Source organism: Macrobrachium rosenbergii, chromosome 43, assembly GCF_040412425.1.
Source record: "Macrobrachium rosenbergii isolate ZJJX-2024 chromosome 43, ASM4041242v1, whole genome shotgun sequence".
NCBI lineage: Eukaryota > Metazoa > Arthropoda > Malacostraca > Decapoda > Palaemonidae > Macrobrachium > Macrobrachium rosenbergii.
In genome coordinates, this window is record NC_089783.1 from 14,445,674 (window position 1) to 14,571,781 (window position 126,108).

General features: G+C 40.8%; 2 protein-coding genes across 4 annotated transcripts; both read right to left on the reverse strand.

The window, feature by feature from the left end:
- Positions 1-15,802: 15,802 nt before the first annotated feature.
- On the reverse strand, positions 15,803-22,898 carry LOC136828585 (fibroin heavy chain-like). Its single transcript, XM_067086595.1, has 4 exons — positions 22,798-22,898; positions 19,957-20,110; positions 16,485-19,159; positions 15,803-16,333 (listed from the first exon to the last, which is right to left on the reverse strand). Exons 1-4 carry the CDS (start codon positions 22,895-22,897, stop codon positions 16,155-16,157), a joined length of 3,108 nt encoding a protein of 1,035 aa, XP_066942696.1. The 5' UTR covers position 22,898; the 3' UTR covers positions 15,803-16,154.
- Positions 22,899-46,477: 23,579 nt separating this feature from the next.
- Positions 46,478-121,035, reverse strand: LOC136828586 (general transcription factor 3C polypeptide 3). 3 transcript variants are annotated; one of them, XM_067086596.1, is made up of 14 exons: positions 120,926-121,035; positions 107,898-108,029; positions 100,127-100,240; positions 87,263-87,460; positions 86,945-87,078; positions 84,669-84,846; positions 79,334-79,459; positions 77,479-77,649; positions 74,755-74,973; positions 73,351-73,523; positions 69,152-69,353; positions 62,258-62,490; positions 54,617-54,811; positions 46,478-47,240 (listed from the first exon to the last, which is right to left on the reverse strand). In XM_067086596.1, exons 1-14 carry the CDS (start codon positions 120,941-120,943, stop codon positions 46,505-46,507), a joined length of 2,829 nt encoding a protein of 942 aa, XP_066942697.1. In that variant the 5' UTR covers positions 120,944-121,035; the 3' UTR covers positions 46,478-46,504. The 3 variants fall into 3 exon arrangements, with proteins under 3 accessions (XP_066942697.1, XP_066942699.1, XP_066942698.1); XM_067086598.1 differs by lacking the exon at positions 74,755-74,973; XM_067086597.1 differs by lacking the exon at positions 54,617-54,811.
- Positions 121,036-126,108: the final 5,073 nt, after the last annotated feature.

A 126,108-nucleotide genomic window follows, 5' to 3' on the forward strand; every position in this document is an offset into this window, starting at 1 on the left:
AAATATAGTTTATTCCATAGTCTAACATAGCAAAAGACTTGGAGTAAAATATAAATGTAATGTGGATAGCTATATCCCAGAAATGACAACCCAAAAATAAGTCCAATTAATATATAACATGGTGCTATCAACTTCAACTAACTGAGTCTCTACATCATAAGAGTCAAATGAGTCTAACACGACTGAAGTCATGATAAGTCACATTCTCTTCCATTTATTTGACCTCTATTCAATATATCTGAGGAAATAAAGGGAAAAACAGAACTTTTAAAAATAAGCACAGAGAAAAATAAATGTGGATATCTCCCAAAAATATACACAATAAAACATGGCAAAATTAAAATTCAGGAAAATCAATAAAAAACAAAGAGACATGGAAAATAAAAATAAATGGGGAAAAAGATATTCAAAGCATGGTAACAGTGCAAAGAACAGTACATTTTAAACAAAGTTATTAAAACCCACTCAGGTTTTTTGAAAAACAAAGTCTAAGCTCACCTCACAGGTAGTACGCAAAGTCTTCCAGCAAAGCGGATCTTTTCACTAGGAAATCAAGACTGTACTCAAACTGGAAAATTCACACTTCCTATGACACGCCAATGAGAGCAAACTCGCAAACGAATATTCCTCCAGAACTTGACGACTTCCGGTTATCAGAACATTCCGCCATGGCAAGAACATCACCCGAGGAATGATGCCCTCTGTTTCCATGGGAAGCGAGGCTGATGATGGGCGTTTGTCAGCACTGACTCGTGAATACATAGGCACTGATTCGAATTTACCCTTGCCCAGAATATCTCAAGGAATGCTTAGCTAAAAAAAAATGAAACATATAACATTACACTTAAGCTTTTCATATATAAATATTAAATTATTATCATGATAATTTTAGACACCGTAAAAAGAGCTGCAACTGTTTCAGTTTCCTTTGGCGTATCTGAGGGAAACTATAGGCCAAAGTCTGAATGGTCTAATATAGAAATTGTTGATATATGGTGATTTTTTAGTGGATTAAGTACTTAGATATGGTGATGGTAATACCTCAAGGTATTTAAGAATTTGTATTTTATTGTCAAGGTATAATTAAGATACGTTTGGCTGAAGATGAACACTGAAAAAATGTGATAATTTCGTCGAGTAATTTTTTAATGAGGAGGTAGTTTTGTCACAGAATCATTTAGTTTGCTTATACAGAATTTGTCGATATAAAGGGGAAAGGAAGTTACGTTCCCCTGTTAGAAAAGAATAAACATCAAACAACAAAGACAATAAATCAAAGATCTAATACTGTACTCCTACGATTCGTACTCGGGTGTGTCTGTGTATTTGTGTGTGGTGGGGGGGAAAGGTGTCTCCCTTTCAACAGTAGATGGACCTTTTATCAATTACGTGAAATTCACTGCACAACAAATCGAAGGAAATTCACTCTGGATATGATGATGGTAATACCTCAAAGTACTTAAGAATTTGTATTTTATTGGCAGTGTTTAATTAGGATATGTTTAGCTTAAGATGAACACAGAAAAAAATGTGGTACTTTTGTCTCAAGTAATTTTTTAATGAAGGGGTAGATCTTTCACAGAATCATTTGGTGTACTAATGCGCATGTGCGCCCGTAACTGCCAGTTTTTTTTTTTTTGTGGATTAAGTACTTAGATGCAATGATGGTGTTACCACAAGGAACCTAAAAATTTGTATTTTATTGGCAGGGTATGATTAAGATACATTTGGCTTTAGATGAACACTGAAAAAAAATGTGGTGATTTTAACGCGAGCAGTTTTTTAATGAGGGGGTAAGCCTGCTACATAAACATACGGTCTGTTACTACTCTTTTCCGTGGCGAGAACTTTAAGGTCAGATTGGTGTGGTGGTAGAAGTTATATTTCGGATTACAATGCTTTATGACTAAATGAAGTAACTCTAGTACAGTCAAATACATATGTTTAATTTTTTGGATGTACTAAACTGATTATAGAGTTTGCAGTGGGAGGAGTTTAATGAAATCATACGTCTGACAGCACCTGGAAAAAAAAGGAGGAGCGTCAGGTGAAAAATGAGAATTAACCCAGGAAACTGAAGAAAAAGGTGACATAAAAAGAAAATTTCATTTGTTTTGTCTGTGTTTGTATGTCTGTCACGGGATATGGGTTTGATTTTGAATTATAAACCTTTCTGGTGTGACATAGAGGCCATGTGCAAAATTTTGTCTTGGTCTGTCAAGCGGTTCGGAATTCTATAGAATCCAAACAAATATACAAACATTCACTTATATATATATATATATATATATATATATATATATATATATATATATATATATATATATATATATATATATACCAGAGGGGAATTATAATTGATAAGTGGTCCTTCATCTCATGGCCTCGAACCGCTGACACAGGAACCTGCGACGTTCAGTGACGCACCTTTAACCATTCTTGGTAACCGAATGGTTTAAGGCACATCACTGGGCATCGTTGGTTCTCGTGTTAGCCGTTTGATCCCATGAGATGACGAACTACTTATCAATTATAATGCCCTTCCATATATATATATATATATATATATATATATATATATATATATATATATATATATATATATATATATATATATATATTTATATTTATATATATATATATTATATATATTGTCACAATGTGTTCCAAGTACCTGGTTATTACACAACTAATCACAGAATTAAAAATTTTACCTCACTTCAGCCAGATACCTGAACTCTCATAACAATAAAAATTACGACTGAGTACTCTGAAGGTAACAGTGATCCCTTAAAAAGCTCATTAATCACGTGAAAAATCAAATTAAGTTTATCAAAACAAGTGTGAGGTATCAACAATTAAACAAGAAATATACTAGAGTAAAAGGGCATCACTCCATAAACAACTTTAACTGTTTCCCTGGTCTTAATTCACTTCAGCAAAATTATAGGAACAAAACATGTTTATCACTTTGCCTTATGCTCACAATTAATCCTATTCACTGATGGTCAGTAAATGAAACACTTTTTTTTTTTTCAAATAAAGATTTATTTTTAAATTCAAAATTTATCATTAGAATTCACAATCTGAAAAAATTTACTATTACTTGAAAACAACGCAAAATTTTACTAATTCTTGAATTAAATTATTAAACAAAACTAAATCAAGAACTTTAATTTACCAAGAAATTGAATTAATCAAGTAAAATTTAAACTATCAAGAACTACTCAAGATTTGAAAAAGAAATCTTAATAAATGAAAATTAAATCAAGTGTGCAATCTTAAATTATTAAGAAATATCTAAAATACTATGTAAATAAATTTTAAATCACAAATATAAAAAATGTGAAAAATTAAGAGATTGTAAACACAAGAACACAAAAATACACAAAAGATTTACCAATAATAATTTCACTAAGGCAAAAATTCTCTGAATATACCTTATTATACAATGGTAATAATAAATAAGATTCACTTTATCTTACACAAGCTTGTGAAAACCTTTGCAAAATCACCTGAAATGCAGCTGATTGAGATTCACAAAACACTTTTTTGTTAGGCGCCATTACAGCTTTTCCTATATTCAGACCTCAAAAGCTAAGATTAATACCAGCGACCACACTAACACTCTCGTTAATAATTTCTCTCTTTTGAAGAAAGAGAGAGAGAGCGAGGGAACCAACACAAACAGTCTCTGAAAGCAGAATCAACAAGCTTTAGGATTCCAGCAAGAAATGAAATAATCAGGTGACGTCATTATTAAGGCATTCTGGGAACGAGATATAAGAGAAAATTCTAGAAGAAGAAAAATGACATCACTTTGTGAGCAAAGTGTTTTGAACGCAATCAGGACAAAACATGATCAGAGCAATACAGTCTTAATCATGTCACACTTATCATGTGCTTCAGTGCAACATTTGTTCATATTGCTCAAAAGGTACACGTCTTTACCAGAAAATCGTATGGAACGCAATCAGAACAATATATATGTAACATTGCGAAATCATTCATCTTCTCCTAATATGAGACAAAGGTTTTTGTAGCTTGATGTTTGTGTGTTTGTGTATATAAATATATATATATATATATATATATATATATATATATATATATAAAAACCCTAAATTGTATCATCCAGGTCCCACTGGTGACCTTTCCACTCCATTCCCCCTTCCATTACAAGTAGCAAGCCAAGTAATAACAAGGCTAAACAAATATTGAACACTGTATTGCTTCTCCGCTCAAACTTGTAACTATGTATATATATATATATATATATATATATATATATATATATATATATATATATATATATATATATATATATATATATATATAATATAAATATATATATATATATATATATATATATAATATATATATATATAAATAGTTACAAGTTGAGCCGGAGAAGCAATACAGTGTTCAATATTTGTTTAGCCTTGTTATTACTTGGCTTGCTACTTGTAATGGAAAGGGGGAATGGAGTGGAAAGGTCACCAGTGGGACCCGGATGATACAATTCTAGGGTTTTATTTGCACAAAACAGAACGAAAATTAAGTACAATTAATTCATAAAGGGGCTCACAATTAATCACAAATGAATAAAGGGGGAAACATATACAGTATGAATACACCTGTTTATATAGGAGTAATTAGATCCAGTTCAGTTAAATTATAAGGATAGCATGTTCCACGTTGGCAACGGAGTTAAATGTGGACGTAGACTCCACAGCAGAGGGAGCTTATTCAGAAAATTTGGAACGGGAGTGTGGACGCAGTAGTCACGTAAAAGCGTCCCCTGAAATGCAGAGGGGCTTTGTTGAATATTAGAATTACCATGTGTAGTCCTATCATATGAAATGGACAAAGTCTAAGGCTGGAGGAGGCACTTAGTTCACTTATTACATTCGGCAAAGGTAGCTTATCAGCAAGGGACGTTAAGTCACTATGAGATTCACAAGAACAGAAAACTTCAAGATGGGAAGATGAGAGAATTACAGAAAACAGAATGGGCAAAACTCCCCCCTATTCAGACACATAACTTCTTGACTTGTGATATGCTCCCATAGTTAGAAAGTGAGGATGAATTCTAGTTAGCCCTTGTATGGATGCTTCCACTGTAATAGGATGTAGGGCACAGTTTTGTCGTAGGAAAAAAATGGCGGCCCGCTTCACAGTTAGCTTGCCCAGGTAATTCCTTGGGTGCAGTTGCTCTCAGGTTCCAACTTCTTTTGACTTGTATGGCCTAGTGGGCAGCTCCCTTGCCTTTCAATTGAAAGACCTGGGTTCGATCCTGATGTGAATCAGAAATTTATTTCTGTTCCACACGTGATTGTGTGTTGATTATTTCTATCTTATTCACTCAGAAGGGATAATTCGAATGAAATGCTGTCAATTGGGTCATTGCTGAGTCGGGAAGTTGGGGAAAACTCACTGGTATGCAAGCAGTTTAGCTTGCCCAGGTAATTCCTTGGGTGCAGTTGCTCTCAGGTTCCAACTTCTTTTGACTTGTATGGCCTAGTGGGCAGTGCCCTTGCCTTTAATTGAAAGACCTGGTTTCGGTCCTGATGTGAGTCAGAAATTTATATATATATATATATATATATATATATATATATATATATATATATATATATATATATATATATATATATATAGATAGATATATAGATATATATATATATATATATATATATATATATATATATATTATTATAACTTACAAGAAGTTGCTGCACAGCATGCCTCACCCCCACCTAATTTGCCCTTTGTTTATCAAGAGTAGAGTTGCTGTCGTAGTTGACCTAGATATCAGAGCAAAGTTATCAACATTTTGATCTGCCCTTCTTTTTACCTGGAACAGATATTGAGATGACACGGATAAAAAAAGGCAGAGATACGAGACTGAATGCCGCTCCCTCAAGCAGCTTAGCCCAACTAAGCTGCTTAAAACAACCTTTCTAAAGGCAAATTAAGCTGCCTGAATTGTCTTTCCACAGGACACCAGGGAAGAGGCAACCGATTGCTGACCACCAGGCAAATGACACATCGTTTGCACACGGCCCCAGTTATCAGCAGAACTTGCACATGGCACCGGCACCTGGCTGCAGCCTTAAAAGGGAAAGACAGGAAATCTAAGGGGCAGTACGCAGTCAGTCATGTGAGCAGTAGACGTGCAGTAGTCGTAGGGGAGGCCATTAGCCATACATGCAGGCGAGTGATACATTTGCTGAGAGACCATTCTTCCCCCCTGTCCGACTCCAGATGACAGTCATCCTCGAGGGACAGCGTGCATCGTCAGTGTGATCGTCCCTCATCATCCTTCGCTAGAGACCCACTTCCCCTAAGGTAAAGTGCAAGTAAAGACTTTTCAATCACGACAGTTTGCCCTTTAGAAAGTTATCGGAGTGCCAGTATTTCACATCTGTCCTTGTGCCAGTTTATCCAGTGCCATTTCCAGTGTCCTGTGTTCAAGTGTAAAGTGGTCATTCATTCCTCGAGTCCTTGGCACCTTCAGTGCAGACTCGAGACATATTCTGTGTTAAATTGTTCCTTTACTGGCGTGTAATGTGTAAATCTCTCTTGCAGAGGGACCCATTCGCAGTGGACTCATCTTGGACTGTGCCTTGCTCTTAATCAAGACTCCAGTAGAAGGATCTTCAGGCGTTGCAAGCCCTTTAACAATTTACTTACCCATTTACCCTTCTAATGTTTTCTTTTGTAAATATAATTCTTTAATTTATCCCAAGTGTTTACGTAACATTTCCTTATAAAGTAGAGTCTTCAGCTCCTAAAATCACCGCTTTTTTCTTTGTTTTTTACGATTTCCCTTTATGTAAGTCAGAACTCCAAGGCCAATTAAATAAAGTTTCCGTTGCCTTCCTGTAAAAATACCATAAACCCAGGAAAATTCGTAAATATATATATATATATATATATATATATATATATATATATATATATATATATATATATATATGTATATGTATATATATATAGATAGATAGATAGACAGATATAGATATGTTGCGCGATAATAACAGGCGAAGAAGGTACATTATTTCTGGGCGCTGCGAGATGCCCTCCTATAATACAGGTTTCTGAAGTCTGAAAGCTTCCCTTTGCCAAAAGCCGGTTACTTTTATTCACTTGTTGAACTTTCGAATCACAGCACCTGATGCGTTGCCGATTTTTTTAAAGATATTGTCATTAGTTTTGGTCATAATATTTGTTCGGGCGTCTGAAAGGCGAGTGAAGAATTTAACTTTCCGTTATTTGATGATTTCCAAGCAAATTTTAGTTTATTTTTCATCTAAAAATACCACAGAGGTCCTTAGAAAATATGCATACTTTTTAAGGTTACGTATGTTTTTAACTAAGGGTTGATACCAATACTCTAGTACTGAGACTTGTATTGAAATACGTATTAGCAATGATTTACGGTTAATGAAGAAAATTCTTCAAGACAGTGAGACTAGCTTTTTCTTTCAAATTCTCATTTTCATTAAAGCTGTGTCACGCCTCAGTTGGAAGTGGAATATAGAATTTCAGTTTTCAAATTCCAGTTCTAACCTAGGTGCGACATATTATCTTTAATAAGAACTGGAATTTGGAAGAAATCCCAAATTCCATTCCCAATTTTTATTAAAGATATGTCGCCCCTAGGCTAGAACTGGAATTTGAAATCTGAAATTCCATATTCCAATTCCAACCGAGGTGCGACATAGCTTTAATGAAAATTAGAATTTGGAAGAAAAAGCTAATCTCACTAGCATGAACAAATTGTCTTCATTATTCGTCACTTATTGCTAATGCGTACTTTAATCTTAATCTCAGTACTAGTTTTGATATTAACCTTTAAGGAAAAGATAAGTAACCATAAAAAGTATACATATTTTCGAAGGACTTGTGTTGCGTGCTTTGAAATCCTGTGATCGGTTGACAAAAAAGCAATAATGCTTCAGCGGAACACTCGGAATTAGGATACTTTTAGTGTTCTGTGAAAGAAAAAACTAATGATGCTAGAGGGTTGCAAATTGGTATGTTGATCATCCACCCTCCAATCATCAAACATACCGAATTGCAACCCTCTAGCCTCAGTAGTTTTTTTTTTATTAAAGGTTAAAGTTAGCCACACTCGTGCATCTGGCAACGCTATAAGTGCCAGCAACACAGGCAACCACCGGCCCTGCGCAGTTTTTACTTGCTTTTTCCTATTTCCAAATCTTTGCAACGCAACGTAGAGTCTGCCATTGAGGACAGATATTCCCATCCTCGCCTCCTCTGGGGAAAAGAAAGAGCTTTGTTCTTTTATGAACACTTAATGCAAAGGCCTCATCAACAGCGATCAGATTGTCAGCGTGACTCTTCTTCATGAACTTCACCTGCGGGTCATGAAGCCTTAGAAACGCCCCTCTGCATCTTCTTCATGGCTGAGTGGCTCACCCAGTAACCTCTTGCTAAACAAAAACCCAGCCTCAGGGATTGCAGCTGACCAAGGTCCTCTCTCTCTCTCTCTCTCTCTCTCTCTCTCTCTCTCTCTCTCTCTCTCTCTCTCTCGCAAATGTCTCATGAAAATTAGTCTTCGTCTTTAAATGAATGAGAGAGAAACTTGAGGCTGAATGTGCAAAATAATTGTAGGTCAGGATCTGATAACTTAAATGACTGAAGGCTGAAAGATTAGGCGGAAAATTCCATTTTGAAATTTCAACTAAAATGAAAGAAAAACGTGGTTAGAAAGAATTATCAGAATTTTTGTATTTTCTTAATTTCTCAACACATGCGTGTCTGGAGAGTGAAGATGTATAATTGGGAATACATTTTGAACTATGTCGAATTCTTTCATGCATTATAATTCCAGAGTGTGAACCATCGTTTTTCTGACAATGGCCAATCCATATCAGTGGTTAGGACCGATTATTAAGAACGCTTGTTTAAAATCCCGAAATTTGTATTGACGGTAAAGATGCATGCTCTAAGTATTTCAAATATTGCGTTTTATCATAACTTTTGCATATCTGATTTTCTTCTGCAGAACTGATACCCATTCGAAACATTCGCTATATTTTCAGGACACTGAAAAGATACAGGAAGTTTACAATTTCTCAGTAGTGTTAAAAGTATATTGGAGTTGTTCAATTCGGTGAAAAGACCATACACTAGTTCCACGGTAACTGACTGTTGATTGAAACGATGTGGTTTTCTTGCCTGGCGGTGTATTAAGTGTATCCAGAGGATGATTCTGTGCCAAGATCAGAACTCCCCAGCTGTTGTTTTCGTTCATTCTTATAACCTTCCCTCTTTTGAAAGGTTGGTCTATCTATCGTTTCTCCAATGGCTAGTTGCCACTTTTCTTTCCTTTTCCTCTTTTCCCGCCATTCCGATCCTCACTTGAGAGAGTATGAAGTTGAATTATGCAAATTGCACGTTTTCTTGTTATTTACTGTCACGTTATCTGTCAAGAGTTTGGTGCTGCGTAACGCTCAAAAACGTTCTCCGTCGTCTGCCTAACTTCACTGAGGTAACAGAGAACATTAGTATGAATTTTGTTTTTAAATAATGGTCTTGATAATCATCATTTTATGGTAACCGCAGAACTATTTATTAAGTCTATTTTAAAAGTTCCAGGAGATAGAGATGTATAGTTAAATAGATGGAGAGAGAGAGAGAGATTAGGTCAGAGAAATGAAAGCAGAGCGTAAACGTGTGACACCATAGCAAATGAAGGAGTGGAACAATTTCCATTAAGTGGATAAACTGAGAGAATGGAATACCAAGAGACAGAAACAGCATTCTCCCAAATATGAGCATTATTAAAAATAATTCGCAGGAATTTTGTAGGAAACTTTGTTTCTGGGGGAAAAAATAACAGTTTTCCGAAGGAAATTAACAATGTTAGTTTTTGAAGTTTCTACTAGGAAACTATATATCCGGGAACTATAAACAACTATTCGGAATTACTTTGATTAACAGTCGTGAAGGCCATAATAAATCATACTGTCTGTGAAAACTAACTGGAATTAATTCGCTTTAATGATAGAGTTCATACGTGGTATGTTTATTTTTTCAAAAATAAAGTTCCTAGACTACAAAACTTTAGGCTGCTTTTATCTCATTTCTTTCAAAACATACCATTTTTATCGATCTCAGATACGTAAATTACATAGTCAAATCGTCCGAGTTCACAACACAAAAATTGAAGTTTATATATATATATTATATATATATATATATATATATATATATATATATATATATATGTGTGTGTGTGTGTGTGTGTGTGTGTTCGATGCTGAACGTCGATGAAGATTAATTCAACAAAAAAAAGTTTCTCTGAAATTTTCTGAGATCTCCAGTCAAATCATTTTGATCAACAGGAAACAAAGAATTACACATGTGAGAATGCCTGTTTCATTAAATGTTTATTTCCTTTGGCCTTGAGAATAAACACTGCCATTTAACCGAATCCTGCTTATCCTGTCGTGTATGTATATATATATATATATATATATATATATATATATATATATATATATATATATATATATATATATATATATATATATAAATATATAAATATATAAATATATATATATATATATATATATATATATATATATATATATATATATATGCGTGTGTGTGTGTGTATGTATATACCTCACAAGTGAGAGACCGAGAGATCCCAGAGGAGGGGTGACAGGACTGGGGTGGGGGCAACAATAACATGTAACCACGACTTGGAAAATCTCTTGTACCTCTTTTGACCTAAACAGTAAACTATTTACCTGGTGGTTAGTCAACTTTGGTGGGTCGTGGTAGGCTGAGGAAGTGTTCTCGGATTGGAACCAACGTTGGTCAGTTGCAACTAAAGTTAGTGTTTAGTGAATACGACCCAATGAAGATAGGAGTTTATTTCGGGTCATAATGGGTTATTATTGAAGAAGAGCGGGTGGGGAGAGATACAGCAAAATAAAAAGCTCACCGGAATGGCAGAAAGAAAATCTGTCACTGACAGATACAGAGGGTAGAAAGGGTAGAGAAGAAGAGACTCAAAAAACGTTATGACCGTCGTGCAGCGTTGGGCAACTTCCCGTGCCGTCAGTGAAACTGGTTCTGCTCCTCCCACCAAAGTCAGGGTCAGGCTAGGTCAAGGGATCACGGACAGGGATGCGGAGATTAGGCGGAGGGAGAGAGAGAGAGAAGGGCCCACGAGGGAAGAATGGAAGAAGAAAGAGGACCTGAATTAAAAGAAAAAGAATTATTAATGCTCTCGAGTGGTCTATTCTAAGCCTAGCTTGGTTCTGAAATGGTTTCACGTTTTGCTCAGCCCAGAGACTGATTTCATCCCATCAGACTTCAGCTCTGTAAAACAAGTAGAAGAACAGTAAGAAAAGTTGGGTCTCTGTGAAGGCTGCAAAGAAATGGGGAAAAGAAATAGAACTAAATCGGCTTTTGTTCTCAGGTGCGGCAAGTGAAGGGGAAAAAGAATTAACGTAATATGCATGGAAAATATATTTGCATACTGCAAGACAATAAATTCTTCAAGTAATACTAAAGAAATTCTTACCCTACATTGATGTATACAGTATGTGTCTACAGTAGTATAAACTTTCTTGTACCTTTCATAATATTACTTTGACTGCATATAATACCCAGGCTAGTTGAAAGTACACTTAATTGACAATTTAATCAGCTCTATTGATTCCTTAACTAAAACCGTCAGGCATAATTGTATCTACAACCGTCATTTCGCTAGGATTTAACAATCCATGGAGAGTGTCAAGAGATTTCCGCTTCACATGATAGCTGCGCTCTTCTTCAAAGCTGGGAGTGGTTCGTGAGTCATGGTCGCGGTATCCGGGATAGCAGATTTCTACGTTTGAGACCCGAACCGGGACGTACATGAATATCCGAGAAGGAAAAGCTAGGCCGAAGATGTTGCTCTACTCATTACCTTATACAAGAACTTGATCATTCGCTGCGCTGTGTGATGAAAGAATCCAGATCAGTATTTTTTTTTCATGATTCACTACTTAGCAACTCTGGCCAGTCACCCAGCGTTGTCAGTGTGTTCGGATATCAGGTGCAGTGCGTCAATCATACCACGAAAAGTGCAACAGAGACAATAAGAAAAAAATATGCTATAAAAAGGCGCGTAATGGAAAGGTAAAATTCTGCGGATATGTAATGCTATGATCACCTGAATTTGATTATGGCAAAAAAAAATTTGTTTTTAAACTTGGATCGAGGGAAATTCCCTGCCAAGTTATAATGTATTTTGACAACCGTCTCTCTCTCTCTCTCTCTCTCTCTCTCTCTCTCTCTCTCTCTCTCTCTCTCTCTCTCTCTGTTACTGTGGCCTTTGTTATCTGACAGATAAATCTCACGGAAATTCCCATGCGTTGAAGCAGTCTTATACAAATAAGGAATTATCATCATTGTCGGTATTAGCATCTTTATTATATTAGGTACGAAGGCTGGTATAAAATCCTGACCTTAAGTCATCCTGAGTGGAAACAATAAAGACTTTTTAATTGTTTTGCACTACAGCATTGCAATTTCTCGATGGAGGGTCTTCGAACGTTTTAGCATATATTTGCGGCGTATCTGCCATGGATGCAGGTTACGGCCAATCCTGATTTTATATATAGTTAGTGATCATTTTCTTCACGAAAAGCATTTCATTAATTTCCCTACACCAACCCCATCCCTTTGAGCCAGACCGTTAGGTTTATTCGTAGCCTAATTTTGATTAGTGTTTTATTGATGTTTATATTTTGATTTAATCTTTGTTAGGTTTCATGGAGCAATTTTATTGGAGTTCCATCATTAATCATTGTGTTGGTCTTCTCGTTCATTATCGATCATATATTTAAGAATAGATGCCACTAGTGATTATTCTAGAGCAAAAGGGGGCTATACACTTCAAAAGAAAATAAGGCAGAAGTTAATTATATTAAATACTAGCTGACCAACCGGCACTGCCCGGGAAAACTCTGAATGACATTCTACGCGTAGGGGGAGGGAAAAGGAAAAGGGGAGGGGGAGGGAGAAGGGAGAGTGGGAGTGAATTGTGTTGACGGTCCGACTGACAGTTATACTTTTTCATGTGAACGTTTACCCTGCGAACTGACAGGTATTACTATGGTGACTGTCCCTTTTATCCAGGTATCACAGTGTTGTCTCACACCTTTAACCAGTTATAACTGTACTGTCTGTCCCCTTTAACCAGGTGTTACTGTACTGTCTGTCCCTTTTATCAACATATTAGTGTGGTGACTGTCCCTTTTATCCAGTTACTACTGTGGGGACTGTCCATATTATCCAAGTATTACTGTGGTGACTGTCCCTTTTATCTAAGTATTACTGTGGTGGCTGTCCCTTTTATCCAAGTATTACTGTACTGTCTAACATCATTAACCATGTATTACTGTACTGTCTGTCACCTTTAATCAGGTATTTCTGTGCTGACTGTCCCTTTTATCCAGGTATTACTGTGGTGACTGTCCCTTTTTCCTTTTTATCCAGATATTACTATGCTGTTTGTCCTTTTTTTATCCAGTTATTACTGTGCTGTCTGTCCCCTTTAACCAGGTATTAATGTGCTGTCTGTCCCTGTTATCCAGGTATTACTGTGGTGAGTGTCCCTTTATCCAGATATTACTGTGGCAACTGTCCATTTTATCCAGATACTACTGTGCTGTCTGTCCCTTTTATCCAGGTATTACTGTGGTGACTGTCCCTTTTATCCAGGTATTGCCGTGGTGACTGTCCCTTTTATTGAGGTATTATTGAGCTGCCTGCCACCTTCAACCAGGTATTACTGTATTACTGTGCTGTCTGTCCCTTTTGTCCATATATTACTGTGCTGTCTATCCCTTTTATCCAGGTATTACTGTGGTGACTGAAAAGCATTTTCATTAATATATTTCTATGGTCTCGAGTACATGAAATGAAGTATGATAAACCTGTAGAGTTTATTTACCACATAAGTTACAAAGGGAAGGGGAAGGGGGCAGCGGTGCGGGTTTGAAACCTACCCTGTCATCTAAGTTGGGTCAAATGATGTCCACGTGCCAAATTTTGTCCAGATCGGTCAAACGGTTCGGATTTCTGTAGCACACAAGCATACAAACAAACACATAAAAATTCACCTTTATATATAAGATAGGACAAAAGAAATTATCATTAAACTAATCCCATGAAAAAGAAAACTCCTTACAGTACTTGCAGAATAGAGATCAGCTTGTGGCGTACACTATAGAAGATTTAATAGTAAATATGGGGTGTATATTTCAACTATATAAACTTATTTAGATTGTAATATGATCAAGGGAAATGAAAACTCTCAGATCTCTATACCTGATATTCTCAGCTTGAAAAAATAATGCATCTATAAAGTTTAGCGATCGGCGGTAACAAAAACAACTTGCTTCAGAATAGAAACGATAGTTTTCTGAAGCAGACTTAGGCATCTGAAATCCGAGAATTTTATTTATTTATTTATTTATTTATTTTGGTTTTTGCACTATAAACGCGGAAATGTGAAAGATGTTAGAGTTCATTACCTTCACACACACAATTTAAGAGAGATCGGAAATATATCGACAAAACTGAGTTTGAGAGGCCTTTAGAGTTGACTATATTAAAAGGGTTGCCAATTCAGTCATACCCCCAATTTAAAACTGACAGAGGCCCTACAGACACTTGGAAGTTGAAGGTCTGGTCGTTAAAGATCTAGAAGATCGATTTATTGGCATAAGACGTCAAAAATAAGGTATGGAGAAGATCTTTGTTGTATAGAGAGAGAAGACAACAAATGAGAAACAATCAGATGGTGTGGAATCAACTGCAACAGCTTACAACATGGCCAGATTGTAAGCATATGTCCATATATATATATATTGCCATTTTGCAATTTCTTGACAGCAGACTGCATTTTACCTACACTTGTTTGGTTAATATTTTACATGATTTTGAATAAAGTTAACCTTGAAATATGACACTTTGCCTTCCAAGGCGTACTTAGCCTCGTGCTGCCAAAATCCGCAGAGCAATGGAGAATGATAGCAAAAGGTTCCCTAAAGCCATGCAGAGAAACTAACTAAATTTTGGTGAAGTAAGTAAGGACGCCATTATTTTGTTTTGCAATAGGGACAATAAGCTAGCTTGATTAAAGGTGCTTGGGAAGAGGGTGATTAAATAATTCTGCAAATTACTCAGTACAAGTGAATATTAAAGCAATGCGATAGTATTCATGAGGGGTGCAGTCGAAAGTCTTTCTTTTGAACAGATTCCACCTGTAGATATTTCCAAAGGGAGAACAAACATAGTTGGATGAAAGAACAACCAAATGCTTTGTCCACTTATTCTAAAGAATTAATTAGGGACCATGAAAAAATTTGGTTTCATTCGAATAAGTTATTGATCTTCAAAGACACGAAGATGAATAATAATTCAATTAACTTTCAATTTTCGTTTTTGGGAGGCCTCATGAACTTAGGTAGAATTTTTGGTATTGCTATGGCTCCTGGACTGTCCAGCGTTGAAAGCAGAGAGGATGCTTCCTGTAAACAAAAAGGCAACATCCACAAATAGTCAGATCTTTTTGGTACCTCCCTCCTTTGGACCACTAGAATACTTTTGTCATTAACATAAGACTGTTTACAGATGCTTTTAGAAATGAATTTTTTTTTCTACCGGAAATATAATGATAACTGTCCCCAACACAATTTAGAACTAAGCCAAAAGCTAATCAGAAATGGCATATTTTTTGTACCAGAAAGAAAACTAACCATAAAATTTCTTCTTTATTCATGTAGTAATAGCCATGCATATAATTGAATGAAGAATAACATAAGCACTTTTACATCTTGAAGAGAACATAGAGGACAATGGAACAAACAATTTTATGAATAAATAATGCAAAGTAATTATTAGCCAGGCGCTGAAAGTGATTTCCTTTATTACTTTTCATAATACTTGAGCATTTAAATATTTTATTCATAGTATTTCATTTTATGAGAGCGGTGTTTCAGATTGTTTCTCATATTCTATTTTTGGGCGCCTCGGGTAGGGGTCCTTTCAAAGCAGCTTTAGCTTCTGACCAGTGACAAAAAGCATTTAGTATTATGCTTTCTGGTTTCTTTTTACCACTGATTCACAGACTTCGTCCCTGGAGCCCTGCAAGCCCAGTGCTGCTTAGGGGAGCAAGGATCGAAGCAACATTTTTCTGCAGCACTGCAGTCGCCATCAGAGTTGCATTTCTTGCTGTAGCCTGCTGGCTTCTCGCACCTACCAAAGTTTGGGCAGGTTCCAGGATGAGATCCTAAAATATGAATGAGGTAATTCAATTACTGCTCTGCCAATGAACATTTTCCTAATGCATAGGATATTGCTGCATATATTACTCATATAATCAGTTTGTGTGGCAAATGATCACTATTACATACTATTACATATCACACAAAAATTTGTACCTGCATATCCTGAACTGGCTGAGGCGCCAGCAGTTCCTGCAGCTCCAGATCCTGAACCATGGGCTCCAGCAGCAGCGAAGGCTCCTCCTCCGTGAGATCCGAAATTTGCCAAAGCCCCAGCACCTGATCCACTGCCTGAACCAAAGCTACTTGCATGGCTAGACCCAAAACCACCTCCTGAGACAGATCCGCTTCCTTTGCTAAAACCAGACCCTGAGCCAAATGCACCTCCATGGCTAGACCCAGAACTGCCACCTGAACCAAAAGCTCCTCCATGGCTAGACCCAGAGCCACTTCCTGCTCCAAAAGCACCACCATGGCTAGACCCAGAACCACTTCCTGCTCCAAAAGCACCACCATGGCTAGACCCAGAACCACTTCCTGAACCAAAACTGCCTCCATGGCTAGACCCAGAACTGCCACCTGAACCAAAAGCTCCTCCATGGCTAGACCCAGAACCACTTCCTGCTCCAAAAGCTCCTCCATGGCTAGACCCAGAGCCACTTCCTGCTCCAAAAGCACCACCATGGCTAGACCCAGAACCACTTCCTGCTCCAAAAGCACCACCATGGCTAGACCCAGAACCACTTCCTGAACCAAAACTGCCTCCATGGCTAGACCCAGAACTGCCACCTGAACCAAAAGCTCCTCCATGGCTAGACCCAGAGCCACTTCCTGCTCCAAAAGCACCACCATGGCTAGACCCAGAACCACTTCCTGCTCCAAAAGCACCACCATGGCTAGATGCAGAACCACTTCCTGAACCAAAACTGCCTCCATGGCTAGACCCAGAACCTGCACCAAAAGTGCTTCCATGGCTAGATCCAGAACCACTTCCTGAGCCAAAGGCACCGCCAAGGCTTGACCCAGAACTGCTACCTGAACCAAAAGCTCCTCCATGGCTAGACCCAGAACCACTTCCTGAACCAAAAGCTCCTCCATGACCAGACCCAGTCCCACTACCTGACCCAAAAGCACCTCCATGACCAGACCCAGAGCCAGAAGCACCTCCATGGCTAGACCCAGAACCACTAGTCAAACCAAAAGCACCTCCAGAGCCACTACCTGACCCAGAAGTTCCTCCATGGCTAGACCCAGAACCAGTGCCTGAGCCAAAAGCACCTCCAAGACCAGAGCTAGTACCTGACCCAAAAGAACTGCCGTGACTTGAGCCAGAGCTTGAGCCAGAAGCACCCCCATAGGTTACAGCAGAACCACCACCTGAACCAAAACCACTTCCCTGGCTGGAGCCAGAGCCACCACTTGAACCATGAGTACTTCCAAAGCTAGATCCAGAACCAGTGCTCGAACCAAAAGCACTTCCTTGGCTAGATCCAGAACCAGTGCTCGAGCCAAAAGCACTTCCTTGGCTAGATCCAGAACCAGTGCTCGAGCCAAAAGCACTTCCTTGGCTAGATCCAGAACCACCACCTGAACGAAAAGCACTTCCTTGGCTAGATCCAGAACCACCACCTGAACCAAAAGCACTTCCATGGCTAGAACCAGATCCAGAACCTGAACTTACAACTGAACCGAAAGCACCACCCTGGGTAGAACCGGAACCTGAGCTGAAGCCACTACCTGAACCAGAAGTACTTCCTTGGCCAGAACCAGATCCCGAACGAAAGGTACCTCCATGGCTAAAGCCAGAACCAGATCCGCTGCTTGAACCAAAACTACTTCCATGAGTAGAACCAACACCTGAACTTGAAGACCCTGCTGTACCATAGCTTCCAGATGAACCAGAACCATGAGCACCAGAGCCACTTCCAGCACTACCTAAGCTTCCAGAAGATCCACGGCTTCCTGAACCACTTCCAAATGAAGATGATGTCCCAAAACTAAAGCTACTTGATGATACTTTACTGCTAGTGCTACCAAAAGCACTTGATCCTTTAGTGCCAGATGACCCATGAGTGCCAGTGCCACCAGATCCAAAACTGCCAGATGATCCTATACCACCTGAACCATGAGATCCAAAGCTACTCGATGAACCATGGCCACTAGATCCCCCCAGTCCAAGAGCACTAGATGAGTGACCTCCAGATCCAGTAGATCCAAAAGTACTGGAGGCTCCATGGATACCCGAGCCACCAGACCCAAAAGTGCCAGATGACCCAAGGCTTCCAGATCCACCAGACCCAAACGTGCTGGATGACCCATGGCCACTAGCTCCACCAGTCCCAAAAGTACTAGATGATCCATGACCTCCAGATCCACCAGACCCAAACGTGCTGGATGATCCATGGCTTCCAGACCCTCCAGACCCAAAAGCACTTGATGATCCATGACCTCCAGATCCACCAGACCCAAAGGTGCTGGATGATCCATGGCTACCAGATCCACCAGACCCAAAAGCACTTGATGATCCATGACCTCCAGATCCACCAGACCCAAAGGTGCTGGATGATCCATGGCTACCAGATCCACCAGACCCAAAAGCACTTGATGATCCATGACCTCCAGATCCACTGGACCCAAATGTGCCGGATGAGCCATGGGTGCCAGAACCAGCTGAACCTAAACTAGAGGTGCCATGGCTCCCTGAGCTGCCAAAGCTAAAGCTGGATGATGCTCCATGGCCAGCACTGCCTGCAGAGCTGACACCAGCAGATGAACCAAAACCCCCAGAACTTCCTGTGCCAAAACTAGAACTGCCAAAACCTGATCCTGATCTGAAAAAAAATTAAATCTTGTTATTAAAATTGCTGTCCCCTGTATGGCTAAAAGCAATTTATAAATGAAGCTCACAACTGTCTATTAAGAATATAATTTCTGACCACATAATATCTATTGCTGTATCTCCAGTATTAGAATCCTTTTCATCTAAGAAAATAATTTAAAAAATATGCTCTACAAAGATGTTTTGTGGCTGAGAGGAAACAGAATGTATCAGAGGATTTATGCCAAATACATATAAGGAATTAGATACTGTTACTTCTGCTCTGAATCCGTTAATGAAATAACCAAGTATGTTGTGTGGTTTGACTTTTCTGTCTATAATCTAACTATTATTCGGGTCTAAGTAGTCTTCAAAATAATTCCTATACTGACCCGTTGGTCATAATCTTGTAAATGAAAATTTGCTATTGTAGAAAATATGTTTTTTTTTCAATAAAGCTTTTTGTTAGAGAATGTCTGAAAGCAACATATGGCAAACTTGTTGATAAGTTCAGAAGCATGGATAACTTTTCTGGATAACATACACATGCCTGTAAACATTTTTTCAAATTGCGAAAGGTCATTTACTTTGGAAGGGTGACATCTAAAGAAAACATTACAAAATCTTTTTAGGTTATCTAAGCAATTTTCATAGGTGACATACTGTATACTGGACAGGAGCTGAGCTGACGAAGGAACAGCAGTGAATCTTATGCAGCAGTATGCAAATATGTCAGTAGACTTGCAAAACACAATTGACCACTGCAGCCGAATTTCATCAAGGGAGACAAAAAGCTTAGCTGCTACTTACCCAGATGTTGCAGAACTAAATCCTGGTGATGAAGACGCTCCAGCCGTGCTGGGGCTGGCCCCAGCCCCTGGGGTCAAGTATCCCCGAGAGGGAAGTTTAGCGCCATTACACACTGCAGACGCAGACAAAAACAAAAGAGCAGCTGCGAGACGCACTGGAATGTATTAATGCAATTATTATCGTTGTGCATTATGTCAGATTTCATACATGACAGTGTAAAAAAGTCGTTGTATGGATATTTTTCAATGAAAAAATACTTTAGTGTGAATTTAATCTGTGTCCTAGATATTAATTTAAGTACTTAAAATTAGACAGTGTATTCTAAGAAAGAGAGAGAGAGAGTTAAAATTCCTTTTGTTATGCATCTATGAAAAAAATCTCTGGGCTTGGGGTTTTTTTAAAGGGCCTCTACTAAAGATTAGAAGACGGATCGCTTTGACAGAATTAAAAAACCACCACAAAGCGGTGTTTTGAAGTATGTCACTTCATATAATATCTAGAATCCAATACGAATTTTTGGGGTTTTCTATTTTTCACAAAAAAGTAATGTTTAATTAAAGTTCTCACTCCGAAAACTTTTCTTTTGTTAATAATGGACCTGGGCGAGCTTCTGGTTGGCCTGTGGATCAAACGGCTTTTGGTTAAAATCAAAAGAGAGCATTTCTTTAGAAATAAAATGCTCTCTCTCTCTCTCTCTCTCTCTCTCTCTCTCTCTCTCTCTCTCTCTCTCTCTCTCTCCCGGAAAAAGTACACAAACCCAACTGTTAGTCCACCATGAAAGCATATATAAAAATATGATAAATGAAAAAGATACAGATGTGGTTTACCTAGACTTTGCAAAAGCTTTTGATAAGGTAGATCATAATATATTAGCGAAAAAAATTAGAAAACATAACATTGTTGACAAAGTAGGAAGATGGATAAAAGAATTTTTGCAAAACAGAAAACAGATAGTGATTGCAAACGATGAGAAATCAGATGAAGCTACGGTAATATCCGGTGTACCACAGGGTACGGTGTTAGCTGCATTGCTGTTTGTGATTATGATTGCAGACATAGACAGTAATGTTAAGGACTCAGTAGTAAGAAGTTTCGCAGATGACACAAGAATAAGTAGAGAAATTGCTTGTGATGAAGATAGGAACTCGCTACAAAGAGACCTAAACAAAATATATAAATGGGCAGAGATAAATAGGATGGTATTTAACTCTGATGAATTTGAATCAATGAACTATGGTGATAAAGTAGGAATGCTATATGCATATAAAGGACCTAATAATGAGACAATCACAAACAAGGAAGCAGTTAAAGACCTTGGTGTGATGTTGAATAGGAATATGTTATGCAATGATCAAATAGCAATTCTATTGGCAAAATGCAAAGCAAAAATGGGAATGTTGTTCCGGCACTTCAAAACAAGAAAAGCTGAGCACATGATTATGCTTTATAAAATGTACGTACGTAGTCCTCTTGAATATTGCAATATAATATGGTACCCACACTACCAATAGGATATTGCACAAATAGAGAGTGTACAAAGGTCATTTACAGCTAGAATAGAAGAAGTTAAGGACCTTGACTACTGGGAAAGATTACAATTCTTAAATTTATATAGTCTTGAAAGGAGAAGAGAACGCTACATGGTAATTCAAGCATGGAAACAGATAGAAGGAATTACCGAAAACATCATGGAACTAAAATTATCAAAAGAGCAAGCAGAGGTAGATTAATAGTGCCAAAACTATACCAGGAAAATTAAGGAAAGCACACAGGACATTAATCCACCACGCACCAGCATCGATAATGCAGCGTCTATTCAATGCGCTACCAGCTCATCTGAGGAACATAACAGGAGTGAGCGTAGATGTGTTTAAGAATAAGCTCGACAAATATCTAAGATGCATCCCAGACCATCCAAGACTGGAAGATGCAAAATATACCGGAAGATGCGTTAGCAACTCTCTGGTAGACATCAAAGGTGCCTCACACTGAGCGACCTGGGGCAACCCGAACGAATTGTAAGGTCTGTAAGGTCTCTCTCTCTCTCTCTTTCTCTGTGTGTGTGTGTGTGTGTGTTACACACACACACACCCACACATATATTTCACTAAATTCTCTTCCAATAAAATTAATTCCAATAAACTAAAAGTAAAATTAGAACGCAAATTTTAGCGCGATTTTTTCTGGCTCATGCCAATAATTTCAGCATGACTCCGTGTTAGTTGTATGAGAAATAAGAGACAAAAATGGGGTAATTCAATATCCTAAAAAGCCTTCAGTACGAAAACAACTGAGGTCTCGCATAAAATTAATTTTATATGCCATAAAAAGGCGTTACTAATTCTCCTAACAAAGCGCTTGAAAACAAAAGAAAAAGTAAATTGCGTTGCAAAATGCTTTCCAGCACTCCAACTGTCATCCTCGCATCATCTTCGCCATAAAAATGCGGAAGAACTTGGTGTAGGATGAATCCTTTTCTTGAACACGTATTGTAAAAAGAGAAGCTAAGTTCCTTGTTTTCCAAATTTAAAAGAAAACGACATGCTTTTGAATGCAAACTGGAATCCACGCACTATCATAGAAAAAACACTTTAAATTGCGAAAAGATTCAATCATTTCAATCCTCGCATAGAAAGGGAATTTGCAGATACTTAGTAAAGAAAACAAATATACTTGCAACGTGAAAGAGATTATGAAGATACTCTCACGAGAAAACTGAATCAAAGCCCTCTCACTGTATTATAGAATGAGGAAAACAAAGCACTGCTTTCCAGAATCTTTGGAGAGGACAAAATACGCTCAGCGCAGCGGAACACAATCACCAAGTGGAAGGAGACTTACTGTCGATAAGAGCCCGTCTCTTACAACCTATCCTGCAAGAAGAGGAGAAGGGCGGACTTGTCTTATCCTGGATCACCTGAAGGTGACTGCATGGTGGCATGGAGTCGGTTGTGACTTTATATAGTGCAACCTCTTAGATCTCCTGACAGGGCAGGAGGATGTCGGTCTTCCCAGGATCTTTCCTGGGTCGCTCCAGGGGCACTGGACCGGTTTGCAAGAAAGAGAGAGAGAGAGAGAAATGGGGCGCTCTAAAAGCAAGAAAGGATCCAAGAAAATCTAATAAAGAATTATTAAAAACAGCAGTGATGATGTATGAGCGAATATGACCATGAAGATGGTAATGCAGTTATAGTAACGCTAAATTATAGGAAGGTAACTCTACTTCCGTTCAACTATTGATCTTGCCATCCGCAATCAAAGACGAGTAACAAAGACTTTGAGTAAATGTGCTGATTAAAAAAAAATAGTTTAGAAATGAACAACATGGCAAAAGAAAACAAAAGTCGCTCTCGGAAACGGCGAAATCAGCACTCGGTTCTCGTCACCGCACCTCGAATGGAATTCTAGTTCACCTTGATCATATTCCCATTCATTCAATAGTGTTGATTATTATGAATGTTCTAAATGCAAAGAACAGCAACTGCCACTTTTCCACAATTTGCCACCAACTAACTTTGAGAATTTTAAAGCGACAGCTTCACAACTGGAAGCACAGCAATACCCCGAGTGAAACTTACAAAGGACCATCTACATAACTACAACGTTCTACTACGCTATTATCTACAAACTCCCAAAGCCACCTCGCCCCATCCCCTACAAAAAAAAAATGACACTGGAGTCAAGAATAACTGCGGAATGAATGATCCACATAACATGGTCTTTTCACTAACCTAACGCTTCCCGTTCCTCCCACATGGAAGAACCACCTCTCAACAATTCTGCAAAAAATTCTCGAAGGTTCAACAATGTTTTCCTAAGGCCAAGTATTACTTAAAAGATATTATCGGAGTTGTTGTCATTACTCTATCAAAATTCTCAAATGTTCTCTTTCATTACTGTTAGTGTACGGATACCTTAAAAAATGTACCGCCTCGCAGCTTGAATTGAAGTAACTTCTCTCTAAATAGTTGGGCAACGCCAGTGGTGGAAGAGGTTGGCCTCCAGGCTGAAAGACGGCAAGTATAAATGTGGAGTTCAAAACCCGTAGACTGTAACTGTTACTCACAGAAATAGATATTTGAAATAGATATTCTGGAGAGCTGCTATCATTACTCCTAACATAACAAATATTTCGACAGATCATAAATGGTATACAGCAGTATAAAGAAAACTGTTCTCATGTTAAGAAAAAAAAGTGTCCTTCAGAAATATTTTCTGGTGAAGTGGCTGTTTCTGATGTGTGATTCGTATATCCTGGTGATAAGTGTGTGTGCGCGCACCTGTACGTGGGAAGACCAAAGTTCATATTTAATGCGCCGTAATAAGATTCCTATCTGTTCAAGAGTTCAGTTACTATAAGTGTTTTATTGATTAAAAAGTCACAGTTCAGCTGAAAACTACCGAAAAGTGGGTGAATATTTAAACTATAAACCATTAGAAATATAGTCGTGCTGTTATCGGAATGACTTCAGCAGTTATAAATAGACCTTTTATTGTTGCTATTCTCATTTAAATAACGAACTGAAAATAAACTGGGAAGATAATGTACATAGCGCATCCCGTCATGCGTGTCCAAAATATTGCCAAAAGCAAGAGAAAGACTGGGAGGAGGGCCTCCCACTCTTCCAGGAACCCAAAGGCCACAGGTCAAAGTAATGCTTCGTCTCCCTCCTTCGGCGAGAGGTTGCACCTTACCGTTGGGAGCGTGCGCCTAGAGACAGACAGATAGACGTCTGTCCCTGAGCGCAGGAAATGGCTGGAATATCGGATGTCATACCTTTAATTGGCAGGACGTGCCTATTCCATCAACGACCTTGAGAACAGCATTCGACAGCTTGTAATCACAGTCAAGATTCCCTGAAGCACGAAAAGAATCTATATCATCAATTCTATGTCATTTTTTGTCCTTTTTTTCCATAGGATATTTCCTGTGAATTATCGCATGGTCAAGGATATTAGTTTGCACCAAGTACCCAATGTCCCCGTATGTGATATAAACCATAGGTCGAAGAATATAAAGCAAGACACGACTTGATGTGCTGAAAGAAAAGGCAAAGACTATATATATATATATATATATATATATATATATATATATATATATATATATATATATATATATGGAAACAAGCACTATCCCATACAACGGCACCAAAACCCTCACATGAAAGAAAAAGCGTGAGGAACATGGGAACATAAAAACAAAGTGTTAACACACAAATCCTAATATTTTTTTCTTTTCGGCTGCACTTTTCTGTTTCATCCACTCCTTTACACCACTTCCTGTTAACAGCAAGGCTGACATTACGGTACGATAATTTTACCAAAGTACGGTACGGTACGATTTAGGTACGGAAAAAATTGGCAAAATTCCGTACCGTACCTTACCTTAGGTTTGGATATATCATTAAGCAATTACTAATGCATATTTGGCCGCTTCAGTGACTGCGCAAGTACATCACTAAGGTGCTTAACATTTCAGTTTGTAGCATACCATGCATGTGTGTGTAGTAGTAGTAGTAGTAGTTTAATGTAATCAGACATTACTAGTAGTAGCTATTACTAATTTTATCTTAAGTATTGATATCATTGCTGTTATTATTAATACTATCATCATCATCATCATCATCACCATTATTATTTCGACAACTGAATATATACACATGTATATGTAGTCGCTTTGCTAATTTACACCTGTTAACATTGAAATTTTCACAGAGGGATTTTACTGACGTAGATTGAGTTTGCTTATAGTATCATAAAAGTACGGAATTAAGGTGCGTTATTTTTACCGTACTGTACGTACTGAAAAATAATTGATGGTACGGTACGGTATTTTAGCCTGGTACGAAGTACGGAAAACATTGTGCACCGTACTGTACTACCAGCCTTAGTTGACGGCTATGCTCTAACATTGGCTATTGACAATCTTTGAAGATAAGTTAATAAGAATGAAAAATCATGACGATGCTACGAGAAAGAACAATAGATTATTTTGTAACAACGAGAAATATGTTTATTTAGAAAAAAAAAAAAACTCATAAGCACATTTGAGGACTACTAAAAAAATGGGACTTCGATACCAGAGACACGTCCCAAGAGACTGCAAAGGAATTACACGTGTAAAGTAACAAATACTTTCTGTAAAGAATTTCATATACACTGTCATCTGTTTCATTCTTCAAAATCATTTCGATAATATTATTTCTGTCTCATTGTTCAAGGTCGAACATAAGAAATTACATTCCGGCAGCACCAAAACCAATATTGGGTAAGGATGGGGCGTGCAATTTTAATACGTGATAGATGGCTCTGCTGCTCTAAATCTCTCTGCCTTTTCTTACAATAGATGGCGCTGTTTACTGCTGCTGTTTGTTCGTTTTTTATCACCTGCGGTTCAGATATCTTAAATGTGAACAGTTACCTTTTGAAGTTCTGAAGGCAGTTGTGGGTTGTAAGCAGTTCTTGCTGCTGCCTAAAGCCTAGTGTATTCTTCGACGATTTACTAGTGAAATCACAGTAATTTGATGGAATAACAACTACACTCAATGTTTTACCATTGCATGACAATCTTTCGAGTTTCGTAGCAAACACCCACTATAGCCTAGTTACCAAGTAAGTGCCGACCCTAATTGTTTATGGAGACTTTGGAGTGAAGCGTTGTGTTATATTTTCGTAAGTGTGTATTAATATAACTTAAAATATTCCATGCATGCTCCGGAGGGCATATTGTCAACATACTGACAGGTATACGAGGAGTTTTACTTTTAGTTTAAAATTAGTGGAACCACGTCATTCAACTTGACTATATTTTTTTCTAGTTGAAGGAACATGGAGTTCGTGTTTTTATACATTTTCGTCTTGTTACCAGGCTACATGGTTGAACTAGAGCACTAGACATTCTTGGATACGCATATAATCTCACGTCGGTTCCTTCATTTTTCTTATGCATTTTCCATGATATTATTATTATTATTATTATTATTATTATTATTATTATTATTATTATTATTATTATTATTATTTCTTGCCGTTGACAGAAACAATAGCCTATACGCCACGGGAACCTGTAGGTTTTGAGTGTCCTTAGAGGGTCGATTCACCTCAACTTCTTGGAAGGTTAGGAATTGGGGTCAACACAAATTTAGCTACCTGATCATTCAGAGATCGTCGTTGAAATTTAATTGCAGCTGTTTATTTCATACAATTTCTCTATTAATTGTAATTTCAGCTAAACTTCACTTTCTTTTTTCATAAGTTTTGATATCGCCCTCCAACATTAGAGTTCATACTTGTATGGCAAGTTGTTTGCTGTAGTTTACTATATGAATTTTGCTGTCACTTGCGTCTATATAAATACATATAAGAAAGCAATAATTCAACAGTGGTGTAACATTGTTTTTATAAGAACAGTACTTGCGAATCTGTAATAAATCACAATGCAACGAAGCATTTAATAATCAACTGCTTTTGGATCCTGGTCTTATTGCCCTAGGGTTAATTCGATGAGGAAGTAAGTAAACAAAGGCTAAGCATCAAGGGGCAGATAGTTCAGGAATAAGCCAGTATACAACACCTATTCATTGTATTTCCATATCAGAGATTGTTACGAATCATGTGACAGGTAATCTTTAATTTGACAGCAAGCGCAGCATAAATCGATAAGTTCGCCTCCAGACTTGCACAAGAGCTGCCCATTCACTTATTATCCATCCAGTAGTTATCCCCTAGTTGATAGTTGGTATCCATGTGATTGGCAGCAAGCGGATTGGTTACCTTCAAATTTACCACCAGAATTTAGAGCGATTATCTTTTGTTTGTTAGTAAACTTATGGAACTGGTTTCCGTCAAGTTTACCTTCGTTCTTAAATTAGTCATCTATGTTTTGCCACCAAAACATAGTTATCTAGAAGTTTGTTAAACAATACATACGAAATTGTTACATAAATTTATAAACATGAATCAAATATTGGAATCCGGAGATTGTCACTAGGACAAAATACAAATGGCTTAATATTTGTCTCGCAATTTTGGAAAAATATCACGGAACCAAATTCTTTGTTTTAGCGTTAAGTTGCAAAAACAAAAACCAATAAATGATATTGCAAGAAATAAACTTACCGTACCGCATATTAATTAAAAGTAAAAAAAAATGGAACTGAGGAAGGCAGAGAAGCCGTTAGAAGCCTTTTAACAGAAGGCCTGTTTGGAAGAATGGTATTCCTTATCTGATGCGAAAATGCATAACGAAGGGTCGGTGAAAGGGCGCGCCAATGCTGTTGGAAGAATATTGTTTGTCCTAGGAAGTTTGGAAGGACGAGAAGAAAATTAACGCTCTGATCAAGAACAGAATGGAGCATACCTACTTTTATATGAATTGTTAAAGCTTTTCTTCCAAAGGGATTTAAAGTACATTTCGGAACAATAGCACCTTCATGCCCGGCCTTTTATTATTAAAACTATAGAAGCAAGTTACTTTAGTTCTCAGGGTTAACGTAGTAGCATTCTTCTGAATTATGTAATTAATTTAGGGATATTGACAATCAAAATGTTATATTTTGATTACGAACTTTCCAGAGTTTCGTGAATGACAGACTGTAAGAAATTTAACGTTTAATAAAGTAATATTGAACCTGTTTGGCCAAAATTAAGAATTTTCGGTAATCGGAGTATTTTATGCATTTTAAGAATTATGTACGAGACAAATTTCTCCCAACAGACAAAAGAGGTTGGTTAACAAGATTTCACCGATCTGCGAATGAAAAATGGCTTTCCGTTTTGTCCTCTGTGTGCAGTTATATCTTCATTCCCCTTTGAGAGACCCGGAAGTATTTGTTTTTGCAGTTCAAAATGCACATAAAGAGTTTAATATATTCGAGTAACTATTTTCATCGATGAAATTTCATTTTGATAAAAATATACCAGAATGCGAAGTAATAATTAATTTTCAGAGTAAATGAATCTTCGTTTCTCTCCTCAAAGCTCAAAATAGAATCAACATGAGGTATTTTTAATCATTTTTGTTGGGATTACATAGTAGGCCCTAAATTTATAGGCTACCTGAAAAAAATTTAACTTGGAATAGGGGAAACATATACAAGAAATTAGCAACACGAAATTGATAAATAAATGCTTGAAAAGTTGGAATCACTGCTTGTTTCTTACTGGTATTGAAGAGAGGGGCGTATGCGCGCTTCAGATTTACGTACCCAATGCGTTTTTGGGAGAGTGCCAACATAGTCTTTAACTGCCTTTCAGAAGGTTTTCCCAAGAAGCTGGTGCAGGATGTAAGGGTGTAACAGGGCGGGCTTCATTTGGCTTTTATGCCTTTATCTTGCACGACAACTAACTTTTGTAAGTTTTAGAGGAATCTCGTTTCATTTTTTTAATCCAGCGTCATCGATTTCTCGATACTGCCCAAAGGAATCGCCGTGAATTCTCGCTTAACTCATCCCAGTGAGGACTTACACATCAGTACGCCACCTTGATATTCTTCATCCTGTTTGAAAATCCACTGATTCTCCGGGATATGATTATTGGTCTGTACTACGTACCGCCTAGTGGATTTTGTAGAGCCTTTTCCTTATTGCCGCTTAGCTTCATGTTATGTTAGATAGGTTTGTTCTAATAGAGAAAAAAATCCGGAATAGCGAGATTTAAAAATATTCCGCAAAAACAAATACATATTATATGTGCAATCGGAACATGAGACCCATCTCAACTAGTCCTGAAATATAGTCTTGTAAGGCAAATAGTTTCCCTCGGGAAGATAACTTGTTTCCTTTAGTGATGGTCTTTTTAATAAGCTTTATAGCAAAACTTCCTTGTTGGACGAAGCTATTGCCTAGTCGCGGTTAGCAGCCTATGGTCGCCGATGAATTTTATTTTGCTTAGAAGCTGTAACTCTTTGTGCAAGAAGAATCTTTCATTTTTATTCCATGTTCGTCTTTACAGTAATAAATTTCGTTGGCATTGGCGGAAGTACGTGCTCTCTGAGTGCTGTTCAGTTAGATAAACGATGTTATATGACAATCCCAAAGTGTAACATCCTGGTAACAGCAATGTCCCCTCGTAAAATTAAAAAAAATATCAGTGCTAAGTGAGATATATATTATATTAATCAAGAGCCTTCAAGTTTGAGGGGGATAATTATCTCATTTGATTTGTTTCTAGGAATATAATGATAGTAGTAACAAAATTCGTAGTTTATGGTGTGACCTGGAAACAGGGCAGGAAATACTTGGGAAACAATTTAATTTAAATCCGTAGGTCCCTTCCCAGCAGACCTTCCCCACCCCCTGCCCATGCTAGGGATCTTGCCATCCAGCCTTTCCTATTCTCTTCCTGGTTAGGCTCTGCATTCTGCATTGCTTACGCCACCTAGCTCTATTTGTTTCGCTTGCTTTGAACCATTACAGTTTCTGTCACTGAAGTTTAAAACCAGATGACTACTTTCAAATTGTTCCGACACGATATACAAACCGTCGGCCCTTTACATTGGGAATTACTTTCAGCGTAGGCTGGAAACGGCCGTTGAACTTTCGAAGAAGGTGGTTAGGCAGTTAACTGCCGCATGCCGTCCGGGAGGCGGGGGTACCGCCTGCCCAGATGTAAACTTTCCAATTTGCTATTGGCTATCGTGCGCTGCAGATGTGTTTCTCACTGCCCCGACTGCTGTTGAGTAGTTTTCTCGGCGGGATCTCTCTTGTCTTTTTTTGCCATGAATGTTAATAAGCCCTCCTTTCCCCAGCTTGTATGTCCTGGGGTTGGGGGGAAGAAGTGCAATAGCTTCTGCTCACATATTGATATGGACCCACACACCCTTTGCTCCACTTGCAGGGGACGTGTGTGTTCTCGTAATTCACCTTGTTCAGTGTTGTTCCTGGTCTGTCAAGCAATGGGTGAAGTTTGAGGGGAGGAGACATTACTGAAGGCATCATCTGAGGGTTATACTCCTTTGGGTGAGGACTCCCCCTCGTCTTCTTCACTCCCTTTGTCGGGTGTGGAAGGCCACGGGGTAGCAGATGATCAGGGCATCCTCTCGGAGGCCTCTCCACGCTGAGTGGGGAATTTTCTCCCCGAAGCAAGCACTTTGACCCGACTTTGCCTTCAAGTTTGGTGGTGGATGCTTCTCTCGGTGGGCAGGTTGCAGACCTCACCTCTACCTGGCGTTCCATCGTTGGAGGGCCTGGTTTCCCATCTGTCCGGCGCTCCTGTGACCACCCATGCTGCGGCCACTTCCACCATGTCAACAGTCACCATGACGTCCTTCGCCAAGCTGCCTGTGACTGTCGCCTCACACCTGGGCGGGCACCCAGGTATCAGCCACGCCTGCCTCTCTCCATGCCATGCCACTGCCACCTGGCTTCCTAGCCCCGTTATCTCTGCTTGGCCCCTCCAGTATGGTTACATCGCCGGTGTCTTGCATCACGGTGCCTGCTCCTGCTGTTGCCGACCTATGCTCGTTTTGAATCCTGTCCCGGATCCTGGATTTCCTGACTCCTGGCTCCTGCTCTTGCTCCGCCCATGCCCTCTCCCCATGTCCCGGCTCCTGGCTTACCTGGCTCCCACACTGCTCTGCCTGCCCCGGTAGTTGCTGGCTTGATCGCTGACATCTCTGCTGCCCGGGTTGCTCCTTCTTCCCTGGCCCCCCTGGCTGCTCCTGCATCTTCTGCTGCCAGCCCTTTGTTAGCCGAACCGGTTGAGCTTCAGACTGTCGCTCGATGGACCGGAGTTCAATTCCCGCGGCCGGCTGATGAAGAGTTAGAGGAATGTATTTCTGGTGATAGAAATTCATTTCTCGCTATAATGTGGTTCGGATTCCACAATAAGCTGTAGGTCCCGTTGCTAAGTAACCAATTGGTTCTTAGCCACGTAAAATAAGTCTAATCCTTCGGGCCAGCCCTAGGAGAGCTGTTAATCAGCTCAGTGGTCTGGTAAAACTAAGGTATACTTACTTATCTTCTGCTGCTCCCTCCTGGATGGGGGACCTGACCACCATCCTGAAGATGACGATGAACAAGAAGTCAAAGAAGAGGTTTAGGAAGGTGTCGTCGTCGTCTTCATCTTCTTCATAGTCCTCGTCATCTGCTACCTCCTCTTCTTCTGAGGCTCGCCAGCCAAAGAAGAAGAAGAAGGCTGTCTCTGCCCCCATAAGAAGTCTCACCCTGAGACTTCTAAGGGACTGCCTCCTTCCACAGGGAAGGCAGTGGGATCTCTCATCGGCTCCTGGTCCGCGGGCCAGGCAACTGATTCGTTGACCCCCCGGTCATTCATCTTGGGAGCCGAGGGGGTGCAGACCTCGGTTTGCACTCCCACTGCTGTGCCGAAGAAGTCTGCTTCTAAGGCCGGCACTGTGTCGGACATTCGTTCACGAGCTGCGCTGAGTACCCGGGTTTCTAAGGAGGCCCGGGTACCCCGGTCTGGTACTGGAGAGACCTCTCTCCCTACCGACTCGGGCACAGGACGGGAGAAAGAGTTCGGACAAGCAGGTGTCTTGACTCTTCCAGGTGGCACTTCGACGAATGCCAAGCAAGGTTCCCGGGAAGGTGCTTCGGTTTCTCGAGTCCGGACACCTGGGGAGACGGAGAAGAGGTCCCCTGCTTAGTCTTCTCGCAAGGTTTCAGCCTCAAAGAAGTCTGGGGCCCATCTAGAGGACAGCGCAAGTTCTCACCAGCTAGCCATGTGTTTGACTCCACCCACTCCCCGGTCACGTTCGCGTGGCCAGCCTGGCTCAATGGAGCCAAGCACCCGGCCCGACTCGCGCTAACTGCTCCTCTCTCCTCAGGACAACGCTTCAAGAGGCAAAAGCGTTCTCCTCAACCCGAATTGCCGTCATCACCATGGGTTGGTGACTGCTCTCAGCCCACTGCTCCTGCTGGTTCCACCAGCAAGACCGGCAGGGGTGCCTGATCCTCCTTGCCTGTCCCTTCACCCTCCTGGGCTCCCCCTAGGAGGTGCGAGTCGGACAGAAGGAACTCCGGTGAATCGTTTCCCAGTGTTCGACTGCTGGGGCTTACGTTCCTGGTTCGGTTCTCAGATCGACCAGATTGTACGCCCGCGTGCTACAGGAAGGATCCCAGGGGTCTGCTGGGGTTCCCCCTTCTGCGGGGAGAGTAGATCGGGAGGACTGCACCCTGGAGGGACGCGAGGGTCCTCTTCCCCAGGACATGGACACCCCTGAGATACAGAGGACCTTCGCAGAGGTAATTGTGCTGATTTGTCAGCACAATGACCTCGGGGAAGGGACCGGGGCCTCGTCTGTGGATCATCTTTCACGCCTTGAATCCTTCTGGGTCTGAAAAAGGAACCCAAGGTTTCGGTGGGGCTGCCGTGGTCCAAGCTTGCCGAGGGGGTTCTCGACCAAGTGAATGGTCTTGTGTCTGGGCAAGACAATCCGCTTCGTTCGAACCACCCAGACAAGCTGTTTCCCCCTCCTCTGCCTCGACAGAAGCAATTCTACACGCCCTCGGAAGGGGCATTGCCGCCTAAGCAGGTTGACCTGGACCTGGTTCGTCTAGACCCAAGTCCCTCATTGCAGCAACTTACTGTGGAGGTATTTCTCTTTCGCAGCCACCCTGGAAGCCACCACCATGGCAGCTTTCCAGGCAGTCTCCTGTTGGATCTGTGGTCATTCACAGTATCCAAAGTGGCTGCTTCCTCAGGCACTATTTTACCTGGGGAAGACTGCTTTCGGGAGACTGTGCCAGTCTGGAGGTAGAGCCATCTCCTACCTCGCCCACCAGACGGCAAACCTGGTCCTGAAGCAGAGGGACGCTGTTCTTTCTCGCTTCTCCAGGTCTATGGGGCCTGAGTCAGCAATGACCCTGCAGAACAGACCGTTGCTGGGATCAACCACACTCTTCCCTAGAGAGTTGGTGGACAAGCGTGGGGCCAATGATAGCAACCGACTTGTTCACCAGGCAGTGGCCAAGACCTCCGGGTCTTTGTGTTCCACTGCGGCCAGGCCCTCAGGTCAGGCTAGCTCTTCCTTGGCCTCAAAGAAGTCCCAACCTGGTAAAGGAGGCAGGGGGAAATGCTAGGGGCAGCGTTCCCCTCCAACTGTTGTTGAAAGTGGGGGGTTGCCTGTCAAGCCATTGGGCAACATGGCAGCGATATGGAGCCGAGACCTTGATAGTGGATGTCTTTCAGGAAGGGTATCTACTACCCTTCGAGCCTCAGCCACCCCTCACTTTTACACTCCGGTTCGTCTCTCCACCTACGTCCAAGGAACACTGAAGGACTCCACACTACAGCAAGAAGTGCGAGCCATGCTGAGCAAGGGTGCTGTGGAAGTCGTGTCGGACTGGTCCCCAGGCTTTTACAGCCGTGTCTTCCTTGTAGAGGAAGCCACAGGGGGATGGAGACCAGTCATAGACCTCTCTTCCCTGAACCGATTTGTTTACCAGACTCGGCTCACAATGGAAACAACGCGTTCTGTGCTCGCTTCCATCAGGGAGAAAGACTTCATGCTTACAGTGGACTTGAAGGATGCGTATTTCCAAATACCTTTTTCATCTGTCCTCTCGCAAGTACCTCCGCCTTTATCCTCGTGGAGACGGTCTTCCAATTCAGGGCACTCTGCTTCAGGCTCTCAACCGCTCCCCAGGTGTTCATGAGAGTTTTCTCTCTCGTGTCAGCTTGGACCCATTCACATGGGATATGTCTACTGAGGTATCTCAACAATTGTCTGGTCCTGGCAAGCTCCCGCTCGCAGTTGCTACAGGACAGGGATCAGCTTCTCGAGTTTTGCTGGGATCTTGGGATCATGGTGAACCTTTAGAAGTCAGATCTCACCCCCAAGCAGAGGATAAAGTACCTGGGCATGCTGAGAGACACCTTAGCAGGGAAAGTCTTTACCTCGTACTCTTCTATCAGCAGGTAGCACAGCTGTTCCTGTCAGCCAGCCTGGCAATGGCAAGTCGTCATCGGTCACTTGTCGTCGCTGGAGAAGCTGGTACCTCATGGGCGTCTTCACCTGCAGTCTCTACAGTGGAGACTAAAGGACTATTGGCCCCAGTCCTGACACCCCCAGTCCTTTCTCATCCCTCTTTCCGGGGAGGTGAGAGAGGACCTTCACTGGTGGACGGATGACATGAACCTCTTGATAGGAGTGTCCCTGCATACTCCCCCTCCAGACATGCTGCTGTTCTCAGACACATCGACCGAGGGATGGGGCACACTCCTGGAGGAGTTGCTGACTTCAGGAGTGTGGCACAGAGACGACAAGCACCTTCACATCAACATCCTGGAACTCAAGGCAGTCTTCCTGGCTCTCCAAGAGTTCCAAGATCGAGTAATGGGACACTCTGTGGTACTGATGAGCGACAATACCACGGTAGTGGCATACATCAACAAGCAGGGGGGTCTGGTATCCCTCCCACTCCACCAGTTGATGATGCAGGTGCACGAGTGGGCCATGGCTCACTTGGTAGAGTTGTCAGCCAGGTACATTCCAGGCAAGAGGAATGTCATGGCAGACAAGCTCAGCCGCCAGAATCAGGTGATCGGAACCGAATGGTCCCTTTACTCGGAAGTCACGGAAAGGCTGTTCGACCTGTGGGGGCGTCTAGTCATCGATCATTTTGCCACCCGGCACAACAAAAAACTCCAGGTCTTCTGTTCTATCATGCCGGACCCAAGGGCCGCTGCGGAGGACTTGTTCCAGCACCCGTGGGACAACCTCAACGTGTATACCTTTCCTCCATTCTGTCTGATTTGCAGAGTGATCAACCAGGTGATGATCACTCCGAATCTCAGAATGATTCTGGTAGCACCCAAATGGCAGCAGGCCATTTGGTATCCCAACCTGCTAGCCCTCCTCTCCAAGGTGCCAAGAGAGATCCCCCCTTGCCCAACCTGCTGTGTCAACCCCACTTAGAGCGGTACCACCAGGCAGTGCAGTCCCTTTGTCTTCACGGCTGGAGGTTATCCACCATCTCCTGCAAGCGAGAGGCTTTTCACGTCGCACAGCAACAGAGATGGCCGGGTACCTCAGACGATCCTAAGCAGTGGTATACCAGGGAAAGTGATCTGTCTTGTGTGGTTGATGTCGTGGACGGGGTATCTCTCCGGTCGGAGCTACTGTTCAGCGGGTTACGGACTTCCTCGTCTTCCTTCACTGAGAGAAGCTTCTCTCAGTTTCAGTTGTAAAAGGCTAATGCACCGCACTCGGCCTAGTCTTGCAGCTGAAAGGAGTAGATATCTCCTCTTCTTTCGAGATTTCTCTACTCAGGAGAAGCTTCGAAAGGTCTTGCCCACCCAGGCACCTCAGGCCCCCTGCATAGGATCTGACTCTTGTTTTAAGGAGCCTGACTCGTGCGCCATACAAGCCTTTATGAGAGTCGTCATACAGGGATCTGACTCTCAAGACTGTCTTCTTGCTGGCCCTGGCATCAGCGAAGAGAGTTGACGAACTGTACAGACTTTCCTTCGATGTTAAACACTCGAGGGGATGGGGATCATTTACACTTGATTTCGTCCCGGATTTCGTGGCTAAGACTCGGAATCCTTCAGTCCCTGATGCATGGTTCGAGTCTCACGATCTCCTCCCTAGAGGACTTTATAGGTAATGAACCAGACTAGATGCTACTTGTGTCCTGTTAGAGTGCTGCAGCGATATCTGAAGAGGACTCGACGTCTCCGGCCTGAGTGTCGACGACTCTTCGTTAGTTCTGGCTCGACCAAGAAAGAAGTGTCCAAGAACACAATCTCTTTCTGACTATGTGAGACAATAAGGAGAGCATATTCTGCTGCTGGAGAAGACGACACTGGTACACTTCGTTGGAGAGCTCACAAAGTCCGCAGCATTGGTCCGTCCCTCGCATTCCAGAAGAACATGTCAGTTCTTCAGGTGTTGAAGGCAGGTATGTGGTCCCAACAGACCACCTTCACCTCCTTCTACCTCCGGGATGTTGCTCACAAGTCCTTGGACACTTTTTCCTTGGGTCCTGTGGTGGCTGCCCAACAAGTTATGTAGCTACCCAGGGCCTCTAACAGGACAGGTTGTGTCTCACCTAAGATGTACGGTTGTGATTGGGAAAATGAATGTAGAGTGACTGGCCTCTCTTCTTTCTCCCCATCCTGGCTCTCTTCCCACGGGCAGGGAGCAGACGTGCCATTACATGCTGGATGTGGCCGTCGATGCAGGTAAGCACTCAACGGGAGCTCCAGTTCGATTTTCCATTCAGGTTTATAGAAGTAACCCCACTCCTTCCCTTTGCAACTTGGGGAAGGAGACCATGACAATAAGACAGACCCACTGCTTGTGATTGCTTTAATGCCACCAACTCCAAGTTCTTCCTAGCCTACTTTGCATGAACTGATGATTCCTCTTTCATGCAAAGGGACCCAGAAGTCTGACAATTGATCCTGCGTTTCTTACAACCTAATCATTTTGTCAAGAGACAGTTTTCCCTCCCTTGCTCTATCGACCAGGAAGGGAAGACAAGGTGTGGTGAACTCCAGTCAGTTCATAGAGACTCGCTCAGATTCCTCCCTCCAACCAGTGAATCTTACTAATGTAAAGGACTGACGGTTTGTATATCGTGTCGGAACAAATCACAATTTTAAAAGTAAATTGTATTTTTCCTAACTATACAAACCCGAGGTCCTTTACATTACATTTCGTGCCCACCTTATGCCACCCCTCAATCTGATACCTGGGCCGAAAGGCAAATTGGAATGTTTACATCCGGGCAGGCAGTACTCCCGCCTCCCGGACAGTAGTTAACTGCCTAACCACCTTGTCCGAAAGTTCAGTGGCCATTTCCAGCCTATGCTGAAAGTAATTCCTAATGTAAAATTAAAGATTGTGATATTTAGTTTGTGGCTTATTTTAGCCAAAAGCACTCCCAGTTCATTCAGTTTCAACCCTAAATTTGATTGTATATGCAACTAGAGCTCAAAATCAGGTAAACTCTAATAACTATAGTAGTGTATAATTTAATTATTCTGTGGGAGTTATCGTCCTTTGAATATATTTTGAAGTATTAAATGTTTTTCAGCTAAATGGCTTGCAAAGTTAGATAAGTAAATAGTTATTCAGTCCCCTTCTGTATGGATATCGTACCTGACTTGCTTGCCGTCGTTGTTATGCTTTAGTTTATGATACTGCATTACAAATTTTTATGCATTGTTATAGTCATGGTTTTCATAAGCTTTTTCTATATTACAGTAATTTGATCACTCTCAGAAATAAGCAGTCATTCTTTCTTTCCTTCCCCTACCAAGCTATGATATTCTTTTACCTCATGTTTTACAAAGATCATTTTGATTAAGTACTGTAGCTTAACCAGATGAGATAGATAATATTCTCAACTGTCATAGGATTCATCCAAAGGTACTGTTCACTGTATGACCGTAGGGTCTCAGGTCTTGGGCTTTGGCCTTGTACTTCATAGATCCATTCATCCAGTGAGTTTCTTCTTTAATTTTTTCTTATTAAACATGAAAATCTAACTAATGGATGAATTAAATGACAATTACTTTCCAGAACTTGCTTCCAAAACTTAATATATTGTACACTCTTGGTTAAAAACTGCTCACTTACATAAAATGTTAAGTGCTGTGCTGCTTACTTGAATTGTCATGTGACTTTTTTCAAATGGTATTGGGATAAATGATTGTTTGATTAGAAGATGCAATAAAGATACTTCAGTGTGACTTGTTTTTTTTTTAACATTTTGTGTGAAGAGGTTGGTCGCACTTCACTTCCGTCATTGTGACCTCCTTTTTCTCCAAGTGAAGGAGTAGGTATGAACATAAGGTTCTGTCCTGATGACCTCCTCTTACAAAAACATGATTGTCTTCTGTAACATCGATCTCTTGCCAGTTTTTCTTTAAGCTCTCTAACAATTTTGAGAATTTCTTCTCAGTTCATTCCTTTGTGTTTTCAGTTATCTTTAGTAATCCAGTAAGAACTTTCAATTAATCCTTTCCATTTTATAGCCTTTTAAGTAGGTCTGGCTTCAAGCCACCACATTTTATTGCCTCTTAATTCAGTGCATAAAACAACTTATCTCTAGCTCTCCAGTAAAGTATCCCTTATGCCCACTTGTGGACCATAAAGTTGAATGATGAGCTGTATTTATAGTACATAATGAAGTAGGATGTTAACTGAAGTATTCAAGTCTTGCTGGGCTTCTAATTCATTGTCTTATCGTTCTTATTCATTTACTTTTTAGTGTCCTGTTTTTCATGGTTGTGCACAATTCCTTGTTTTGCCCCTCCTTCCCTTTGAATTTTCAGCAATATCAGTATATAAAATTATCTCAACTTTTATCATTACAGTAGTTTATAAAGTATCTCCTTGTCTGTTTGCTGCCTCAATCTTTTACTTCATTTTTATGAGGTCTTTACATAAATTGCCTACCTCTAGCCACCCCACATTCTGCTACCTGGGCCAAAAGGTAAAGTGACTTGTACCAACTATATGGCAGGCTTCCTCCCCTACTGTCAGTAGCTAACTACCAATAACCACCTTGGTTTGAGTTAAATGGCTGGTTCCAGCTTGCGCTGAAAGTAAATCCCATGGTAAAAACCTCAGGTTTGTATGATAGGAAAAGTACAAATTACTTTAAAAAGTTGTCATTTTTTCTAATACTCTCCTCTTACCAATACAATACATTTAAATTTTTCCTTTAGTACATTTTTCTTGGGAGACATTGAGAACCCTTAAAAAGAACTGTCTTTTTGATTCTTCCGTATTGTTCCTTTGCATCTGTGCCAGTGGAAATTGCTTTCATGCCACTATTTTTCCAATCAACTTCCCATTTTCTCATCTATTTAAGGAGAAATACAACAAAAAATTGGCATTTCAAATCCAATTCCAATCTAATCTGTTGTAGGAGAAATAAAATACAAAATATGTAGTAAAAATATACAGAATATAATGTAAAATTAAAATACAATATTTACAATCATGACTAGTTACAATACAGTAAACAAACAGAATATTCACAGTATGAAATTTTATAAGAAATTAATAATTATTTTCCAAAACAGGATATGAAATGTGTGTACATTATGAAGACAAACCATAAACATCAGAAATACTTGTTAAGACTGCCACTGAATACAGTTATCTCCCTGATGTAAAAATTCATTTAACTCCTCAGGGCCAGATTTACATATATATATATATATATATATATATATATGTTGTTCATACCTTGTTTCTTATAAAATACATCTTGCAAACCTTCCAATTTTCTATCTACAAGCAAGAATTTTATAGCAGATGTAACTGTCGCAAAAACAAAACTATTTCTGTCATGCTTACATTATTTGCCTGCCAGCTTTGTACTTTAAATTTGAAAATATCTATACAAATGCAAAATCCTGCTTGCATCAATTGACAACTAAGTAATATTTGACAAAGTTAATACTACAACTGCTTTGTGCAAAACACCTTTAATGTTAATCAATAGATTAAAACAAATATAATTCACCAAATATTGCCCAATAAATGAAAAACTATATGTGATGTCAACCCTAAAGGGTAGTGTTAATGGATGATATTGTGTAACAATTTATTAATATTTGAAAAGGAAAGGATCCATTTTTTAATAACATTGTTGGATAATGAGAGTAAACTTTGTTCCTTAGCAGCAATGAAATTGAATAAAAATTACTAACTATGCACTGGATATCTGTGTTTAAAAATGTTAACTCCAAATACATTATGGACTAACACAATTTCCAGGCCCAATGAATTAGCAGAAAGATACATATGATCTTGAAAGAGACCCAAACTTTATCATTAAGGGAATGTACCATGTTGATTTTTCATGGTTTAACTTTTTTAATTCTTGCCTATTGAGATTTTCTGGCCTAAAATTCCTGAAATTAACCCATTTAATCATTATAATAATATGAATGTAAGTAAATTAATACAATTCATAGAAATTTTGATAGCTTTAATATCCTATGTTCAGTGATCAAGAGGTGAAATTGTTTTCATGATTTGTAAGAAGAAAAAATAAGGCATTTTTTTCCCGAAATCTTTATTGCACTGCCATAGAAGGTATGTTTCTCCTATCTTGATCATAATCCACTTGCTTTTTGCTCTAAAAAAAAAAAAAAAAAAATGAAATTTTAAAAATCATTTGTATTTTTCCTAGGTATACAAACCAGAGCCTCTGTCAAATGGAGTATCCTTCAGCGTACTGTATATGCCAGACCAGAAGTGTACTTAGCAAGAAGGGTACCCAGGTGGGGATGGGAAAGAGAGGATGCCCAGTCTCACCAACTGATGCTACCACAATGCACTTCTTGCCAGAAAATCAGCATGAAAAATCAAAGAAATGAAGCAGGGTGGATGAGTAGGAGGAGGTGCCTAAGGACTTATGGATGATATCCCTTGGGTAACACAAGGTAAAGGTAGTCTGGCATCACCATACTGCCACCCTCATTACCTGTTGGGCCGAGTTCTTCCATGAGGCAAAAGAATGTCCTACGCCCCTGATGTTGACAGCTCTTCTCTTAGGTGGGCAGGCAGGTCGACAGCTGCTTCAGGAGACCCATAAGCCATGGAAATAACTTCACTCAGCCAGAAGGGTATTGTATTTCAAGAGGTTTCCATCTTGCTAGGCCCAGCGCTCACAGAAAAGTGCTTACGCTCTTTTCTAAGATTTTTCGTCCTTTTTAAGTATTATACTGGGGTACAAACCAGGCATAACAGCAACTCATCTGAGTCTCGACCCATGAAATCCCTGAGGAAGGGAATCAAGAAACTCGAGCCTTGAATTTATTACCAAGGGATTTTGTGTTTCAGCCACAAACTATAGAACAAAGGAGAAGGACAGCAAGCCCCACCCTTCCAAGTGCTGGTTGAGATACAACAATCTGTGTAGTCCCCAACTGGCTGAGGCAAGGGCTAGGAGGAAGACAGTCTTTAACCCTCACAGGCTGGCCTAAATATACAAAACCAATGAATGGGCAGACCTTAAGGTCTGCCAATTTAAAAAGAACAGTGGAAAGAGAGGTAAGCCATAGGTTTCTGCTCCAGATCTCGCTCGCACCCCTTCCCTTCTGACAGAGGAAGTATAAAGGGCAGACACTGTCCTGCTTGGATCTGTTTGGAGGTTCTGGGAGTAGTTTGGATTAAGAGGGAAGCAGAGAGGAGAGAGTGGGTAGGACTGAGGGGACAATGCCTCCTGGTCCAGCATCCTCTGGTGGCGGGACGAGGGTTTGGTGCAGAGGAGGATCTCTCTCTGCATCGAGGCCTGGCCCCCTTTGATCTATGGGAGGCCTGCATGTTGAAAGCTGGATTGGAGAATGGTCTCCTCATGCACTCAAGAGAAAATTAGAACTCCCTCCGTCTACAGTCCGGAGATCATGAACAACGGTGAGGAGCGGTAATCCCATCAGCTCCTGAACACAAAAAGCTCCAAGGGGGGAGCAACTCTCCTTCATGGAGTGCCTGCCCCTGGAATGGTGGGTGGAACAAGAACACCTGTGTGACCTAGAGTTCTGCAAGAGCTTGAGTTAGTCCTAGGAGGAAAAGACTGAGCACGGTTCCTGGAAGGGGACAGACAGGGATCTCTGGTGGTAGGGAAAAGCTGAGAGCCAGATGACAGCGAGGATGGGGAGGGCAATAGTGAGTGAGATCAGCAACACTTCCTCACTACCATAACCTTTGACTCCCAGAAAGAGGTTGGAGTCAGTAAGGTGGCTGGGGCAGGGTGGAGGAGGTGATGACTTCCACAGTCTGGCACAGGGGGGTATCTCGTGGGAGGTGGACGTGGTGGAAAGGAGGGACAGGGCTGAAGAAAAAAAACAATCTGTTGTACCCCCCCCCACATGCCCAGTCAAGGAGTCTGAAAATGTGCCCCTTCATGCCCAGCCAAGGAGTCTGAAAATGCTGAGAGGAGAACCTGCAATATTAAGGAAAGGCCATGCCTTCCTCAACTGTATCAGAGATTTTATTTAACCACCACCTCATCAGAGGGAGGAATGGTTTTAATAAACAGAGGCTTGGCCCTGCATTTAGTGCCTGGGGATGAGAAAAGGGGAATGGTTATTTGGGGGGGGGGTGGACATGGAAGTATATATTTAAATCACTTCTGGCTTGGGGTATTGATCTGATGGGGGATCTTTCTTTGTCTTTTTCCTTCTCTTCCCATAATGCTCAGAGGCCAAACAGTACATAAAGGACAGGAGGAATCATGAGTACATTCTTTTCCCTTCAAGAAATACAGACCGAGTGTAAATAAAACTGCAGTAGAGGACAAGTTGATTACAGGGTTGACCATGGCCCTCTCAGCTCCATTGCCCTACTTACTCTCCATAGGAATAAAGGGCCAACAAAGGATAACAAAACACAGAAAACAAAGCACACCTGTCAGCACACAGGAAATACCCAATAAACACAAATCGGCTCTGAAATGCACAAAGAGCACCCAAGCACACACAGCAAAAAAGAGTGACACAACTCTACCACAGCAGAGAAACAATAGGTGGCATTGACTGGTTGAATGGCATCCTCTCTCTCCCATCTCCACACTGGGTACTCTCCTTGTTAGTCTGTACACAGCTGGTCCTGTGCATGCTCTGAAGGATACTCCATATATGAAGAGTACAGAGTTTGCATCCCATAAGAACAAAGTGTAATTAAATTCATTTTAGGAGAATCTGGCACTTTTCTTCCCATTCTGTACATAGCTGTTCTAATCAAGGAGAATCATCATTATCTGTCTTATCTATCAGCACTTAGTATATATGAAAAGACTTTGAAAGCCAGTATACAAAAGTACAGTTTCTCAGGAAACAAGGACATAAGCAAAACCTCAAACAGATAATCTGCATAATGGCTGTAACTAATAACAAAGTTTAACACAAAATACTTTAAATATAAGGAACAGTTATTAATATCAATGAAAAACAATGCTTACAAAGTAATTATTAAGCAAAACTAAGTGAGTATATTCACTGATGGTGAAAAGATGAAAGAGAAAAAACTGAGTCCATATACACTACAAAAGTCAGAGGAGGAATTTGACCATGCAAAACCCTATCCAAAAATTATATCTAAACTTCTGTAAACCAGGACTAGACAGTTAAACTCCACAAACAGTTATATCATATTATGACGCTTTTGAAAGGTAAAGGATTCTATAAAACGAAAACATGTCAACACATAAACATGGCAAACCAGTTAAATAATACAACACAGTGGCAAAATTCAGTTACAATACAGTACTTATATTCAGGTACAACTGGTAAATAACAATTGAAATTAGTTAAATTGTATGAGCAAACAGGGACAGATATTTACACATTTTAAAAGGAATACAGTAACCTACTACTTAAAAGAAGTGAAAAATAGAGCAAAGTATCAAAAATGATTTCCCAGTATACACAAATTAACCGAGTTATCTGAATCAATGGTGATTTTATCATTGACATCCTGTTTCAACTAAGCACCAAGTGTTTGTGCGTCTCACCAAACATCCTGGATGGTGAGACAGACAGACCTGATACTTGACTGAAACAAGAAGTCAATGATAAAATCACTATTGACGCAGATAATTTTTAAAAAATTTTAAAAATGCATACTCGACACTGCTAAAAAAGGAAGATGTGGTAAAATGCCAAACAATATAACTACTGTATCTTCCTGCCTCTTGACAATATCTGTTGTATAAAATTATAGCAGGATTGATATACAAAGATTAATCACTTTGATGTCAGGATATCATACTGACTTCCAAGATATTCTAAATAAAATATGGGCATATACAGTATATTTATATTATGAAAAATTAACTCTCGACATACACTCTGTGACTCTTATTGCAAAACAACTAACATACTGTATAATGATATAAAATCACAACATAAGAGTTGCAGTAACCACTCTTCACCAATTAATACTTCCATATACAGTATATCATAACCTAGTAGAATCATAACCTAGTAGATAAGAGATTTAAGGGGCACGCTGATGCCATAAGTCCCATTATACAGAAATTACTTCATTCTATCTTATGATTGAAGGGATTCACTTAAAATTTTTACCACTTATTAATTCATTTCTCGCTATAATGTGGTTCGGATTCCACAATAAGCTGTAGGTCCCGTTGCTAAGTAACCAATTGGTTCTTAGCCACGTAAAATAAGTCTAATCCTTCGGGCCAGCCCTAGGAGAGCTGTTAATCAGCTCAGTGGTCTGGTAAAACTAAGGTATACTTAACTTAACTTTATACAGCTAATGCCAAAAAAATACAGGTTGGGAAATAAAAATATTCAACTTCTAAGTTCATAAATTTTGCAGTTGAAAAAAACCATTTTGAAACTTTTTGAAAATATGGCAAAAAAAAAAGTTACACTCAAAAATAATTTTCCACACATGAAATTATTGATATGTAGTTATTATACAAAATGTAAAAGTTTCTTTGAATTTAGTTCAGTCGTCTTGGAGATTGAAGCATTTATTTTTGAAAAAAAAGTTTTGAGAAAATGGCAAAAGGAAAAAATTATAGCTTATTTTCCAATAACTATGAAACTATGACAGTTAGATTCTAATAACTATGAAACTATGACAGTTAGAAAGCTGACTTTTGCACTAAAACTATTTCATCTTATAAGAAACATGAAATTTGCAATATAATCAAATGAATAGAACTATGCTCTCTCTTGATTTATATATTATATAAAATTTGCACTTATGGGGAGCACCAACACCATAAGGCCCCATTCTATAAAGAAAATGACTTTATGCCTAATGACTGAAGGTTATTTCCTTCTGACTTTTACCAATGTTTCTACAAATAATACTGAATAAACACAAGTCTTCTTTCAGTCTTCTTGGAGATCAAAGCATTTAGTTTTGGAAAAATTTTTTTTTCAGGAAACAGCAAAAGAGCAATATTTCTGGACTCAGAAACAAGAGAAAAATCAAAAATATGTAGATTACATATCCCTATAAGCAATTTTCTTTATTAGCTTAAGCTAGATAAAATGGGTTATTTTAATGGGGAACAATTATTTTTAATAAGTTTTATCACATTTGTTTTCCATGTTTTTTTTTTACAATTTTTCATTCATTGTCGTGCAAGCGATGAAGAATGTTGTCCATGAACCAATCTAAACATTTCTTTTACCAATAACATTTCAAGATAAGTTTATTTACATGTAAAACAGTCCAAAACTTGATACAAACTACGATCATTCATAGACTCTTATTTACAATCTGTCATTCACAGTGCCGTGCAAGCGATGAACAAAATTATCCATGAACTAATCTAAACATTATTTTTTACCAATAATGTTTCTAGATATGTCTATTTATACATAAAACTGTCAAAAACAGTCCATAACTCACTTGGACCTTTCCTGAATTATTCATACAGACATTTTTTACAAGTCTTTTTACAATTTGTGGTTCACAGTGTCATACAAGCAATGAACAAAATTGTCAATAAACCAATCTAAATTTTTTTTAGCATTATTGCTTAAGGATATGTTCATTTAGACATAAAACAGTTGAAAACTGTTAATAACTAAAATTCGATAATTCCTCAAAATTCGGCAGTTGGCGCGCCCCTTAAATTTGAATGTATCTAAATAAGTACATTCTTGCTAAATTAGGAGATCCACTACTCTGGTAAATAAGAGCAAGATTAAATGCAATCTCACGAGATAAATCGAGCATTGGCCCATCTGGAGGAGACTCCACCGCAGGGAATTCCAGAGCACGCTTGTAGTAGTGAACAGCTTGAGGCAATAAATTTAGCTGATGAAATGCTCTTCCCATATTGTACATAGACTCTTGACATTCTCCTCTCATTTCTACATAGGTGTTAAGAAAAGCACAAGCCTGAACAACAAGAGAGTGCTTTTTTCCACTAAATTTTTGACAAGCCATATGGGTGAAAGTCAATCCTAACATCAGTGGAATAAGAGGATTACTAGGATCTTGTTTAAATGCTTGTATATACTGAGCTAAAGAATACTTGTATGTTCCTGCTACCAAGCAATTATGACCATTAAGTACGTCTAATGCTACTAAATCAGGATGCTTATGAGTCAGTCGTAGAAGGAAACGATTATGCCTAAAATCATCAGCCTTAGATATAATTAAATTTAGCAGATTCCAGCACCTCTCACTCTCAGGATTCTTGATGACTAACTCGCGCATGATGTTGTATGCAAAATATGAGCTATCATTGTATACACATGCCAAAAGGCACATAAATTCAATTTCTCTTGCCCTCTCTTTTTCTTTCATAAATTCCTTTGATCCCAATGCACTAAATGTCATTCTCTCCAACTCTTCAAATCTGAAAAGAATGTTTTTAAAAAATGTAATGCCTTCACCACAGTATATCACATTAAATGACAGCAATATTGCAACCAGGTTTCTGTTAATATAAAGTGTTCACACATGACACACAAGAACAAAATAAGACAGTAAGACTTCACAACTCTGGATGATACTTTGGAGAATCTTGCCTAATTATTCAGAACTTGCTACCTTACTTAGTTTCAGAGCCTAGGTTAGGCTACGGCAAACTTGGGCTACCAAACTATGTATCTTACTTAGTTTTAGAGCCTAGGTTAGGCTAAGGCAAACTTGGGCTACCGAACTAAGTACTTATTACTGCTAAATTAAAAATATAGAAGTAAGGTAACAAAATTCTCCTTTTAACAGTTTCATAAGAATTATTACAACTGCATTATCAAAGTTGTAAAATATTAAAACATCAATGGTTTGTTTCTACTCTAGGCAACCCACCAGAGGTCCAATGGTGTGTAATAAACCCAACAGATTAATTACTAGACAGTAGTATTGCAGCTGTAAATGTATTAATAGTACAATTTCGTTCATCTTTTCACACTGCCATCAATAACGTTAAAATTCAAAACATTAAAGCTAGGTTTTAAGGTACCTTGGCCACTGGTGAAATGTAAACAAGTGTCACATGATGTTACTGTATTACTTTTTGGTAAATATTTTGATTTTTATTCGACCTGTATTTTGGGTTTCAAAGAGTATTTTTCTATTATGAGATAAACTATGGAATTCATTCTCTCTCTCTCTCTCTCTCTCTCTCTCTCTCTCTCTCTCTCTCTCTCTCTCTCTCTCTCTCTCTCTCTCTCTCTCTCTCTCATTAATTACTGACATTTATTCAATGCAGTACAGTACTGTACTTAGTATGCATAAGTGTTACACATTCATATTTTACTGGGCTTTCCTCACCTTTCCCTCTATCTGTCAAAAAACTATTATTATGTAAAGCATAACCCAGAGGAGAGAAAGTTAAACAAATGTCAATAAAAAGAAAAAATTGACTTTGTGTTTGCTTGTCTCTCTCTTTCAGAGTGTAGGTTACCTTAATGCAATGCATACATGCATGTACTGTATATACATGCACTCCTAAGCAGGCTTAAAAAAGGTAGGTATGCAATGCAGCATTAATGTACCAAGTGCAACCTTGTACTGCATTAAATAAATTGCAATGAAAATACTGTACCAGAGACAGAGGGTTAAGTGTTGTGTAACATTTGTTAAAACAGAAACAGAGAGTCTTTGGTGTTTTACATACCTTGTAAGCAAAAGCAAGTAGAAATACTGTAATTGGCTACATTTTTGTTTGGCTACACTGTACAGTACTGCAATGTACATATTTTTGGAAGCAATTGAATGATAAGGGTCAGGCGAGTTACTATTCCTTTTCCCATTAGGTTAACATCACAAAGATAGGAAAACACACATTTCCTTCCACTACATGTACAGCAATAAGTATATGGGTCTACCAATACTGGAGAAGTATATGGGTCTACCAATACTGGAGACTTGAAACAATTAATGGTTGCCCACAATCCTTACACCTGTGCTAGTCATGTGTTTTCTCCATAGTTGAGGAAAATAGGACCTGAAGACAGCAACCAAGTAAAAAGTATTCACACAAGGCACAGGGCATGAAAAACAGTAATATGAATAATGTCAGCTAGATACTCATCAAAAATTCAACAAGTACACAAGGAAGAGACAGCAAAAGTGTCCTCTCTTAACGGCAGCTTAAGAAATGAACTGGCAAGTGAGGGATCACCCCTCTTCCCCACCCCCATCTTCACCAATTACTTTGTTACCAAAATTCAATGGCCACTCCAGCTTGTGTTCAAGGATACTCCAAGTATGAAGGGCGATGATTGTATCACCACATAAACAAACTACAATAACCTTAGGAAGTAGAGCAGCATAACCAACTACAAAGGAATCACACACAGGAATTACACTTTCCTTTCCTTCCACGTCAATGGAGGACGAGCAGGGGAATCATGACAGGAGTGGATTAGTGAACGGTGTAGTCGGTGGGGTATGAGGCTGAACACCAGTAAAGAACACAATACTGATTGGCAGACCTCATACTGATTTTCAAACTCATCCTCCCCTTCAGGTGGGTGGGACTCTGCTAAATGAATCTGAGACTTTAACTATATTTTGTGTAAATTTTGACTCGCATCTTACTTCTTGCCTAGAATACTGCTCTCCAATGTGGATGGCTGCCTCTGCCAGAGATTTATCTCTTTTAGACATCGTGTTTTGTAGTAGTAGCTTTCCGTTTCCTACATTAGTAGTTATGACTTGGACCATCGATGGATGATCTCTTAGTGTCAATTTTTCACAAGTTGCATTTTAACCAGATCTCCTGAACAGCATCACCAATTTGCAGTAAATATCCCTTCCTGTCAAGCTTCTCAGTTCTAGATGATGATGTGCTGATCTCTTCTTTTTGCATTTCCAATTACCCTCTCTTAATTCTTTCAAATGAACACCAAATTCTTTGAAAGATTGAATTTCAAATCAATGGCCATGTGGGCTTGTTCCATATGAATAAGTTTCATCTTCTGAATGATAATAATACAGGCAGCCCCTGGTCATCAGCGGGGGTTCTGTTCCTGGCAGCTTGACGATAACCGAAAATCGTCAATAACCGAAATTCAAAGTCTACAGGCGCCGCAATCCTCCTTACAGCACCCTTGACCATGTCATGGCCAGATATTTTACCCTAATATGTCATAACTCTTTAATAAAAATGTGGAATTTTATTTGCCTAATCCTTTACTATGGTCTGCAGGGTAGTTCTACAATACAAATTTTTAATGCCAGACTTGATGAACTTACAGGTAAACCCTGGCCTAGAGAGAAAAAATAAAGTCGCCTTTTTCAGAACGCGTAACGATGTCATATTTCATCTCCATTGATATCGTCTTCCTTTTCTTAGTGGCATTTCCATCAGCTGCAGCATTCTCATGTTTGGGAGCCATGGTGAATTAAAAAAAACACATGCTATGGCGACAAAGTATTAAGCAGCGAGAACCTACTGTATATTGAATACAGTAACCCCCGCGAATAGCTAAAATCCGTGAATACTTAAAACCCTTCTAAAAACACTTAGAACTGCCTATTTTGATAGTTTAACACAAGAAAAACCCTTTAAAAATGCTTATATCTGAGTACAGTATTTTAATAGTTTTATCACAAAAAGTGCATTTAGTCGTGAAAATTATATGAAAATAGAGTAATTAGTGAATATTGCTAAGTGAAAAATACTGCAAATGTGTGAATTTTCTGCGAATAATGGGTAGATATGTTCCACAGAGAAATCCGCAAATACAGGGGATTTACTGTACTCATGTAATGCACGATTTTGAGCATTGTGCGACCCCAAATTTTCACCCTTAAAAAATTATTTTATCATGTACCTCATGTATCATGAGAGATCCATTTTTGAAAGACCAAATTACAATAGACTAACCTCTTTCCCTCCAACTCTTTATTTATCCCATATTCTAGTTAAGTTAAAAAAAAATAAAAGAGAAAGATAAAAGTATCGTTAATAACATTATAATCGTTGCTTAAAGGCGTAGGTACAGCCATAAACAACCAAACAAAAGCAGTTTTTTTATGAACTGAATCAGATAACAACAGCTGTTTTGCTTGCATTTCAACCACTGTGTGATAGTAAAAAATTACCGTATTTATGTTACAAATGCCGTTAAGTAGAATAAGACGGATATATTTTTACATTATACCTTTATTCGCTATGGAGAAAAGATCGGTAAAGAAATTTAGTGCTAAATTTAAACTGCAAGTTGTAGCTGATGCTGAGAAAACAATGTTCAAACTGCTAATGACTATAAATTATTGTGCTTTGGCAACAAGGATGAAACTCGACTGTAAATAATAGTGAAGATAAAAGTATTTAAATCAAAACTACTGAGCATGAAAGAACACATTTTACTGTTGTTTTTACGCCAATAAAAGCTAAATACATAAAACTCGTATTATGATGAAATCAGGTGAAAATAGCGAACGGAATCCGTTAATTCAATGCAGTACAGTACAGTACTGCACTTCATATGGAATTCATTTTCTCTCGTCATTATTTACTGACATTTTTACTGAAAAAAAAAAAATTCACAACGAGACGTATTCAAGTCATATTTCAACTTAAAAACACTTCATATAACAGAAATACACTTGTCCCTTATAAACAGTTTCTAGAGATTCCTTTACACTAACTAGAAGCAAGAAAATTGCCCTGAATTGAGTTAAATACTGAAAAATAAACTTACCTCGTAATCGCCCTCAGCTGATTTCCAAAGTCCAAACCAAAACACTGATCGCTTTGTTTGCATTTTATAACAAAATAGTAATAGGAGAATACATACATTACTGGATACAGTGAAGTAAAGGATTACATTTTGAAAGATCCTTCGTTATGTTTGTATTTTAAGATTGTCTCACGGCGCTTAAGCCATCGATAACCAGACAACGGCGCTGTAAACCCATTATGAATATATTCAACAGATGCCATAAAACTGAAACGCTGAGCCTCTACTTACAAAAGTGTCTGCCGTATGCTGGTGGGGTTTGGGAGTTAGCGCCGAAGCGGAAAGAAAGTTTTTATTCAAAAAATCACAACACGCTTAGTTTTTAAGATTAAGAGTTCATTTTTGGCTCATTTTTTTTCCCATTGCCTGAAGTGTAGTATGCAACCATCAGAAATGAAAAAAATATCATTATCATATATAAATATTTGAATATATGACAGTGCAAAAAAAATTTTCATATATAATTGTATACAAATCGCGCTGTGAGCAAAACGGTTAAAGCTAACGAGCTATTTTTTTTCATTGTATTGTACACTAAATTGCGATGATTTTGGTATATAACAAATTGTAAAACGATCAAAGCAACACAGAGAAAATATTATCACAAAATGATGCATGAATTCGTAACGCACGGACGTAAAAAAAAGTTTTTCTCAAAAATTCACCCTAAATCGAAATATTGTGCTAGAGACTTCCTGTTTGTTGCAAAATGAAGGTAAATGATTGAATATTACTAGAATGTAAGAGTTTTAGCTTACAATTGCATTTTTCGACCATTTCGGTCGAGTCAAAGTTGACCTAAGGTTGAAATTTCGGCACATCGTGATTTATATGAAAATATTTCAAAACTGATAAAAGCTACAACCATATGTTATTTTTTTTGTATTCCACATGAAATTGCGCACATTTTCATATATAAAACTTTATGTAACGGCTAATACGAAACGGTGCAAAAATTACGACAAAGTGACTAAAGAAATTCTGAGATTTTCATCAGTTAGCGCACGCAGAGGTAAGGAAAAAGTTTTTTCTTTAAATTCACCATAAATCGAAATATTGTGCTAGAGACTTCTTGTTTGTTGCAAAATGAAGGTACATGATTGAATATTACTAGAATGTAAGAGTTTTAACTTATAATTGCATTTTTCGACCATTTCGCCCGAGTCAAAGTTGACCGAAGGTTGAAATTTTGGCACTTACCGTGATTTATATGAAAATATTTCAAAACTGATAAACACTACAACCATGAATTACTTTTTGTTGTATTCTACATGAAATTGTGCACATTTTAACATATAAAACGTTATGTAACGGCTAATATAAAACTAAGCAAAAATTACGACAAAGTGACTAAAGAATTTCTGAGATTGTAAGAGCCTGACGCCGTCTCTTCCAAACACGTGTGTGTTCATGTGTTCGTCGTCCATCGGAGTGGTGAGACGTTTGGCGTCTTCACAAACAGAAACATACACACAGTTTGATACAGAAGATTCATTGGAACATTATGAGTACATGATTAGAATGCTTGCATGACAATGCAAGTAGTGGTGATTGTACATACATCAAGACAACAATGGTTAGGGAGAAACAGACGGAAATATTGTATGGTTGAAATCGCGTTCCTTTAGAGAAAGAAAACAAGATGCTCTTGTTGTCTTGTCCACTCCGATGGACGACGAACACACGAACACACACGTGTTTGGAAGAGAAGGCGTCAGGTCTTACAAGATTTTCAGCAGAGTTAGAGCGGATGTAAGGAAAAAGTTTTTTTAAAAATTCACCATAAATTGAAATATTGAGCTAGAGACTTCTTGTTTGTTGCAGAAATGAAGGTAAATGATTGAATATTACTAGAATGTAAGAGTTTTAACTTACAATTGCATTTTTCGACCATTTCGGTCGAGTCAAAGTTGACCAAAGGTTGAAATTTTGGCACTTATCATGATTTATATGAAAATATGTCAAAATTGATTTAAGCTACAACCATGAGTTGTTTTTTGTTGTATTCTACACGAAATTGTGCACATTTTCATATATAAAACTTTATGTAACGGCTAATACAAAACAGTGCAAACATTACGACAAAGTGACTAAAGAATTTCTGAGATTTTCAGCAGAGTTACAGCGGACGTAAGGAAAAAGTTTTTTTCAAAAATTCACCATAAATCGAATTATTGTGCTCGAGACTTTTCATTTGTTGCAAAATGAAGGTAAATGATTGAATACTACTAGAATGTAAGAGTTTTAGCATACAATTGCATTTTTCGACCATTTTGGTCGAGTCAAAGTTGACAGAAGGTTGAAATTTTGGCACTTATCGTGATTTATATGAAAATGTCAAAATTGATAAAAGCTACAACCATGAGTTATTTTTTGTTGTATTCTACATGAAATTGCACACATTTTCATATATAAAACTTTATGTAAAGGCTTATAGAAAACGGTGCAAAAATTACGACAAAGTGACTAAAGAATATCTGAAATTTTCAGCAGAGTTAGCTGATGCTTTCTTTTGGGATAAGAAAGAAATTCATGCATGCGCAGCTGGGTCACGCTTGTAAACAAAACAACAGCGTGATCCATGAACTCCCAGCATCCCTCAAGGTGCGTGATTTAAAATTTTTCGCAAACGAGGCCTATAAGTATTTTTCTGCGAATATTCAAATAAACTTTTTGTAGTCGACGTATTTTACGTCCACTTGGCACCCGACAGACAACTTTTGTCGACGTGAAATACGTCCAGTCAGCGTTAAAGGGATAACCAAACCCACAGATAACCAGGGGCTGCCTGTAATGGGTCTTTTCTCCTTGAAGATCTCTCAAGTCAGTGTGACTTGAAGTGTTTTATGAGTAATAAGGCTATTTTATTTTTAAATGGTTCATAATTTTAAAATACAAAAACATCATGTGAAGTAACCTTTCACCAACTTATTTACATAAAAAACTTTGCTCCTTCCTGTATCTGTTTCTCCTCACAGAATACAGCATATGATTCCATGTGAAAATATATTATGACAAAAATGAATGCACTTACCTGGATCTCTCATGCAATATATTGCATACTGTAACAAAAAGTTCCCACTGATCCTCCATAGGAACCTCTGGCCCAGTATAAGTAGGACCATTATCCTCTAAACTTTCTCCTTTTGATTTTCTAAGGTCACGTATTGCCTCATGCTTGTTGCTCAACTTCTTGTTATTCAACATAGCTTCAGCCTCATCACGATCTCTGGTAGAAAGACTTTAAGTCACATAAATGCCAGATTTTATATGTCATTTAACAAAAAGTTTAAGGTTATATGTTGTAAGGTAAACAGTTCCTTAAATATACTCATTTGTAAGCTTCCTAAATATACTGATTTCTGCATATCCTAAAAGCTTTTAAAATTACTTTATAAGTCTTTCTGAGTGACAAAGTCAACTTTAAAAAAAAAAATTCTCTACAATTGTAAATCTTGTAAGTAATGTATCAAATTAGCATTAACAGGGCACATTCTGACTACAAGGTAACAAGTTACTGAATTTGTACTTTAAGTAATGCCACTATCAGATGATGGAATGAACACACATCCCATATTGTCTACAAACGGACCAGCACAGGACCACTGATCCATTACTCTCGTGGTCAAGCAGTAGATTGTTTACTGAAAGCCAGCACTCTGTAATTTCAGCTTTTTCATTTTCTGATTTCATTACCAACGATTATGGAAACATCTAAAACTGTAAGTTAAGTGCTTATTTTTAAGTTCCAGTTAAAATTTTTAGTTTTAAACTGTGGAACAGGTAATTAATTTGTGTGTGAAAACCGGAAACCGAAGTTTCTTGTGAGCATATGGTCGACAATTACTCATGATCACTGATCACTAATTGTAAAAAACAAAAATTGTTTTGAAGAATTTGTCATTCTATTTAAGATGTTTTGAATAAAAGAAATGTTCCACAATTCATCATTAATTTAGACAGATAATCCTTTCAGATAACAATGTCTACAATAGTCTAGGCAGTAGCCTACATCTGATACAGTGAGAATAATTCAGATTAGATTAATAGTGGATGTGGTGTGTAGCCTATAACCTAGGATTGCATATCCTTAAGTGTGAACCATATAACCTGGGTTAGGTAGTAACCTAAATTAAGGTAAGTAAGAACCTTTTAAGATATACCCTGTTAATGAACCTAGGCAGCAGCCTAGTTTACACTAAGGTCCCTAGGATTAGATAATAAGAAACCACAGATTTTTTCCTTTTATATAGCCTATACAATATAAAAGGAAAAAATATGTAGCCTCTTATCTAAATAATCCAGAACTAGGCAGTACCTTATGTTAGGTTAAGTGATAACCTTTTACGAAACATCCGATTATTGAATACTAGATACAGTAAAATAGTAAACTGTACTAGATGAGATGGTAGCCTAGCTTTAAGGCTACATATTAAGGTAATGGTGTTTTATGTAAAGACAACTGGTTAAACCCAGAGTTAAAGTATACCTTAGTTTTACCAGACCACTGAGCTGATTAACAGCTCTCCTAGGGCTGGCCCGAAGGATTAGACTTATTTAACGTGGCTAAGAACCAATTGGTTACTTAGGATGGGACCTACAGCTTATTGTGGAATTCGAACCACATTAAAGCGAGAAATGAATTTCTATCACCAGAAATAAATTCCTCTAACTCCACATTATAGTGAGAAATGAATTTCTATCGCCAGAAATAAATTCCTCTAACTCTTCATTAGCCGGCGGGAGAGTCGAACTCGGGCCTATCGAGTGCTAGGCCACAACTCTACCGACTCGCCCAACGAAGAGCTTATACATTTAAGAGTGATCTAAAATAATCTGGACTAGACAATACCCTATACGTACTAGGCTAAAAGAGGAAAAATACAGGAAATATCCTATTAAAAGTCTAAGCAGTAATTTAGTCCAAATAGCCTAGGATTAGATATAATCAGTAACCTAGGCTTAATAAAATGATAACTTAGTTTTTATGACTCTGTAGCCTATCTGTATGGCTACATATTGGTGGAGTTCTTATATAGCCTATATCCTTAAAGGTTATATAAACCTAGAGCAGGCAGTAGCCTAACCAGATTAGGTAGGAACCCATTTTTAAGGGAATCTCCTACTATTAGCCTAACCAAGCAGTGGTCGAATATCCGATAACAGGGTAGTCTCGACCACATAAAACAGAAAACTAGATTATAAGAGGGTTCTTTTCTGTATAGTTTATTCCTTAAGTTTTAAATAACCCTAGAATAGGCAGTGGCCTAGAATAGGTTAAGCGAGAACCCTCTAATCTCAGCTTAATGTAGATTATACTAGAAGCATTAACTTGAGCCATATAAAACAGTAGCTTTGGTTAGTTAGACAAATTAGTTCATAGCTGTTAGTCTGAATGGCATGATAATTTGAATTAAAATTTCACATGGCCATTCCAAAAGGACTAACGTATAAGTAATACAGCCATATAAGGGTATCAAAACCAACATAAACCTTAGAGGGTTTAAGTTAACATACATATTTAATAAAATGTACTGTAACTACAGACTTGTAATAAAGTTAACCTGTAATATGGAAACTACATAAGGAACTACAGAGTGCCCCTCATTAAAAACAACTAATACTAACTAGCTTCTAATAACAACTTGTTTTATATCACTACAGGGCTGCCATTATGCAGGACCCACAGGTCAAGTGTTCTGTAGGAAATTGCTCGGTTCACTATTTTCCAGTGGGTACAGCCCATACCACCTTCCATGAGCATAGTCCTTGTAAAATACAAGACGAATTTGCTTCATTGCCAGATATGTGCGAAATTGTTAGTATGCTCCTGGCAGCAAGGTTTAAGGACAAAACAGCTTGCTTTAAGCTGTCTTGATGGGTCCTAGGATTCAGTGGGGTGAGATTATAAGTTTGGGCCATAACCCAGTAACATCAGTCCCCAGTACCTCCCAGGTTAACCCCATGGAGGAAGTAGAGGAATCTCCACATGGGGGTGACATTCTTACAAAGGAATATGAAGTGGACATTGCCACTGAAATGACCTTACTGAACCCAGAAGGATCAGGGACACAAATTTCAGCTAACCAAGGTGTAAAAGTACGCCATCCTGTAACCAAAAAGTGAGAGTGGATACAAATTCTGCCCAAACAAGGTGTAATGTTAGAATTCCAACTACTGTAGAACCAATGGAATGGCCAGTTCAGACTACAAAACTTCAGATCAAAACATAAGGGTTCCAACACTCACCCCTGATGGTACTGATAGTCCTCGGCGAGATGCCTCAAGGTGCATTTTCTCTCCCGATGGTAAGTATCTACTTGATGAGAGGAACAACTATAATCGAAGTTGTACATGTAGAGTTTAGAGACAGGGCAGCATTCCCTACTACAGAATGGCACCTAGTGCCACCTTTGCCAGACATGGAGAAACCACTATAAGAAACAGTTCTCTTACCTGCGTCTATAGCATTACAAGCTATAGAAGACAACCTTTACCAGGTCAATGGAAAATGGATCTCTACTTCCATTCTGAATAAAATCCAAATTGCTTACCAAGTACCCCAGCCTTCTGTTCCTTCACTTTCAAAATAATTAACCATGTGAAGGCAGATTTTCAGAACTTTGTAGTCACTAGAAAACGAAAGTCGACAGAATTAAAGCTATTTGCTACGGTCATCCCACTTTCGAAAAATTTCACCAAGGAAAGGGCAATGCTTCAATTCCATTTTGAAAGGAAAAACCTCCCTTTACATATAGCTACTCAGCAGTTTGGGACCCTATGAGAAGAATCTCAGAGGGGACAGCCTTGTCAGAATTTCATGCTAGGATCCACCTCCTTAGTATTATAACCTCTGTCACCTTGCTGGAAGTTGCCACCAAAAGTCTTCCAGAAGATTCCAGGACAATTTTTGCTGTTGTGGCCAAAAGTCATTGAGTGCTTCCCATAGGGTTCTCTTATGACTTTCTAGAATGACACATAAAAGCACAAGTGGAAACATTGGAGGGGCAATTCCCTACAAAGGAACAACAAAAACACCAACAGCATAGACATCCTTTTCACAAGTTGCCCAAGTACGTTCAATCATTCTATAAAAGGGACTTGGACAGCTTCTCTTGATCTGAGAGATGCATACTGGCACGCCCCTATTGCTGTTCCCTTCTGCCCCTTCCTAGGGTTCCGGATAGGGAAAGATACGTACAGGTTCACAGTCATGCCTTTTGGACTAAACATTGCCCAAAGAATTTTTACAAAATTAGTAATGGTAGTTGTTTGAGAACTCAGACAAGAAAGAATACAACTAATAGCCTACCTAGACGATTGGTTAACCTGGGGGGCCCACAAGAAAGGCGTGCTTGAAAAACTAGGAGCAGTGGTCAACAGACTCCAATCAAAAGGTTTTATAATAAAAAATTGGATACAATCCCACCTCACACCCAACAGACACTTTCAGTGGCTGGGACACTGTTGGGATACTCTTCACAGCCTGTTCTCTCTCCCCATCAATACTGTACTCAAAACAGAATAAGGAAAACCCTCAAAAGGTTCCTTGCACAGTCCAGTTTCCAGACCGCAATTAGAATGTATGATGGGCCTCCTGCAGTTTGCATCAGTAATAGATCCAATACTCAGATTGCAACTAAAAAGTGTGATCAAATTCTGGCTATCACACGCAAGAAAAAAGATGCGAGATCAACCTCATCAAAAGAATAAAAAAGTTGGGGAGATACTTCAGCCTTGGACCTGGAAGAAATCTCTGGTGAAACAGGCTCCCTGACTCCATCTCTACAAGTGACAATAAACACAGATGCCTCGTTGACAGGTTGAGGAGGACATTGGGAGGATCGTCAGGTGGCAGGGAGGTGGTCAGCTACTCTGGGGAATTGTCATATTAATGTCCTGGAGCTGATGACTCTTTTTGTCTCTGAAAAAACTCAAACCTCCAGAAGAGACACACATTTTGTTGGTTCTAGACAACACGACTGCAATGTCCTGCACCAAGAGGTTGGGATCATGTTCACCTCCTCTCAATATAATAATGCTAGCCACCCTTCAGATGGCTCAGGCAAGGAGGTGACACTTGTCTGCAATTCACCTCACAGGGTCTCTCAACGTAATAGCAGACTCTCTATCAAGGAAAACAACAGCCTCAACAGAGTGGATGTTGGACAACCACTCTTTTCAAACAATAGCCAACATGCTTCCACAACTGTAAGTGGACCTGTTCGCCACATATGAGAATCACAAATTCCCAGAATATGTGTCTCCGAATTTGGACAGTCAAGCAACAGTAAGAGGTGCCTTCTTACAAGAGTGGAACAAATGGAGAACAATACACCTTTTTCCTCCATTGTCCCAGATTTTAAAGGTTTGGAGCAAGCTAATAACCTTCAAAGAAACAACTTACTTAATAACCCAAAATTGGCCAAACAGGTATTGGTTACTATTACTTGGGCAAAGAGATCAATTCCATTAATGTCCGCTGTTCTACCCCAGACAGTAGGAGGGAAAGTTGTCTACGCATCCTCCTTTCTGAGCCAAGACCTTCATGTGTGGATTTTTTAGATATCTACTGTGAAAATTGCTCACTTAACATTGCTAGGTACCTAGTGCAAAAATTACAGACATCATCTATCCAATAATACCAGTTCGTATGGAAATAGGGCTAGATTATATCCATACTGAGAGCCTGGTTGAGATTTCTGTGGAAACATTTGAATTTTTTTATATACCTTTTTGGAGACAAACACCCTTCAGTTACAACTATCATGGCATACAAGGCAGCATTAACAGAACTCTTGCTTTATGGATTCGAGATTGATTCTAGTATAGAAATTGTCATTTCCCTTCTGCATTCTTTTGCACTACAAAGACCTGCTCCTGAAAGGCTTCCACTCACTTGGTCCCTGAACAAGGTGCTTAGTCTTCTATCAACCCCTCAAGTCAGTGGACCCAATAAACTCACACACTGCAAAAGGTGATCTTAGCATCAGGAGCTTGTACTGGTGAACTGGGCTCTCTTAGACGGGGATGATACGTCACGCAAACGGCTGACCATTGATTATTTTTGTCCCCTGGCCCATCTTTCCTGACCAAGAATGAGAATCCTTTAAGAAGGAAATCATGTATTCTGATAAGAAAAATCAACTTGCCAGACAAAACATTATACCCGGTTCAAGCACTTAAGGTTTACCTACATGTCACAGCAAACATTCCAGGTCTGAATTTCCTACACCCTAGCACATATAAACCACTCTCTCTACAAGGGCTGAGAATAGTTTTAGTGTCCCTCATTAAAAAGGCAAACCCGCACTCCCTTCCCAGGTTACACAATATTAGGAAAACCAGGGGTCTTCCTAACAGGTGGGTGTGTTGACTATCGCTGGGGAAGGTGTGACAATACTGCAACCATACTCAGCATACGTAGGTAAGTCACTGTAGAACTTCACCCTAAAACCATATAAGTTCGTGTTTAGTTTCTTGTTCTTTGTTACCAAAACCTGAGGGGTATTTAGAGTAAAGAATGGGGCTTGAAACTTGTGGCTTGCCCTCGGACCAGATGTGTTTTTTATTTGGGTTGTTTGAATCAAAATTTGAGAGCTTAAGCCTTTCGTCACCTATCAATTTCTTTATAGACCTCCTTGAGGATGAAACAAGTGACTACACCATCAAAAAACAGGTTTTGATGTAGGAAAAACCTATTTTTGGTAGTTGCTGTTGAGTCCTCAAAATCCTCCCACTTCCCTGACTAAAAGGCATGGGATTTGGGCAAGGGATCATCCTGCAATGACCAACAGAGAATAATGGTTCCCTGGGCCTGTGACAGTCCATTTGTTGGCAGTATGGCAGACGTGCATGCACATTATTGTAGTAACTTCTTCTTCTTACAGATTTTGATGTTAGAAAACTGGGTTCAGCTTCGCTGAAGATAACAGAAAATGCATTCTTATCTTTGAGTTCATTACATACTCCATCATGTGTTATAGTGTTTATCATTACGACACAACATCCGGCTACAAGACCAACTAAAAGAGAATTCTTTGATATTAGTTTGGTCACCATGGAGCTCTGCTACACCATGGAAGGGTAACTCCTTGAGGACTCAACAGCAACTACCAAAAATAAGTTTTTCCTACGTCAAAACCTGTTCTTTTATGTTTGCTGCATTTAAATATGATCTACCATATTCACCTTTATACAGGCAGTCCTCGGTTATCGATTGGGGTTCTGTTCTGGGGGTGTGATGATAACCGAAAATCGCCACTAACTGAAAATCGGCGATTTCGGGCGCTTTTTCGGCGATTTTCAAGGCTTATCGGCACCAAAAAAGCGCTGATTTTCGGTTATCGACGCCTCTGTTAGATATGTATCGGCGCCAATACCCAATTATTGGCGCCATTAAGTGGAAATCCGCGATTTTCGGCACTGAAAATTACCGATTTTCGTCGCTAGACAAGCGCCGTAAAACCGGATCGCCATTAACCAAGCCCGCCGTTAACCAGGGACTGCCTATATATTACGTGAACAAACTCCCAAACTATACTGTTATTAGCTTGCAATTTCTTAACTATCATTCTCTTATTCAAGGAACAAGAGCTTGGGTGACAGAATGATTGTTTAATGTAAAACTCAAAGTTTTGCATTGCTTACTATCTAGCTGAAATACAAAACTTACCGAATATGAATAAAATGCCTGCGAAACAGCAGCTTAGCAGCATTAATAAAGTCATCAATTAGGTCCTGATCTAAAAGAATTTTACAACGTTGATACAATAACTGAGAATCTAATGGCTCCTTGTCACTTTCTTGATTAAGGATTAGAAGGGCTTCATCTAATTTTCCTAAAGACTGCTGAATGGAAGATAAAGTCAATCGTGCTTCTGCATGCTGAGGAGCCAACTTGACAACCTGAAAAGGAAATATAAAAGATGAAGCATAAAAATTAATTGCTGAACAAAAATAAAATTCCTTCTTTCTCTTTTGAATATATAACATAGCCATTACTGATGCAAATACAATTTACTATTTCCCTTCCAAACCATGGGTTTTCCACACTTGGGTTTGGTTATAATTGATTTCTGCAGGGAATGATTCCTGTTTTTAGTTAACCAATTCCAAAAATCTGTAAAAGGACACAGCTGTACATTCTGTAAAAATATGTTAACTATCCTATCATGAACTTTATGATGTGAACACAAATTCTGCCAACTTCAACAATATGTCATCCACACACTACTGCCATATACTATAGCTGAATCAGACCTCACCTCCGAGTTAACATTTGTAGTCCTTATAAAGATGAACAAAACCTTTCACTACATCAAGTTGACAGTTCATGCTTTACATAAACTCAACTTGACATGAAGTATTCTAAAAAAAATATGCATTCTGACAAATTACAAAAATTCCTTATGCAAAGTAGGCCATGTATGGCATGCACAATGCAAGAAGCATATCAGCTGTACAGTATACTGTATACCACTACTGATGCTGGATGTTTTGATATTTTCTTATTGACTACAATATTATGAATTTGCATTAGTTCATCATGGAAATATAGTTGTAATCCACAGAAAATGCAATCAAATGAAAACATTAAATAAGTTTTGTCTTGGAAGGACAGCATATCAATGTATATAACTAAGCGTTGCATTGCACCAACTGTAGTCATAATGTACTATTTTACTTGATTTGTGTTAAATGTTGTAAAATATTTTCAATAGGCTTACAATTACACAGCACTGTATCAGTACGTTGAGAGAGAGGAGGGGAGGGCATTCTACACAACTGTGAAAGTCGAGTAGTCTACATGCTTCAGTATGCCATATCACATAAATAACCATACTGCTATAAGGAGACTAAAGTTACTTTAAAAAGTTCCTCACTTGACTGACACTTGATCCTTCAAAATACTCAATGTAATGTAACCCTCCATTTGCATTAACATCAACATGTATTTAGTATTCTATCTCTGTTAAACCCTTGACCCAAAAGAAAACATTGCAAATCCCCAAACACTTCAATTTTCAATACCAAATCATGTTCCTATCCTAACCTAACCCTTCAACATTCAATTTGAGAACTTTAACCACTACCTAAGCAATGAAAGAACGCTATCCTAAAAACTGAAGTTTCAAATACTGTATCTAACAATCTTTTATGATAAACAGTCAACTAAATTTTCATTTGATTAAAGATATGTAAGGCATGCTGTAAAATGTCATAATGTTATAGTGGTGGTTCATGGACATCTAGTACAAACCTAACTCATTCATTTCCTGAATGGTAGATGCATATGGTTAATTCATCACAAGTGATCTACAAAGATCATGTAACATAGTTAATAAGAGAAAGAACACAAACATAATCCCCTAGACAAAGGTTTAGTTTGAGAACCAAACAGACACTTTGGGTTTTTAACACAGCCAGTGATGGACAAGACTGCAGGAGGTAAGTAAGTATACCTTAGTTTTACCAGACCACTGAGCTGATTAACAGCTCTCCTAGGGCTGGCCCGAAGGATTAGACTTATTTTACGTGGCTAAGAACCAATTGGTTACTTAGCAACGGGACCTACAGCTTATTGTGGAATCCGAACCACAGTATAGCGAGAAATGAATTTCTATCACCAGAAATAAAATTCCTCTAACTCTTCATCAGCCGGCCGCGGGAATTGAACTCCGGCCCATCGAATGACAGTCTGAAGCTCAACCGAACTCAGCCAAAGAAGGGCTACAAAGTACTGTACACGCCATCCTGGGTTACAGAGTATACCATAATTTAGAGCTGCCAGCAATTCAACAAGATTGGTACTCAAGCATCCAATATTCTTTTATGATTCATAGAATTTTAATGCTATTTTCCCTTGAAATCATGGAGAACAGGGGTACATGGAGTTATGACTTGATGGAAATTCAGGAAAAAAGAGCACAGGATAAAGAGAACTCATTTCATGTCTAACCCCTTTAAGGGAAAAGCTGATGTAAAAATGCTTATGATGATGATGACTGATAATATCCCACATCAACAGCATTTGATAAAACCCCCTATGCAGTCTCATTTTCAAAATTATGGTTGGGTTCATTCCCAGAAACTGAAGCCCAAATGCACATCAAGCACTAAAGGATAAAATTCAGTAAATCTCACGCTGGAGCAAGGAATTTCCATTACAAGAGCATACAGCTTGAAAGATAAGCGCCAAGTGCACACACATCCCATAGGTAAGTTAGGTGAGCAACTAAAAATGTCTCATTAAGGGTGCGAATAATAAACAACACCTGAGGATGGTGTTTGTAGCATGACTCTCTTCCGCAGGAAAGAACCACAGAGAGTCACTGGCCCTAGTATGGCAATGGCACACATCATCTACTGAACTGTGTCATTTACTTGAGTGAGAAAAAGAAGTGGTTGCATTTTTTCAAAGTGTATTTATGCCGTATATTTTCTTACACATACAAGGAAACAAGGTAGATAATTGCCTTTTGCATAAAGTTTTCAGTGAAAAGTGTGATGGTTGTTGTTTAAAAGCATACTGAAAAGATTGAACATCCTTAGACTTTTTTACTCTGCATTATTCAGATTTTTCTATTATCTGACGGACCCTTGGCGCTATTAATCCTGATAAGTGAAGGATTACTTGCTATAAGACCAATGGACAGGAATTTGGAAATATGCATCCTTTAAGTCCACTGGAAGCATGATGGAATCGAGTAAACAAACCAGTTCAGGGGTGAGAGGTCAATGACTGATCTCCAGCCACTTGTCGGTTCTCCATCGGGAACAGATGACTGTAAAACCCTTGAGACCAACCTTTCACGACTTCTACAGTGCCTTTCTTGACCACTGCACTCATCTCTTCCCATAGGGCACGGTCCTTCTGCAAGCCGGAAACGTACGTCTAGAAGCAGACCAGATCGAGGGTGAGGGGTGACAGAGACTTGAAGGGTAATAGATATCCCAACTGAAGGACATCCACTACCCAGGTCTCCACTCCATGTCACTGCCAAGTTGCCCAATAGCACAACAGACAACCCCCTACCATCAGTAACAAGTAGGGAGGAACATTGCCCCCAGCATCTTCCACCCTTCTTCTTGCCCTTAACCCCCTTCCTAATTTGGGAGGGTGGCTGAAAGGGTTGTGACTGAGCACCTTTTGCTACGGGGACAGAAGAAAACCGGGTACCCCTATGAGGAGCCAAGGAAGCCTGGGACTTTCTCTGATCCAAAGAGGAAGGGCCAGCCTGACCTGAGGGTTGGGTTGTAGTGCCACACAAAGACCCAGAGGTCTTTATCACTGCCTGATGAACAAGCTTGTCATTGTTCTCGACATATAGCCTGTCCACTGCGACCTCTATCTCTCCTCTAGCAAAAAAGGGAGGTAGAACCCAGTAACAGTCAGTTCCTCAGTGCTAATACCAACTCGAACCTGACGAACCTGGGGATTTGAGAAAAAACGGCATCTTGCCTCTTAAGAACCAGGTTCACCTGCAGGTTTGCTGTCTGGTGGGCTAGGTAGTGATGACCCTACCTCCAGACATCAGTCTCTGAAAAGTGTCGTCTTCCTCAGGCGTATGGGAACCCAAAGAAGAGGATGCAATCTTGGCTACCAATAGTGCCCACAGACATATCCAGGAGACTCTCTGGAACGCTGCCATGGCAGTTGATTCCAGTGTCATTACCTCCGTCTGAGAAAGAGAGACTCCCTCCGCAAACAGACCTGGACACTGGCAAGTCCGGTCCAGGTCAACCTGTTTAACTGGTAATGGTCTCTCTAAGGGCACGTATTATTTCCTCTGGCAAGCTAGAGGTGGAGCAAGTGTCTTGCATGAGCAGGTAGACTTAAGTGAGTTCTCCTGCCCAGAAACTAGAGAATTCACCTGGTCCAGGACCCCTTCAACAAGCCTCGGCCAAAGGCAGGCCCATCGAAACCCTGGGTTCCTTCTGGAGTTCCCAGAAGGACTCAAAGCTGACTAATGGTCTGCAGGAAAAGCCAGTTTCTCTTCCTCAAGTTCATTATAATGCTGTATCAGGCTGATGATCTCCACAAAGTAATTTGGGGTGTCCAAGTCCTGGGGTGTAGGAGCCTTGAGTCACTCCAGGTTACGGTGCTCCCGAGTCACTCCCTCCACAGGAGAGGGACGAATGCCAGAGCCCCCTGGCAATCCTCAACCACTCGAGCATACAACTTGTCCAGTCTGAGGACTGAACCTGGAATGTATGCTCGTGTGGATGGGCTGGATTGGGAACAAGAACGGTCCCGGTCCCAAGCCCTAGGCCCATTCAGCTCCTGGCTCCCAGAAAACCCTGAGGAGGTGGAGGGATCATGTGAGGGATCGTGAGCACCCTTGCCCAACCTGTCGGAGACCAAAGTCCCAGCAGGTGAGCAAGGCCATGGCCGGTTATCAACTCATGGTGATGACGTCAGCACAGGTCAGGGAGAATGGTCTTGCTCACACAAACATGGGCAGTTGCTGTCCCACAAGCATGCTCCAGTCTTCTTAGAAGCCGGAGCTTCCACAAGTGATGAAGACTGAACAGGGGACCTCCTCTTGCCTTGCCTGGGTGACCAGGCCAGACAAGCCAGGCCATCATCCCAGGACTCTTGGACCACTCTCTTTAAAGACTGGAAGGGGGGTAAGGGAGCACCTGCACACTCTCAGCTCACCTCCCACTGGGCTGTGCTGGCAGGTGGGCCTGGGTCCATAGACCGGGGACCCTTACAGGTACAGGTGGATGAGCTACCAGGACCGGTACTGGTGCACCATAGGTCCAGAGAACCCTGGGCAGCAGTTGCTCCCGTGCGCACAGCAATGGGAGCAGTGGAACTCAAGGAACCGCTAGTGAGAGACTCGGTAGCCCTGTCCGCGGGAGAGGGCTGTCTGCTAGAAGCTCTACGAGACTTCTTGCAGATGGGCAAGGCACCCCTCTTCTTCCTCCACTTACTAGGTTTGGAAGAAGAGGGGGAGGAGGTGACAGCATTCAACAATGAAGACGATGACTTCCTTCTCCTCTTCTTGCTGATATTGGCTTTAGACAGCAGAGTTTGGAGAAGGTCATCACCAAGCAATGACATTGACAGCAACACCTGAGGGGAACATCACTGAAAGGACGTGCGGCGATACTACAGCCATAGTGGTCACCCTTGAGCCAGTGGATACCTTAACCATAGAAGTCATCACAACTACAGATGCAGCAGTAACAGGAAGGCCTTGTACAGCTTTCAGGTGATGAACTGGACCAAACACACTTACCTCTCTCAAGAAACCTACAGAGAGCAACAACTACCTGGACCAGACACACTTAGCTCTCTCAAGAAACCTACGGAAGGCAACAACTACCTAAGTCCCTGAAACAAAGGTTGGATTACAGGAGACAGTCTCCCACAACCCCGAGAAGGAGCATCCTTCCAAGGACAACTCCTCCTCGAGTGAAGCGAAACTGCCAGAGAGAAGTTGGGCTGGTCATCTTCCACCCTTCGATGGCTCTCCACCTACAAACCAGCAGGAGTTGACGAAGAGGAAACCACTTCCTCAGGAGTGGTAACAACAGGTGGAAGTTTGGCCGGGGGTAGGAAGGGACCAGAGAGAATCTTCAGTGTCACCGGGGAGTATTGTAATCCGATGACACCAGAGAAACCTTCTTCTCTCTCTTCTCCTTCCTAGCAAACTTAAACCATTGTTCAGAAGGCCAGACCCGACACTCTGAACAAGGACTTGATTAATTACAGTTACGCCTACAGCATGAGGATCAACTTCGATTGATGAGAGGAACCGAAAGTTAAACAGCTGTTTCAGCTCGCATTCACAAGTTAAATCCCTGTATAAAAACCAAATGTTTATATTTGTGTAGGAACAAATAGCATTTTATAACAATAATACAACTGGGTATTTACAAAATATATGAAATTAATGGAAAAATTGAACAGCAAAAATTGAAACCTACTCCACAAAATTACTCTACCAAATTAAAAGCGTTATCTCCTTCAAAATTACCAACAAAACTATCATCACTTGTTTTTGAAATACAGCAAGTCCCCAGGTTATGGCAGCTCTGACTTACAGTGTTCCAATCTTACAGCACTTTTTCAAATAAAATCGTAAAAAAATTGGTTCTGGGCTACGGCTATGTTCCTAAGTTGCGGCGGTGTAACTAAGATTATGGCGCTGTAATTAGGATTATGGCACCATAAGCACCGTAACTATGATTCTGAGCAGTATAGCTGTAGGCGCTATAACGAGGTAAGAAAACCGGTTTAGGGAGCTGTAGCCACCAGAGTGGTTCATTATACGGAGGTCCTTCCTATAAGGAGGGGAGACAACCGGTTTATTATCAGGGCAAAGCTTCAAAACCTGTTTCTTTCCACAGGCTTAAGTAATTTTTATTACAATGTTCTGAGTTATGGCATTTTCCAACTTACAGCATACCGTTGGAACATAACACCGGCCGTAACCTGGGGAATGCCAGCATACTTTTCCTTTCACTGTTCTTCAAATACAAACTCCAGTAATGTTCACCATAATTGTTTTTCACCAGAGTTAATTTTTAATTAAACAGATTGCAGTTAACTTACCTGACCATAAGCTTGTGCTGCCTCTTCCATTTGGTCCAAAGCAGCGAGACATTCTCCATACTGAAGCCAAACTGCAGCAACATTATACTGTTTTGATGTTATCAGAGGACGTAATAATGGCAGTGCAGCTTCATGATAATCTGCGCTCATATAAGCCTCAGCAGTGTCTAAGTACAAGTCTCCAAATTCCTCCTCTGACTCACTGAAAAGAATATGTCCAAAATAATAATTGAAAGGCACTTTAAATGTCAAAACTGCAATGAAGATATTTTAATTTCAAACATCAAATATACCTTAAACTATCATCCTAAAACACTAATATAATTTCAAAGTCACCTTATAATGTTACCCCGAAAAATATATGGCTTACAGCTATGTGTGAAAACTAATCAAGTTACCCCTATATTCAGGCACAGCCATTTTCTCTCATACAGTTTCAGTCTGTTTCGTATTTTTGTTTATGATACAGTAATTCATATTTCACTGACAGAGAGAGAGAGAGAGAGAGAGAGAGAGAGAGAGAGAGAGAGAGAGAGAGAGAGAGAGAGAGAGAGAGAGAGAGAGAGAGAGAGAGAGAGAGACTGCTTGGCCAGCACCCTTCACATCAATATTATGTCAAAATGATTGACAGTCAGGGCTACACCCTTCTCCCACTTATCTACCAGAAAAAGACTAGGGATACCACAGAATTATGCTAAATTCTACCTAATTTACTATATTTTACTTTATTTTCCTAGTTATTGAAACCCAAAAAAGGTGTAATTATAGCATGGAAAATATGAAAAAATGGATTACAAAGTAACATCACGTTTATCTATAAAACTATACAAAACAAATAAACATAAATGTTACATATGCATAAAAAATTTCTCTCTCTCTTATCTTAGTGAGAGAGAGAGAGAAAGAGAGAAAAATACAACTCACCCTTCTAACTTGCATACACAAAGCATCTGAACTACAAACTTTGTGATTGGCTATTTCCAACCCTCCCAGCCAATAGCGTGTCGTCTGGGAGAGAGAGAGAGAGAGAGAGAGAGAGAGAGAGAGAGAGAGAGAGAGAGAGAGAGAGAGAGAGAGAGAGAGAGAGGGGGGGGGGTTGCTACAAGCTCTGTGATTGGCCACTCCCAACTCGTCCAGCCAATAGTTTGTCATCATAAAGCCTATATCAAAGCAATAAAAATGACTGTAACATACATATATATGACACAGTGCCAGCCTTAGAAGTGGAGCCAGGAAAAGCCAATGAGAGATCCCACTGCATTCCCTGTCGAAGGAAGCAGTCCCTTAAAAGTCTTGGGGTGAGACATCCTGGTGGGGGGGGAGAGAAACAGCCTTCTTCTTCTTCTTCTTCGGCTGACGACCCTCAGAAGAAGAAGAGGAAGAGGTAGTAGACGACGAGGACAACAAAGACGATGAAGACGAAGACACCTTCTGAGACCTCTTCTTTGACTTCTTCGTCACCTTCTTCAGGATGGCGGTTAAGTCCCCCATCCAGGAGGGAGCAGCAGAAGATGCAGGAGAAGTCAGGGGGGCCAGGGAAGCAGGAGCAACCCGCGCAGCGGAGACGTCAATGATCGGACCAGCAGCAACCAGGGCAGGCGGAGCAACGCGGAAGCCAGGCAAGCCAGGAGCCAAGACATGAGTGGATGGCACAGGTGGAGCAGGAACAGGAGCCAGGCCGAGCCAAGAGCCAGGTAAGCCAGGAGCCAGGACCGGAGTGGGGAACGAGCATAGGTCAGCAACAGCAAGAGCAGGAACTGTGATGTACAGCACAGATGTGGTTACCATACTGGAGGGGCCAGGTAGGGATAGTAGGGCCAAGTAGCTAGGCGGCAGCAGCACGGCATGGTGAGAGGCAGGCGCGGCTGATACCTGGGTACCCAGGTGTGAGATGACAGTCACCAGCAATATGGTGAATGAAGTCAGTGACTGTTGACGTGGTGGCAGTAGCCGCGGCGTGGATAATCACAGGAGCACCAGACAGATGGGAAATCAAGCCCTCCAACGACAGGATGCCAGGTAGACCCAGGTGATAACAGGTAGAGGTAGGGTCTGGAACCTGCCCACCGAGAGAAGTCTCCACCGCCAAACCTGAAGACAAAGTCGGGTCAAAGGTGGGAGTCTCTGCACGCTCCAGGGTTCCTGCCCAGAGCGAGGAGAGGTCCCCGCGAAGATGTCCTGATCGTCCACTCCCCTGCGGCCTTCCACACCCAACGAAGCGAGTGAAGAAGGCGAGGGGGAGTCCTCACCCGAAGGAGATGCAGCAAGAAGGGGAAGCTTGCTGGGAGGGAGAAACAATCCCAATGGGTCAGCCACTAATGGAGTCATCGGGGGCATATAAACCTCAGAGGACACCCTGGCGGGCTTCCTTCGGTACTGTCTCCTCCCCTCAAACTTCACCCATTGCTCAGCAGACCAAGAACAACACTCCAAACAAGGTGAATTATGTGAACACACACGTCCCCTGCAAGAGGAGCAAAGGGTGTGTGGGTCCACGTCAACATTAGAGCGGAAGTTATTGCACTTCTTACCCCCTCTCCCAGGGCACACACAGGAGGGCTTGCAAGGTTTATCAACATTCATGAAAGAAAACAACAAGGAAAAAGATCCCACTCGGGAAAATCAGCTCGACAGAAGTCTGGGCAGAGAGCGATGAATACGTCCACACCCAATGACGGCCGAAAGCAAATTAGAATGTTTACATCCAGGCAGGTGGGACTCCCACCTCCTGGGCAGTAAACTGCCTAACCACCTTGTTCGAAATTTCACTTTTGTATCATAAAAAATGTATTTAGTCACAAAAATAACATGAAAATACAGTAATTAGTGAATACTGCTCGACAAGAAAATCCGCAAATTACTGAATTTTCTACAAATAATTTTGAGACAAGTTCCACAGAAAATCCCTGAATACGTGAAGCTGCGAATCCTGAACCGCAAATAGGCAAGGGTCGACTGTATAGTTCTCTACATACTTTACTGTCACTTTGTCCAGACAAGAAATTAAACTAGCTATAATTTTAGATTTTAGTAAAACCTTATATAATTTATAAAATGTAAAAAAAGTCAAGCAAAAACATGTACTTTGTGATCTAAGTATGTAACATTTACAGTACATATGGTTCAAAGGTTTTAATGCATGCAAATAGTTTTTGCCTTACTCAATTTTGTTTTAAGTAGTTTCAACTTTGCATATAAAACTTGCATTCCAAAAAAGAACACAAAAATTTGTCTCAGTAGACGCTGTACAATAACCACAATGCTGGCAGTGTAAACGGTGAAGAGAGATGTAAGTTCTTACACATCTACAGACAATGAGTATACTGTACTGTGCTTCTCCAACTGTTCAATAATGATCCTTATATTTTCACAACTACCTGAAAATCTGCTGATGGGAAAATCAAACCAGCTCGTCAGTGAACATATGTAAAAGCCAAGATTTGTGTATAAAAATGAAAATAAGAAAGCAAGGACTATATTATGTCTTTCTCTCTTTCACATACACACCACACAAACTTTACATTACTGATACCATTATTTAATAGTGTTGTTTGTGGTAAAAAAGTTTAATAATTACATAAGTATTCTAAAGAGTTACACAGGCTGTTGAAACTAGTAATCCCTTGAACTTCTCTGCTTTGGCTACAATCTGTCTCCTTTAAACAATCTGTCTCATTTACACTTTAATGTACACTAGAGTGCATACTTTATCACTACCTTCAACTTTTATTCAAAAATTCTATTCATTATCATGTTATCATTCCTTCCCCTTTCATTTCCTAATTTTGTTCATTATTATGGCAAAGTGTTATGCATCTATATTTAGTACATTATCTGACTTGCCCAAAGGTAAAAACTGTGTATGCCTTTGTTACAGACAAATCTGCATATAAAAAACAATCTCTGTACAGTACATACTACACTTTTTATACCCTATTCTAAATTCATTTTCACTGCAGTCTTACATCTGCATACTCACTATAAAGGTAAAACAAAGAGTAAAAACCTACAACCCATTTGAGAGCCTAAACAGGAAACGCAAGATGCATGTAGAAACCCTAAATACTAATAAAAGGGGAAACTGTAACCACAGCAACACAGAATTATGCTAATCTCTAAAAAGATGGCTTTTTACATCTCTAATAAAACAGATATACATTTTCCTAATTTCAGGAACTCATAACATATCCAAAACTTACTTCATCAACAGTTCAACTAGTGGAGCAGCTATTTCAAAGGCTTTCAGGTGTATTAAAGCCACAGTCAATTTTGTTCGAAGATCAATTAGCAAATCTAGAGGAAAATAACATTCAGTGGCCATTCCCAACTGCTCTTCTAAGGTGTACTGGGAGAATTGTTCTTCAGGTATTTCCTGTAACACAGTTAATGAAAAATATTAAGAAAAATAAAATCCAAGTAGTTATGTGCCAAACTTATTTTAGCTACCATTAAAATTATGCAAAACAAGAGAAAATTTATCTTAATTACTTGAACCCAAGGACAAGAGAAATTGACAAAACGGTATGTGGACCAGCATATCCTGCAGTTAGGAAGATGACAGACTGACAAGGAAAATTTTCTCATTTGTGACCCTCAACAGAGACCAAAAATTACATCATGTATAATAAACAGAAGTCTCCTCCTCCCCTTCACCCTCCCCCTCCTTCACTTTATCCTCCTCCTCCTCTTTATAGTATTTTTTTACAATATAAGAAAAGGATTTTCCTAAACTAAGAAGAAATCTTGTAACTTGTTCTTGTCCTCAAATTGAAAATTAATGGTTCTTTGTAAACAAAGTTCTATGTACACATCTGTACATCTAGTTTTGCCTTTTTATTTTACATCTGAAGTATACTTCTCTACTGAAAAAGATGTTACTTTAGCTACTGCTTATCAGAATGCTGTATGAACCTTTGTCTTTTAGGAAGCTGGTCAGTGAAGCATAGTAATAACTGTAAATGTGCTAGTGTGGCAAATATTACATTCTAAAACATATAGACATAACTAAAGAGTTGTATTAGTACAAATAAAAAACAGTTTGTTCATGAAAAGTCATTTCTTAGCAAAGAGAGAGACATAAGTAGTTCTTAAAAACGAGATTGAGAAGACTTTTAATAATATACCGGTCGGAAGGGGGAGAAAGATAAATATCCAAGCAAACTGTGAACATTAATCAGAGGCAGGTGGAGGCTAATCCGACCCTTATGACCAAGGAGCTTAAGAAGAATCCAAATCTTATGACAGACGTCTCTGTGAGGACAATTCAGCGAAATCTTCAGAAGAGGTTGGGCTACAGGAAAGTGGCTGCATGCCACAAGTCGTTGATAACACCCGCACATGAAAGAAAAGGGTTCATTTTGCACTTAAATATCAGGACTAGGATACTGAAAAATGGAATAGGGTGTTGTGGTCCGAAGAGGCTACATTTTGTGCGAGTGGTGAGCGGGGAAAGGTTTGGTACACATGTGAGTCTGACCCCTTCGATCCCAAGAGGGTTCAGTGTACTGATAAGTTCCCTCAGTACTTAATGGTGTGAGGTTGTTTTGGGTACAGTCGCTTGGGGGAGTTGGTACTGTCAAACAATAGAGATGTATTTCACTTACCTTATGGAGTAACCGGACACCACCATGAAGGGTAAGAATTTCTACACATCGCAGATACTCTTGCTGGTGCATCAGCACCTCCAGCATCAGATTAACATCTTCAGGAGTTACATATGATGGGTATTTCTTGAATGCTGTTTCCATGGCATCACGGGCCAGATGTACATCTTTGTTTTCATAATGAATTTTGGCTATTTCCTTTGCTAGCTTAAGGCCATCCTACAACAAGCATAAAACACCATTTCTAAAAATATTTTCTTAGAAACTACAATATACCTATTGTCTGTAAAATTCTGAAGACGATGACATAAAAAAGCTGAAAACTTGTTACTATGTGCAACTAGCTTTTCAATATCTCATCTGTGAATTTCAAGGTGCTTTTGGATGACTTCATAACCACCTTGCCTCTGAACTTGACAACAACCTAAGCAAGATAAGTATAAATACTTTTTTTAGCTACTTCAGCTGATGAATGAAACTTTGATGGTGATGTAAAGTACGTTTAAATGTACTAGCCAATCTTATCAACTGTGTTTAAAGTTATGTCTCTCTAAGTAATGTAAACATTATGTATCTAAAAGCCTGTAGCAAAAATGAAAGAATGGTTGAAATCATGCAAACTACAGGCACCTGATATTAAAGCACTGTCAATAATAATGGAAGTACTGTACTGTATTATGCAGAGGTCAATAATTCTATTACCACTGACTCTAACCTAATAATCATCATCAAGGAAAAACAGAATATGTTACTTGTGATATGTGGTTTTGTTAACCTTTCAAGCTAGTCTCTACTCTCACTATGTTGAATTTCACGCCATCTGTCCACTCACCAACGAAGGCTTTAGGTAGATGTGGCAATACGCATAGCTAGCTCTCAAATGGATGAAATCACTGTTTCCAATATTGTAGTCTTACTGTGATAAAGGTGCAAACTTTTTCTTCAGTAATTCATCTGAGTGCTTGAATACAAAAAAGAACCCTCACACCGGTCCAAAACATGTTGATTTATATCGATAATGTAACATTGCAGGCACTCGAAAGACGATCTTGTAACAAATAGTATGTGTAGATCAAACACACACAAAAGACTGGCTTTCAATAATTATGTTTAATCTAATTGTAGGTAAATGGAAGGCATTTGGCTATGCAAGTGCGAATAAAAGGCATTTTAATAATTTCTTGCATGTAAATTACAAAAGTGTTAATATTCATAACAGCATGAAATATTCTTTGACTACAAGGCTGTCTGGGGAAAATGAAAGGAGTAACCACCTCAATAGTATTACTGTTTTATTTTCAGAATACTTTCATATTTATATAATTTTTTTCTTGAGCATTCAAATCATTATAACAGCTCAGTGATTGGGCAACTTCAGGAGTATTTTACCAAATAACTCATCAAGCAAAAGTTTTAAATCTTACTGAGTTCCAGTCACTGTTTGTGCGTTGATGATATACGTACAGCATAAAAGGCTTGGCCTAGACTTATTTTTTTAATGCATGGCACTGAATGATACTTAGATAGACTGAATAAATAAAGGTTACAATAAGAAGGTAATTCTGACTAATATGAAAAAATGAAAGTGTGCTTAAAAGGAGGCCAGTAAAATCAAATACTGTACTGACAAATAGGCGTATTGTTAGCTTGTCGATGCTTTGTGCTCTAAAGATCAGCATCAATATAGATTATTTTTCCAGTTTATGCATGTGGATATAACCTTGGTATCATAATAAAGTTATTTTCATATTCGTGCGATGAAACTGTACATATGATAAAGTTTGAATGAGAAAGAAATCTTGTGATCTGAATAGTTTGTGGGCATAGGTCTACATGTAGCCTCGGCTAAACCAGTGAGATAAAACATAATTATTGAAAGCCCATCGTTCATTTGTGTTTGACCTGAGTACTGTTTTACACAAGCTCGTCTTTCTTGTGCTTGTATAGGTATATTATTGATACAAATCAGCATGTTTATGATTTGTATAAGAATGTAAGAGGGCTCTTTGTATATTTAAACATTCAAAAATTCTTGAAGAAATATTTTCATATTTATCACAGTAAGTTAAAGATATCGGAAATGTTGATTGTCAGCCAATCACGAGTTACAAATGCGCATGTGCCACATCTTCATCCATGGGTGGACAAATGACATGAACCGACTACAGTCATCGTAAGTACTTTCAAAATCTTATCACTAATTCCTACTTTTTTTTTAACCTGATCAACTTAATAAAAATAACTTCACTAATATTTGTTACTGAAAGGCTATCGAATTTACATACAGTATAAATGTTCCAATACTTTACTATTAAATAAAGCACAAACTATGTTTACTTTACTGTATTTACAAATTCATTTTTCACCAATGTTTCATGAATTAGGCTTCTCAAACTAAATTTCCCTTCCCAGGAACATAACATATACTGTAACTTTAATCACTCCTGCACATATCAATGTCTTAATTCTAAATTCACTATAAGTCTAATACTATATTTTAATTCTCTAAAAGGACTTTCCTCACATTTACAGCTCAGCTGCTGGCATCTACAGAGTCTGGCCCAATTTAGCCCAGCACTTTCTCTGGATTTACATACAATCACTCCTGACTGAAAATCTTTCTCTATTTTGAAGTATCTGTGCAGTTTTCATTTAAACCATTTTTGGTTACAACAACAGAAGCATTTGATGACATCATCATACAAGTTGTACAACAAGACTTACCTTTCCCTGGTCAGTTCGCAGGTATTTCAGCATATAAGTATAACCCTTAAGAGCCTTCAACTTCTCTCCTAACTGCTCCAAAAGATTGCATCGAGCCCAATGATAATCTAAATTTTGTGGATTAGCCTTGATGGCTCTTCCCCAACAAAAAACTGCTTGTTCAATATCACCCTGGAAAAAATCAAACCTTACAAAGCATCTTCATAAGAAAAAATATTGTAAGCCTAAAATTACACACATTTAGATATGTAATACTAAAGAACAGTTCGATTATATTTGATTTTGACATATAGTATCAGGTTATTCCTGATTTTGACATATAGTATCAGGTTATCCTTGATTTTGGCATATAGTATCAGGTTATTCTTGATTTTGACATATGGTATCAGGTTTTTCAACTCTTTAACTAATAACAAATGAGGCAATTGATACAAGAGATTATATATCCTCCATATCCTTCACACTGCCACTTCAAAGCCTTCAGAACACATCTTACAGAGGGTCATGCCTATTCCAATTGCTGATTTTCAAAGCTGATAACACATCACATCAATTTCACTCGTCTCATAATTTCTGTTACCACCCATAATAGATAGGATGTTGCCTGCTCTGCCTGGGGTACTGCAGGTAGTATTAAAGGTTGTTTGCAGCATTCGTACAGCCACAAATGAACTGCCCTCTTTAAATTTCATCCATGCCTTTTATCCTAGCTGTTCAACTAATTTAATTTTGTTTTCCTCCTGTTTTTACTACTTGCTGAAAGCCAAATTCTTCCCGCCGACCCCATGGGGGTCAAGGGATGTGACTCAGTGGTCAGGTTGAATGACTTTAAAATATCTGTAATAACTGTAACTGGGGCTTCAACTGTATCTTTTCTGATGGAAAGATACTACCTTTCAATACTGAAATTATAAAATAGCAATTAAATATAATCATTGCAGCATAAGATTTTAAAAATTTGTAGAAGATAAACACTATGATATGTTTGTTGAAATAAAATACAGTGGCACCGCAACTGAGCAGATTTTGTTACTCGATGGACTCCCCCAGGGCTGCTAAACATAAATATTTTACACTTCCCAGAGAAATCTGGTAAGTACAACAGGGTTATTGGACAGTGGCCAAAGGCTTTCCTGGGTGTGTCTATGAAAGTGGATGGCTAAACAACATGCAAATGTATGCAACCAATGCTTTCCTCTTGGTGCATCATGTTAGCAAACAATATGCACTTATTTCTCTCTCTCTCTCTCTCTCTCTCTCTCTCTCTCTCTCTCTCTCTCTCTCTCTCTCTCTCTCTCTCTCTCTCTCTCACATACACATGGGCAGGTTTAAAGAAACAAAAGCAGCAGATTTTTAGGTTTTTGCTGAAAACAAAAGCCAGATATGTTTGAAGTGCTGGAAAACATTGATAAGGTGCCAGGAGATCAGAATTCTACAGTGAGCTTATCGAATGGTTTAAGGCCCGATGTAGCAAAGATGTAAGCATTCTCGGGAAGCTGCTTACAGAGCAGGCCAGAATTTTCATAAGGAACCCAACCTTATGAATGAATGATTACAGTATTCATAAGCTTTGTTCTACTTTTGATAACACAGCAGTACATATATGGAATGAGCTAGCAAGACTTTGCTTACAAAGGAGTTTTTTTAGGGGGTGATTTCTGTCATCTGAAATTTTCTGTGGTCCGGCAGTGGCCTGGTCCCATAGGTGCTGGTTTTAAGAGGTTGGACTGTACATTTTGATAACATTAAATGCTTACAAGCAAACATAAAAATGGTTCTTCTTAAAATGGTAATCTTTTTGGAAATGGGGATCTTAAATGCCATCATATAAAGTAACTCTCTTGAAGGTACTCACCTGGTGTAAAGAAAGATCAGCTAATTTTTCCCATTCCTCTGCATTAGGACTAAGAAATGCAGCTATCAGAAGGAACTGAAGTGACTTGTTTATCATTTTCTTTTCTTCAAAGATCATTCCCAGGGTCTGCATTTTGAATAAATTGATAGAAAAAACATCAAAAATTTTACTGGACCTTGTTGCTGACAATATATTTACACATTAAAAAATAAGCTATGTCACACAATAGGTTTTCAACCAAAACAACTGGATTTGTATAAACTTCATCTTCATGTAAGTTCTACTATGCTACTGATAAGCTATAGGTTATTGCTTATTCAAAATAATACACTTAATTACAGCATTGTACAAGCAGCATTTTGAGTATGTGAATTTTAAAAATGTCTCCAATTCAAATTTATAAAAAATCATACTTCACTAAACATGTAATATTTGTTTACCCAACAGATTTTGATTTTCAAACTAGAGGACTCTGATAAAAAAATTATCAGTTCACTATAATTCTTCTAGAACAACAATTATCAGCACATGGACATAACCTCACTGCACAAAATAATTCGATTCTCAGAAATCAGAAATTTCTTTTAAAAAAATAGAAGTCTTTGGACTCTTCAGTGTTCTGTAGTGTAGAAAAATTCCATCCTAGAACCTTAGAACCTTTCACGGTACTATTTTTATTTATTGTCAAAAAAATAATATTGTAGTGTCCACCAAATTTTGTCACCAGGAAATTATTTAGGAGTTAAAAAACAGGTTTTGATGTAGGGAAAATCTATTTTTGGTAGTCATTGTTGAGTCCTCAAGGAGTTACCCTTCCATGGTCAACCAGAGCTCCATGACCAAACTAATGCCAAAGAATTCTCTTATAGCTAGTCTTGTAGCTGGGCATTGTGTTGTAGTGATAAACACTGTTACACTTGATGAAGTATGTAATGAACTAAAAAATAAGGGGGCACTTTCCCAAATCTTTACAGTGAGGCTGTAGCATACCCAGGTTCTTCCATCATCAAATCCTGCTTAGAAGAAGTGATTAATGCGCATGCACAGTCTGTCATAGTGTCAAAAACAGACCCGCGTGGAGACCATGAGGCATTACTTTCTGTTGGTCAGTGCAGGATGGTCCCTTGCCCAAGTCCCATGCCTTTTCATCAAGGAAGTGGGAGGGTTTTGAGGACTTAACAGCGACTACCAAAAATAGGTTTTTCCTACATCAAAAACTTGTTTTTTGATAGCGTAGTCGCTTGTTTCATCCTCAAGGAGCTTTACAAAGAAACTGACAGGTAACAAAAAGGTAAGCTCTCAATTTTTAATCCCAACACCCAAAAGAAAAACATTTCTGGTCTGAGGTCAAGCCACAAATTTAAAGCCCCATTCATTATTCCAAAGAACAAGAAACTATACACAAACTTATGCTTCTGGATTGTAGCTCTGCAGTGGCTTATCTATGCATGCTGGGTTTGGCTGCAGTTCTGTCGCCTGGATTGTAGCTCTGCAGTGGCTTATCTATGCATGCTGGGTTTGGCTGCAGTACTGTCGCCCTTCTCCCAGCAATAGTTAGCATACTCACCATCAATAAAACCCCTGGTTTTCTGCTGTAGTGCCTAGGGGTTAGGAATAACCATGGCACCTACTGATACAGTGTAGTCGAATTTGTTCGAGCTTGTGGCAATAATGTTTTTAAAAAATACTATCTCTGATGACCACCCTGTACATTTGGAGACTACTTCGAAACAGACATTTCTGAAGAAGGCCAAAGATGTTCTGACTTTCCTAATATCATGAAGCTCCTGAAGCTAACACAATTAACCCTTAAACGCCTATTGGACGTATCATACGTCGACTAAAATTGTCTGCTGGGTGCCGAGTGGACGTACTGTATGTCGACTACAAAAAATTTCAACCTTCGGTCAACTTTGACTCGACCGAAATGGTCGAAAAACGCAATTGTAAGCTAAAACTCTTACATTCTAGTAATATTCAATCATGTACCTTCATTTTGCAACAAATTGGAAATCTCTAGCACAATATTTCGATTTATGGTGAATTTTTGAAAAAAACTTTTTTCTTACGCACGGGCGGTAACTCAGCCAAAAATTTCATAAATTCTTTCATCATTTTGTCGTAATTTTTGCACTGTTCTATATTAGCCGTTACATAAAGTTTTATATATGAAAATGTGTGCAATTTCATGTACAATACAGCAAAATACAACCCATGGTTGTATCTTTTATCAATTTGGAAATATTTTCATATAAACCACGATATCTGCCAAAATTTCAACCTTCGGTCAACTTTGACTCGACCGAAATGGTAAAAAAACGCAATTTTAAGCTAAAACTCTTACGATCTAGTAATATTCAATCATTTACCTTCATTTTGCAACCAATTGGAAGTCTCTAGCACAATATTTCGATTTATGGTGATTTTTGAAAAACTTTTTCCTTACGTCCGCGCCAGAAATTCTTTCACACGTTGTCGTAATGTTTGCACTGTTTTATATTAGTCGTTACATAAAGTTTTATATATGGAAATGTGCGCAATTTCATGTAGAATACAACAGAAAATAACTCATGGTTGTAGCCTTTATCAGTTTTGAAATATTTTCATATAAATCACGATAACTGCCAAAATTTCAAGCTTCAGTCAACTTTCACTCGACCGAAATGGTCAAAAAACGCAATTATAAGCTAAAACTCTTACATTCTAGTAATATTCAATCATGTACCTTCATTTTGCAACAAACTGGAAGTCTCTAGCACAATATTTCGATTTATGGTGAATTTCTGAAAAAATTTTTCCTTACGCCTGCGCGCTGTAACTCGGCCGAACATCTCAGAAATTCTTTCGTCGTGTTGTCGTAATGTTTGCATCATTTTACATTAGTCGTTACATAAACTTTTATGTATGAACATGTGCGCAATTTCATGTAGAATACAACAGTGAATAGCTCATGGTCGTAGCTTTTATCAGTTTTGAAATATTTTCACATAAATCACGATAACTGCCAAAATTTCAACCTTCGGTCAACTTTAACTTGACCGAAATGGTAAAAAAACGCAATTGTAAGCTAAAACTCTTACATTCTAGTAATATTCAATCGTTTAACTTCATTTTGCAATAAATTGGAAGTCTCTAGCACAATATTTCTTTTTATGGTGAATATTTTAAAAACATTTTCCTTACGCTCTTGCGCGTAACTCGGCCAACATCTCAGAAATTTTTTCGTCTCGTTGTCGTAATATTTGCACCGCTTTATATTAGTCGTTACATAATGTTTTATATATGAAAATGTGCGCAATTTCATGTACAATACAACAAAAAATAACTCATGGTTGTAGCTTTTATCAGTTTTGAAAATTTCCATATAAATCACGATAAATAGAAAAAATTCGACTTTGTCAACTTTAACTCGACCGAAATGGTCGAAAACTGCAATTGTAAGCTAAAACACTTACAGTCTAGTAATATTCAATCAATTAGCTTCATTTTTCAACAAACGGGAAGTCTCTAGCACAATATTTCGATTTATGGTGAATTTTTGAAAAAAACATTTTTTTACGTCCGCGCATTACGAATTCATGCATCATTTTGTGATAATATTTTCTCTGTGTTGGTTTGATCGTTTTAAAATTTGTTATATACCAAAATCATCGCAGTTTAGTGTACAATACAACTAAAAAAAATTAACTCATTAGCTTTAACCGTTTTGCTTACAGTGTGATTTGTATACAATTATATACGAGTTTTTTTTTTCGCTGTCATATATCCCAATATTTATATATGATAATGATATTTTTTTTCATTTCTGAGGGTTGCTACTAAACTTCAGGCAATGACAAAAAAAATGAGCCAAAAATGAACTCTTAATCTTAAAAACTAAGCGTGCTGTGATTTTTTGAAAAAAACTTTTTTTCCGCTTCGGCGCTAACTCACCGAACGCCGCCGGCATACGGGAGACGTTTTTGTAAATAGGGCTTCGGCGTTAAAGGGTTAAGAAGATCGCCTTTCGCAGCATGTGAGTTGTGGTTGTATTGGGTCCGCTGAATTGAGGGGTTGATAAAAGTCTAAGCACCTTGTACAGGGACCAAGTAATAGGAAGTCTTTTGGGAATGGGTCTTTATAGTGCAAAGACCGGAGAAGGGAAGTGACAATTTCTATCTCAGAGTCAATCCTGAATCCATGAAGCAAGGGTTCCGTTAATGCTGCCTTGTATGCTGTGATTGTTGTAACAGCATGGCATTTGTCTTCAAAAAGGTATATAAAAAATTTTAAAAGTTTCCATAGAAATTTCAATTCGGTCCTCAGTATGGATATAATCTAACCATATCTTCCAAAAGGACTGGTATTGTCGGATAGATGATGTCCATCGTTTCTGCACTAGGTACCTAGCAATATTGGGTGAATAATTTTCACAGTAAACAATATTTTAAAAATCCACTCGTGAAGGTCTTGGCTTAGAAAGGAAGATTCATAGATGACTCTCCCCCTTACTGTCTGGGATAGAACAGCAGACGGTAGTGGAATTGAACTCTTTGCCCGTTGTTGGAGTAACAGTAATGCATGCCTATTTGGCCAATTTGGGGCTATTACGCAAACTGTTCCTTTCAAGGTTAGAAGCTTGTTCAAAACCTTCGAAATCTGGGACAATGGAGGACAAAGGTATATTGTTCTCTATTTGTTCCAATCTTGTAGGAAGGCATCTCTTGCTGTTGCTTGACTGTCCAAGTTCAGAGATGCAAACAAAGGTTTGAGGATGGATGATAATTTTATTCATTAAATAAGAGGTTTATTCATATGATATGGTGGGATGGTGAGGAAGGGGTGCCACAGTAATGATTACATTAGTCAGGGGGCCATCTCTAAAAGAAGACTGCTCTAGAGGCAGAACTAATTATCATGCACATGGGCATCAATCACTTCTTCTAAGCAGGTTTTGACAATGGAAGAACCTGAGTATACAGCCTTGCTATAAAGATTTGGGAAAGTGGCCTCTTTCTTTGTGTCTATTACACACTCCGTCAAGTGTTACAGTGTTTATCACTACAACACAATACCCGGCCACGAGACCAGCTATGAGAGGATTCTTTGACATTAGTTTGGTCAACATGGAGCTCTGGTAGACCATGGAAGGGTAACTCTCTCAGGATGAAATGAGCTACTACACTATCAAAAATCACCTTTTTTTAACAAAGGCAAATAAATCTGATTTATCAGCAGCAATACAAGCAACAAAATTGTGGTAAAGGTAGTCTGCAGTATTATGCACCACTTGCACTGACTTTCTCTAAGGTGCATTTTCTGTACAAAAAGCTTCTGAATGAATATCATACTTTACCTGATATGGCTCAGGTGAATGAGAAAACTGTCTGATTACTTCCATACACATCTTGATTGCTTCATCATAATCACACCTTGCATAGCGCAAATTTGCTTCCCCCATGAGGCCCTGTAGTGCTGCTGGTAACCGACGTCGTCGACGCTTTTCACCACCACCTTTTCGTTTCAGCTGGTACCTACATTACAGAGAATTTTAGGTGGATAAATTTCATGTCTTTCTTCATAAATAGTAGTAAATGCTGCAAAAAAATCACTTTAAGAAGAAAAAAGACATCAAGTTCCTCTATTTTCATTCCCTTGATTTTGGCTTTGAACTATGCATTCCTATTTTCCAAATCAATATGTATCAATATTATGTGCAACAAACATCCTTTTCCTAGTCTTACTTTCACAATATTGCTCCTCCTAGCTCCCACTGTCACTACTCCCTCTTCTATGGTAGCTGATTTCCAAGATAAAGATACGTTTTCTTTTCTGTACTTTACAGGCATGTATGTTGATAAGCATGCACCATTTTCTTGAGGAAGCACCCTTGGATTATTTCTGGTCTGCCCAGTCTGGTAAGGAAGGGCGCATTTCTCTCACTCATCATAAGCAGTCATCAGCAGTGGAGGGGGGGGGGGGTTAATTCAATCATTACCCTATAAGAAGCAGGGGAGGAACTAATTGCAAGGATTGTCCTTACCTCTCCTCAGACCGTTGTAAGTTAGGGGTTTGCATAATAAAATATTAGCAATCACACACAAGCATACATAGCACAGAAAAGACTGGAGCACATGATGTTGCTGGCTTTTAAGCACCACCTTTCCCTCTCTTTGATTCTGCAAGCAACATATTGGAGGGGCAAATCAGTGTTTGCGATGCACTACTTGCAAGACATCAAGACAATTTACGAGAATTGCAGTACCTTGGGACCTGCGTCCGTAGCTGGCATAGGACATAGTAATGGGTGAGGAAGTGTAGGAAGCATCCCTTCTTTATTTTTTGTCTCTTCACCTTGAACATGGTATTGAGTCCTATGGGAGCCTGGGGGGTACAAAGTACCTGGAGTGCCCACCAGTTCTTAGTGTTGGGTAGTGGTCATATTTTTAATTTTGTGTTTTTAATTATGTGGCGTAGGTGACTTTGTTAAATAGTATTTTTTTTATTGTGCCACTGTCTCAGGGGCAGATCTGTATCCTTTGTTGGCCTTTGGTAATGACCTCCACCACAAAGCTCGTTTTATACTTCGTCAGCCTTCGGAGTACTCCTTTGCTGCGAAGTTTCCCACTTCAGTAGAGGCGCCTCATGGCTATACCGCCACGCCACTACAGGTTGAGATGAGCTCCAACCAGAGGCAGTATCTAACTGCAGCAGCTATCTCACCAGGCAAGGAAACAACAAGCATTGCTTCAATGCTAGCCAAATTTTTATTCCCTCACATTTATTGACTTTTTCAATGTTTTGGGAACTTTAGTATTGTCCATGATTCCCCAATGCCTTTCAATGTGGAATCAGTAAGTAATTACTGGGTAAGTTACTTATACAAAAATGACATTTTTATGATAAAATAAAGTTTTATATATACTTACCCAGTAATTATGGATGGAACCCGCCCTCCTTCCCGCACATAGACATTTAAGCATAAACAAATTGAGCTACTGGCTGTGTTGTTCCTCTCTCTTACCACGAAAGTGGGCAGGGTCCTGTCACCTACAAATGTGCTTAGTGCTCATCATCGCCCATAGATTTATTAGAAAATTCTTGTGCCGTCATATTCTCTCTCTCTCTCTCTCTCTCTCTCTCTCTCTCTCTCTCTCTCTCTCTCTCTCTCTCTCTCTCTCTCTCTCTCTCTCTCAGTATACATAAATTTTAATGAAAAAATAAATAATTAGTGAATACACAGTGTTGCTCTACGAAAAAAAAGGGAATTAGTGATTATTTTAGAGACACAGCCCAAAGAAAAACCCACAAATTAATGACATTTCCCCAATGAACAAGTGAATGATGTGTTCCACAAAAATCCGCAACAAAATGAAACACAGAAATGTGAAACATGTAAAAAAAGGGGGGGGGGGGGCACTGTACTTTAAAACAATTTGACAACATAATTATTATTACACGACTGTATATATTTCACCTGCTCCATTTTCAATTCAACTCTAAAAATTCCCAATGAATGATCATTACCATGCATAGATATGTACTATCCAGTCAACCATCATGCATTTTAAACATTATCCAACCTGCACCACAGACATAATTAACAAAAAACTCAAGGAAAACTTGTATCACCTCTGTTGCTCATTAAGCTCTTTTTCAAATTCTGCTGCGTGGTCTTCTCCAGGACATTCGGGCTCCTGGGTAACTGATAGAGGATCTTCAACGTCACTGTCAACATCAGCGTCTTCTCCCAATAGTGCTGCAACCTAACATGAAATCAGCATGAATTGTAAACCACAGACTAATATTCTACTCTCCAGGAAAACTAGACACCTGTCACAAAAATTGTAACCTCCATAACTAAACAATTATTGCTTTCAATTACCCACACTTCATTTATGTATCTCTATTTACAGCAATCTGATAACTTTGTAAAGGCAAAGATGCTACCTCTGTAAAAGACATTCCATCTGTCATTAAGCGACTGATGAGTTCATCCTGTTCTTTTCTGTTTACAGGTTCAGTTAAGGAATCGTCTTCATCATCGGTTTCTTCTGCTGCTGCTCCAGCTGCTGCAGAAGTTTCTGCTACTTCAAAACTCTCAAAGTTATCTTCTCCAACATCATCTGCCTCAATAGGTGGAATGTTCTAAAATGAAATCAAAATAAAATTCATGGTTAGGCTCTTTAGTTACAATGGTTCCTTCAACAAACACAATGAATTCTCAAAACAAAAACTGCCTCAAACTTCCTTTTAGTAGACAAAGGATATGAAGAATTCCAAGAAAATAAAAATACATACTTAATAAAAAAAAAAGTAGTGAAACAGTGGAGAGGCTAAGCAGAATAAACATGGACATATATTGTTTACAAAAACAACAGGTAGTACATGGAGAAGTGTAACTGGTAAAAAAATGACTTTTTATAGTAAAATAAAGTTTTATATATACTTACCCAGTAATTACTTAGCTAAGAGTTTCTATTTAAACGGCAGTTAGAATTGTGACTTTGTGGTAGCGATTCTTTTGTTTGTATAGGTGACTATGCCCCGCCCACTTTCGGGGTACGAAAGAGGAGCGACACCGCCAACACAACAATTTGTTTATGCAAAAAAGAGTCCATGTGCGGGGAGGCGGGTGGGCTCCATCTGTAACTACTGGGTAAGTACATATAAAACTTTATTTTATTATAAAAATGTCATTTTTATATATGTAACTTACCCAGTAATTACTTAGCTGATTCCACATTGAAAGGAGGAGGGGAATCATGGAAAATCTTACTTTAAAATTAAGAAGATAATTAGTTGTTCCTTACCAGATGAGAGAGCTGCTGCAGGTCGATACTGCCTCTGGAGGTGCTCATCTCACCTGCAGCAGCGTGGCAGCATGGCCAAAAGCACCTCTACTTAAGTGGGACACTTCGCAGTGAAGGAGTACTCCGATGGCTGACGAAGTATAAGGTTAAGCTTTGCGACGAAGGTGTACACTGAAGGCCACCAAAGCATAAATAGTTGCCCCTGCCCTGGGCACAGTACCACAACAATAACAAAAACAGAACAACAAAGTCACCTATACCATACTTAAACAATGATTAAAAATAAAAACAAGACCACTACCCAACACATAATTAACTAGTGGGCACTCCAGGTACATCGTACCCTCCTAGGCTCCCCAAGAACTCAACACCATTTTCAAGGTGAAGAGAAAAGGAAAGGAAGGGAGGCTTCCTACACTTCCTCACCCATCACTACGCCAGCTACGGACACAGGTCCTAGGGTAATGCAGTTATCATAAATTGGCTCGACGTCCCGCAAATAGTGCATTGCGAACACCGACTTGTACTTCCAATGTGTTGCCTCCAGGATGGCTGAGAGCGAAAGATTGTTTGAACGCTACCAAAATAGCAACTGCTCTAACCTCGTGTGCTTTAACTTTCAAAAGCATTAAGTCCGTTTCCACTAATTGAGAGTGTGCCTCAACTATGAGATCCCTCAAGAAAAACGAAATGGTGTTCTTCGAAAGGGGTCTAGAAGGGTTTTTAACCGAACACCAGAGATTACTAAACTGGCCTCTAATCTTCTCCATTCGATGTAAATAATAACGAAGGGCACGAACAGGACACAGCTCTCTCTCTTCTTCTTCCATGCCTAGGATATCCAATAAACTCGGAATTGAAAAAGAACGGGGCCAGGGATGTGACGGGTTTTCATTTTTAGTTAGAAAACCAAGCAAAGGGGAGCAGACTGCATTACCTTGCAGAAAACCGATCCTTTTGCTTATACTGTAGATTGCAGTTCACTTACTCTCTTAGCCGTTGCTAAGGCCACCAGAAAGAGAGTTTTCCGAGTCAAATCCCTTAGAGAAGAAGAGCGCATTGGTTCAAATCGAGGATCGGAAAGCCACTTAAGGACCACATCAAGATTCCAAGAGAAGGAAGCCTCTTTCTTGGACTTGGAGATATTAAAAGACTTAATCAGATCGGACAAGTCTAGGTTGTTCAAAATGTCTACGCCTCTATGACGAAAAAAGGAGCTTAGCATGCCTCTGTAACCCTTTATAGTAGCAACCGACAACCCTTTCGAGGATTTCAAATAGAAAAGGAAGTCTGCTATTTGAGTGATAGAAGTTTTTGAGGAAGAGACTTTATTTCTCCTGCACCAACTCCTTATTGGAGGAAATGCGTCTACATCTGGTGATAGCCTCTGCTGCTGCTCTAGAAAAGCCTTTCACTCTAATGAGTCTGTAGACAGTCAAAATCCTGTTAGGGCCTGTGAGGATAGTCTTTGATGAAACCTCCTGACATGGGGCTGTCTGAGCAGGCTTGGAATTTCGGGAAGGAGCCTCGGAAAATCTATGAGTAGATTGATCAGGTCTGGGAATCACTCCTTCTGCGGCCAGAAGGGCACCACGAGAGTCATCTTAACATTTTGGTGAGAGCAAAACTTCCTTAATACTTCCCGTATCATTCCGAATGGGGGAAAAGCGTAAAGGTCTAAGTTGGACCAGTCCAAGATCATTGCATCCGTCACCCAAGCTAGAGGATCCGGAAATGGGAAACAAAACAGAGGAAGACGGTAATTCCTGGAAGTTGCATATAGGTCTATGCTCAATTGACCCCAAAGTTTCCAAAGGTTGGCACAGACTCGAAGATCTAATGTCCACTCCGTGGGGAGAATTTGCTTGTGACGGCTCAGCTCATCCACCAGGACATTGCACTTGCCCTGTATGAACCGGAAGACTAATCGTGTCTGGTTCCGATCCGCCCAACATAGCAGATTTCTCGCTACTTCGCAGAGAGAAAAGGAGTGTGTCCCTCCCTGATGTTTGATGTATGCCAGGGCCATGGTATTGTCCGCATGTACCGCTACAATCTTGCTGTGTACCTGTGTTGCAAAGTGTTGCAGATCTCACGTTGATATGCAGCCCTTTTTCTTCCAACGACCACTTCCCCAAGACTTCCAGGTTCCCCAGGAGTGCTCAACATCAACATAAGAGAGGAGCTCTGGCAATTCTTGCCACCAACCCTGGGGCACACACACGGGGGGTAGGCGGGCTTGCACACAGGCTTGTCTGATTCGTGGGTCTGCATAGTTTATAAGACACAAACACACATATATTCAAACATAACAAAGAAAGAAAGATCCCACCAGGAAAAAACAGCTCAACGACAGTCAGGGCAGAGAGTGAAAGAACACACGTCTGCACCACACGAAGGCCAAAAGCAAATTGGAGTGTTTACGTCCGGGTGGGCTAACTGCTTGACCACCTTGTTTGAAAGTTCAATGGCTATTTCCAGCTCCACTGTAAGTAATTCCTAATGTAAAGGACTGATGGTTTGTATATCATGTAGGAATAAATGTAGCTTTAAAGCTAGGCTACCATCAATCCAATAGTGGGATGTTTCGTAAAATGTTACCACTTAACCTAATATCAGATGCTGCCTAGACCAGATTATTTAGATCATGCTTAAGTGTATAGGCTATATAAAAATTAAAAATTTTACTAATATGTAGCCTTATACCTACATTACCATTTTATCTTGCCCAGATTGTTGCTACTATCTAATCCTGGGGTCCTTGGTCTAAGCTAGGCTCTTGTCTAAGCCCATAATAGGGTACTTCTTAAAGGGTTCTTACCTTAATTAAGGGTACTACTACCCGATCCCGATTATTTAGCTCACACTTAACGATATGTAATCCTAGATTATAGGCTACAGACAACATTCACTACTGTATTAACCTATTCTCACTTAATTTGATGTAACTACTGCCTAGATTATTGTAGACATCATATAATCTGAAAAGATTTTCTACAATAATGATAAATTGTAGAACATTTCTTTTAGTTAAAACATTTAATTAGAATGACACATTCTTCAAAAACAATTTGTGCTTTTCAAAATTACCAATCAGCGATATGATTAAGCGCCAGCCATGTGATTGCAAGAAAACACCAAGTTTTTCAGCTTCCACACGAATTAATTACCAATTCCAAAAGTTTAAAGCTAAAACTTTAACTGGAACTTAAAATTAGGCACTTAACTTGCTTCTGTAGATGTTTCCATAACGAAACCAGAGAAAAAAGCCAATTTTACAGAGCACTGGTAATGAAGTAAACTGTTCAGTATTGACCAAAGGAAAGTAATAGTTCTTGGTTGTTTGTGCCGGTCTGCTGTCAACAATATGGCAGACTGTGCATGTGCACTAGTCACTTCTGCTAGCAGGTTTTGACAATGAAAATAACTGGGTAACAGCTTCGCTGAAGCTAAGGGAAAGTGCCCTCTCATCCTTGAGTCCATTATATACTCCATCACTTGTAGCATTTATCATTACAACACAACACCTGGCCAGAAAACCAACTAGAAGAGAGTTCTTTGATATTAGTTTGGTCCCCATGGAGCTCTGGTAAACCATGGAGGGTAACTCCTTGAGGACAAAACAGGTGACTACACTATAAAAAATTTAAATACTAAAACTCATCAGTATGAATAGCCAAAGTATAAAAAAATGAATACAGTCTAATTTTATCTGAAATGCAGTAATCTTTGGCATTTCTTATATATTATACCACAGGTTAGCCTATGGAAACTTGACAGTCAACATAATGAGAGTATTAGTGGAAGTCTGATACTGTACAGGCTACATCATGTCTTAAGCACTTCACTTCAGTAAAGCCCTCATTTTTGGTGTAGAGTCCAATAGAGTGCTGCATTATTTGTTAATTTTTCTGATATATTTATATTATTTTCTGTTTCTATATGAGAAAAATAAACGAAACTATTTTTAAGAACAATATAGACTGAATAAAAATAACAATTTTTGAAAGTAAATTGTATTTTTCCTAACTATACAAACCCGAGGTCCTTTACATTAGGAGATACTTTCAGGCGTAGGCTGGAAAACGGCCGTTGAACTTCAACAAGGTGGTTAGGCAGTTACTGTCCGGGAGGCGGGAGCACCGCCTGCCCGGATGTAAACATTCCAATTTGCCTTTCGGCCCATGTACAGATTGAGGGGTGGCATGAGGTGGGCATAACTGTAAAGGACCTCGGGTTTGTATAGTTAGGAAAAATACAATTTACTTTCAAAAATTGTTATTTGTTCCGACACAAAATACAAACCCTCGGTCCTTTACATTAGGAGACTTACTGATTGGAGGGAGGAATCTGAAAAAGTCTCTCTGAACTGACTGGAGTTCACCACCTTGTCTTCCCTTCCTGGTCGTAAGAGCGAGGAAGGGAAAATCACCTCTGACAAAAGATCGGGTTGTAAGAAACGCAAGATCTATGTCAGACTTGTGGGACCCTTTGCATGAAAGAGGGAAACGTCAGTTCATGCGAAGTAGGCTAGGAAGAAATGACGTCGGATGACAATAAGGCAAATACAAGCATTGGGTTTGTCTCAAAGTCATTTACTCCTTCCTCCCCTTGCAAGAGAAAGGAGTGGGGGTTGCTTCTATAACCTGAAAGGAAATAGAACGGAAGCTCACGTTATGTGCTTACCTGCCTCGATCGCCCGGTCCAGCTTGTAACGGCACGTCCGCTCCCTGCCCGTGGGAAGAGAGCTTAGGATAGGGAGAAGGAAAAGAGGCCAGTCACTCAACAAACATCTCCCCAATCCTTACCGTACAACATAGGCGAGATGCAACCTGTCCCGTTAGGGGAGCTGGATAAGCTACACAACTTGTTGAGCAGCCACCACAGGACCCAAGGAAAAAGTGTCCAAGGACTTATGTGCAACATCCCGGAGGTAGAAGGAAGTGAAGGTAGTCTGTCGGGACCACACACCTGCCTTCAGTACCTGTGGTACCGACATATTCTTCCGAATGCGAGGATGGACCAATGCTGCGGACCTCGTGAGCTCTCGGACCGACGGCGCACGGTGTCGTCTTCTCCTGCAGCAGAGTACGCTCTCCTTATTGTCTCACGAAGCCAAAAAGAGATGGTGTTCTTGGACACTTCTTTCTTGGTCGAGCCGGTGCTAACGAAGAGTCGTCGACACTCAGGCCGGAGGTGCCGAGTCTTCTTCAGATAGCGCCGCAGCACCCTAACAGGACACAGTAGCATCTCGTCTGGATCATTATCTACGAAGTCCTCTAGGGAGGGGATCGTGAAGGACTCGAACCGTGCGTCAGGGACCGAAGGATTCTGAGTCTTCGCTACAAAATCCGGGATGAAATCGAGCGTAACTGATCCCCATCCCCTTGAGTGTTTTACATCAAAGGAAAGTCCATGAAGTTCGCCAACTCTCTTCGCCGACGCCAGGGCAAGCAAGAAAACGGTCTTGAGGGTCAGATCCCTGTCTGACGACTCTCTTAAAGGCTCGTAAGGTGCACGAGTCAGGCTCCTTAGAACGAGAGTCACATCCCACGCAGGGGGCCTGAGGTCCCTGGGTGGGCAAGACCGTTCGAAGCTTCTCATGAGTAGAGAAATCTCGAAAGAGGAAGAGATGTCTACTCCTTTCAGCCGCAAGACTAGGCCGAGTGCGGCGCGGTAGCCTTTTACTGCTGAAATGGAGAGAAGCTTCTCTCGGCGAAGGAAGACGAGGAAGTCCGCGACCTGCTGAACAGTAGCTCTGACCGGAGAGATACCCCTTCGACGACACCAACCACAGAAGACGGACCACTTTCCCTGGTATACCGCTGCGGAGGATCTTCTGAGGTATCCTGCCATCTCTGTTGCTGCGCGGCGTGAAAAGCCTCTCGCTCGCAAGAGATGGTGGATAACCTCCAGCCGTGAAGACACAGGGAATGCACTGCCAGGTGGAACCGCTGTGCGTGAGGTTGACGCAGAAGGTTGGGCCAGGGGGAATCTCTCTCGGTGCCTCGGAGAGGAGAGCTAGCAGGTCCGGTACCAATTCGCCTGTGGCCATTTGGGTGCCACCAGAGTCATTCTGAGATTCGGGGTGATCATCACTCGGCTGATTACCCGACGAATCAGACAGAATGGAGGAAAGGCGTACGTGTCGAGGTTGTCCCACGGATGTTGGAAAGCGTCCTCCGCAGGCGGCCCATGGGTCCGCACGACCGAACAGAAGACCTGAAGTTTTCTGTTGTGCCGGGTGGCGAACAGATCTATCACTGGGCGCCCCCACAGGTCGAACAGCCTTTCCGCTACTTCCTGATGGAGGACCATTCGGTCCCTACCACCTGGCTCTGGCGGCTGAGCTTGTCCGCCACTACATTCCTCTTGCCTGGAATGTATCTGGCTGACAGCTCTACCGAGTGAGCTACTGCCCACTCGTGCACCTGCATTGCCAACTGATGAAGCTGATGGGACACCAGTCCCCCCTGCTTGTTGACATATGCCACTACCGTGGTATTGTCGCTCATCAACACCACGGAGTGTCCCATCACTCGATCCTGGAACTCCTGGAGAGCCAGGAAGGCCGCCTGAGCTCCAGAATATTGATGTGAAGGTGCTTGTCGTCTCGGTGCCACACTCCCGAAGTCAGCAACTCCTCCAGGTGTGCGCCCCATCCCTCGGTCGATCGTCCGAAAACAGAAGCATGTCCGGAGGGTATGCAGGGATACTCCTATTAAGAGGTTCCTGTCGTCCAACCACCAGTGGAGGTCCTTTCTCACTTCCTCGGAAAGAGGAATGAGGAAGGACTGGGGGTCTCGGGACTGGGACCAGAGCTCCTTTAGTCTCCACTGGAGAGACCGCAAGTGAAGACGCCCGTGAGGAACTAGCTTTTCTAATGACGACAGGTGACCGATGACGACTTGCCATTGCCGAGCTTGTTGCTCCTGTCGAGACAGGAACAACTGTGCTGCCTCCTTGAACTTGCTGATACGAGAGTCCGAGGGAAAGACTTTTGCTGCCACCGTGTCTATCAGCATGCCCAGGTATTTCGTCCTCTGCTTGGGGGTGAGATCTGACTTCTCCAGATTTACCACGATCCCTAGATCCCGGCAAAACTCGAGGAGACGATCCCTGTCCTGTAGCAACTGCGAGCGAGAGCTCGCCAGGACTAGCCAGTCGTCGAGATACCTCAGAAGACGTATCCCGTGCGAGTGGGCCCAAGCTGACACGAGAGAACACTCGTGAACACCTGGGGAGCGGTCGAGAGCCCGAAACAAAGTGCCCTGAATTGGAAGACCGACTCCCGAGGACGGCGGAGGTACTTGCGCGAGGGACGGATGGATGGGTATTTGAAAATACGCATCCTTCAAGTCCACCGTAAGCATGAAGTCGTTCTCCTGATGGAGGCCAGCACCGATCGTGCTGTTTCCATCGTGAACCGAGTCTGGCGAAGGAAACGGTTCAAAGGAGAGAGGTCTATGACTGGTCTCCATCCCCCTGATGCCTTCTCTACGAGAAAGATCCGGCTGTAAAAGCCTGGAGACTGGTCCGACACGACTTCTACAGCATTCTTGCTCAGCATGGCTTGCACTTCTTGCTGTAGTGCGATGTCCTTCAACGAACCTGAAAGATAAGTTTGGAGATGGACCGGTGTGTAGGTGAGGGGAGGCCGAGACTCGAAGGGTAGGAGATATCCCTCCCGAAGAACATCCACTATCCAGGTCTCGGCTCCATGTCGCTGCCACGTTGCCCAATGGCTCGACAGGCACCCCCACCTTTGGCAGCTTCTGGGAACGCCGCCCCTAAGCGTTTCCCCTTCTTCTTCTTACCCTTGCCCCCTACCGGATTGGAAAGGGGCTGAAAAGGACGGAGTAACCCCCCCTTTTCGAGGAAGAAGAAGGCTGGGTGTTTCCTCGGGACCCCTTCGAAGACTGGGACTTCTTAGGGGCCGAGGAAGGGCCAGCCTGGCCCGAAGACCTGGCTGCAGTGGAACGAGAAGACCCAGAGGTCTTAACCACTGCCTGGTGGACAAGCCGGTCGTTCTCATCGGCACGGCGTTTGTCTACCGCGGCATCCACCAACTCTCTAGGGAAGAGAGAGGAGGAACCCAGCAACGGTCCATTCCGCAGAGCGATTGCCGACTCAGGACCTACAGACTTGGCAAAGCGAGAGAGAACGGCGTCTCTTCGCTTTAACACCAAGTTTGCCCACAGGTTTGCAGTCTGGTGGGCAAGGTAGGAAATAGCCCTACCTCCAGACTGGCACAGTCTCCCAAAAGCAGAGTCCTCCCCAGGTACGATAGCGCCTGAGGAAGCGGCTACCTTCGATACTGTGAAGGACCACAGATCGAGCCAGGAGACTGCCTGAAAGGCCGCCATGGCGGTGGCTTCCAGGGTTGCAGCTTCTTGCTGGGAGAGAGAAACATTCTCTGCCGACAATTGCTGCAACGAAAGACCCGGATCCAGACGAGTCAGGTCCGGGTCAACCTGTTTAGTCAGCAACGCTCCTTCTATTGGAGAGTAAAGCGCTTCTGACGAGGTAGAGGGGAGGAAGAAGCTTCTCCGAGCGGCTCGATCGAAGGGAACTGTCTTGCCCAGACACAAGACCGTTCACCTGATCGAGTACCCCCTCGGCAAGCGTGGACCACGGCAGCCCCACCGAAGCCTTGGGTTCCTTCTTAGGACCCCAGAAGGATTCGAGGCGCCAAGGACAATCCACAGACGGCCGTGGTCCTTCCCGAGGTCATTGTGCCGACGAATCAGCGCTATAACCTCCGAAAAAGTCCTCTGTATTTCGGGGTGTCCGATCCTGAGGCAGAGGACCTTCAAGTCCTTCCAGGGTGCGGTCCTCCCGAACTACTCTCCCCTCAGGAGGGAGAACCTCGGCAGACCCCTGAGGATCTTCCTGAACTACACGGGCATAGGACCTGGTCGAGCCAAGGACCGAGCCAGGAACATACCCCCATGCAGTTGAACTCTGAGGAGAACACTCCCAGAGTTCCTCCTCTCCGACTCACGCCCTTTGGAGGAGACCGAAGGAGCGGAGGGGACAGGGGAGGAAGATCGGGCGCTCCACTGCCCTTACTGGCAGAACCAGTAGAGGCAGCAGGCCGAGGGCGGTCACCAACCAGCGGTGATGACGGGCCCTCAGGTCGAGGAGAACGTTTCATCCCAGGTGAAACGGTCTCCGAGGAGAGCGGAGCGGCTCGCGAGAGCCGAGCCGCGCGTTCGCCTCCCTGAGCCAGTCTGGCCGTGGGGCGCGGCCTGGGACTGGGAGGAGTCGAACGCGCGGCTGGCTGGCGCGAGCTTGCGCTGTCCTCTAGACGCCCCAGACTTCTTCGAGGCCGAAGCCTCTCGGGAAGACTGAGCAGGGACTTCTTCCCTGTTTCTCCATGCACTCGGCCCCTCGGGGCTGAAGCATTATCCCGGGAACCTGACCTGGCACTGGATGGAGTGCCAGCAGGAAGAGAAGGGGCACCTGCATGCCCCGGCTCTTTCTCTCGTCCCACGCCCTGGTCTGTACGGCGAGAAGTGTCCACCGTAACAGACTGGGGTATCCTGGTCTCCTTGGAGACCCGGTACTGGAGCAACTCGCGAACGAGTCCGACGCGTCTCGCTGGCCTTAGAAGCAGGAGGTTTCTTAGGCGCAGCGGGGAGAGTGCCGACCTTGGTCTGCACACCCTTGGTTCCCGCTGCCCCTGGCCCGGAGGCCGGAACAGCGGTTCCCTGATCCGAAGATCGGGAAGAACCAACGAGAGAACCCACTGCCTTCTGTGTGGAAGGAGACAGACCCTTAGAAATCTCAGTACGAGGTTTCTTAGGGGAGAGACAGACTTCTTCTTCTTCGACCGCGAAGCCTTGGAAGAGGAAGAGGAAGAAGCAGCAGACGGCGGCGACGATGAAGAAGACGAAGATGAAGACGACGACGACACCTTCCTAGACCTCTTCTTCTTCTTCTTCTTCACCATCTGCTTCAGGAAAGCAGTCAGATCACCAATCCAAGAAAGCGAAGACGGACTCAGGAACAGCAGGAACAGGAACAGCGGGAGGGGCCACAACAGCAGAAGGTGCAACCCGGCAGAGACGGCGGAGCTCGGACCAGCAATTGCCTGGGCAGCGAGCCGCGCGTGTCGGCCAGGAACCGGCGGGGCGGGGCCAGGGATGCAAGCGCCGCCTCCCGCATGCAGATCTGGTACGGGCCGCGCCAAGGTCGCTGGAAAGGGAACTGAGGCAGACGAAGGGCCGGGCTGGAGAGACAGACGAGGAACCGTATCAAGGCCAGGCCATGTTCAGCAACGGGGCAGCAACAGTCACATACGGGTGCGATGACGTCACCATGTAGGAGGGGCCAGTCGCGAGAATGGTGCCAGAAAGCCAGGTGGCAGGGGAACAGCGTGCTGGCCCGCGGATGACGCCGATACCTGGGTGTCCAGATGCGAAGCAACTGAAATCGCATCTGGACAAACCGCGAGAAGGTGACAGTCGTGGTAGTGGCTGTTGCTGCCGTGTGGGTCGTGACTGGAGAGGGGGCCATGGGAGCCAAACCCTCCAGAGCCGAGCCAGGTAGGCCCGGTGCAGCCAGGGTGAACTTGGTATCATCGTCTGGCTATCGAGCCCGGTACCTGAAGCAAAAGTCGGGTTAATAGAAGAAGCCTCCACCCGCTCCGAAGGGAAAACTCCCCTCCGAACGGGAAGAGACTTCGAGATGAAGCCGCGTCCAACTCTCCCCGTGCCCTTCCACAAACGAAGAAACGTAAGAGGAAGGGGAGGGGGAATCCTCACCGAGGGAGAGGGAGCAAGAAGAGGAAGTTCGCTGGGAGGTAGAAACGCAACCCGAAACATCGCCACCAACGGGTCGTCGGGGCGTATTTCCCTCGGACGACTCCTTGGTAGGCTTACTGACGGTAAGATCTCCTCCTTCTTCGAACTTGCCCCATTGCTCGGAGGACCACAAACAACACTCATTACAAGTAGAGTCGCGTGAACACACCCGCCCCCTGCAAGATGTGCAGAGAGCGTGTGGGTCCACATCGACTCTAGATCTAAAGGAATTACACTTTTTTCCTCCCACCCCAGGACATACACGCTGGGGATGGGAGGATTTAGATGATTTATCCATAACACAAAAATGAAAAAAGGAAAATTCCCACCAAGAATGATGAAGAAAAAATGCAGTCAGGCAGAGAGCGAAGAACAACGTCCGTGCGCTACGACGGCCGAAAAGCAAATTGGAATGTTTACATCCGGGCAGGCGGTGCTCCCGCCTCCCGGACAGTAACTGCCTAACCACCTTGTTGAAGTTCAACGGCCGTTTTCCAGCCTACGCCTGAAAGTATCTCCTAATGTAAAGGACCGAGGGTTTGTATTTTGTGTCGGAACAACTTTTGATGAATATGTAGCATTACCAGTAAAAAATTATATACAAAACTTTGACATGAACTACTCAATATTTAGACAACTCACAGTCTTGCTTTCTCATGGTTTATGGTATTATCTATACCTACTTAAATTAGCCTTACTCCCAGGTGTAGTGTAGTGCTTATGTAGTACCTATGCCTATAAGACCACTCATTAAGTTGTGCTGTCTTATTACTTTGGCTTTACTGGGATATCACAAAAGCTCTCCAAACATTCTTCCTGGCAAACTAAAAAGGGTACTTAGCATCCCACCCAGCTTCTTTATCTCTGTCTTCTTACTTAAATTAATGCCTCTTCCCTTTCAGGGGAGGCAACAGTTTTCCTTTAAACTTTCACATTTCACTACAGAGTTCCAGACAAAGTTATTCATACACTGGATGCCCTAGTATGTTTATCTCTATTTCTAAGAATTTTACAGGTATCATTTCAATTTTTACACAAAAAAATATAAACAACAACACAGCACATTTACATTTTTCTCTTTAAGCTAAGGTCAGGATCTTAAAATTCATCCCTAAGAAAATAGTATCAACCATCATTTAAAAAACAAACGTTATCTATATAAACTAAGAAAGACAAGGACATGTTGAACTTACAGCAAAACTGTATTCTGCTTGAGGTTCTTCTTCTTCTTCATAATCATCAACCATATCTGTCTCAATCATCTCCACTTCAACTTGATCAGATATTCGGACTGTTGTTCCCACTGCCTGTAATCAGAGATATTTTCATTTTGACTGAGAAAATCTAATAAATTAAATACTGATAATTAAATTTTTCCAGTATAAGTCCCAAATTGTGGTAAATAATAAAACAACATATTCTAACTACATTTACAAAATGACATTGCACTTGAAGTTAAACTTCTTATTAACTGGTTTTTTCCTACAGCTAATTATTATCAAAAAGCCAGCCAATATTCCTTCCTTGGATAGAATTTAGTAATTCCACCTACTGTACTGGAAAGACAATTTTCTTCAAGTTCATATTCACTTATGAAGAACATTATGGAGTTATAAATATATATATATACACAGGTAGTCGTTGACTTACGACGGCATTAGGGTCTGACAGAGCGGTCGTATGTCGATCTCGTCGTAAGTCGACCAACCACATATGTACATGTATTCTGTACCTACCGTATATTATCCATCATATATTATATCCTAAGTATGACTAGCCTACATATACATTTTATATTATCCCAAAAATGTGCATGTATAGTACCTATTATTACGTTTAGCATATGAAATCTTATCATGCTTGAACTCCTTGATTAATACTTACTTTTATTACTGTATTTAACATTTTTATTGTAGGTATTCAAACCATCTGTCTGGTCTGTTTACATTTTCTTATCCGCCATTTGCATTGCCAATCGGCTACACGTATGACGTATTATTTACTTTTATTTATTTATAGGTTTGAAATAAATACATACCGTATTTGACGGCGTATAAGACGCACTTTTTAACAAAAAAAAAATGGTCTAAAAAATCCCCCTGCGACCTATGTACATAATGTAGGCTCAAAATTTAAGAATTTTGGCCGAAATTATACATGAAACGTCACGTAGATGTTGTAGCCTAGCCTAACATTCGGTGTTATCCTAATAACCTATTAAAAAACAAAGTTTATTATAATTATTTATCATTATCACACTTACCATCACCGCAATTACTACTGCTAGTATTATAATCAACATCTACGTTGTTATTAATCGATATTTTCATTAAAATGTGTTAATATTATCGTCGTCTACAGTGGATTGCTGCATTCCACATTTACAGACTTACAGTACGTGTGCTGCCACCTATTGGTGATTATCTCGAGAGCTTTACGGATAACAAGGCTTCGTTCAGTTGGTAGTTGGCAATTCCTGCTAACATTCTCTTTACGCATAACAATATGGCTTCGATCAGTTGGTGGTTGACAATTCCTGCTACCATTCTCTTTAGGCATAATAACAAGGCTCCATTGAGTTGATGCTTCGTAACTCGTGCTAGCATTCTCTTTTAAGAATAATAACATGGCTTTGTTCAGTTGCTCACGAGACTCGAGCCGTTACATAGGAAACATTTTTATTTATTGGATTTTACCCCTTGATCGCATACTTTTATAATATATAATGGATATATATAACATATATTACCGTAGGTAACATCTTTATTAATGTTTTTGTTGATTCTGCCAGTAAGAAACAATGTTTACAAATGAATGTGTTGCAATATTGGTAAACCTATGAGGTAGCTTTCTGCAGCAGACAAAACATTCGATCGTAGTAAATGGCTGATTGTATAATACACATATTTTGATAAATATAAATATGGTAAATAACTTCTTTATTAATGTTTTTGTTGATTCTGTTGGTAAGAAACAATATGCATATGATAACCTAATACTGTACTACAGTTTTTACTTACCAAAATCATATGAGCATAGGCTAGGAAACCTTATTTTTTCCCTCAATGTCCTGCTGAAATTGGGGTGCGTCCTATGCAGACATGCGTCTTATAAGCCATCAAATACGGTAATTTGTTATTACATTTGATTTATTTGCAAAAAATAGAAATACAAAATACATTACAAAAATATGAATCTTTTACCATTTTTGAATGACACAAACACACTAAACGCTGCCGAAAGCTGAGCATCTCTCGGATATGAGCACGCTGCCGGTAGCGGGAAAAAGTATCGTATGCGCGCTCGACGTATTTTAGCAAAATATAAAATTAAATATTATTATATATTATTATATTGTCGTAGCTGTTGTAAAGTCGGTCGGTCGTAAAGTCGATAGGTCGTAAGTCGATTTCTACCTGTATATATATATATATATATATATATATATATATATATATATATATATATATATATATATATATATATATATATATATATATATATATATAGCTGTTGTAAAGTCGGTTAAATCGAAGTCGCATAGGTCGTAAGTCCAATCTACTACCTGTATATATATATATATATATATATATATATATATATATATATATATATATATATATATATATATATATATATATATATATATATATATATATATATATATATATATATATATATATATATATATATATATATATATATATATATATATATATATATATATATATATATATATATATATATATATATATATATATAATGAATATTGTTAATAAAACTGCAACATAAAACATAATCAAACTTCTACCTAAACAATGCAAAATGTAAGACTGTTTCAAATATGGCAGGAAGCTCCCAAATTCCCTGTGGGATCGAAGGCCAAAAAAGCTGTTTTTAGAGTTAGATTGTGAAGCAAGCCTGTTGTAGAAGTTCGTTATGGAGGCCTCACATGGCTTGATTAAACTAGAGAGAGGAGCCAATAAGAAGGCTTAACAATTCTAACAAGAAATTTCCCTTTCAAAATGATGGCAAGAGGTTGGATGATGTACGGATATTTGAGCCTTGGATTCTGAACATATAATTTAAAACAGCTTTGTAACTTTCACCAGAAGTGACTGATGAATTCTTCCACCGTTGCAGGAAAAAGAATGAAATTTGCTCAACATAGAATAAGGACACTGAAAGATAAAAGAAACTCTGGAATAGGTAAGGTAAGAAAAACTCCTATTTTTAGGTGTCTTGCCACCACCTATGGTCTACTAGTTTATCTCCAGAGACTGACACAGGAAGAGGTTGATTGGAGAGCGGGGTTCTAAGAGACATTCATTTAAAACTAAACAGATCATTTCCTAGATGGCTGTAAGGACAACTGTAACCTCTAGATTCAATCCTCTGTAAAAGATATATTGGTATTCATCATTTTCCTTTCCATGCTTATATACAATGCTCCCGGTGCCAGTTCTGTTCACTTGCCTCAGTTTATGATGAGGCTGAAGTTTTCACAAAGTTAAAGGAGCTTTGTTAAATAAAGCCAATGAATTTTTTCAAGATGTGACATGATTAGTCAGCTGTTCAGGTAATAATGTTGATGAGCCCATGGATGGAACACATGTAAAACTTTAGGGAGCTGCAGCGAAACCAAAACAGCGAGTGCAAAACTGCATACCCTTCGCTTACCATAAGAAGCATAAATATTTCTGTTATGCAACTGAACTGGTACTTGAAGGTAAACATCCTTCAAACCAACAGAAGCCAAGAAATTTCCTTTCCCGATAAAACTGACAAGCTGACTCCCTGTCAAGGAACTGCTGATGAAAAGCAAAGTGGCTGGTTTAAAGAGGGGTCCTATCTCCAGAAAAGGAAGGCAATAACCAGCCTGAAGTAACAAAAACCTTGATCTCCTGCCAAAGACTATGGAGATGAGGCCCCCATCATTGATATCTGGTACTGTGAGTTGAGACCTAATTTGTCTCAGGTGTCTATATCTTGCATTCACCCTCCTGCTAGACCAGGAAGAGCCAACGAGAGATCCCACTGCCTTCCCTGTGGAAGGAGGCAGTCCCTTAGAAGTCTCGGAGCGAGACTTCTTGGGGGTGGGCGGGGGCGAAGCAGGCTTCTTCTTCTTCTGCTGGCGAACCTCAAAAGAAGAAGAGGAAGAAGAGGTAGCAGATGACAAGGGCGACGAAGACGACAACGACACCTTCCTAGACCTCTTCTTCGACTTCTTCTTTGTCGTCTTCAGGATGGTGGTCAGGTCCCCCATCCACGAGGGAGCAGCGGAAGACATAGGCGCAGCCAGGGGGGCCAGGGAGCGTGGGTCAAAGGCACAGGTGGTGCATGAATGGAAGCCACGCCGGGTCAAGAGTCAGGGCAGCCAGGAGCTGGAACCGGGGTCAGGAACGAGCATGGATTGGCAAAAGGAGCAGGCATGGAAATATATGGCACCAACGAAGTCCCCATCCTTAAGGGGCCAGGCAGGGATAATGGGGCCAGGAAACCAGGAGGCAGCAGCACGCAATGGATTGTGGCAGGAGCAGCCGACACCTGGGTGCCTCCCGAATGATGTCATGGTGACGGTAGTGGTGGTGGATGTGGTGGCTGCATGGGTTGTCACCGGAGTGCCTGGCAGATGGGATACCAGACCCTTCAGTGACGGAACGCCAGGAAGACCCAGTGCAGCCAGGCAGAGGCAACATCAGGTACCTGGCTACCATGAGGCGCTTCCACCGCCAAACCTAATGAAAAAGTCGGATAAAAAACAGAAGCGAGGAGAGGCCCCAGAGAGGAGGTCCTGAACGCCCGCTCCCCGACAGCCTTCTACACCCGCCAAAATGAATGAGGAAGGGGAAGGGGAGTCCTCACCCAAGGGAGAGGCAGAAAGAAGGGGAACCTTGCCAGGAGGGAGAAACGATCCCGACGAGTCAGTCACCAAGGGAGCCGTCAGGGACGTTACTCTCGGACGACACCTTGGCGGACTTCCTACAGTATTGTCTCCTCCCCTCAAACTTCGCCCACTGCTTGGCCAACCAGGAACAACACTTAGTACATGGAGAAGCGTGTGAACACACACGTCTTCTGCAGGTGGGGCAGAGGGTGTGTGGGTCCATATCCACGCTAGAGCAAGAAGCGTTACATTTCTTTCCTCCCACCCAAGGACACACACGCTGGGGGAAGGACTTATGAGGTTTATCCATCATGGTAGAGAAAAACAAGAAAGATCACTGAGAAAAAACAGCTCAAAGGCAGTCAGGGCAGAGAGCAAAAGAAAACACGTCTGCAGCGCACGACAGCCAATAGAAAATTGGAATGTTTACATCCAGGCAGTTGGTACCCCCCCCTTCCCAGACAGCAGTTAACTGCCTAACCACCTTGTTCGAAAGTTCAACGGCCGTTTCCAGCTGTGCTGAAAGTAATTCCTAAAGTAAAGGGCCAAAGGTTTGTATATCGTGTTGGAACAAATTAACATTAAGGTAACAACAGCAAAGTATCAATAAAATTTTATATTAAAATCCCGTGAAATCACAAAACAGCTTACCGATGTGAACAACTGAGTTCAACCTCTCTTCCTCTCTCTCTAATTCCTGATTTTTATTTTATTTTCATGACTAAATGCATTTTTTCTGATAAAAAATTACTTACTATTTTTCAAATATTAATACAGTATTAGGGTAACCACAGAAAAGTATCAATAAAATTTTTAAATTAAAATCCTGCGAAATCACAAAACAGCTTACCAATGTGAACAACTCGGTTCAACCTCTCCCTCTCTGTCTCTCTCTCTCCTTCTCCCATACAGAGCAATATTCACTAATTACTCATTTTTATTTTATTTTCATGACTAAATACATTTTCTATGATAAAAAAATGATTTACTAATTTTCAAATATTAATATTAATGTATTCTCTCATTCTCTGTAATAATTCACGAATATCACTCTTCATATTTAAGTAAGGCCAACCACCCAATCTCTCTCTCTTTATCTCTGTACCGAGACATATGGATTACTGTATCAACATAAAAATATACTAAAATTCCATAAAGTTCACAAAGCCATCATCGGTTCTGTTACAGTTTTTTTTACTGCTTTGACATAGGCTCCATGGCGACATGCTATTGACTAGAGAGATTGGAAGTAGCCAATAACAGAGCTTGCAGCAACCCTAACCCCCCTCTCCGTAACGACGCACTATTGGCTGGAGGGATTGAAGGTGGCCAATAACAGCTTGAAGCGACCCCCACCTCTCTCTCTCTCTCTCTCTCTCTCTCTCTCTCTCTCTCTCTCTCTCTCTCTCTCTCTCTCTCTCTACGACACATTACTGACAAGAAGGGTGGGATTTTAGCCAGCAACAAAGCTTGTATCTCAAGGGCTTTGCATACACTAACAAGAGGTTGAGTAGTACAGAGAGAGAGAGAGAGAGAGAGAGAGAGAGAGAGAGAGAGAGAGAGAGAGAGAGAGAGAGAGAGATTGTTTATGCATATGTAACATGTATAATTATTTTTTTTGTATAGTTTTAGAGACAAATGTGGCTTACTTTGTAATTCATTTTTGTATATTTTCCATGCTATAATTACTTTTTGCATTTCAATAACTATGAAAAACGAGGTAAGATTTTTCTGGTATATAAGCGGTGAGGCAAACAGTCTCTCTCTCTCTCTCTCTCTCTCTCTCTCTCAGTGAGATAAGAGAGAGAGAAAGAGATTTTTTATGCATATGTAATATGTATGTTTGTTTTGTACAGTTTTATAGTTAAACGTTACTTACTTTGTCATTCATTTTTTTATATTTTCCTTGCTATAATTACATTTGCATTTCAATAATAGGAAAAATTAGGTTAGATTTTACACAGTTCTGTGAAATTCCAAGCCTCTATTTCTCCAAAACAGCAGAATGGCCAAAATTTGTTTTTTTTTTTATGAAAAACTCATTACAAATGCAAGTTGTGTCATTTTCAAGACACCCAAACAATTAAAAGTAAGGTTTTTTTACGATTTTCGACAATTATTTTGGGTTACAGCTATTTTCGGCTTACCACACGACGTCAGAACAGAACCCCCACTGTAAACTGGGGACTGCCTGTATATCAACAAAAAACTAAACAAAACAAAGCAAACAGCAGTTGGGCAGAGAAGCGTAAAGACATCTTCACACAACGGTGGCCGAAAGTAAAGTGGAGTGCAGACTAACGAGTGGGCAGGGCTTCCCCCCTACCATCAGTAGCCAACAACGTTGTCTGAAAGTTAACGGCTGGTCCAGTTCACATTCGCAAGCAAAATCCCTATGTAAAGACCGAAGGTTTGTACTTGTGTAAGAAAAATTTCTAATCAAGTCAGTATGTTGGTATGTTGCATGTGCTTCACTTTAAAAGTTAAATATAAATAGTCTGACTTTTCCATTACATGGCTATATTTATATTTTATTTATTGCCTTCTTACCAATCATGAACAATCAACTAACAAACAAGCACTTCTTTCACACCTTAGGTTAACAAGGTCCCATGGGTTTTTCAGGGAACAGATCTAAATCATCACCTACTCCTAGCTCCCTCTAGAGATTCTCAAGAGATACTAAAACAAGGCTGGTAAGCCTGCAAATTTCATATTAATCTGTAGGCTGTGGCCATATGCTATATCCTTCACATTTTATGGGCATCCTTTAAACTGCATGACATTACAGTGTGTCTTTTTCTACAAAAATTAAAATTCTAAATGACCTCCGGGAAAGCTTCAGTGGTAAGTTTGAAGAATTTGAAGTACCTTTTAGTGTGCGTGCATATTCTGTTATTAACATGCTGAATATCATTCAATTACTAACCATATCCTCACCGATAAAGACAAAAGACAATTGCATTAACTCATTTAAGACTACAGAATAGCAACAAAAATGTTCTCTTTGTTATTACTACACAATATCAACAAACAAAACAAAAATCAATTACTGCTATTTCATAATTCAAACTTACTGGTGGATAAGTAGCAGTACTGCTGCTACATTTTTCACTATTTTCTTTTATACCACTTTGATGACTATCAATCATTTCCACCTCCATCTGCTCTTCTCCACCCAACTCGGATATCTTCACACTGGCACTCATCTGAAAATTGAAGATAAGAAAAGCATAAGAACATCATCAAAACACTAGGCATGAAGTCTAAAGAAATCTTTGACTATAGTTTCCTTTGAACAGAAAAAAATGAACACGAAGGCCATATCCTAATTGGTTGCCCATCCACACAAGCCTTCAATGTTTTTTTCATTCTTATATAATTTACTACTATGCATTCCAGAGGCTATGACATAGTGTTTTTGGTAAACAACTTTTTAACTGACTTATGAATTTCCATGCCACTAAAACACTGAGTGTTTCAAACTTCATCCTAATTTTCAGAAGTACTGTGCAATGCCATATGTGTTTCATAAACTTTTTTACTTAGGAAAATGAAGTAAAAGCTGCGCTTAGCCACCCAACCATCCACAAAAGTGGTGACATGTATCAGTGACATCGGAATAGTGTATCCTCCACTATACCTCATCAAATAGTTGTTCGATTTATGGTTAAATGTCATTTAACCTATCCTGGGCAGTACGAAATTTTTAAAATCAAATCAAAGTATTGTAGGAAGATATATAAATTTTTTCAATATTTGTTATAATCTATCGTTATATTTATTTATTTATAGTTATATATACAGTATTTATTTATATATTTATTTTTATTAGCATCCCAATCTAAAATGGGCCTTTAGACCATCTGATACACTGACAAATATTTAAGCTTCGGCATCAAAACCAACACCCGCACGCATTCGGTGTCAATTCCATAGCATCAGCAACACATTCCTACAGCCTGTTAGAAAAGAGATTATATACATATACATACACACACACACACATATATATATATATATATAAGCTTTGGCATCAAAACCAACACCTGCACACATTCCGGTGTCAATTCCATAGCATCAGCAACACGTTCCAACAGCCTATTGGAAAAAAGCGATTATATATACATATACATATATATATATATATATATATATATATATATATATATATATATATATATATATATATATATATATATATATATATATATATATATATATATATATATATATATATATATATATATATGTATACATATATATGTATACATACATACATACATATATATATATATATATATATATATATATATATATATATATATATATATATATATATATATATATATATATATATATATATATATATATATATATATATATATATATATATATATATATATATATATATATATATATATATATATATATATATATATATATATATATATATATATATATATATATTATATATATATATATATATATATATATATATATATATATATATATATATATATATATATATATATATATATATATATATATATATATATATATATATATATATATATATATATATATATATATATATATTATATATATATATATATATATATATATATATATACAGGCAGTCCCCAGTTTACAACGGGTCCGGCTTACAACGCTATGGTGTTACTTACACTTTTCAAACAGATTCATCGGAAATTATTTCCCAGTTTACAACACGTTTTCTCTGGATTTTTGACGATTTTCAACGATTTTTCGGTTTCCGACGATTTTTGGTTTACAACGCAGCGCAAGAACGGAACCCCGTCATAAACCGGGGACTGCCTATATATATATATATATATATATATATATATATATATATATATATATATATATATATATATATATATATATATATATATATATATAATTGCACATATATTCCATTTAAATTAAACCTAAGTGTTTATCTGCAACAGTTCTTTGTTGATGTATGGCCTTCAGCCCAACTTTTTTCATATCTATCTATCTATCTATCTATCTATCTATCTATCTATCTATCTATCTATCTATCTATCTATCTATCTATCTATCTATCTATCTATCTATCTATCTATATATATATATATATATATATATATATATATATATATATATATATATATATATATATATATACACAGTTGACCATCACTAGTCCGGCATCACTGGGACCTGGAGGGTGCCAGATTAGCCATTTTGCCGGATTAGCCATTTATTAGGCTAGAATACACGAAACCCAATAGCTAAGCACATCATCTTAGAATTAAAATATCCCATAAATCAGTGCAAGTTGGATAATAAAGAAAAGACAGTTATCAAATACAGGTAGTGCTCGAGTTACGATAATTCGACTTACGATATTTCGAGTTTATGATTACGATGGAGTTAGCAATTAATACCGGTACGAAAATATTTAGGAAATATTTTTAGAATTCGCACAGGCACAGGCTGCAGGTACAATCAGGCAGCGAGAGAGACCAACTTACAATAGAAAAACTTCTCTTCCTCCATCTCTTTATTCCATCTGCTAGTTAAAAAAGTAATAGAGAATGATAAAAGTATTGTTAGTAACGTTATACTCTTGCAAAAATGCGTACAGCTTTAAACAACCGAACAGGAAACTGTTGTTTTGCTAATAATCATATCGGATAACAACTGTTTTGCTTGTATTTCAACCATCGTACGGTAATACAAAATTACCGTAGTTATGTTACAAATGACGTTAAGTACTGTACAATAGGACTGATATAACAATTTTTGAAAGTAAATTGTATTTTTCCTAACTATACAAACCCGAGGTCCTTTACATTAGGAGATACTTTCAGGCGTAGGCTGGAAAACGGCCGTTGAACTTCAACAAGGTGGTTAGGCAGTTACTGTCCGGGAGGCGGAGTACCGCCTGCCCGGATGTAAACATTCCAATTTGCCTTTCGCCCATGTACAGATTGAGGGGTGGCATGAGGTGGGCATAATTGTAAAGGACCTCGGGTTTGTATAGTTAGGAAAAATACAATTTACTTTCAAAAATTGTTATTTGTTCCGACACAATATACAAACCCTCGGTCCTTTACATTAGGAGACTTACTGATTGGAGGGAGGAATCTGAAAAAGTCTCTCTGAACTGACTGGAGTTCACCACCTTGTCTTCCCTTCCTGGTCGTAAGAGCGAGGAAGGGAAAACCGCCTCTGACAAAAGATCGGGTTGTAAGAAACGCAAGATCTATTGTCAGACTTCTGGGTCCCTTTGCATGAAAGAGGGAATCGTCAGTTCATGCGAAGTAGGCTAGGAAGAATTGACGTCGGATGACAATAAGGCAAATACAAGCATTGGGTTTGTCTCAAAGTCATGTACTCCTTCCTCCCCTTGCAAGAGGAAGGAGTGGGGTTGCTTCTATTAACCTGAAAGGGAATAGAACGGAAGCTCACGTTATGTGCTTACCTGCCTCGATCACCCGGTCCAGCTTGTAACGGCACGTCCGCTCCCTGCCCGTGGGAAGAGAGCTTAGGATAGGGAGAAGGAATAGAGGCCAGTCACTCAACAAACATCTCCCAATCCCTACCGTACAACATAGGCGAGATGCAACCTGTCCCGTTAGGGAAGCTGGATAAGCTACACAACTTGTTGAGCAGCCACCACAGGACCCAAGGAAAAAGTGTCCAAGGACTTGTGTGCAACATCCCGGAGGTAGAAGGAAGTGAAGGTAGTCTGTCGGGACCACACACCTGCCTTCAGTACCTGTGGTACCGACATATTCTTCCGGAATGCGAGGGACGGACCAATGCTGCGGACCTCGTGAGCTCTCGGACGAAGCGTACCGGTGTCATCTTCTCCTGCAGCAGAGTACGCTCTCCTTATTGTCTCACGAAGCCAAAAAGAGATGGTGTTCTTGGACACTTCTTTCTTGGTCGAGCCAGTGCTAACGAAGAGTCGTCGACACTCAGGCCGGAGGTGCCGAGTCTTCTTCAGATAGCGCTGCAGCACCCTAACAGGACACAGTAGCATCTCGTCTGGATCATTATCTACGAAGTCCTCTAGGGAGGGGATCGTGAAGGACTCGAACCGTGCGTCAGGGACCGAAGGGTTCTGAGTCTTCGCTACGAAATCCGGGATGAAATCGAGCGTAACTGATCCCCATCCCCTCGAGTGTTTTACATCAAAGGAAAGTCCGTGAAGCTCGCCAACTCTCTTCGCCGATGCCAGGGCAAGCAAGAAAACGGTCTTGAGGGTCAGATCCCTGTCTGACGGCTCTCTTAAAGGCTCGTAAGGTGCACGAGTCAGGCTCCTTAATACGAGTCACATCCCACGCAGGGGCCTGAGATCCCTGGGTGGGCAAGACCGCCAAGCTTCTCATGAGTAGAGAAATCTCGAAAGAGGAAGAGATGTCTACTCCTTTCAGCCGCAAGACTAGGCCGAGTGCGGCACGGTAGCCTTTTACTGCTGAAATGGAGAGAAGCTTCTCTCGGCGAAGGAAGACGAGGAAGTCCGCGACCTGCTGAACAGTAGCTCTGACCGGAGAGATACCCCCCTTCGACGACACCAACCACAGAAGACGGACCACTTTCCCTGGTATACCGCTGCGGAGGATCTTCTGAGGTATCCTGCCATCTCTGTTGCTGCGCCGGTGCGAAAAGCCTCGCCGCAAGAGATGGTGGATAACCTCCAGCCGTGAAGACACAGGGAATGCACTGCCAGGTGGAACCGCTGTGCGTGAGGTTGACGCAGAGGGTTGGGCCAGGGGGAATCTCTCTCGGTGCCTCGGAGAGGAGAGCTAGCAGGTCCGGGTACCAATTGGCCTGGGGCCATTTGGGTGCCACCAGAGTCATTCTGAGATTCGGGTGATCATCACCGGCTGATCACCCGCCAAATCAGACAGAATGGAGGAAAGGCGACGTGTCGAGGTTGTCCCACGGGTGTTGGAATGCGTCCTCCGCAGCGGCCCATGGGTCTGGCACGACCGAACAGAAGACCTGAAGTTTTCTGTTGTGCCGGGTGGCGAACAGATCTATTACTGGACGCCCCCACAGGTCGAACAGCCTTTCCGCTACTTCCTGATGGAGGGACCATTCGGTCCCTACCACCTGGTCTCTGGCGGCTGAGCTTGTCCGCCACAACATTCCTCTTGCCTGGAATGTACCTGGCTGACAGCTCTACCGAGTGAGCTACCGCCCACTCGTGCACCTGCATTGCCAACTGATGAAGCTGATGGGACACCAGTCCCCTGCTTGTTGACATATGCCACTACCGTGGTATTGTCGCCAAAATACCACGGAGTGTCCCATCACTGATCCTGGAACTCCTGGAGAGCCAGGAAGGCCGCCTTGAGCTCCAGGATGTTGATGTGAAGGTGCTTGTCTTCTCGGTGCCACACTCCCAAAGTCAGAAACTCCTCCAGGTGTGCACCCCATCCCTCGGTCGATGCGTCCGAGAACAGAAGCATGTCCGGAGGGGGAGTATGCAGGGATACTCCTATTAAGAGGTTCCTGTCGTCCAACCACCAGTGGAGGTCCTTTCTCACTTCCTCGGAAAGAGGAATGAGGAAGGACTGGGGTCTCGGGACTGGGACCAGAGCTCCTTTAGTCTCCACTGGAGAGACCGCATGAAGACGCCCCGTGAGGAACTAGCTTTTCTAATGACGGCAGGTGACCGATGACGACTTGCCATTGCCGAGCTTGTTGCTCCTGTCGAGACAGGAAGAACTGTGCTGCCTCCCTAAACTTGCTGATACGAGAGTCCGAGGGAAAGACTTTTGCTGCCGCCGTGTCTATCAGCATGCCCAGGTATTTCGTCCTCTGCTTGGGGGTGAGATCTGACTTCTCCAGATTTACCACGATCCCTAGATCCTGGCAAAACTCGAGGAGACGATCCCTGTCCTGTAGCAACTGCGAGCGAGAGCTCGCCAGGACTAACCAGTCGTCGAGATACCTCAGAAGACGTATCCCATGCAAGTGGGCCCAAGCTGACACGAGAGAACACTCTCGTGAACACCTGGGGAGCGGTCAAGAGCCCGAAGCAAAGTGCCCTGAATTGGAAGACCGACTCCCCGAGGACGAAGCGGAGGTACTTGCGCGAGGACGGATGGATGGGTACTTGGAAATACGCATCCCTCAAGTCCACCGTAAGCATGAAGTCGTTCTCCCTGATGGAGGCCAGCACCGATCGTGCTGTTTCCATCGTGAACCGAGTCTGGCGAAGGAAACGGTTCAAGGGAGAGAGGTCTATGACCGGTCTCCATCCCCCTGATGCCTTCTCTACGAGAAAGATCCGGCTGTAAAAGCCTGTAGACTGGTCCAACACGACTTCTACAGCATTCTTGCTCAGCATGGCTTGCACTTCTTGCTGTAGTGCGATGTCCTTCAACGAACCTGAAAGATAAGTTTGGAGATGGACCGGAGTGTAGGTGAGGGGAGGCCGAGACTCGAAGGGTAGGAGATATCCCTCCCGAAGGACATCCACTATCCAGGTCTCGGCTCCGTGTCGCTGCCACGTTGCCCAATGGCTCGACAGGCACCCCCCCACCTTTGGCAGCTTTTGGGGGGGAATGCCGCCCCTAGCGTTTCCCCTTCTTCTTCTTACCCTTGCCCCCTTTACCGGATTGGAAAGGGGGCTGAAAGGGACGGGAGTAACCCCCCCTTTTCGAGGAAGAAGAAGGCTGGGTGTTTCCTCGGGACCCCTTCGAAGACTGGGACTTCTTAGGGGCTGAGGAAGAGCCAGCCTGGCCCAAAGGCCTGGCTGCAGTGGAACGAGAAGACCCGGAGGTCTTAACCACTGCCTGGTGGACAAGCCGGTCGTTCTCATCGGCACGGCGTTTATCTACCGCGGCATCCACCAACTCTCTAGGGAAGAGAGAGGAGGAACCCAGCAACGGTCCATTCCGAAGAGCGATTGCCGACTTGGGACCTACAGACTTGGCAAAGCAAGAGAGAACGGCGTCTCTTCGCTTTAACACCAAGTTTGCCCACAGGTTTGCAGTCTGGTGGGCAAGGTAGGAAATAGCCCTACCTCCAGACTGGCACAGTCTCCCAAAGCAGAGTCCTCCCCAGGTACGATAGCGCCTGAGGAAGGGCTACCTTCGATACTGTGAAGGACCACAGATCGAGCCAGGAGACTGCCTGAAAGGCCGCCATGGCGGTGGCTTCCAGGGTTGCAGCTTCTTGTTGGGAGAGAGAAACATTCTCTGCCGATAATTGCTGCAACGAAAGACCCGGATCCAGACGAGTCAGGTCCGGTCAACCTGTTTAGTCAGCAACGCCCCTTCCGCTGGTGAGTAGAAACGCTTCTGACGCAGGTAGAGGGGAGGAAGAAGCTTCTCCGAGCGGCTCGATCGAAGGAACTGTCTTGCCCAGACACAAGACCGTTCACTTGATCGAGTACCCCCTCGGCAAGCGTGGACCACAGCAGCCCCACCGAAGCCTTGGGTTCCTTCTTAGGTCCCCAGAAGGATTCGAGGCGCCGAAGGACAATCCACAGACGAAGCCGTGGTCCCTTCCCGAGGTCATTGTGCTGACGAATCAGCGCGATAACCTCCGAAAAAGTCCTCTGTATTTCGGGGGTGTCCGCATCCTGGGGCAGAGGACCTTCAAGTTCTTCCAGGGTGCGGTCCTCCTGAACTACTCTCCCAGCAGGAGGGAGAACCTCGGCAGACCCCCGAGGATCTTCCTGAACTACACGGGCGTAGGACCTGGTCGAGCCAAGGACCGAGCCAGGTACATACCCCCATGCAGTTGAACTCTGAGGAGAACAATCCCCAGAGTTCCTCCTCTCCGACTCACACCCTTTGGAGGAGACCGAAGGAGCGGAGGGGACAGGCGAGGAAGATCGGGCGCTCCCACTGCCCTTACTGGCAAAACCAGTAGAGGCAGCAGGCCGAGAGCGGTCACCAACCCGCGGTGATGACGGGCCCTCAGGTCGAGGAGAACGTTTCAGCCCAGGTGAAACGGTCTCCCGAGGAGAGCGGAGCGGCTCGTGAGAGTCGAGCCGCGCATTCGCCTCCCCTGAGCCAGTCTGGCCGCGTGGGCGTGGCCGGGGACTGGGAGGAGTCGAACGCGCGGCTGGCTGGCGCGAGCTTGCACTGTCCTCTCAGACGCGCCCCAGACTTCTTCGAGGCCGGGCCTCGGGAAGACTGAGCAGGGACTTCTTCCCTGTTTCTCCATGCACTCGGCCCCGCGGACTGAAGCATTATCCCGGGAACCTGACCTGGCACTAGATGGAGTGCCAGAAGGAAGAGGAGGGGCACCTGCATGCCCCGGCTCTTTCTCTCGTCCCACGCCCTGGTCTGTACAGCGAGAAGTGTCCACCGTAACAGACTGGGGTATCCTGGTCTCCTTGGAGACCCGGGTACTGGGGCAACTCGCGAACGAGTCCGACGCGTGGTCTCGCTGGCCTTAGAAGCAGGAGGTTTCTTAGGCGCAGCGGGGAGTGCCGACCTTGGTCTGCACGCCCTTGGCTCCCGCTGCCCCTGGCCCGGAGGCCGGGACAGCGGTTCCCTGATCCGAAGATCGGGAAGAACCAACGAGAGAACCCACTGCCTTCTGTGTGGAAGGAGGCAGACCCTTAGAAATCTCAGTACGAGGTTTCTTAGGGGGGGGGAGAGACAGACTTCTTTTTCTTCGGCCGCAAAGCCTCGGAAGAAGAAGAGGAAGAAGCAGCAGACGACGAAGACGATGAAGACGAAGATGAAGACGACGACGACACCTTCCTAGACCTCTTCTTCTTCTTCACCATCTGCTTCAGGAAAGCAGTCAGATCACCAATCCAGGAAAGCGAGGCCGTGGACTCAGGAACAGCAGGAACAGGAACAGCGGGAGGGGCCACAACAGCAGAAGGTGCAACCCGGGCAGAGACGGCGGAGCTCGGACCAGCGATTGCCTGGGAAGCGAGCCGCGTCGGCCAGGAACCGGCGGGCGGGCCAGGGATGCAACGCCGCCTCCCGTGTAGATCTGGCACGGGCTGCGCCAAGGTCGCTGGGAAGGGAACTGAGGCAGACGAAGGGCCGGGCTGGAGAGACAGACGAGGAACCGTATCCAAGGCCAGGCCATGTTCAGCAATGGGGGCAGCAACAGTCACGTACAGGTATGCTGACGTCACCATGTAGGAGGGGCCAGTGCACGAGAATGGTGCCAGGAAGCCAGGTGACAGAGGAACAGCGTGCTGGCCCACGGATGACGCCGATACCTGGGTGTCCAGATGCGAAGCAACTGAAATCGGCATCTGGACAAACCGTGAGAAGGTGACAGTCGTGGTAGTGGCTGTTGCTGCCGTGTGGGTCGTGACTGGAGGGGGGGCCATGGGAGCCAAACCTTCCAGAGCTGAGCCAGGTAGGCCCAGGTGCAGCCAGGGTGAGCTTGGGATCATCGCTGGCTATCGAGCCCGGTACCTGAAGCAAAAGTCGGGTTAATAGAAGAAGTCTCCACTTTCGCTCCGGAGGGAAAACTCCCCTCCGGAACGGGAAGAGACTTCCGAGAGGATGCCGCGGTCCAACTCTCCCCTGTGCCCTTCCACAAACGAAGAAACGTAAGAGGAAGGGGAGGGAGAGTCCTCACCTGAGGGAGAGGGAGCGAGAAGGGGAAGCTCGCTGGGAGAAAGAAACGAACCCGAAACATCAGCCACCAACGGGGTCGTCGGGGGCGTATTTCCCTTGGACGACTCCCTGGTAGGCTTACGACGGTAAGTTCTCCTCCCTTCGAACTTGCCCCATTGCTCGGAGGACCACAAACAACACTCATCACAAGTAGAGTCGCGTGAACACACCCGCCCCCTGCAAGATGTGCAGAGTGCGTGTGGGTCCACATCGACTCTAGATCTAAATGAATTACTCTTTTTTCCTCCCACCCCAGGACACACACGCTGGGGATAGGAGGATTTAGATGATTTATCCATAATAAACAACAGGAAAATTCCCACCAAGAATGATGAAAAGGAAAAGATGCAGTCAGGCAGAGAGCGAAGAACAACGTCCGTGCACTACGACAGCCGAAAGCAAATTGGAATGTTTACATCCGGGCAGGCGGTACTCCCGCCTCCCGGACAGTAACTGCCTAACCACCTTGTTAAAGTTCAACGGCCGTTTTCCAGCCTACGCCTGAAAGTATCTCCTAATGTAAAGGACCGAGGGTTTGTATATTGTGTCGGAACAAATATTTTTTACACTATACCCTTATTCGCTTTGGAGAAAAGATCGGCAGGGAAATACAGTATACTGCTACAGTAACTTAAAGCTGTAAGTTGTAGCTGAAGCTGAGAAAACAATGTTCAACTGCTAATGACTATAAATTATCGTGCATCGGCAACATGGATGAAACTCAAAACTACTGGGCATGAAAGAATACAAATTACTACTGTTTTCACGCAGATAAAAGATAAATACGTAAAGCTCGTATTATGACGAAATCAAGAGAAAATAGCGAACGGAATCTTGATTTTTTTTTACACAAAAACATGCCCCCAAAATGGCCAACCGTGATTCCCACAAACGTCATATATTAACAAAAAAATAGCTACATTAATTCCACAACGAAACGTATTTAAGTTATATTTCGACTTAAAACACTTCGTATAACGAAAAATATCCGTGTCCCAAATAAATAAAGTATCCATATTCATTTACGCTAACTAGAAGCAAGAAAAGTGCTTTGAACTTGGTTAAATGCGGCGAAATAAACACCGCGATACCGATTCCCAAAACAAAATATTGATTGCAATTTATAATACAATTGGAAACAATGTAGTAAAGCATAACTTTTTAAAAGATCCATGAAAAAGATGCACATTTGTTATGTTGATGTTTGTATAATACTGTTAATATGTGAATAGAGTTCAGTATAATGTAGGCTAGGCTACCAGTTTGTTGATGCAGCACACTGCGCCACCAAATCGAAGCAGCCGGGAAAGTTAGCGCAGCGACCGGAAATTTGAAAATTAGTGCGGAAACATTGGAAATTACTCTAGCCAAAATTTGTGCCGGATTACTGATTGTTCCGACTACTGATTGCCGGATTAGTGATGGTCAACCTGTATATATATATATATATATATATATATATATATATATATATATATATATATATATATATATATATATACATATATACATATATACATATATACATATATACATATATACATATATACATATATACATATATACATATATACATATATACATACATATATATATATATATATATATATATATATATATATATATATATATATATATATATATATATATATATATATATATATATATATATATATATATATATATATATATATATATATATATATATATATATATATATATATATATATATATATATATATATATATATATATATATATATATATATATATATATATATATATATATATATATATATATATATATATATATATATATATATATATATACATATACATATACATATATATATATATATATATATATATATATATATATATATATATATATATATATATATATATATATATATATATATATATATTTATTTATATATATATATATATATATATATATATATATATATATATATATATATATATATATATATACTGTGTATATATGTGTAATGTATATATATATATATATATATATATATATATATATATATATATATATATATATATATATATATATATATATATATATATATCATATAAAATTTCTGACTCACATCAGGATCAAACCCAGGTTTTTCAATTGAAAGGCAAGGGCGCTGCCCACTAGGCCATAAAGTCAAAAGAAGTTGGAACCTGAGAGCAACTGCACCCAAGGAATTACCTGAGCAAGCTAACTGCTTGCATACCAGCGTGTTTTCCCCAACTTCCCAACTCAGCAGTGACCCAATTAACAGCATTTCATTCGAATTATCCCTTCCGAGTGAATAAGATAGAAATAATCAACACACAATCACGTGTGGAACAGAAATAAATTTCGGACTCACATCAGGATCAAACCCAGGTCTTTCAATTGCAAGGCAAGGGCGGTTTGACTTGTATGGCCTAGTGGGCAGCGCCCTTGCCTTTCAATTGAAGGACCTGGGTTCGATCCTGATGTGAGTCAGAAATTTATATACTATACATATTATTGTAGTAGCTCCGCAGCGGCGATTTCCTTCTAACTTGACTTTTTCTACAATTTTTGGTTGCTAATTATGGATTTACCTTCAATTTTTGTCGCACGGATGTAATTAACCTGTAATTAACCCCTGAAGTCCATCCAACAAGGGGGTTTCCATAAGCGATCTTCACGAGACAGAGCACGGGTACGTCTGTTTCGAACAGTTCATGCCCCGTCCGGCAAGTGCAATGTCTTGTTAACATACGGGGACCATTCCCCCGGGGTCAGTACTAAATACGGCGAAGGGACATCCCATTTGGCCGACAATAAACAAATGCACCGCCAGTGTCAGAAGCCCTAAAAGTGTAGGAAAAACCAGTTTCCAAGGTAAAAACAGGCACAGAGCTAATAATTAGAAATACCAAGAGCTTAACGACAGTCAGGCAGAGAGATCCAAAACCACGTCTGCAACACATGACGGCCGAAAGCAAACTGGAAAGTTTACATCCGGGCAGGCGGGTATTCCAGCCTACCTGACGGTAGGTACTGCCTAACCACCTTGCTCAAGAGTTTAACGGCCGTTTCCAGCTTCGCCGTAAGTAATTCCTAATGTAAAGGACCGACGGTTTGTATATCGTGTCGGAACAAAGTCAATTTCCCAGGTAATGGCCTACCCCATGTGGAGTTGTTCCATAGTTCTATCAGTTTTGGTCAGCCTAGGTGGCATTCTCTCTGAAACGCATACTACAGTTAAGGGGTAGACTTGGCGGGGTGAGGGGTTGGGGAGAACCTCCTCGGCCAGGTATGGGCACGGAGCCCTTAAGTCAGGTAAGGTCTGGGCACGGCATTCTAGGAAGGTTAGGGTTTTCATGGCGGAACCTGTATCCATCGTTCTCAATTGGGCCACCTCCGTTTTAGGAGATATGGTTAGTTCATATTATATTGTCATCTTATAAAAATACCGCTATATTTACCGTAGGACGACTTACCTTTAGAGTAGATTCCATTTTCCATCAGATGTTTAGCCTATAAAGATTCTGGTTTAGAAATACTATTCTACGACGCTTGAAATTTAGTAGTATTAGTAGTACTGTGAATAAATCTTTGAAACGGCTCCCTTCCTCATTCCATTTTTGCTTTTGGTTGTATATTTTCTCGTGGTGCCATATGCTTTTGATGAATTCTGTCCTATTTTTTAATATCTTCTTTAAGCAAATCTGTGACTATTAGGATGTTAGCTATTAGTTCCTCTTTACCTTCCTGATATGGCTGCCGCAGGAACCTAAACCTCTTCCTAATAGTATCGTATACTGAGTATTAAGAAATGACCTGAGCTTTTTAATTACTTCACATCATAAACATTGACTGCAATTCCTCTCTAATCGTTTCCTTCTATTTAGATCTAGCGTGTTCAGCCTAGTTCAGCTTACCAGGATATGTTTTTATCGGAGTTAACATGCTAAGTTTCCTTTACATTTTCCTTAAATTTCTTTTGATTTTCAGTGCTTTCTGTCCCAGTCTTTTATCATTTCTTTTAATTGCTTTTCCGCAGTCGATTAATTTTGCTTAAATTCAAATTAAATTCCCTCATTTACTCTTTAATTTACGAAATCCAGTCATTTCTTGTTTTCGTAATGGTCTAAGGCAATTTCGAGCCTATCCCTGTTATAGTCACGGGCATGCTTCAGATAAAACAATTAGTTCTCCATAGGAATGGAATGGAATGTAATATAAAATTTAGGCCAAAGGCCAAACGCTGGGACCTGTCAGGTCACTCAGAGCTGAAACGGAAACTGACAGTGAAAAGGTTAAAGGTTTGAAAGTGTAACAGGAGGAAAACCTCGCAGTTGCACTATGAAACAATTGTTAGGAGAGGGTAGAAAGTAAGATGGAGGAAAGAGAATATGAACGGAGGTATAGTAAAATTAATAAAAAGGATTGCAGCTAGGGGCCGAAGGGACGCTGTACAGAACCTAAGTAATGGCTACAATGCACCGCGTGAGGTGCACTGACGGCACTAACCCACGTGACTACGGGGTTGTTCTTCACATCTATTGAGAGGCAGGAAGAAGGCCCCTATTTCAGACCATGGATCTTTCCTAGACAGTGACCCAGAAGGGTTTTAACCCAGTATGTATCCACCTTTGCGGCATATTTTATATAAGCCCATTGGGAATTACCGTAAAATCTTACACAAAAGACTGTAAATATCATAAAGATTAGATAATGACCCCTAATAAATATTAGTTCTAGTTAACGACCCCCGAAAACCCTTAAATTCATTATTTCTCTTGTTAGGGCGCAAATCTCCTCTTCTTTCTTGTGTTTCTCCCTTCATGTGTACATTCCGAATATTGTACGTATTTTTATGTTTGTCAGAAAACAAATTCTGTTTGGACGCAGCGGTGGGCCTCGGGTCGCCCGCAACCTTTCCGTCCGCTTTTTGCTTTCTAAACACCTATCGAGAATAATAAAGGATCTCTCTCTTTTGACATCTCTGTTGAATCTCACACTCTTTTTTGCCGAGTTTCATTGTTTCCATGGCATACACGAACGCTGGCATTGTTGATCCCTTTTAATAGAGCTTCCCTATTATCACCCCGCTACAGCTTTTACTGATGACTGAATTTGCCATATTTGATGTTTGTTTTTCATTGATCTGACCCTTTCAACTGTTTTTTGATTTTTTGAGTTATTGATTGTGATATCAAGATTTTTTTTTATCTGATTTGCTATTTCTATGTCTTTTGAGTCACCTGTACTGTGCAATCACTGAATAACAATGTAATTTCACCATTCATTACATTTAACATTCATCAGCTGTTTTAATAATAATGTTTATAGCTTGTAATTTTTCCAAAGAATGAATTAGGATCAGTCCATCACCTCCATAGAACAGTGCTAAGATTCTTAGAATTTTGTTCTTAAATCCTCCCGTTTTTCCTTCAAGTTTTTCTTAGATCGAGTAAGTTGCTAATAGGAAGACTCTGGTTGATCCATTATATCTCTGCCTTATTACATGTGTTACATTTAATTACTTTTGTTCAATATTGTTGAGACATGGCGCTGTTGTGTCATTTGTACATATCTTGGCAACAGACTTTATAACTTCTGCGTACACTGTAATCTAGATTTCATCATGATCTCACTGAGTTTCTGTCTGTGGAGTCAAAAGCTTTCTGGGAATCTATTGATACTACAGACAAGTAGTCTTTCCTTGTATACAGTATCATAGCATGTACACATTATCTATACCTTTACTTTGTTCAGTAAAATTTGGCTGCAGCTCATACGTTTTCTCATCAAGACCCCAATGATTATATGAAGCATTTGATGATGCTATATTGGTCTAAGTTCTTCTACAGTGGGGTAAGTTTCTTTGGTGCAATGGTCCTTTAGACTTGAACTCGCTGTTCTGTGTTCCTACCTGTTAAATGTATGTTTTTTGTCGAAAAGAATGCTCTCGATCTTGTGTTTACGTTTGTTAAAATGTACGTTTTAGCGTCTAAAAGAACGCTCCCTATTTGTTTACATTGTATCAATATGTGGAAATTTAAGTAGATTTGCTGAGTATTGCTAAACTACTTATATGACAATTGTGGAGTGTGTTTAATCAGGTATATGGTGTTTTTGTTGTAAAACAAGTATTGTTTTCCCCTTTATTAGGGTGATGCCTTTGGAAGTTTCCCCATTCCCTGTGTCTTTACACCCACACCCTGTGCTGTGTCGTATTTATGCCCTTTCTTTTCAGAGTTTATTGCTATTTTTATATTGAAATTGTAAATTGATGTACCAATTGTTTTGTATCTTTTTTGTACCGTTATTGTGAATTTTTGAGTGATCTGGGAATTATAAAAAAGAACTGTGGAACCTGTTGCGTTCTCCCCAAGCTGTTTGAAATTTGAATTCTTTGCGAGAGGAATAAAAATATATAGAAAGCACGCGTTTCCCTCTCTCCCGTGAGAAACTTGAGTATTAAGAGGAGATTATGTCTCACGCTGAGGGGCTAGAAGCCCCAGATAATCTACACTACCTTTTAACATATCTCGATATTCTGTTAGTTCCTTCTCAGAATGGGACTCTACCTAAACAATTTGAACAGGATTTGCTTTAACCCTCAGCATGGTGCTTTATTTATTTACATCTTCTGCAGTTGGCTTTTCACGTCATCTTCAGTTATGGACACTTCTTACATGGGCTTAATTTCTGTCAAATATCCAAACTGTGGATGAACAAATGATATTACATTCTGTTTTAGGCTCACTATAGTTCTTTGTATTATCTTCGCCATGTCATTTTATATTTAACTCTTGTGGGCTCATTCAATGCTTATTTGACTGTATTCTCTGCATTCTGGTATCTTGTATATTGCAGCAATAGTACACGTCTAGAACCTTATAATTAATATGAACGCATATACAGTACTTGCATACACAATTGAAGATATTGTGAGGTCCCCGCCGAGCAAGTTTTCTATGATGAACCACCCGTTTTCTTCAATACCGCTCCTATAGGATTGGGTCAAGCAGAATCAGCCATATTTTTCCTACATATGTATCTATTACTAATTCATTTGTATCTGCTTCTTTTGCACGTGTTAGAATGTTATGTCAATTCTTGTCAACTCACTTCTTACATCACTTGCATTTATCCATTGTAATTATTGCTGAGAGTAATTGACCTCAGGTCACCAAAATTCTATTGTATTCCTCTGTGTGACGTCCGCACAGTGCTTTATAAGCAGCCTGTGTTCTGAATAAAGTAGCAGTACCTTTCCTCCTGCTCATTATTTAGCACCTCTTAAAGTGGTGACCCCAGAGTGGTTCCCGGAGCCATTAGTGGACTCATACGGCGACCTAGTCTTGGCTCCATGAACGACCCCAGGCCCCTAACGGACTAAACACGGCGCTGTAACAAGCGTTCGGGCGTGCTGACTCTTGTCGGCAAATCACCAGTGTCATTAGCGGACCCACACGGCGTGCTCCCAAGTGCATCTTGACGCGAGTATCCCACTCCAACTAAGAGGGCGATAGTGAGTATGGACACGGACATTCCCTCCCACGCACAGTTAACCACGAACTTCGCGGACTTAGATATCTCCCTCGCGCACGTCCTGCCCGCGCCCTCCCCCGCACCAAGAATCACATGCTCCTCCACGCCGCTACCTGCGCCCCGCTCGCTGCCCATCCCGGCGGAACAGACTAAATCTGCCCTAGCCATAAAGCTGCCGCCCTTCACGCACAGCAACCCATCATCATGGCTCTACAGGGTCGAGGAACAGTTCAGACTGGCGGGATTCACTGACGAGGTGCTGCAAGCCGAGGCCGTGATCAACGTCCTACCGGAGGAGGTCTACAGAAAGCTCGTCCCGTGGATGTCTGCCGCCCGCCCCGTCACCTACCAGAATCTAAAAACCTCTCTCGTCGAGACCTGCTCCCTGCCGGTCTCCAAGAGGGCCGCCAGCGCCCTTGACCTCATCAACAACCCGCGGCAAGACCAGAACATCCTGGAGACTTGGGGCGTGATCCAGGACCTCCTCACCCTTCCCGAGACGGACAGCAGCAGTAGGCAGTCAGAGATTAGCTTATCAAGGGAGATCCTCCTCCGTCAGCTCCTCCCGGAGGTTCGAACCCAGATCCTCGACCCTTACACCATGCTGCTCAAGGACCTGATCAGGACAGCGCAGCGGCTGACGGACTCCGCAAGGGCAGCGAAGCGGGCATCCACGCCCGCACATCCCATCAGTTCCCTCCAGCTGGAGGATAACGCAGAGGAGATAAGCGCCGTCACCAGAAGGCGACCAGTGTACCACCACAAGAAAATCCCACCGGGGCCTTGCTACTACCACCAGCGGTATGGCAAGGATGCCCGGAACTGCCAACTCCCCTGCTCTTTCACCCATCCAAAAAAGAGGGGAGGCGGCGGCCAACAGAACAGGCCGCCATGGCAGCAGAGGAACCCAGGAGCCCAAAACCATTAGGGCTTCTACATCCGCAACACCGTCTCCGGCAGGATGATGTTGGTCGACACCGGGGCCGTTTGGTCAGTGTTTCCGCCATCCGGGGAGGACCGCAAACGCCCGTTAAACACTGACTGACACACAACTAACGAGGCATGAAGAGAATCACATTTAGCCGTGCCTTCGAAACCATCAGATCTTTGAGGGGAAAAG

Bases quoted from the DNA above. Each gene is read 5' to 3' on its own strand.
- LOC136828585 (XM_067086595.1), bottom strand. From the start codon at position 22,897: ATGCCACCATGCAGTCACCTTCAGGTGATCCAGGATAAGACAAGTCCG. The intron at 20,111-22,797 runs GTAAGTCTCCTT...AATACATTCCAG, and splicing joins GAGACGGGCTCTTATCGACA to TGCGTCTCGCAGCTGCTCTT. The intron at 19,160-19,956 runs GTAAGTAGCAGC...ATTTTTTTTCAG, and splicing joins TTTAGTTCTGCAACATCTGG to ATCAGGATCAGGTTTTGGCA.
- LOC136828586 (XM_067086596.1), bottom strand. The intron at 87,079-87,262 runs GTAGCATCTTTG...ATTTCATGTTAG, and splicing joins ATGGAATGTCTTTTACAGAG to GTTGCAGCACTATTGGGAGA. The intron at 79,460-84,668 runs GTAAAGTATGAT...TTCAAAATGCAG, and splicing joins ATTCACCTGAGCCATATCAG to ACCCTGGGAATGATCTTTGA.